Source organism: Bufo gargarizans, chromosome 9 (assembly GCF_014858855.1).
Source record: "Bufo gargarizans isolate SCDJY-AF-19 chromosome 9, ASM1485885v1, whole genome shotgun sequence".
NCBI classification, from domain to species: Eukaryota; Metazoa; Chordata; class Amphibia; order Anura; family Bufonidae; genus Bufo; species Bufo gargarizans.
In genome coordinates this window covers 182,509,755-182,631,650 of record NC_058088.1, presented here as the reverse complement: position 1 = coordinate 182,631,650, position 121,896 = coordinate 182,509,755, and the positions used below count along the sequence as shown (strand labels likewise).

The 121,896-nt window shown below is 47.4% G+C and overlaps 3 protein-coding genes across 3 annotated transcripts; all 3 read right to left on the bottom strand.

The window, feature by feature from the left end:
• Positions 1–499: 499 nt before the first annotated feature.
• On the bottom strand, positions 500–67,706 carry CAMSAP1 (calmodulin regulated spectrin associated protein 1). Its single transcript, XM_044305364.1, has 18 exons — positions 67,358–67,706; positions 61,378–61,540; positions 50,391–50,653; positions 46,144–46,305; positions 45,833–45,913; positions 37,572–37,713; positions 35,878–36,017; positions 35,697–35,793; positions 28,151–28,319; positions 26,768–26,859; positions 26,293–26,377; positions 22,236–24,585; positions 11,505–11,641; positions 5,404–5,618; positions 2,823–2,925; positions 2,582–2,697; positions 2,236–2,354; positions 500–1,336 (listed from the first exon to the last, which is right to left on the bottom strand). Exons 2-18 carry the CDS (start codon positions 61,538–61,540, stop codon positions 1,034–1,036), a joined length of 4,737 nt encoding a protein of 1,578 aa, XP_044161299.1. The 5' UTR covers positions 67,358–67,706; the 3' UTR covers positions 500–1,033.
• A 21,504-nt stretch (positions 67,707–89,210) lies between these two features.
• UBAC1 (UBA domain containing 1) lies at positions 89,211–105,979 on the bottom strand. The gene is made up of 10 exons (XM_044306732.1): positions 105,759–105,979; positions 99,204–99,324; positions 98,999–99,072; positions 96,991–97,098; positions 95,926–96,028; positions 95,708–95,816; positions 94,242–94,461; positions 93,520–93,606; positions 92,395–92,533; positions 89,211–89,500 (listed from the first exon to the last, which is right to left on the bottom strand). The coding sequence occupies exons 1-10, from the start codon at positions 105,894–105,896 to the stop codon at positions 89,385–89,387; spliced, it is 1,215 nt and encodes a 404-aa protein (XP_044162667.1). The 5' UTR covers positions 105,897–105,979; the 3' UTR covers positions 89,211–89,384.
• Positions 105,980–108,187: 2,208 nt separating this feature from the next.
• TBC1D13 (TBC1 domain family member 13) lies at positions 108,188–120,778 on the bottom strand. Its single transcript, XM_044305984.1, has 12 exons — positions 120,715–120,778; positions 119,875–119,948; positions 116,108–116,148; positions 115,961–116,022; positions 114,725–114,824; positions 114,244–114,326; positions 113,619–113,778; positions 111,947–112,157; positions 111,649–111,812; positions 110,168–110,328; positions 109,632–109,689; positions 108,188–109,043 (listed from the first exon to the last, which is right to left on the bottom strand). Exons 1-12 carry the CDS (start codon positions 120,735–120,737, stop codon positions 108,972–108,974), a joined length of 1,209 nt encoding a protein of 402 aa, XP_044161919.1. The 5' UTR covers positions 120,738–120,778; the 3' UTR covers positions 108,188–108,971.
• Between the last annotated feature and the right edge of the window lie 1,118 nt (positions 120,779–121,896).

Genomic DNA, 121,896 nt, shown 5'->3' with positions numbered 1-121,896 from the left:
GAATTACACCTCCCGGCACACACGCTCTGGATTTTACAGTGTGCTTCTTTTTCGAGAACACAGCAACAAATAGGACTGCAATTGTAACACATCATAAAACCATGAAAATAAAAGATTCTGGTTTGTTAGTTTTTTCTCTATTTTATCAGTGCACCATTATGTTCTATACAGACAGGAGTACCGTGCTCAGAGTGGAACTGGTCTACGTCTATGCCAACACACTTTGCCGGAGCAAATATTTCAATACCACCGTACCTCGGGGAAGGGGTGTTTAAAAAATAAAATAAATTACATCCAACTCAGAATTCCAGGTGTGTAATCATTATATCCTTGGAAATGAGAAACTGTGGATTGCAGGACAGCCAGCAGCTGTAGTGTGTACAACTCCTATGCATCAGCAGCACCAAAAAAAAGGTAAAAAAGCCAGCAGTAAAAACGATTGCATTTCTAAGATTTCATTTCCTTCCAATATTTTATTTTTGATTCTTTAGTTATTTCCCCCCCCCCCCCCCCCCCTCCCAAAACTGCTGGACATCATTATTCTTCTCAGGCGCCTCCCTTAGCTTAATAGCGGTTTTGGAGCACTTCAAGTAACTGGAAATCCACTTGGTAAGAATGTAACGACGTCCCTCACCTAAGGAATCGTCAAGTTCTGATGTTTCACCGCAGATGTCGCCCGCTTGTCGGGAGGGAGATGGCGAAGATGAAACTTGGGAACGGGAAAAAAAAAATATATAATAATGTATACAAATAAAAGGGGAATTAATAAATAGGTGATGAGCGCATGCTCCGATTTTGTTGTGGAGAAAAATATGGACTGCGGCAACTGGAAAAAAAAAAAAAAAAAAGCGAGGAGAACGATTTCTCATTGTCCGTGTAAAACGCATTTTAAAACTTCCCTTTGGAAAATAAAGGAATAAAACTGAAGAAGAAAAGAGAAAGAAAGAAAACATTCAAAGTGCTGCACAGTTTTGTCCACTGCAGGAAAGGCGTAAACATTTTCCTCTAAAACCAGCGTGATCGGTCGCGTGCGTCACTTTCCTAGCGGGTTCTTCTTTGGCAACGCGGGTCGCTTGGCTTGCCACAAGTGGTTATGGATAGTCAGTGCGTCGATGCTGACCGACATGGTTTTGGCGGGGATCACAGTAAACTGTTTTCTGTCCGAACTGTATTTGTAAAGTTTGTCAATCATTTTCTTAGTGATGGTTTTGGGACCTGTTCCCGTCAGTTTACAGATTTCATCAGATTCTGGAAAATAGGAATAAAGTGCTCGAAACTGACAGCCGGCGTCGCGGAACAGGATGATGTAGTGGTTGGAGTCGCTCTTTTCTAGTTCCTGTATGGAAAGTAAAGTGAGACAAAATACAAGACAAAAAAAATAAAAATCAGTATTTTTTTTAATCTAAGGCTAAGTTCACATCAGTGTTGTGTTTTCTGTATGTTCTATAAAACAAACATAAAAACGGGAAGAGGGGGGGGATCCATTTTATTTTGAGTATGAGTTGTACTGTTTGGGTCTGTTCCATCAGGTTTCAAGATATTTTTTGAAGGGAGAATAAATACAACAGGAGCGGACATAAACAGCACAACTATAGATAACAACTCAAATAAGTTTGTATTTCAACAGATCAGGGATCCAGCGGATTCCCATGTGGATTATCCCCATTGTAATTCAACTGGGCTAAACCATGGCTTTTCTAAGCAGATCCCGTGAAAACAACAAACAGGTGCTGCATTTTAAATTCGAAATAGGAATGGAGTATAAAATACCACAAAACTACGAAACACCAGCCGACTCTGTTGTGGGGCCCTGAAAGGGTCAACACGGGCTTTACAAAACAGATATGTTATGGCGGGTTCACACTAGTGTTATGGAGTCCGTTATAACAGGGTTATAACGGAAAATAACGGAATCCATAGGATGGAATGCAAAACGGAAGCTTTTAGGAGGCATTCCGTTTTGCTCCGTCCGAATAGTATAGAATAGAATATTAGTCTATGGGAATACATAACGGCTCAATCTGGGTCCCGTTAAGCAAGACGGAAAACAGGACTTTATCTTCCGTCTTGCATAACGGGAACCAGATGGATCCGTTTAGATTCCCATAGACTTCTTTTAGGACGGAAAGCAAACGGAATGCCTTCCTTGCGTCTTATGGATTCCTTTATTTTCTGTTATAACGAAAAGCCATAACGGACTCCATAACACTAGTGTGAACCCACCCTTACACTTACATCCAAGGTCATGTTCTTCTGTGATTCGTTCACCTTTCCAGCAAGGCAGCAGTGGGCTATAGCATTGTGTATTATTGGTTTATTTGACTTGCTGCTGGGCTCTTTATAAAGTTTTGGACCTTTAAAAAAATAAATAAAATTGTCAACATTAACGTTATAATTTTAAGACAGAATATAAAAATTTTAAATTTTCAGATATCAATGTGCAGACTTAGAGACAATAAAATATTTGTAGACAATATAGCACAATAAATTATAATACACACTATGATCAGCATGCAAGGAAGAGCAACTACTGCTGAAAAGATTGCAATTAGATATGAAATAGGTTTAACTCTTTATGAACCTGAATATTCTGCCACTGATGCAACTGAAGATGCGGTAGATGCATTCTCCCAATCCCGCTCTGCATTTCTACTTTGGTGCCTGCTTGCCACAGACAGCATTTCCATGGAGTCCACCCTGCCATCAAGCAAACAACACGATACTTACAATGTTGAGATTATAGAAAGAACTGGCTTTTTTTTTTTTTCAAAGCCCACAAAAATAAAATAATAGCCACAGGGATAAATCTGCGAAGTGTGTACCTGTGTGAAGGCGTTCCTCCAGAATGGACACTTTCAGCCTCTGTAGTGGCACCGGACGCCAAAGAGAGACTGGAACCGGACTGTGCACTGCTCAAGTTATCCGCTGCAGAGACAAATAAAAACAAAAACATTATTAACCCTTTCACTACCGGAGGTATTTTTGTTTGTTTTTTTCCTCTCTTTCTTTCATTTTTTCAATTTTCATTTTTCTTCCCCATCTTCCTTGAGCCATAACTTTTTTTATATTTCCATTCACATAGCTGAACGAAGGCTTATTTTTGCGGGACAAGTTGTACTTTCTAATGCAAACATTAATTGTGGCATACAATGTAGTGGGAAGCGGGGAAAAAAAAAAAACGCCATTCACCTTATTGATACCCATGATGTTTACATTTTTTGTTATTTAGGTATTTATTTTTTTATTATACGGAAAGGGGGGAGGATTTAAACTTATATTTTTTTACTTTTTTAATTTTGAACCATCATGTATTTTTTAAATGAGTTTATGACTGTCAATTGCTCATTTCTTATGTTGGCCTGCCATCTCGTGGCAGTGAGACTCACAGCATTCAAAGCAACTACCAACATCCCCATTGGCCACAGGGGATGTCGGTAGGAAGCCTGAAAGTGCGAGACTCCGGGTTTTTGACACTTTAGATGCCGTGATCTCACTTGATCAGGGCATCTAAAGCCTTTAATTACCGCAAACAGCATTATTGCCGGTCACTGTAATTAGCGTCAGGCCTCTGCTGTTTGAAATAGCAGAGACCTGCCGGCCATGACTCCCACTGCACGTGGGCGCCATGTCTGCCTATCGCTCAAGCGCCGTACATGTATGGCGCTGGTAGCGAACGGGTTAAGCGGAGCTAAAAGGTTCCAACCAGTTTATTTTTTCTAAATTGCTGGGTACATATGTTTAAACTAAGCCGGGTACATGCAGGTTAAAAACATAACATAAAATAAGAGTATCATAAAAACATGGTTAACGAAATCCCCCCTAAGTAAAGAAAAAGCACACTTATTAATACCAGACTGCTCATCCAAATGGTGGCGTTATAGTTGGACACTATACATTAATCTAGACAAGTACAAATATAAATAGATATACCGTAGATAGACCTAGTTTTGTGGCAGTCAAATGTCCTTTAATGTTCAATCAATGATCCAAAAAAAGGGTATATTGTAGTAATATCCACTTTAAGATGTGCACGCCGTTTATCAGAATATTGGCACAATGTTTCATGTAGAGACACCTCCAATTTGTGTCAATATAAATGCACATAAAAGGTACTAGGAAAAAGCAATCGATTGAGGTAGTTTGTATTAATAGATGTAGGCATAGTGACGCTGTATACTTTGGTTAGTAGTGCAGGTATTATTCCAAAGTTGCAGTTCCCATCAACAGCACACTTTACCTCCTTCTATATATTCATATTTCAGGCAAGTATCTTTTGCCTCATATGAGGCTCTTACCCTCCTTTTGATCTCTCTCAGTTGTGGAGCAGACGCCAAGGAAGCCGTGCGCTGGGATGAACGCTGTGAATCCGCACGCTATGGAGAGTAGTCTCGTGATCCAATCATGTGATCCGGTCACATGATCATAGAGAAAGTCAGGAGATCAGAGTTCTTAGCCCGTTGCTTGTTTCTCCATACACAGAGATGGTGCAAACAGTAAGATGGCGCTGTATCAATTGAGGTACCTCCAGGTTTTTCTTCTTTAGGTCCGGACCAAATATAGTCTTTAAATTATTGACACAGGACCACGCCAGACGCATTTCGGAGCACCTTGCTCCATCAGTGGCTGGTACCTTATTTTTATGTTATGTTTTTAGCCTGCATGTACCCAGCAATTTAGGAGGAATTCGTGAGTAGTGTATTTTAATTTAAAAAAAATTGTTGTCATCTACAATACCAGCAGTGGGTGTTCCTGCCTTTCTTTATATAACCTTTTTTTCTCTATATTGGGCTCTGGGTGGTCCAAATAGGCAGTGAACCCCCTGATAGCCTATTGCTCTCTGGTTGAGATCCCTTTGTCTTTACATTCAGTTTTTATTTTTCTTCTACACTTTACATACAGTACACAATACTTTCTGGTCACACAAAGCAGGTTCCAAGCACCAACCAGAAGGTTGCTTCATTGAAGCACAATAAAGAATAGGATGAAGCTTTACATAAAATAATGTTATCTGAATAATTGTATTATATTGGAATTTATATTCTCATTTGATTACTTGATTATAATGGTATTCTGCTTGACACCGTAACAAATCAAACTGTAATGTATTTTCTTTAAACCGTTTGAAATGAAAAACTGAATAAAAACTATTGAAAAGAAAAAACAGCAAAATCCAGAGTGTAAACTACATAGATGAGCTGTATACAATTTCTGGTAGAACGGTCTTTCCCTTCAGTGGCACGGTCAGACTTAGATGCCATCAAGCTTTAGGTTTATCTGCATAGGACATCTCCCCTCACATTAAAAACCATAAAGATACTCGCCCTTCCATCTGCAGGGATCTATTTCCTTCAAAGCAAAAGTTTTCTCCACCCCCAAAAAGGCCTGTTTTTTAAGAAAACTTACGTGTAGAGGAATATTTCGTTCCTGAGTCACTGTGGGATTCCTCTCTGTGGACAGACTTAGGCCGAGATTTCTTAGGTTTCGGCTTGGGCTTGGGCCTTCCTACGCCTTGCTCTTCTAAGATCTCTTGTTGCTTCCTTCGGAGATATTCTTGTTTGATGAGTTCCCTCCTTGCTTTTTCTTCATCCTTCCGTATACGATCTTCCTCAGCTTTGCGACTAAAATGGAAATGATAGATTGGCTTACACCTAAAAATATGCACAGTCTTTAAACTCTAGTCAGTGGGCCAGATTTATCATTACACTTACATCTTACTCCACTTTTACATATGTCCAAAGTCAGATTAATGGTCTTTTAAAGAGGACCTTTACTCGGTCCAAACATTGTGAACTAAGTATCATGACATACACAGAGCCGCCCAGGGATCTTACTGCACTTACTATTATTCCTGGGCGCCGCTCCATTCTCCCGTTATGTCCTCCGGTATGTTCGGGGACTTGGTTATAGTAGGCGGAGTCTGCCCTTGTTCTGCTGGGCGTCTCCTTCTCCTAGGCTGTAGCGCTGGCCAATCGCATCGCAGAGCTCACAGCCTGGGAGAAAAAACTAGGAGAAGGAGACGCCCAGCAGAACAAAGGGCAGACTCCGCCTACTATAACCAAGAGTCCCAAGACTCCGCCTACTATAACCAAGTCCCCGAACATACCGGAGGACATAACAGGAGAACGGAGCGGCGCCCAGGGATAATAGTAAGTGCAGTGAGATCCCTGGGCGCTGCTGTATATGTCATGATACTTCGTTCACAATGTTTGGACCGATGAAAGGTCCTCTTTAACCCCTTAAGGACATAGGACGTACCGGTACGCCCTATTTCCCGAGTCCTTAAGGACCAAGGACGTACCGGTACGTCCTGACTTTAAAATCGGCATTCCGGCGCCGCAGGGGTTAATTTGAACAGGATGCCGGCTGAAATCATTCAGCCGGCATCCTGTTAAAACGCCAGGGGGGGTCATGTGACCCCCCCGTGTCGGCGATCGCAGCAAACCGCAGGTCAATTCAGACCTGCGGTTTGCTGCGCTTTTTGCAGTTTCTGATCGCGGGGATCAGAAACTTTAGAGTGCCTAAAATCAATATAGTACACCCCCCCCTGCACCCCTGCATGAGTTGATGGCGGCGGGTGGTGCAGGGGGGGTGTCGCAGGCGGTGGGGGGCGTTGCGGGAGGCGGGCGGTGCGGCAGGCGGGATCGCGATCCCCCGCCCGCCTCCTATTGCGTAATCGTTGGTGTACAGTGGGTATACCAGGGTGCCAGCACATTGCTGGCACCCTGGTATAAACGGCTGACATCGTTGATGCGATGTCAGCCGTTTAACCCTTTCCATACAGCGGTCCGTACGGACCGCTGTATGGAAAAGGTTAACAGTAAGAGGGAGCTCCCTCCCTCTCCCATCGGGGGGCTGCTGTGCCTTTGCAGCCCCCCGATGGAGAGGGAGAGAGCCCCCAGAGAGCCCCCCGAAGCCCCGTCCTCACCCTTCCCCGTCTGCGAAGTTCTGACCATAACTGAGCAGACGGGGAAGGTTCCCATGGCAACAGGACGCCTGCTCAGGCGTCCTGCTGTCCATGGTGCTGAACAGATCTGTGCTGAAAGCATAGATCTGTTCAGTGTAAGTAAAATACAGTGCAGTACCCTATATAGAGTACAGTACTGTATTTTACAGACATCAGACCCACTGGATCTTCAAGAACCAAGTGGGTCTGGGTCAAAAAATAAAAAGAATAAGTGAAAAAAGTTAAGATAAAAAAAAAAAACATTTATCACTGAATAAAAATTAAAAAAATAAAATAAACTACACATATTAGGTATCGCCGCGTCCGTAACGACCTGATCTATAAAACGGCCATGTTACTTTCCCCGCACAGTGAACGCCATAAAAATAAAAAAATAAAAACTATGAGAAAATTGAAATTTTGCCCACCTTACTTCCCAAAAAAGGTAATAAAAGTGATCAAAAAAGTCGCATGTACGCCAAAATAGTACCAATCAAACCGTCATCTCATCCCGCAAAAAATGAGACCCTACTCAAGATAATCGCCCAAAAACTGAAAAAACTATGGCTCTTAGACTATGGAAACACTAAAACATCATTTTTTTTGTTTCAAATATAAAATCATTGTGTAAAACCTACATAAATAAAAATAAAGTATACATATTAGGTATTGCCGCGTCCGTATCGACCGGCTCTATATAAATATCACATGACCTAACCCCTCAGATGACCACCGTAAAACAAAAAAAAAAAACGGTGTAAAAAAAGCTATTTTTTGCCATCTTACGTCACAAAAAGTGTAATAGCAAGCGATCAAAAAGTCATATGCACCCCAAAATAGTGCCAATCAAACTGTCATCTCATCCCGCAAAAAATTAGACCCTACTCAAGATAATCGCCCAAAAACTGAAAAAACTATGGCTCTCAGACTATGGAGACACTAAACAATTTTTTGGTTTTAAAAATGAAGTTATTGTATAAAACTTACATAAATAAAAAAAAATTGTATACATATTCGGTATCGCCGCGTCCGTGACAACCTGCTCTATAAAATTACCACGTGATCTAACCTGTCAGATGAATGTTGTAAATAACAAAAAAAAAAAAGTGCCAAAAAAGCTATTTCTTGTTACCTTGCCGCACAAAAAGTGTAATATAGAGCAACCAAAAATCATATCTACCCTGAACTAGTACCAACAATACTGCCATCCTATCCCGTACTTTCTAAAATGGAGTCACTTTTTTGGAGTTTCTACTCTAGGGGTGCATCAGGGGGGCTTCAAATGGGACATGGTGTCAAAAAACCAGTCCAGCAAAACCTGCCTTCCAAAAACCATGTGGCATTCCTTTCCTTCTGCGCCCTGCCGTTTGCCCGTACAGCGGTCTACAACCACATATGAGGTGTTTCTGTAAACTACAGAATCAGGGCCATAAATAATGAGTTTTGTTTGGCTGTTAACCCTTGCTTTGTAACTGGAAAAAAAATATAAAAATGGAAAATCTGCCAAAAAAGTGAAATTTTGAAATTGTATCTCTATTTTCCATTAAATCTTGTGCAACACCTAAAGGGTTAACAAAGTTTGTAAAATCAGTTTTGAATACCTTGAGGGGTGTAGTTTCTTAGATGGGGTCACTTTTATGGAGTTTCTACTCTAGGGGTGCATCAGGGGGGCTTCAAATGGGACATGGTGTCAAAAAACCAGTCCAGCAAAACCTGCCTTCCAAAAACCATGTGGCATTCCTTTCCTTCTGCGCCCTGCCGTTTGCCCGTACAGCGGTCTACAACCACATATGAGGTGTTTCTGTAAACTACAGAATCAGGGCCATAAATAATGAGTTTTGTTTGGCTGTTAACCCTTGCTTTGTAACTGGAAAAAAAATATAAAAATGGAAAATCTGCCAAAAAAGTGAAATTTTGAAATTGTATCTCTATTTTCCATTAAATCTTGTGCAACACCTAAAGGGTTAACAAAGTTTGTAAAATCAGTTTTGAATACCTTGAGGGGTGTAGTTTCTTAGATGGGGTCACTTTTATGGAGTTTCTACTCTAGGGGTGCATCAGGGGGCTTCAAATGGGACATGGTGTCAAAAAAACTGTCCAGCAAAATCTGGCTTCCAAAAACCAAACGGCGCACCTTTCCCTCTACGCCCCGCTGTGTGGCCGTACAGTAGTTTACGGCCACATATGGGGTGTTTCTGTAAACGGCAGAGTCAGGGCAATAAAGATACAGTCTTGTTTGGCTGTTAACCCTTGCTTTGTTAGTGGAAAAAATGGGTTAAAATGGAAAATTAGGCAAAAAAATGAAATTCTCAAATTTCATCCCCATTTGCCAATAACTCTTGTGCAACACCTAAAGGGTTAACGGAGTTTGTAAAATCAGTTTTGAATACCTTGAGGGGTGTAGTTTATAGAATGGGGTCATTTTTGGGCGGTTTCTATTATGTAAGCCTCGCAAAGTGACTTCAGAGCTGTAGTGGTCCCTAAAAATTGGGTTTTTGTAAATTTCTGAAAAATTTCAAGATTTGCTTCTAAACTTCTAAGCCTTGTAACATCCCCAAAAAATAAAATATCATTCCCAAAATAATTCAAACATGAAGTAGACATATGGGGAATGTTAAGTCATCACAATTTTTGGGGGTATTACTATGTATTACAGAAGTAGAGAAACTGAAACTTTGAAATTTGCAAATTTTTCCAAATTTTTGGTAAATTAGGTATTTTATTATGCAAAAAAATTAATTTTTTTGACTTTATTTTACCAGTGTCATGAAGTACAATATGTGACGAAAAAACAATCTCAGAATGGCCTGTATAAGTAAAAGCGTTTTAAAGTTATCAGCACTTAAAGTGACACTGGTCAGATTTGCAAAAAATGGCCTGGTCCTTAAGGTGAAAATGAGCCTGGTCCTTAAGGGGTTAAGACTGTGATAAATGTGGTTTGACGGTAGCAGTTCATCCTTCAGTAAGCGGCTTTACAAAAGTCGCACGTCTTTACGAAAAAGTCGCATGTTCTATTAAAAAGTTGCATAAGATAAGCATGGTCCTCACTGAAGTGAAATTGCGCAATTTTTTGTGACTTTTTAAATTGTCGCAATAGTAAATCTGTATAGAGATTTATTTACATAAGAAAACACACCCACTTTCAGAAAACTGGCGAGCATAGCGCAGGGCCAATAAAAGTCGCAAATTTTTGTGCAGTTTTAGCGACTGCGCAAAAATTTGCTATATTTTCACTCCATTATTTTGACTTGAGCTAATGATAAATCTTGCCCAGTAAATTTACCAAACACAAGATTTTGTATTTTATGCCTTAAAACTACTTTCACAGTAGCGGCAAGGACCTCCGGCAGACTGTTCCGTCGGGTGAACAGGCTGTCTGATGCGTCCTGCCGCTAGTGAACGTGTGCCTGCGGACTGCTACTCCGTCCCTATTGACTATAATGGGGGCACCGCAGCGCGCGGCGAGAGGCTGCCGGAATAAATGTCGGACATGACGTTTTATTCCGGCAGCCTCTCGCCGTGCATCCGCCCTCACCCCCATTATAGTCAATGGGGAAGGAGCAGCAGTCCGGCGGCACACGTTTACTAGCGGCAGGACTGTTCAGACAGGCTGTTCACCCGACAGAACAGCCTGCCGGAGGTCCGTGCCGCTAGTGTGAAAGTAGCCTTAAAGGGGTTGTCCAGTTTCCTATATTGATGACACCTCTGTTAATCAGCTGTTCGGGGAGAACGTAGAGCTTCTACAAGCGCTGTGTTCTCCGCTTACCTGCCAGCCGTCGACATAGCAGTGGCAAGCAGTGTAATAACAGCTCATCCTCCACTAAAATGCGAAGGAGCAGCTGTAATTCCACTCTGTCCCATTCAATTGAATGAGATGGAGGATCGGTAATTACACCTGCTCGCCACTGCGATGCCGACGGCAAGCAGGTAAACAGTGAAGTGAACGTAGTGTTCACACGAGTGCTACTTTATCTTCAAACAGCTGATTGGTGGGGTTTCCAGGAGTCAGTCCCCATTGATCTGATATTGATGACCTATCCTTAGGTGGGTCAACAATATAGGAAACTGGACAACCCCTTTTAAAGATTTTTATATTGATGGCCTATCCTTATAGAAGTCATCACTATCAGATGGGCAGGGGTCTGACTCTGGCGCCCCTGCTGACCAGCCGTTCTACAGTAACTCCAATGCCAGAAATAGAAAATGGGAGCAGCGCTGCAGTAACCACCTCAGTCCACCATACAGTGTAGGTCCAGCGCTTATACCGCAGCAAAGAGCCCATAAAGTCTTATGAGGACTTGTACATTTAGGCTTCATTCTCATATTTAGGATCCAATCAGGATTTCGACGCTCATCTGCACCAAAATAATCATCAGATCCACTAACAACCTGTATTATTGGATGTGAATGGGGTTTCTGTAACATGCATTGGAAAAAAAAAAAAAAACATGCGCAGCTGCACCATGGAAAAAAAATTGGGAGAATAAGTAGCATATGGATTCTTACGGATTAGCCTGAGGAGGTCTAAGTAATTATTCAAGATGAAAGGTATGGGACTTACCGAGCTTCATCTCTCTTTAACTCAACCTCTGCCTCCAGCTGCTGCTTCCTGAGCCGAGCTTCTTCTGCTTTCTTCTGCTGCTTCAGAAGAAAGGCCGCCCGCTTCTTAGCCAGTTCATCCTCTGCTTTCTGCTCGTCCTGGAAGAGATTGATCAGACAGTTATTATGTAGCCTGCGGGAAGACCTTTACTTACACCTCACGATCCTAATAAAAGACTAAAGGGGGCCACAAGATGATCAAAGTGGATGATTGCAACCAAAAAGATCATCCGTTGGGTGAAATTTAACAAATGATTGTTTTAGCAACAGGCAGAGTCGTAAATGTCTGTCAGATAGTCGGACAAAAGATCTTTCCTAGTTAAACGCCCCAAGGAAGATTTTTGCCCACCACCCGATTTCACTGAACATGTATGGCCCATACGAACAAATGCAATGGCCAATATGGATGAATACGAGAGTGGCCATGTCTGAGAAAAGAGTGCTCACCAGATGATTGCTTTAGCAGTGAGGTGGCCACAAACAGCAAGTCACTGCTGAAGCCAGTCATTGGCTGCAGCAGAGCAAGTGACCATGCTCATGCTGTGGCAGATGTCGACGCTGTGGGAACTGGTACACGGACACAGCGGAGGCGAGCAGGCAAGTATGAATCTTCTGTTTAGAGAGGCAGACAGAGGGCACTTGCTAAGAATTCATTATTCCTGGAGGAGCTCCTTCAGGGCTAAGGCTACACGGCGACAGCAAGTCGTGCAACAAAAAAGGGTACAGCTACACGGTGACGCGCGTCACTGAAAAGTTGCACAACATTTTTTGTAATGATAGTCAATGGTGTCCCAACAAGACATGCTGCAAAACGGTCTGTCACAGAATCGCGTTTTCATAAGCATTAATGTTGTTTACTTTTAAAGGGATTCTGTCACCTCCCCTCAGCCAAAAAACGATTTAAAAGCAGCCATGCAGCACAGCTTACCTGGATTAGGCTGTGCTCTTTTATCTTGAAATCCGTCCAGCAGTTACTGCAAAAAACGACTTTGATCGATATGTAAATGTGTCCTGAAGGTGCCCAGAGGGGCGTTTTTTTCTTCCTAGTGAGCCCAGTACCGCCCCTCTTACAGTGCCCAGCCCGCCTTCCTTGTACTGTCTAACCGCCGCCCCCAGCCTGCCACAGCCTCTCCTCCCTCTCCTCCCCCTCCCTCACGCCGAACGAAGTCTCGCACAGGCGCAGTACCCACTGAGGGCTGCGCCTGTGCGATCATCAGGAGACTGAGGGCGGCAGCTTCATCTTAGTCACTGGGCATGCGCCGAGCCCAGTGACGTTCGATGTTAGCTCTTCCCTCAGTCAGCAGGGAAGAGCAAGCATCGGACGTCACTGGGCTCGGCGCATGCCCAGTGACGAAGATGAAGCTGCCGCCCTCAGTCTCCTGATGATCGCACAGGCGCAGCCCTCAGTGGGTACTGCGCCTGTGCGAGACTTCGTTCGGCGTGAGGGAGGGGGAGGAGAGGCAGGAGAGGCTGTGGCAGGCTGGGGGCGGCAGTTAGAAAGTACAAGGAAGGCGGGCTGGGCACTGTAAGAGGGGCGGTACTGGGCTCACTAGGAAGAAAAAAACGCCCCTCTGGGCACCTTCAGGACACATTTACATATCGATCAAAGTCGTTTTTTGCAGTAACTGCTGGACGGATTTCAAGATAAAAGAGCACAGCCTAATCCAGGTAAGCTGTGCTGCATGGCTGCTTTTAAATAGTTTTTTGGCTGAGGGGAGGTGACAGAATCCCTTTAAGAATTTATCTAAACCCTTTCCACTGCTCCTGCTGTGACCACGTCCTGAGGAGTCTATTCCACAGATTCACAGTTCTTACAGTAAAGAAGCTTTGACGCTTCCGGAGACTGAACTTTTTCTTCTCCAGTCGGAGGCAGCGCCCCCTTGTCTTTTGAGGGTATTTTCCATTAAACAGTTTTTCACCGCATTTTTTAGTATGGCCCATTTATATATTTGTATAGGTAAATCATGTCTCCCCTTAGAAGTCTCTTCTCAAGACTAAATAAATTAAATTCTTAAAATTTTTCTTCATAACCAAGACCCCCTTATTTTAGTCGCTCTCCTCTGTACTTTTTCCGGCTCTAGGGCGTCCTTTCTATGGACTGGTGCCCAGAACTGAGCATCACAGATTGGCTCCGGATGAGTTCAGAGTGCGTTCAGTGAAACTCACACCATTTTGCAAGCAAGTTCAGTCAGTTTTGTCTGCGATTGCATTCAGTTTTTTCCCCCGTGCATGCAACATCTCTTACGCTACTTTCACACTAGCGTTTTTTACTGGTCTATAATTACCTGTGAAGGACCTAGATCAATTTTTGAATATGGGCATTACATTTCCCTTGCACCAAACACTTGGCACTGTACCCTAGAGAAGCTTAAAAAAATTATTAAACAGGGGCACATCAATGATTGGACTGAGCTCTTTTTTAATAACTCTTGGGTTTAATCCATCTGGACCCGGAGCCTTGTTCACATCTACCTTATTTAACTTGTCTTAGACCACATCTACAGTTAGCCAATTGAGTATATTACTGGATGTACTAAAAGCCCCAGCACCACCGATATCAGCTCCTTACTCTTCTTTTGTATATACAGAGCTAAAAAAAACTCTAGTAACTCTGCCTTTTCCTTATCTTCATTGACTAACCCTCCTTTAGCATTATTTAGGAGACCTACCTGCTCAGACCTTGGTTTTCTATCATTTATATACAGTATTTAAAGATGATTTTGGGGATTTGTTTGCTCTCTTTTGCCACCTGCTGTTCATTTTGTGTTTTTGCTAATTTTATCTCCTTTTTACAGATTTTATTAGGCCCTTTGTAAACTTCAAAGGCTATAGCTGACTCCTCAGATTTGAATTTTTTTAATTCCTTTTTTTTGTGTCATTTATTGCCCTTTTTACTGTAGCTGTAAGTCATGGGGGGGGGGGGGGGTAATTTTAGCCATTTATACTTGTTACCTAAACAAATAATTTTTTTTGTGCAATTACTCAATGTGGATTTAAAGCTCTTCCATTTATCCTCAGTATTATGTGACAGTAGCTGCTCCCAGTCTATGCCCTGAAATGCAGCCCTCAACCCAGGGAAATTAGCCATTTTTAAATTCAATGACTTATCTTATAGTTTATATTGTGGTCACTATTACCTAGTGTTTCTCAAACAGTAACATTTCCAACAAGCTCTGCATCATTAGAGATTACCAGATCCAACAGAGCATAGCCTCTAGTGGGAGCTTCTACAAACTGGCCCATGGGGTGGCGTGGCCGGATGAGGAGCTGAGAGGACGCACGCCGCACTAGCTCCGGAGCCTGCAAGTTAATAAAGCTGCCCACAGCAGAGTTCGCAACCCCAACATTAGCCAAAGGCTGTGGGAAATCCTCCGGACCACTATCTTGCCACTTACAGGTATGTGTTGCACTAGGAGAAAGGAGGAAGCGCAAAGCAAAATCAAGGTGTTCAGCAGGGCAGCCGGAAGAATCAAAGATGGTGCCCGCTCCTCAAACCACGCGGCGCCAGAGGCAGAGTCCGACAACGCTCCCATCCCAGCGCGCCTCACAAACACATGTACCAAGTCCACCCACCTCAGCAATCTCTTCTCCATCTAAAAAGCAACAGGCATCAGCAGCTGCCCCTCATCAGCATGTGCTGCAAGGTGCCATATCCTCCTATGATGAGGGAATCTCACTCCAGGAGAAAGGTACCCAAGCACTCCACTCTCCTTCACCCCCATCTGTCAATGCCCAGTCCGCACCAGTCACAGAAGCCACTCTAAGGTCCCTACTATCTGACCTGAGACACTCTATACAGAAAGACCTCTGCCTTTTATGCCTTACAAAAATAACATCCCATAGGGAGGATAAAAACGGAAGAATTGACTAATGACAACAACCAGTTAGTGGACGCACACAATGATGCCGAGGATGATATATCACCACTAAAACTTAAACTAGCTGATCTTGAGGATTGTTCAAGACGCAATAATCTGAGAATTAGAGGGGTCCCTGAAGTCGTCGAACCTGAAGCTATCAAGGACTTTCTTACAGATTATTTGGTCGCCCCAGTTCCAAATGCAGAGCAAAAAGATCTATTGATAGGATGCACAGAATCCCTAAACCCAGAAGCGCCCCCAGTGATATTATTGCCCGGCTGCATTTCTATCATTTTAAAGATTTAATCCTCAAAACAGCAAACTCCTTACAAGATCTTCCTGAACACTCCAAGAACATTTTAATATTCTCCGACCTTTCAGCAGCCACTCTGAACAGACGCAGAGAATTTGCCGCTGCTACATAATATTTCATACAAATGGGGCGACCCGGCAAGACTCCTAATCTTCAAGAACGGAATCACTCACACAATCTCTTCCCCGAGCGACGCCATGAAGCTACTACAGAAATGGTCCCTAGCTACGGTGGATGAAGACAGCAGCTCGCCCATGAAGAGGAGGCCTCCTACTCTGGCCAGAGAATGGTCTTGAAAGTCTCGTCGGACAGGAAAGGACTTATTCTACCTACCTCAAAGGTCATATCCTCTTCTTTACTCAAGGGTCACTAGACTCATTTATTCACCTACACTTTTTGGAGATGCCTTGCACGTGTATTCTACAACCCACCTCCTTTGACACCTGGATAAATTGGTATCCAGTTGGTTCTCTTAACTTGAATGAAGCTGACACTTATAGACTTGACCATAAAAAGTTTAGCAATCTAATCACATCACCTGCAGTGAATAAGAGGGGTAATTATCGCCATAAAAATTCCCTATCTTTTCAAATGATCCATCGCAGGATTAACGATAACGGGAGATACATTATACTTGTGTGTAATATCAATAATGCAATATACACCTTCGTTTCTTTGTATGCATCCATTGCCTTGTCTCTCAAACAAGGCTCTCTGGTGATATGTGGAGACTTCATCTTGCCCCCATCGCCCGCTATCGATAAATCAAACCACACAAAATCCCAATCTTATTTACAATTTGTGCATTATTTATTAACAGAAGATCAGTACGATGCCTGGAGGGTGCTACACGCATCAGAACGCGATTGCACCTTTTACTCACAATAAACAATACTCTAGGATAGACCTGTCCTTACAAAACATCATGTCCTCCATCATAGGCTCCATACCATGGTCTGATCACGCACCAATTTCATGTCAAATCTCAGAGCAATTCAACCAACTCTCACATACACCTTGGAGAACCAATAACCATCGCTTATCCTTGCTTTCTACCCAATCCCAAATCAACAAAGCCCTTAATCAAGAATACTTTGAATTCAACTGCACCTCTGATGTACAACCCACCATGACTTGGTGCGCCCATAAGGCCTATATAAGAGGCTATCTTAATCGTAGTTCAGCTTTAAAAAAAAAATATATATATATTAAAATCGCCAATCTCCTACCGGTAAACCTCAGAACTCCGAAAGAGAAAAATTTAAAATGACCTGAATAAAATAAAAAAGCATGACATTTCATGGATGGGGAGGATTTCAACTCTGAAAATGTTTATTATTCTACAAATCCTTTATCTGTTCCGCAAGTTAACAATCTCTATCCCTATATCATACCTAAAAGAGGCTTGGGTTGTCCATCCATCATTAGATATTATAGGGCCTGTATATTTGAGCAAATGAGATTCTTATGGATAAACAATTCTAGCAAACACCGGATCTCTATTGAGAACAGATCCCCAGGTGCTTTTTTATACCATGTCCTTACAGAAGAACTTCTCTGCCCTCAAGGTTCCCCCTACAACCCAAGCTGCACTTGAAGTGTGAACCTCATTATCCACTAAATCAATATCACCCTCGCCGATATCCCTTTGGCGGTCATGGGGAAATGTATTTCAGACCTGTACATTCATAATTGGATTGTTCTGGGAATCAAAAAATTGGGAGACCTTTTCACCAATAATACTCTGAACTCATTTATGGAGCTAAGCTTTAAATTCAATATCCCTCAAAGAGATTTTTTTTTAAATACTTACAAATTAGACATCTCCGGTCTGGATTGAAATTCCCCATGACCGCTAATGCCTCCCAAATGATGAGGTTGCTAAATAACCCGTCTGCTAATCTTAAAGCCTTATCTCTCAGTTATTATTTCATGACGGAGAGACTGGACTCGCCATCGTCTCCATTACTTCGAAAATGGGAAACATTAAACAGTATATCGGCAGGAGCAATGGGAGTCTGCATTTACCATCATGGGTGCCTCTTCTAACTGTGTCAACATCTGGAAAACTCCAGGAAAAGTCTCTCTATACTCCTTATAGATTATCTACCCTTCATCCCCTCATGTCTGCTGGAGCTGTTCATCAGCAGAAGCGGTTATGCAGCACATATGGTGGGAAGAAATAAACCTGTATGGAGTTCAATCAACATAATCTTAACTCTAATATGTAAAACTCCCATTTCCTTATCAATGGCGCAAAGCCTTCTTTCTATTAATTTGGATTGCCTTTGAACTTCCACCCATAAGGGCTGTCTCACACAAGCGAGTCCATTGCAGGAATTACGCTCCGTGTGCGAGTGTGATCCTCCGCTCTGGACTTGCAGGAGTGCACGGCATTATCATGATTTATAATGCTGTGTGGCTCTGCATGGCCCTTTTTCCATAGAATCATAGTGACATAAAGCTGTCAGTATGATTCTGTAGAAATAAGGTCAAGCAGAGGCACATAGCATTATAAATCATGATAATGCCCTGCGCTCCAGCAAGTCCAGAGCGGAGGATCACACTCACACACGGAGCGCGATTCCCGCAATGGACTCGCTCGTGTGAGACAGCCCTAATGTTTCCACATCCTCACCCGCCTCTTTCACACTTGTCTTCAGATCACTCCTCACATACAGGCACAGGCCACCACCTTTTCTATGGACCTTGTCTTTCCTAAATAGTGTAAAACCCTCAATATTTACAGCCCAGTCATGTGAAGAGTCCAACCATGTCACTGTCCTCCTAATAATAGAGTCCCCTACCACCAGCAACTGTCTGGCCTTTGCTGCACTCCTTTACCCATCCTTCCTGCAGGGGGCATCCTCCCGATTACGCCCGGCTGCAGTGTTGCTCGCCCTGGGATATCATCCCTAATATCAGCCAAACAGACATATTTACTAGGGCGTTCCAGCTCAGGACTAGCCTCCCTGGCACTTTTCCCTCTACCCCTTCTTTCTACATTAACCCAGCTGCTGACCTGATAGTCCTGATCTTGCCCTCCTCCTCCCACCTTGTTTGCCCCCAAGTATTTCAAGCTGCTTATTTAGATCCAAGATCTGGGCTTCCAAATCGTGATTGCATCTAGTGCAAATTAGAGTTGTTGCGATACTAAATTTTTTATTCGATTTCGATACCATAAAAAAAGTATTGTGATACCCAATAGCATTTGATGCCAGCGAAAAAATAAACAAACAAAAAAAAGCCATGTGCATTGCGCAATTAATAAAAAATGGTGAATCGCACAGGTTTTTTTTTTTTTTTTTGTTCCGGCGTTCACCGCATAGATTTTTTTAAATATTTTAATAGTTTGGACTTTTTGGACGTGGCGATATGTTTAATTATTTATTCTTTATATATTTTATATGTGAAATTGGGAAAGGGGGTGATTTATACTTAATATTTTGGTGGTTGTTTTTTTTTACATAGTTTTTATTTTTTTACACTTTTTATTTAATAACTATTTCGCCCCTTAGGGGCTAGAACCTGGGATCTTTTCATCACATGTCCTATTCACCCTAAGAGATCTTTATCAGGGTGAATAGGACATCACACTGTCCCTGCTGCCATGGGCTTTGTGCTCAGGGCAGCAGGGAGCCGACTATGGCAGCCAGGACTTCAATAGCATCCTGGCTGCCATGGTAACCGATCGGAGCCCCAGGCTTACACTGCCACTGCCACCAATGAGAGGAGGTGAGGGGACCCTGTGGCCACTGCCACCAATGAGAGGAGGTGAGGGGACCCTGTGGCCACTGCCACCAATGAGAGGAGGTGAGGGGACCCTGTGGCCACTGCCACCAATGAGAGGAGGGGAGGGGACCCTGTGGCCACTGCCACCAATGAGGAGGGGAGGGGACCCTGTGGCCACTGCCACCAATGAGAAGGGGAGGGGACCCTGTGGCCACTGCCACCAATGAGAAGGGGAGGGGACCCTGTGGCCACTGCCACCAATGAGAAGGGGAGGGGACCCTGTGGCCACTGCCACCAATGAGAAGGGGAGGGGACCACCAATGATTTTAATACTGGGGGGGGTTGAGGGGGGTGGGCGCACTGTGCCACCAATGATAATTAACCTTTAATACAGGAGGCAGGTACAGGGGCCGCACCTGAGGGGTTAACTGCCGCTGATCGTAGCTCCCTGTCAGAGGCATGGTGCCGGCAATGCGATTCTGCTGCCGGCACCTGCCTCTTGTATTATGTGTTAAAGACAACCTTATATGGGTCCGGACTTAGTTAAGTATTAGGCTACACAGAGCGGCGCCCAGAGATGTCCCAGCACTTACTATACTTAACCAAGTCCGGATCCAGGAAAAGTCCTATCATTGGTGGCGCAGTGCGCCCACCCCTCCTCCCCCCCTCTCTCCGTTCATTGGTGGCAGCAGCAGCACAGGGAGAGGGAGACACTGCTTCCTTCTCCCCTGTGCTGCTGAGGGAACATGAGCGCGCTGACAGCAGCGCGCTCATGTTCTGTGATACTAGAATGCGCAGCAGCGCAGGCCAGTATCGAAAAAAAATGATCCATTGGGTATCGAAATTTTGATACCCGCAACAACCCTAGTGCAAATGTATTCACCCTCAAATGGCTCTTCAAGGCACACATACATTGCACAGGACACACACTTAGTAGCATTGTCCATGGAGTACATGTTTAAATAGGGATGAACAGTAGAAAGAAGGAAAACAGTGTTAAAAAAAAAAAAAAAAAAAGGGAAAAAGGGAAAAAGATCTAGCAAACCTTAGTTTCTTGCTCCTTGTCTTAAAAGGGTTATCCAGTATACTACAGCCCCCCCCTTCATGTGCTGGGCCCCACTGTGGGAATACTTACCAAGCTCCCCTCCTGGTCCCCGCACCACTGCTGCTGCTTCTCCCTGTACACGGATAAAAACAGCCACTGTCATGGGGGGGAGCAGCCAATGGCAGACAGGGACGAGCCTCCCTAGCGTCGCCCACTCTGCTAGGGAGGCTCGTCCCCGTCCCCGCCTGCCCTTGGCTGCTCCCCCTCCCCCTGACAGCATATGTTTTTATGCGGGGACCAGGAGTGGCGCAGGGAGCGGGGTAAGTATATTCCCACGGAGAGGCCTGGCACATGGGGGGGCTGTTGTAGATACTGAATAATGGCCCAACTGATATTGCGTGGCCACAAACAATACAATGTATCAACGTCCGGCTCTGGAATGGCCGTATGGTATGTTTGTGGCCAATAGCCCTAACACAATTTTTGGCAATTATAGCATAATTTGCTTGCAGCACCTTATTACACCATTATTAATTCTGTTTTTTGGGCTTGGCCAACTTTCTTTTTTTGGGGGCATTATATCTGGAAATCACATCCATATATCCCCCACCCCCCTCCGTTACACATCTTTCGCCTATGCCTCCATATATTGAGCAACAACCCATTTGGGGTGGCTGTATACAAATATGTATGCACCTAATATAAAGTGCTCAATAAACTTGAGTGAGGCTAGTGCCTGGGATACAAGGGGCACTCCGCCCCGGGTTAGGGTTTTATTTATCTACTAATAAAAGGTTTGTTATTTTCTTTTAGTATCCACACAGGCAGTGAATCAGTAATATTTAGGATACACGATTATTTACATATTTTTTAGCAGTGGCTTTTAGATACTGGATAACCCCTTTAAACTACACCTATTAAGAAGCCCACTTAGTGCAGCAAGCCCATCAATCAGTCCTGATCCATGCCTATGACACCTGACTGAAGACAGCCCGCCATGTTTATGTTCTTTGCATTATTGCTGAAGCATTAGGGTATATTCAGATGATATGGTTGTGCAATGGCTTTTGCCACACAGTCAAGAATGCATGGCAATAACCGTGTGCAGTTTCACATCTAGAGTAGGTAAAGTTAATTAAAGGGCATCTGTCAGCAGTTTTGTACCTATGCGACTGACATGTTACATGTGCGCTTGGCAGCTGAAGGCATCTGTGTTGGTCCTATGTTCATATGTGCCCGCATTGCTGAGAAAAATCACATTTAACTATATGCAAATGAGCCTCTAGGAGCAATGGGGGTGTTACCATTACACCTAGAGGTTCTGCTCTCTGCACTTTGACAGAGCGCAGCAGTGTAATTCTGATCACACCTGCCTGGTCCTGTCAAAGTGAAAAGGGCGCGGCAGTTGCAGAGAGAGCAGAGCCTCTAGGTGTAATGGTAACGCTCCAGTTGCATATATTAAAAATTCAGTTCTCTCAGCAAAGCGGGCACATATGAACATAGGACCAACACAGACGCCATATGCAACAGGACAGCAAGTTTTATAGGGACAAGTCTGCTGACAGATGCCTTTTAAAACCATAGCAATTACCAATAAAATAACAAGCATTTTTACCACGCAGCTCTCGGCCACTGGGCAACAAGCACAGCAAAACCAGTACATATCTTTACCTGGTGCCCAGAGTCATTTGAACAAAGCCATGGCTTACAGAGACAAGATAACAATGGATGGGGGCTACTTGCCTTAAAGAAAAACCCAAAGCCAGACTTCTGATCTTCACTGATCACATCTGTGGATATTTCAGAATCCTCAGCTCCGTGCTCTTCCTCGGGATCTTTCAGTTCAGAGAGATCAACCTCAATCAGGCTACTTTTGTTCTTAAGCCGCTCATCCATTGGGACGTTTTCTTTTCCAGACGTTTCAGAAGATCCCACGCCAGCCACGCGTGCGGCATTTAAAGAGTCCATGTGCATTTGCTCAGAAAGAATATTTGCATCTCTGGAGGTGGATAGAACAAATGTCCTCTGGTTGTTCTCCTCATGGAGCCGGAAAGTACCGGGGGATTTATCCTGCGCACCGTTTACTTGTTCTGTACCGTTTTCTACAATATCAGAAGGGGCACAAGGTGATTTCAGAAGTGGGGCAGATTTTAAGTGGGGTAAAGTTTCTATGCTGTGGGTGGGTGTTATCACACGTGATGTCTTTTCCTTGGTGGTTTTATGTTCATATGCTCGGGATGATCTGGAGTTACGACCCTGACCAAATCTCTTACGAGGTCCCGTAGAGGCTCCTGTTGGGGACAGGGGCTCCATAAACTGAACAGGTGGTTTTAACTTACGGTCTTGGGTGCTATTTTTAAGCTCTGGTATTACAGAGCCGGGTGCTTTCATGAGCATCTCTTGCTGCTGGGAAATCTTCAGTATCGCCTGTTGTAGTGTACTGATCGTCTCATTTAGCTTCTCAATGGAAAGGTTACACTCACTGGGATCTAACTCGCCATCTGCCTCTTCAGGACTAACGTCTGCAATTACATTGCACAGGTCTCCTTCTAAATCTGGCTCCTTGGGCTTCTGCTCAAACTCTTCCTCAACTTTAAGTTCTTTGGAAACTTCGCTTCCCAGGTCAGTTTTTTCAAGGTGCACTTCTGCCCTGGCGTTGACAACATCAGCCGACTCCGGGTTCAGCTTAGTGTAATCCTTGGGGAAATGTTCAGGCTTCAAAGGGTGAGAAGGTCCGTCAGCTTTTCCTTTTTTCACGACATGCAAGAATGCAGCTTTGCCGAGTTTTAAGCGCTGCCTTGCAGACAGCGACTCCATTTTCTTCTTCTGAGCTTCAATAGCCCTCCGCTTCTCCTCCAGTTGCATGTGAAGTTGGACAAGTTCAGAAGCAATGACGTTTGAGTGGTCTTTGTTCTGCCTCCCAGGACTCTGCTCCCTCCGCTGCTTCCAGGTGGTCAGCGGAGGAGGGCAGCACTCAGAACCATCTGGGGTGGTCTTTTGTGAGCTGCTTGTACTCGACTTTGTTTCATAACTATTCAGCCTTTGAAACTTTCTCTCAGCAAAGCTGGTCATACGGACACTGCCGCTAGCCATGGAGATGCTGCTTACCTGGGATATTGTACTTAGACACGGACTAGAGCGCCCGCTGGCATCGTCTTTGTCATCATTCTCCTTAATTTTCATATCCTCCTGCAATTTGGCAGACTCTTCTTCACCTATGTATTTACACACTGGGCGGGAAGGGGGCAGATCCTGCTCACAATCTTCCAGATCCAGATTGTCAGAATCAGAGTCAGTCCTCAATATCGTCCAAGTGCTTTCTGGATCTTGCTCTTTATCAACTAGGAGATCCGCCATGGGTTCTTCCTCAACAGCTTCAGCTTTAGAGTCATGAAGGAAAAACCCATCGCCGAGCTGCTCTGATGGATCAACACTGCTGGTCGCAAGTGGCCTAAATGTGCCGTTACCATTTTCCAAGGACATCTGCAGGGGATCTAATCTAGAAGAATCCGCTGCAGGTAAGTCAGTGCTACAGACAGGGGTAAATGTTCTGTTTAGACCTAGTCCTGTGTGGTTAGTGGTTATTTTCTTGCGCGAAAAAGACTGTGACGCCTCATTCTGACGCCTGGAAACAACACCTCTCTGCTTCACTTCACCATACTCCTCTCTTTTGGGAACAGTTTGTTTTTCTTTTGCTGGTTTGAGAACAGCAGGCATTAAAGGCTCCAAGAAGAAACTCTCTGGCTTGCCGTCTACATCTGCCAACATCCTTCCTGGGGATCTTGCTGTGCCAGGTTGACTGGAGGCCCGGGAGGAGAAGCTCTGCAGTTCGAGGTCTACATGACTTGAGGTTTCATCTGCTTTAATGAATGCGACGAGCTCCTCTTCGTCGTCTTCTATATCTAAATTTCCCAGTAGACTTCTTGAGGGTAAATGTGGTGCTGAATTAGCAGGCTGGTGCTTGGGAGTTGCATGTATGATATTGGAAGCCAAGCTGTCCTTACTTATTGACCGAGCAAGACTAATGCTGTCGCCAGAGGTTGCGTCAACATCATCAGCACAATGGAGGGCAAATGGAGGCTGGGAAAGGGGCCTGTACGAAAACAGAAGGAAGAAAATATTAACAATAGCAAGGGTCATAGATCTGTGTATTACTGGAATCATTCCCTTTAGTGCTGGATATGATCCACAAATACAGCAGAGCAAACCTCAAATTCCGTAAAGATACTCAGAGTATCCTCCACCATCTAGACTATAGATAGGAACTGGGATGTAGTATAAAACCACTTGAAAAAAAGAGTCTATCTGGAAGGAATCTTTAAAGGCTATGTACACTTTTGAAAGCAATTTTTTTAATTTCATTTTGAGCTAAAAAACATTTCAGTTGGACTGTAATTGTGAGCCCCTTTCTCTGTACAGCCTCAAGATTCTCTAGTAGAATGCTCTGTATTTTACTCTGAACACCTAAACACTCCTTATAGCTTAATTCTTATCTTACTGATAAGAAAGTGGCTTAAAGGGGTTGTCTCACCTCAATAATCACCATTTAATCAGTTCCTTGTAGTCCTTCTGTAATGTAGACCAATTTTTCCAATTTCCCGTTGTCATAGTTTATTCTTCCTTATACTGCCCCAAATTTCACGCTTGTTTCTATGGGTTACGGCCACTGCTGTAATGTTATCAGAGGTGGCCACGCAGGCGCACAGAAACTATTGGCTGGCTGCTCTGGTGGACATGTTTCATGGGAGCGAGCGCACACATTATTGCGCATGCGCAGTCACTCCCGGCCTCATATGAGCTTTACTACCAGCTCCAAAGATCTACAGGGAGCGCACACACACAAGAAAGGGGCAGGGTTGCACCCTCCCTGCCCTGCTTGCTGTGCCTTCAGCAAGCAGGGAACACCGACCCTGAGAACCGCAAGGTATCCTGTAAATAACAAGGTGATATATATCCTCATACGAATGCTTGTTAGCAATGATCTGTACAATTATCTGAACGTGTAATATAAGCTTATGGGCTCATTCACATGACCGTATGAATGGGCGTGGACCCATTCATTTCCACATGCTGTCCGCATCCGTAGTTCCATTTTGCGGCCCCGCAAAAAAAAAAAAAAAGGATCGAGCATGTCCTATAGAGCATTTCTATCACAGTGACGGCCATGTGCGGTCCGCAAATAGCGGAGCGCACATGGGCTGGTATGTGTGGTTCGTGGATCCGCAATTTGAGGACTGCAAAACACTACAGCTAGGACAGGTAACCCTTTGTGACAGAACAGCTGAATATGTTTATCAAAGACCAATTGAAAAAATGTTTTTTAGCCCAAAATTACTAAAAATGCAATCATAAAAAAAATTGCCCCCAGAGATGCACATAGCCTTTAAGAGATCTGCCATTTTAATAAACATCTAAAATTTCTGAAGTTTTCATTGGTGGGGGTCTGGGTACTGAGACCCTCACTGATCTCTGGAAGGAAGGGCTAGGTCCTAGGCAGATAATCAGCAGAGTAGTGTATGGGCTCCAAGGAAAGACATGGGCAGAGCACAACATCGCCCAAGCTCAGCCCAACAAAGCTGAAGGGGTGTCGTGTCGAGCTGAGCTCTTCTGATCCTGCGAGCCAGCGATCTGTGAGAGGTTTCACAACAAGGACAATCAAAACCTCACGTCACTACGACCCAACAGTAATTTATTTTGACTTTTTTTTTTATATTTCAAGAAATCTTAACATTAAAAATTATAAAATTATTAATTCAAAGCTAAAACATGCCAACTAAACGGAGCTCGGCGGAATACTGACCGTGGCTTCTTCTCTGCCCAAGCCATGACAGAAGATCGAGGGGGAACATCAGAACGTGTCAAGGAATTAGAGCGATCGCTGTGACCTAAAATATAGAAGGGAAATGTCAAATTTTGCAGGCTCTAGGTGTTGATATCCTGGTGAAGAATAAAGGATCAGGCAGTTGGATTTCTGCATGCCTGATCCTTTGTTTTAATGGTAGATAATGAGCCTATGCTTGTCTGTCAGTAGTTTATTCCCCTCTCACCACTGAAAAACACATCCATATTTGGCCAAGTCAAACGTACATTGGGGATGGGGAGGGTCTGGAGGGACAGCTGTTGGTCAAAAAAAATTACCGGTATTTATATATTTTTTTTAAACTTAACATTGAAAATCCCTTGAAGTCATCCTGGCTTCAGAGCTGGAAATCCCACATGCAGACTTATTGTAAAATGCTCATCTAAGTAACACTGTGCAATAAGCACATACTTACTGGGGCCATCTTCGGACTGTACAGTCTTCTGCTGTTTTTGTCTTAAGGGCAGCAGCGGATGGGACGGGCTGAAGGCGGTGCTTCCTTTCCCACTGAATAATGATTAATACGTTAATTATGGGTCCAGCATAATAGCGGAGGAAAGCAGAACACACACACACAGATTAAATCACAAGAGGACAGATATAATTAAATATCATTAACCCAGAACAGATCTTCAATTAAAACAGGACTTCTGTTTTCTGATTCACCCGTGATTCAGTCAAAGCTACAAGCAAATATCTGTCATCCAAGGGTAAATGTACATTAAAGTAAAAAAAAGTAAAATCACTGAAAACCAAAATACTAAATTAAGATGTAAGTTAATCAAACACTGAGGCTACTTTCACACTTGCGGCAGTGTGATCCGGCAAGCAGTTCCATCGTCGGAACTGCCTGCCGGATCTGCCGATCTGGATGTGACTGAAAGCATTTGTGAGACGCATCTGGATGCGGATCCGTCTCACAAATACATTGCAAGAACGGATCCGTCTCTCCACTTGTCATGCGGACAGACGGATCAGTCTTGTATCTTTTTTCACATTTTTACCGGTCTGCGCATACATTCCTATGGGGAAAAATGCCGGATTTGGCATTTAGGCAAGTCTTCAGTTTTTTTTCGCTGGAGTCAAAATGACCGAACTGAAGACATCCTGAACGGATTACTCTCCATTCAGAATGCATAGGGATATGCCTGATCAGTTCTTTTCCGGTATAGAGCCCCTGTGACAGAACTCAGTGCTGGAAAAGAAAACAGTGGTAAGTTAAGAAACTAAAGATAGCTTTATGCATAATGCTGCTGCAGCAGTAACATATGCTAAAATAGATTTTGGGATGAAAATATGACAGTTATCCTTTAAATGAGGGCCATGCAATACCACATTTATCCTGTAGTGGCCGCTGTAAGATAAATGCACAGCTTTTCTCAGGGATAACAGCTGATCGCAAGGGGTTCTCATTAAGGCCTCATGCACGAGACCGTATCATTTTTTGTGGTCTGAAAGACACAGATCCCGGCCACGTGCATGTCCTGTACAAATGTCCTATCCTTGTCCACAAAACAGACAAGAATAGGACATGTTCTATATTTTTTGCGGGGCCAAAGAAGGGACCTATGCATGTGTACAGCACACGGTGTGCTGTCCACATCTTTTGAGGTCCCAGTGAAATGAATGGGTCCACATCTGATCCATATAAAAAATGCAGAATGGATACAGTCGTGTGCATGAGGCCTAAGAGAAGGGATGTTGCAGATCCTCAAAATTACTTGCCTTTATGACAGCACTGCAATAAACTGGTTTCCAACAATTAAAATTTTTTTATAAAATAAAATTCAACACTCACTTTTCCACTTCTTCAGGCTGCAAGTAATTTCTGCTGCTGGAGTCAGACATGTTGTGAGCCGATGAATGGGGATCTGCTGTGCCCGAGGGGCTCGCCATAAAACTACGCTTTGTTGCATTCGAAATTGGAATCTGAGGGCGACTGTTTTTATGGGGGAATACTGCTTTTGCTGTGTAGATTGATTCAAAAAAGACAAAACAAACTTCACAACTCTTACAGATTTATCAGACACCCAGTATTTTTAGACAGATCACTTTACCCCCAATTAAAATGTCAAAGGCAAAAAGGAGATTTTTGTATAACTTACCAGTAAAATCTCTTTCTCGCTCTTCATTGGGGGACACAGAGACCTTGGTATAGCTATGTCCTCTAGGAGGCGTTGACACTAGATAAAGCTGTTAGCTCCTCCCCTGGTAGCTATACCCCCTCCAGCCTGGAGAGAGAGCTTCAGTTTGTGAGAAGCAAGCTAAGAAAAAACACAGAACACCAACCATGGCAAGGACCCAACAGGCTCAAACCATCAACTGCCGCAACTGTGACCAAACAACAATACTGGGTGGGTGCTGTGTCCCCCAATGAAGAGCGAGAAAGAGATTTTACTGGTAAGTTATACAAAAATCTCCTTTTCTCGCCCATATTCATTGGGGGACACAGAGACCTTGGGACGTCCAAGAGCAGTCCACAAGGGGGGGGAAAGAAAACACAGACCCATGGAGCCATCGCCCCTGCAGGCAACAGAAAACTGCTGCCTGCAAGACCAAGCTTCCAGAGGCAGGTGCCCGCCGATGCATAAGTATGCACTTGGCAAATATTTGTGAATGAGCGGAGGAGGGCAGTAGCCGCCCCGCACAACTGCGGCTGAACCTTGAACCATCCGAGCCCAAGAGCGCTAACCCCTCTGGTGAAAGGAGCCGCAACACTGAAGGGTGGAACCCTGCCCCGGGGACAGAAGTTCAAACAAATGCAGACGTGCAATTGACACCCTGGAGGCCGCCAATGTTATGCGAGGACCCTCCGGAAAGACAAAACCAAGGCGAGCACGTACGCCGGAAGGAACTGGAGGCTGACAAATAAACAGTCAGAGCCCTGACAACGGCCAAACGACCCAACACCTGTTCCTGAGGGTGTGAAGGGGAGGTACGCAGTGATAGAAGGCCAGATTCTTCATTGAGATGAAAATCAGAGATCACCGTCGGGAGAAAGGAAGAACGGCCCCAGGGAAGCTCCTACCCCTGGCAAAACCAGGACAGGCTCAAGGGGAGAATTCCGGAGTGCTAAAAAGACCAAGGTCTGATCCCAAGGCGGTAAAAGGAGGACGGCATGGAGGAACCGTACGGCTATTCCCAGTAGGAAGGAATTGAGGACCCTGGGTGGGTCAGAGGACGCTGGAAGGCCACACAGTGCCGAACCTACCCAGCTAAGAACCAAAGCCCAAGCAAAAAACCCCGGATCCACCCCTGCTAAGGGGAAGCGCTCCACGGAAACGGAAGTGGTCCACCAATGTCCCCCCGAGCCGACCAGGTGTGACGGGAGACTGAGAAGCTGCCTGAATGAGGCATGCCCAACCGCAAGCCAGGAATCAACACATTGGATAGTCAAAGGTAGTGACGATATGAGAATCATTGACGGAAGAACTCCGTTAGCGACCGTGTATCGACGGTGTAGCAAAACCGCTTGACGGAAGCAAACAACCAAACCAAGATTAGAGAAAAACTTCTGCCTTAAGGAGGAAGAAGAGAAGGGGTGTCCCGTTCCAGGAACAAAACTCCATCAACAGACGCGACAGCACCCCCGCACATCCTGGCGTGGGGAGTCTCATAGTCTAGTCACGGAATGCGTAGCGAAAAGGCATGACTACATCGGACAGACATGCCGACACCAGTCAAGTATCGAGAGGTAGAGGTACACACCGGTAGCGCGCCCAGGACCAACGGTAGGAGTCACCTGTAGAAGGAGGAATACAGGAACGCCACAGGCCAACAGTCGGTCCGGAACGAGACCGAAAGAAAAAGAAAAAAAACCACAGAACCAAAAACCCTGCATCACATAGATGAGGGGGAGTAGCAACAGAGGAACCACCAAGGTTTGCGGAATGGCCGTGAACCCCGAGCCAGAGAAGGAAGAACGGAAAGAGAAGGGGGAAGGACGAAGTCCGTTCCCCATCCGAGACTAGCAGTATACAGAAGTAGCCACCGGATGAAGCAGGGATGCCATACCCCGCCAAGGAGGAGCCTATGCAGCGTACGCCACCGAATACGGAGACAGAAGAATCCGTCAACTGACGAAGGAGCCGTACAGGAGGAGCCAGATTACGCAATGGCTACTACAGGACCCCCATACCGTAGAGGAATCCGGTAGAAGCCACGGTACCATACCGCCCCAGGGAAGGAGAGCTAACTTTAAACGCTCCACCCGGGAAGGGCGCTGAACAGGAACAACTGCCCAGCAAGCGTCAGGGTAGAACCCCTACCTGATAGAATGCCCCACTGTAGCGACTGCGAACGCTAGTACCCGCACAGGCTGAATAGGCTGCAAAGCTAAACCAGAGTGCCAACCCAAACACTTCCCACATCAGGAATGGTGGAAGAGAGTAAGGAGTCAGTGTAACACTTGGCCCGTCGGCACGCAAACCAGATATGTGCAATGGTGTACGCACCACTACTGATGCGGACAACACCGTTCCCGATTGGGACAATGGAAACCCATAGAGATGGGAGCCCCTAGGACACAAGTGGGTTTGGGCAGGAGTTATAATCCTGCCCAAAACCAGCTCCAAGGAACACAATGAGGAATAGCCACGTATGCACTGGCGGAACTCATATAGTACTAGAGTAAGTGTACCGAGCACCGTCAAGTACCGACTGTCGCCACGCCCCCAATGAAATAAGCGCAGGCACCTAGAGCCGTGGAATTGCAGAATCTGAAGATGTACAGATACTCCCCCTCTAGTGATCACTAGCGAAAGAGGGTAAGGCAAGTAGTAAGAACAATGACGCGCAACACTCCGCCTAAGGAAGGATAGTGCGACAGTCGGACCGTATCCAAACTGGTGCCACAGGCAGACACCCCACCAGAAGGGGGGTTAATATCCACGGTGAAAACTAGTGCATATGGCAATCCTGTACCCTATGGGAGAGCAATTAGCACCCGAGACAGGAGGTAATGGATACAGTACCCCTTGTGACCAGTGAGAATGGAATCGCTCCACCAATGGAAGGAGCTAATGAACACGGCAGGTACAGAACCCAGTGGAGGTACAATTCCGCCACCTACAGAAGGGGGAATGCACTGAAAATAGTGTTATTGTACCTAGTCCACCCATGGCAGGGGACAAAGTATAAAGGTGAACACCGTATCGTAGTGGTGCAACTATACCGCCTAAGGAAGGGGGTAATGCCCACGACAAGTGCCACTGGCCACCGTAGACGCAACCTAAGGAGATTGATTCGGATTCACGTCAAGGCCCGAATCAGTGATTCTCCTCACCCCCCACTTCGGGCGGACCCACTCCCGTGAGAGAGGGTGCACCCGAGCGTGACCCTGGGAGGAAGGGAGGGGGTGTGGAGATATCGAGGAGAAGTCGACCTGCTGTGGTCCGCTTGCGCGCAGGTATATGCATTAGAAAATCGCCCCTAGCAGTCGCGGACTGCGCAGTTGGGGCTTATCAACCAAACTACCTGGGGGTGGATTGGGAACAGAGGTCCCGTATACAAAAGGAACCCGCGGAAAATGATCAACCCAACAACCCTAGAGGGTGGATTGGGAATTTCCAGTCTTTTCCCCCCACTGGAATCGCGCAGGTGGGGAATTATCAACCAAACGACCCCATGGGGTGGATTGGGAATTCCAGAGGTTCTCCACAGTATGGCTCAGGTAGAGAATATCGACCAAACGGCACCGGAGGATGGATTGGGATCCCGCAGAGATCCTTAACTGAATTGCGCAGGTGGAGAATTACGGGAATACTTCAGCTGTCCTCCTGTGAGTTGCGAAGGTGGAGAGTTATCAACCAAACGACCCCAGAGGGTGGAATGGGAATTCCAGAGGTTCTCCGCTGTATTGAGCAGGCGGAGAATTATCAACCAAACAACCCCGGAGGGTGGATTAGGAATTGTGGAGGCTCTCCGCTGTATCGAACAGGTGGAGAACTACCAACCAAACGACCCCGGAGGGTGGAATGGGAATTCCAGAGGTTCTCCACTGTATTGAGCCGGTGGAGAATTATCAACCAAACGACCCCGGAGGGTGAATTGGGAATTGCGGAGGCTCTCCACTGTATTGAACAGGTGGAGAATTATCAACCAAACTACCCCGGAGGGTGGAATGGGAGTTCCAGAGGCTCTCCGCTGTATTGAGCAGGTGGAGAATCATGACCAATGACCCCGGAGGGTGGATTGGTAACTGCAGCGGTCCTCAACTGCATTGCACCGGTGGAAAGAATCAACCAAGCTTCCCCTGAGGGTGGGTTGGGAACTGTCAGAGGTCCTCCACTGGACTACGCAGGTGGAGGATTATCAACCAAACGGCCCAGAGGGCGGAGTGGGAAACTACGGTAAGAGAGGTCGTCACATGTCCGGGGCAGGACACGGGCCCATTTTTGTGCCGCACAGTCAGAGTGGACATGACTGAGGGGAGTAGGGCCTGAATGGAGGTAGACATTTATTTCCAGCTTCATTTAACCTCTTTTTTTTTTTTTTTTTTTTTTTAAACTGGTCTGCCTAGCCTCAAGTGGATAAGAGGCAGGAAGGGGTTAACAGTGCAATAAGCAATTTTATTTTTCCCAGGCCATCCAACCCCTGATAATCCGGAGCTGGCCCAACAGAAGTGGCTGGCCGGAAAGGGTTAACCAATAACGACATTAGGTCCAGGGGCGGTGCTGATGGGGGCGGGGCAGCGGCAGCTAGGCGGGAAGAATTCGCGCCAGCCCGCCACCCTCCCCCTCTGAGTCGCGGCCTAGCAGGTCGCGAAACCAGGGCCTAAAGTACCGATGCACAGCCACCCCGGACCCTCCCCCTCTGTACTGAAGTCAGCCGGAGGGTGGAGGGACCCGGAGCGGAGCGCGACACACATCCCGCCTGAGAAGCCGCACCGCGGCCGGGATGACAACAGGGGAAGGAAGCCTATAGGCCCCAAGAGAAGCCGGGGCCTAAATTTGCAGCGGCGCCCGGAGGACCGGGATGTTCACCCCGCGGCCGGAATCGTGACAGCTGGAGGTCCATGTTAAGTAAGTGCCCCTCGGCGCGAGACTACCGCAAGGGGTCAGATGTCCGCGAACAGCCAGGGGCGTTAACCCTTTCGGAGCTGCGTGCGTGACGCCTGCTCCCGAAAGAGTAAATTAAAGGATACTGCAGCCAGTGGAGACGGACTGCGCCCAGTCTTTCGCCGGAGGTGCCCGGGGAGAAGATACATTAACCCTCTAAGAGCCGGAAACAGTCGGCCTAGAGGGCAAGTGAAAGGGGGACCGCGTGTCGCATGGCGCCCGCCGGATTAACCCCTTCTCTCTTTTAGGGGTCTTGTCATAGTTGATTAAAGCCCCCTGGCCGTTAACCATAGGGCGACCCAGACTGTCAAAGATGGAGGGAGGGGGAAGAGGTCTTCATACTCACCTAGTCCCATGTACTCACCTCTCTCATCCTCTTCTCTTCACCCTCCCGAAGTGGACCCTCAAGGTCACCTTTTCCAGCAGGGTCACCTCCTCAGCAGCTGGCACCGGAGTGGCAGGCGTCTGGTATGGCGGGAGGGTCTTCTCTTTGGCGGACCTAGGTGACCCCTTGGCTGGCGGGATGCAGGGGAGCGAGGCTGCCCTGGTCCACTTTGTCTTCTGTGGGGGAGGCAGCAGTGCGGAATCGGCACTGGCGCAACTCGACCCCGGGAGAACAGGGAGGCGAGGCGACCACTGTTGTCCCATCTGAAAAGGAAGGAAAAAAATAAAATCTTCAGGAGATCCCTGCAGAGCAGGGAGGTCTTGCCTCCTATTGACACTAGAGAAAACTGAAGCTCTCTCTCCAGGCTGGAGGGGGTATAGCTACCAGGGGAGGAGCTAACAGCTTTATCTAGTGTCAACGCCTCCTAGAGGACATAGCTATACCCAAGGTCTCTGTGTCCCCCAATGAATATGGGCGAGAAATCTAGATTTACTGTTCTATTCCATGTTTTTTTTTGTCAAAAAACTTTATGGGAGTATCTCATCTGGACATATGTATGCCATAAATATCCGCTAGGGGCTCTGTCCTGTGCCGAATTTCACCCAGGCAGCCACCCTGACAAGAGCATCGGAGCAGTTCAGCTGAATCACGCAGGGCAAAGGTATTTTGTGGTGTTCCGGTGACATACCATGCTCTCCTTCAGGCTGCCAGGCGGAGGCTTCTGCCCGGCAGTGAGCCCTGTGAGATCACCGGCACTGATGGGCGGGCTTTAGTGCTGCCCTAGCCTGTAAAACGGCTAGGGCACCGCTAAAGCCCGCCCATCAGAGCCAGTGACATCACCGAACACAAAAGAGCCTACGCGATCCTGTGCAGGGCAAGGAAAAGCATCGGAGCATGAATTGCTCCGATGCTCATGTCAGGGTGGTTGCCTGGGTGAAATTAAGGGTATGTCCGGAAACAGCTCTGAACCCAGACAGCCCCTTTAAAAAGGGCCTCTGTCAGCAAATTTGTTCTTATGACACTGGCTGACCTGTTACATGTACACCTGGCAGCTGAAGGCATCTGTGTTGGTCTCATCTTCATATGTGCCCGCATTGCTGAGAAAAATGAAGTTTTATTATATGCAACGGGGGAGTTACCATTACACCTAGAGGCTGTGCCCTCTCTGCAACTGCTACATCCTTCTCACCTGTCAAAGTGCAGAGGGTGTGGCAATTACAGAGACAGCAGAGCCTCAACACAGATGCCTTCAGCTGCCAAGTGCACATGTAACAGGTCAGCCAGTGTCATAGGTACAAAACTGCTGACAGATGCCTTTTAATTGAGAAGTGGCTGGGCATGCTCAGACCTCACTATTCCCTTCTACGGGAGCTCTGGAAATAGCTAAGTTGGCAGTCTAGTACCCGCACCTATCAGACATTTGTGGCATGTCCTGTGGAAATGCCCTAGAAGCCCTGATGGGAACACCCATTTGCTCACTGAATAATAAAAAGTTCTGTACATTCCCAATATGCTTTGCAGCACAACTTTTCCAAGAGGTTTGCGGTCAGTGAATGGGGGGGGGTTTACATAATGCACAGTGTACCAATGTATCTCTAATGAATAAGTTTGGGGCTATATGTCGACTATGAATGCGCATCATCACAAGCAATGATTGTGCTTGCACTACTACACCCATCATGATTGCAAAAGACTTTTGCAGCACAACGTTCAACATGCGAAGTCAGTTTCTAGTGTCTTATTGGAAATACTTAAATCGTACATGACCTGAACACAGCTGTACGATTTGAGTGCAACAGCAATTCACAGATAAATCTCGCATGGTGACTCTGGTCACATAACCAAAGTCACCATGTAGCCCTAGCCTTACGCAGCAGTCATGACCGTCCGATCGGGCGTACCTTCTTTAGACTCTTGTGTATCTCTAGGCTGAACAAAGTCAGGCTTCACATTTTCAAACCACCAGAAAAGCTCGGCAATAAAAACCATTATATTCGGCTGCAGAAACAAACAAAAGTGATTACTCCACAGTGTATTTCCAGGTTGTTGTTTTTTTTTTGTACCTTCACATGAACATCCTACCTTCAGAACTGATGAAGAGTATAACATGTCCTCTAAGGTCAAATAAAAACACTTATTGAGATATTCACTGGAGAACTCTTTCAGAAGCTGGATGTTGTACAGGCTGTCAGCGATTGAAGTCACTTCCTTTAAACAGATATCTGTGGGAGAGAGAACAGCCGTGTGTCAGAGGACCGCAATACGCAGATTTAACCCTACAAGGATAATTATTTCTGAGCCCAGCTGGCCATACATATTAGATAGCTGCTGGCTGAACGAGACGCTTATCTCCCACAGGAAATATGGATCCAGGGATGTAACAGGCAGCATAATGTCCTAACAGAAGGAAGTCCCGGGCAGGGGAACCCCTATAGGACATTCATATGATCTAATGGGGTATACGGCAAAGGGTTATCTTAATGGGACAGTCCATTCAAAATCAGGAACTGACGCCATCATTATAATATACATAGATCCAAAACAAGATCCATGAACAGCAGCTGACCCTGCAGCTCACACTTTCTCTATGTCGTACACAGTGAAACAAACCAAACAATAAATGAAGATCTATAGCAAAGATAATTCATTTTGTATTAAAGGGAACCTGTCACCCAAAAATCGCCTATTAAGCTGTTTACAGTACCTTATAGTGCTGTATAGTCGTTTCCTGATGCACTTTTTGTTAGTTTTGCAGCATGTATGCTCAGTCAGAAATCGATGTTATATTCAGCTGCTGCCCCGTGCTTCAAGTCAGGCTTGAAGTCACGGGGGCAGCGGCCTCGGCGTCTTACATGGCCCTCTCCCCGCCCCCTGCCTCTGTGACTGACAGCCGAAATCCGATTCCGGGACCGCGCTCACCGGCCGCATGCGCAGTAAAGGGCGGCAGGAGCGCGGTCCCGGCTGCCGCGCGTACTACGCGCCGTCTTACTTTCGCCGCACTGCGCATGCGCCCGACATCCTGTATCAAACGCGCCCGCGCCCGGCATCTGGGCGCGGGCGCGTTTGATACAGGATGTCGGGCGCATGCGCAGTGCGGCGAAAGTAAGACGGCGCGTAGTACGCGCGGCAGCCGGGACCGCGCTCCTGCCGCCCTTTACTGCGCATGCGGCCGTTGAGCGCGGTCCCGGAATCGGATTTCGGCTGTCAGTCACAGAGGCAGGGGGCGGGGAGAGGGCCATGTAAGACGCCGAGGCCGCTGCCCCCGTGACTTCAAGCCTGACTTGAAGCACGGGGCAGCAGCTGAATATAACATCGATTTCTGACTGAGCATACATGCTGCAAAACTAACAAAAAGTGCATCAGGAAACGACTATACAGCACTATAAGGTACTGTAAACAGCTTAATAGGCGATTTTTGGGTGACAGGTTCCCTTTAACAGCCAACGAGACTCATTAATATATGCAAATGAGCATCTAGGAGCAATGGGGGTGTTGCTGTTACACCTAGAGGCTTTGCTTCCTCTGCACTTTGACAGGACCAGGCTGTGAAAACACGCCTGGCCCTGTCAAAGAGGAGACGACGCAGCAGTTGTAGAGAGAGCAGAGCCTCTAAGTGTAACGGCATATATGAAAACTCCATTTTTTTCAGTAATGCGTCCACATATGAACATGGGACCAACACAGATGCCTTCAGCTGCCAAGCGCACATGTAACAGGTCAGCCAGTGTCATAGGTACAAATTTGATGACAGATGCCCTTTAAGTGCGTCTACATACCATCCAACTTCATCAACTCTGGGCAGTAGAAGTGAATAACAGTCAGAAGGGCGGCGCCATCACTAATATCTTTCATTAGGTCTTCTAGCAATGGGAAGCAGGGGAGCTGTCTATTGGATGGGTGATCGCGGCGGTAACGTATCTGAAACGGCAAATGTCAAGCATTACCACAAAGTTCCAGTAAAACGCCATTTCTAGGACAACAATCAGGCTGAATAATAACAATAAAAATAAAAAAAATACACTTTATATGTTAAACAACTAAAACTAAAAAGTACAGAAGCGGGTGGACTGCGCTGCTAGTGATGGAAGAGTATCAAATATCCACACTGTAAGGACGCTACAGAGACAGAGACAACTACACACAACAGGCAGGAGGCGGACGATCACTACACGGGACCTCACTCCAGAGAGGAGGCACACAACGCGGAAATATCCTGTGGGCGCTGCCAGGGGGATGTTTTTTTTATTTATTTTTTTAAATGATCTTTATTAAAATAAAAGTAATGTGTGCATGATGCAGTTCCAGGGTGAATAGGAATAGCGCTCCTGATCTCTGTCACAAAAAACGCAATTTTACAGCATCTTAAAATTACTACGAAAAACATCACCTATCCATAAGACAGGTGAAACCTGTGATCGCTAGGACCACAGTCCATTCTGAGGGTCCTGACCCCCCTATTCCTCCTCACTGCACCCTGCCACTCCATTCTGTGTCCATGGAGATGCATTGTATGGGTGACCACCGCACTGAACTCCTCCCCACTGCACAACCGCCAAACGGGGGGCTCAGGACCCTTCATTCTTCAAGTTGTTCGCCTGACAATTAGTTACCCATCGCTATGACTGGAATATCTGATTGTGCTCAAGTCATGTTAACGAATAATCTGGAGTATAGATAATAAATGGGCAAAAGATGCAAGACATCGGCATCAATGCAAATGATTCGCCTGGTGGATCCATGAACTTTTTTTTATATGAGAACGGTTTGTGTTACAGTATTAAATCAATAACGACCTGCCCCAATGGTCAGACTACAGGGGGCCCAGGGGGGAGCCATAATGAGTACATAAATGATCCGATCAGCCAACGAACGAGCATCTGCTCATTTGTCCCATGTTCGGCAGGGCCAATTATCAGCTGAATACACGTTCCTTACAAGCCTAACCCAACTGTTAAAGGAGTATTCTGATGGTTAAACGTTATCCCTTATCCACAGGATAGAAGATAACTATCAGATTGGCAGAGATCCTACCGCTAGGATCTCTACTGATCATGAGAATTGGTACCCCGTCAATTCGAGGTTGAGCACGCCATTCATCTCTTCGGGAGTTCCACGGATAGCAGAGTACAGCGCTCGGCTATTTCCAGAACTCCCATAGAGACGAATGGATCAGCAGCTCGCATTCCAGACCTGCCACTCCATTCACTTAGGGGGGCTCCGAAGAGTACAGGGCGATTTGTCCCAGTGGTGGGACCAGACCGATGTATAATAGTTATCCCCTATCCTGTTGGTAGGCGATAACTTTTAACACCTGGAATACTCCTTTAACACCGGGGAAGTAATCACTCCAATGTATTATATGGTGTCCATTCACACGAAGGACTGAACATATCATACGTGGCAGAGGGGGGCTTCCCAGTTCCCAACAGGGCATATGATAAGCGATTGCCCGGATAGAGGTTTCACTATTACGTTACTTCAATAAAGATCAGTGGCAAAAAAAAATATATAACAATCCCACAAAATACTTCTAAGGTTTTATATCCATTCCTCTACCGATATGTGAGAACTTAAAGGGTCACTGAGCTTTCACAGAACTTTTGATAGGTTATAGCGACACGTCAAAGGTTGTGATTTGTGCTTAGACCCCCACCAATCACTAGAACGAGGAGAGAGAGGGGTTAACATATCCCGTTCAATTCTCCTTGTTGACGGACACAGGAGCAAGACGGGCCCAGCGAGGGGAGAGACCCATATGCGAGTGCTTCTCTCCCCTCATTCAGCATTCAGACCCCCACCGATCAAAACATTTGATAAGTCGCTATGATATATCAAAGTTTTAAAGGGGTTATCCAACCCCTATAATGCCCAGGCCCCTCATACAGGTTGTAATTGCCTCTCTTCCTGGCACCTGCGTCACTCCTGATCCCCGCATGGCCGCCGCACAGATCAAAACAGGAAGGGGATTGGAGGGGCTGGCGGTTCAGCCAATAGCAGGCCGCCACAGGGACGTGCCTTTCAAGCATCGACGGCGACTCTTGTTCCCGTTGCGGCCTGCTATTGGCTGCCCCCCTGTCGCCGGATGTTTTGATCCGGCCCGACGGGGAGATGCTGCAGCAGCCGTGCGGGCATCAGGAGCGATGCGGGTGTCGGGGAACTATGTAAGTACAACCTGTATGAGGGGTTGGATAACTCCTTTAAGCGACCCTTTAACATACACAAATAAAAAGCAGGAAAAGCAGGCAATTTAAGTCCTACTCGCCATAGGTTACCCTATAGAATGAGTCAGTAAGCTGGCACAGCAAGACACTGAAAATGTCCAGTCCAGGCAAACATTTTCAGGGTTAAAAAGTTTTACAATCACACGTGGCAAGAGAGATGTTATAGCAGGGATGGCCAACCTGAGGCTCTTCAGCTGTTGCAAAACTACAACTCCCAGACTTCCTACATCTATTATCCTACGGCAGGGCATGGTGGGAGTTGTAGTTTTACAACAGCTGGAGAGCCGCAGGTTGGCCATGCCTGTGTTATAGTTTACGTCATCTTGGCCACAAACTGGTTAAAAAAAAAACGGAGTGGATCGTGCTCCTACAAGTCAGATCTGCTAGATATGAAAAGGTTATACTATACCACTCGTGCATACTCCACAGGTTCCTGCATGCAGTGCGCTAGTGCATGCATTAGATCAGGCTTACAGACACAGATGGAACAGAAAGAACAAACGGTTAATGCACAGACGATGGTTAGATGGGAAATCAGTCACAGAGAAAGACAGACGGACAAAAGCACAGAGCCACGGGCGCTGCCGGGAGAGGGGTTTATCTTCCTCGTGTGGATATTACGTACGTATACAGCTACTAAACAAAATGCCAGGAATGTCTGGGCCACTTCTTTGCACTTTTTCTTTATTTTAATTTTTTATTTAAATGTCTTTTTTTTTGGGGGGGGGGGGGGGGGCTGCTTTGTCGTTCTGTTCCCTGCTAGTTGGCGGCAGACGTGGAGAGAGTATGGAGAAGCTTACGCTACAATGAGAGAGTGCCATGGTTGGATGGATGAGAATTTACAGAGAGGGACTTAACTTACAGGTACTAACTTCCAATACCATTTTGAAGGAGACTTTTCAGGAGACAAGGAAAACAAGTTAGCCACAAGAAAGGAAAGTCTTGCAGTTTCAAAAATATATATATTTAAAGGTTGCAAAATACATAAGACTCAGTTTTAGCCCGTACCCAGAACTTTCCAGTCTTTACCAGTCTCAGTACACTATGCATAAAACATTTAGCAGTAAATTATTGATTCACTCCTATAAAGAGTAGACAACGCTGCTATGATCTGCCTCGTTCCTCATCTGCAGCGCCACCACAGGGAGAATGAAGCACTGCAGTTCTTATTTAAAATCTATGGTCTGGAGGACATAACGGGTCTTCCAAAGTGTGCAGCTCTTCTCTACTTATAGATGATCTGTCGGGACTACTGACATCTCCGTTTTAGTACATACTTGTACTTCTCATGAAATAGCATTTCTGGAACATCTAGCAGGTGGGGTCCTCCTCCTAAGCTCTGTCCCTAAATTAGTCCATGCTTATTGTATTTTATATGAGAACAACTTTCTCAGAATACCCCTTTATTATAGCATTAATATAATAATCATCATCATCTTTTCTACAAACTAAAAAAAAAAAAAAAAAAAAAGAACACCCTCCAGAATTGCTTTACGGCAGGGATGCAAATCCTGCGGCCCTCCAGCTGTTCCAAAACTACAACTCTCTGTATGCCTGGACAGCCTACAGCTATTAGGGCAGTCTGGGAGTTGTAGTTTTGCAACAGCTGGAGGGCCGCAGGTTGGGCATCTCTGCTTCAAGGGGAATAAAAAAAGTGTTTATTAAAGAGTCAGGAGAGACGACAGACGAGTGTGTCCTGTGCGGAAATCACGCCCCATGTGCGAGTCCGATTTCCCATTGAGGACACTGCTTATAGGAGCGCAAGGCATTATAATGATATATAATGCTGTGCGTCTCTGCATGACCTTACACCTACAGAATCATAGTGACAGCATTATTTCAGTATGATTCTGTAGATGTAAGCTCAGAGACACAGCGCATTAGAATGCTGTGCGCTCCTGCGAAACGAGCTGGGTGCTCAACGGGAAATCACGCTCACACACGGAGCGCAATTTTCCACACAGGACACGCTCGTGGGAAAGAGGCCTTAACAATTGTGGCGAAAGCAGAGAATGTCATAAAGTGACAAAACAAACAAGACTAATATTAATATCTAGTTTATTATTATCTGGCATCTCCTGCTTTCTAGACAACCCCTTTAAAAGCCAAGGCTACATGAAGATATTTTGTAGCACAACTGACTGACTTTGAAGTCCGAGGCTACCGCCGCCTTTGGCCGCAGGAGCATAGAAGGAACCATATAAGAAAACTCATTGTTTGGAGCAGTTTTCTACAATTACATGAATCTGGGGTCACAGTAACTTGTGCGTTGCGCTACGACCCAGTTCACTAGCATTATGTTGTGAGACTACAATGCCATACAGTGATCTCAGGTGGCCAAAGCCATGGAGTAGACACAGCCTTAGGGATCATGCACACAAACAAATTTTTTGCCTGTGTCCATTTCAGGGGGGTTTTCGCAGCCTGTATGCGGAACCATTCATTTCAATGGGGCCACAAAAAAAAAAAAAAAAACACAATGACTCCATAAGAATTTCGTGTCCGTATGTCCACAAGTCCATTCCGCAAAAAAATAAAATAAAAAAAAAATAAATAAAAAAAAAATAGAACATGATCTATTCTTGTCTGTCTTGCGGATCAGTGTATTGCAGGCCACAAAATACATACGGTCGTGCGAACGCACCCTAAGGCTAGGTCTACACGACGACATTTGTCGCGCGACAATAAGTTGCGCGACAGATAGGGCGCAACATTTGTCGCGCAACATTTTGTTGCACCAATGTCGCGCGACAATTTTTATAATGGCAGTCTATGGTGTGACTGCGATGCAAGTCGCAGAAAAATCCATCTTGAATGGATTTTCTGCGACTGTTGAGTCGCAGTATGTTGCATGTTGCAGTGCGACACCATAGACTGCCATTATAAAAATTGGCACACGACATTAGTGCAACAAAATGTCGCGCGACAAATGTCGTCGTGTAGACCTAGCCTAAAGCTACAGTTCCAGCAATACATGGAGTTGTAAGCGATCTTGTGGACAGAAGACTCCTTGAAGCCCGAGTCTAGTAGATTAGAGTCCTGAACGAGGAAGGGGGGATATTTGAAAACTGCTTTTCTAAACCAGGCAAACTCATTTAAAAATACATTTAAAAAATGCTCATAACCAATACAGATAATGAGCACCAAAGGAAGCAGAACACCTAGCTCCGGTTCTTTTTATGATCCTCACCTTTTTTGCTAGTTAAGGGATCAGTATATAACCTTCACGGCTCCAGTGCTAAATTCTGACTGGAACAGCGGCAAATCAAGACAAGCGGCATTAATATACTCTGATAAAGCATGTCAAGCTAGCAGATTAATGAAGAAAAAGCCCCCCAGATTAGTACATTGCTATTGTTAGCGAGTGCAGCAAACAATGCAGCTCTTACAGCATGCAGCTCTTCAAGGGCTTGCTACATACTAGAGGATTCTAATATTTTACATACTTCATATCAATAGTCCCCCTAAGCAGCTTTACCACATATACACTATATACTCTCATCAATAATGGAGCCATCTGAAACCAATGATCTGGGAGCTGCCGAGGGACGGTCTATTCCTACTGCTTGTAAGACACGTTACTTCTCATATCGACGAATATGTACATTATATATTGGGTTTAAAGAAGCACTCCCACAGAATTTTTTTTTCTCTGACCTGTAGTGAAGGTAATCTTCTTACCATTGACTATTTGTGAGTTATAACTTCCCTTCTGATCCTCAGCTGTGTTATGTGATCAGCACTCTGAATTTCCAAATAACAGGACAGGTAGTCAGTTACTTCTCTGTTCATTCCTATGAGACTGACATTGAGGCTCCCATAAGAATACATAGAGAAATTGGCTTCCTCACCACACATAAGATGCTGTGTTATTTGGAAAGTCAGAGTGCTGGTCACATGACACAGCTGAGGATAAGAAGGGAGGTTATAACTCACAAATACAGTCACTGGTAAGGCTACTTTCACACTTGCGGCAGTGTGATCCGGCGGGCAGTTCCGTCGTCGGAACTGCCCGCCGGATCCGCCGATCTGCCGCTGACTGAAAGCATTTGTGAGACGGATCCGTCTCTCCGCTGGTCATGTGGACAGATGGATCCGTCTTGTATATTTTTTCACATTTTTACCGGTCTGCGCATGCGCAGGCCGGAAGGACGGATCCGGCATTTTGAATGCCGGATACGGCACTAATACATTTCTATGGGAAAAAATGCCCGGATCCGGCCTTCAGGCAAGTCTTCAGTATTTTTCGCCGGAGATAAAACGGTAGCATGCTACGGTTTTATCTTTTGCCTGATCAGTCAAAACGACTGAACTGAAGACATCCTGATGCATCCTGAACGGATTACTCTCCATTCAGAATGCATGGGGATATGCCTGATCAGTTCTTTTCCGGTATAGAGCCCCTGTGACGGAACTCTGTGCCGGAAAAGAAAAACGCAAGTGTGAAAGTAGCCTAAGAAGATTACATTCACTACAGTATACATTATGTAGCTTTCTAAAAGGTCAGAGAATAAACATTTTTGTCGAAGTGCTTCTTTAATATATTGCCAATACACGGTAAAATGGTAGCCAGATAATATACGCTAAACAGGAGCCTGAGTGGTGATGTGAGGACCACTGCCCAGATGCCCAGAAAACAACCTCATATGTGGAGACCCAGCATCCAGTAGCAAATCAGTACAGAAAAGACTACTTCTTAAAAGGGGTACTCCAAGAGAATAAAATGTCCCCTCCCTCATGTGCCGGGCACCCCACATGGAATGTTCTTACCCCATTCCCCGCACCACCGCTGCTGCTTCTCCCTGCACATGGATGAAAACATACAGTGTTAGGGGGGAGCAGCCAATGGCAGGCGGGGACGGGAACAAGCCTCCTTAACATCGCTGGTGACGCTAGGGAGGATCGTCCCCGCCCCCCACCTGCCATTGGCTGCTCCCCCCAACACCGGATGTTTTCAACCGTGTGCAGGGAGAAGCAGCAGCGGCGGTGTGGGGACCGGGGTAAGTATATTCTATGTGGGGTGCCCGGCACATGAGGGGACATTTTATACTCTTGGAGAACCCCTTTAAGAGAGATAACCAAAATGTTCTCTCTAGTAACACCTATGAAGTTATCAGGATGGTGGTAAAATCAGGCCCTAGCATAACCAGACAAGAGCTGGCTGGGAGTTGTAGTTTCACATCAGCTGGAGTGCCACCAATTGTTGACCACCAATCTAAGCCTTTAGCTTAAAATGGTTTTAGAGGATTTTACTACCGATGACCTATCCTTTAGATAGGTCATCAGTATCTGATTGGTGGGGGTCTGAAACCCGGGACCCCACCCATCAGCTGTTTTGAGAAGGCAGCGGCGCTCCTGTGAGCACCGCTGCCTTCCTGCAGCTTACCAAGCACAGCGCCGTACACTGTATAGTGATTGTACTCAGTATCGCAGCGGAGCTGCTCCTAGGCCACTTGACCGATTAACATGTCATCACTAGCCTAGGAAAAAAGCAGACAGAAGGCCGCAGCACTACTGCCAGCAACGCTGCCTTCTCAAACAGATGATCGGCAGGGATCCCGGGTGTCGGACCCTCACCAATCAGCTACTGATGGCCTATCCTGAGGATAGGTCACCTGTATCAAAATCTCAGAAAACTCCTTTAAGGAGTGACCTATACACAACACTATCCCCGTTCTCTCGCCCTCACTGCACAGTACCACCAGTCAGCTAGGGGGCAGATGTCTACATCTAAACTGTGCCTAAAGAACGTACGGACAGTTTCAGAATTTGCCTTTAGCAGCTTGTTACCATATACACAAAATTAGCATTAATACCTTCGGATGACTTGGGCTCTCGATTATCTGCTGCTTTAACCTGTGCTCTTTCTCCAGAATCTCCTTCATTTTCAAGTTTACCTGTGAAATGATAAAAATAAATATATATTTTCTAACAAATATTTTATTCATTTATGTCGCATTTACATATTCTGCATGGTTATCACTGACATCAGTAACTGTTCCCAATATGAGGCTCACAATCTGAATATCGATCATTAGGGCATGCAGCAGTATGGTACGGTATAATACATTTACAGTGCAGATCTGTACGCTCTACTACAGACCGAGTGCTATTCCCCAGCCCCTACCTTATTAATCCAGAAAACCATGGCATCCTCAAGATCATACGGCAGCTCCTTAGAGGCACTGAATGTAGAGAAGCGTTTGACACTTGATACAACCTTCTCAATGCTCATCATCTCCACAGTATAGGCCATCATCAGCGCATCGATCATAGACATGTGTGCACTCTAGAAAAATGACAAGACCGAAGGAAACCTCAATTAATGGATTTTCTTAGTACATCTATGTACGCTGCATTAGAGCAGTGTTTCCCAACCAGTGTGCCTCCAGCTGTTGCAAAACTACAACTCCCAGCATGCCCGGACAGCCTTTGACTGTGCGGGTATGCTGGGAGTTGTAGTTTTGCAACAGCTGGAGGCACACTGGTTGGGAAACACTGCATTAGAGGACACACGCTCTTTATGATTCTGTTTTCAGCAATGCATCAGGTTGGGGCGAGGAGTGCACTCAGACTTCACTAAGGGAAGAGAATACGGTCCTGCACCCCACAAACATAGAGGAATAAAAGTTATGCTGTTGTCAGCTCTGTGTTCAGGCCAGACACATTGCCAGGCATGCAAGAGGATATTTCACTACTGTTTCAGGTTGATTATTGCAAGGGCATTAAAGGGGTATTCCTACCTTAAACATATCCACATGATAGGCCTTACATGTCTGATAGGTGCTGGGTTTGACCTACATCTATCTCCATAATAGGGATCCCGTGCCCCAAATACCCTATTAAGCAGTCAGAAGAAACAGACTGACTAACAAAAATAATACCTAATAAAATGTGAAAGGGGTGGTCACTATCCCTTACAAGACGTACATGTGATGGGAACAGCGCATACATGCGGCTAGTAACAGGTGCAATTAAGCCAGCAGCGCCGATGTGTGATGGCGTAATACAAGGGTTGAACGAGCCTTGTGTTTTCAAGTTCGGCGTACAAGGTTCGGGTTATCTAAGAATTCAGTTATGGATTCTGCTACCACGGATCATAACTTGAGGTCCGTGCTAGCAGAATCCATAACCGAATTCTTATATAAACCCCAACCCTGCACACCGAAGTTGAAAACACAAAAAAGTTTGCGCATCTCTAGTTAATACACCATAAGGCTACTTTCACACTGGCCTTTTTGGGTCCGCTTGCGAGATCCGTTTCACGGCTCTCACAAGCGGCCCAAAACGGATCAGTTTAGCCCCAATGCATTCTGAATGGATAAGGATCCGTTCAGAATGCATCAGTTTGGCTCCGTTCAGCCTCCATTCCGCTCTGGAGGCGGACACCAAAACGCCGCCTGCAGCGTTTTGATGTCTGCCTGGTGATGCAGAGCCAAATGGATCTGTACTGACTTACAATGTAAGTCAATGGGGACGGATCAGTTTTCACTGACACAATATGGTGCAATTGAAAACGGATCCGCCTCCCATTGACTTTCAATGCAAGTCAAAACGGATTCGTTTGCATTTTTTTTTGTTCATGGTAATGCAAACGGATCAGTTCTGAACGGATACAATCGTTAGCATTATAGGTGCGGATCGGTCTGTGCAGATACCAGACGGATCTGCACCTAACCCAGGTGTGAAAGTAGCCTCATGTTTACTTGCAGGTCCACTTACCTGCTTCCTTGCACTGTGCTTTCAAAATGGCCACTAACGGAAAGTCTCGCCAATCTGTGGCCTTCATTCACATACACTGGGGATGGACTGCGTGTGCGCCATTTCACCTGTTCATTCCCAGTGCTTGGAAATGGAGACTGCTCACGGATGGGACCATAGCGGACATTTGGGAGTGCAGCGCGGGGAAGCAGTAAGTAAACATAAATTTGGCATCACTGGACAAAGGTAAAGATAATGGTATCCTGTCCTCAGGATAGTTTATCATTATCACATTGATGGGAGTATTTGAGTCCTGACAAATTCCCCTTTAATCAGCTGTTTCAGGGAGCCGCCGACTCCCGGCAGCTTTCCAAAAACAGCACCATACATTGTATAGTGGACGTACTTGGTATTACAGCTCATCCCCATTCACTTCAATGGGGCTGAGGTGCATCTAGACCACGTGACTAATGTACGGCGACGACACGTCCTAGGAAAAAGCCTCATCTAACAGCTGATTGGCGGTGATCCCGGGTGCCCGACCCCCGCCGATCTGATAATGATAACCTATCCTGAACATAAGTCATCAATATAAATTACCGGCCAACCCCTTTAAATAATGCCTATTACTAGCTGCATGTACATGCTGTTCCCAGAGAGTGGCCAACCCCTTTAACATTGAATAATTCATTTATTAAACCCATAGCGTGTCACGTATTTACTTTCATAGGAATTAAAAAAAAAAAGTTTTGAAATGTTAATTACATGTTACCCTGATTATTCACATGACTGTGATAAAATGTCTGGTGTCACCATTTTACTACAGTAAATGTGCTAATCGTTATAGATGAGCCATTCATGTAGGAGACGGAACAAGGAAAAGGAAAAAGAAGAAAAAAAAAAAAAAGAAAAAAAAAAGAAGAAGGAGTATCGGAGTACTTTTTGGAGTACCGACACCACAGCCCTTGATTAAAAGGAGATGAAATAAGTGGAGAACATGTCAAAACTGATAAGACATGAAATCTCATGTAAAAACACATTTATGGAGGAGGAACGTGGCACAAGTGGATGTGGCAATAAGTAAACCGGCTTTGCATCCAGGGCAGGACAATGCACCCCGCTGATCACCCGGGGAGTACAGAAAACACCCATGTCATAAAGGAGGCATTTTTAGAAAGCTGATTAACTGGTCACGTAGTTACATAAGCTTGATGTAAGGAGTCATTAGTCATTCACAGCCTGAACACCATGACTAGCTGCCCTAAAAAAATAAAAAAAATATAAAATGCTCCACTCCTGGGGAACCCCAACTCCCTCTCTCCCTCTCTTTTTAAGAAGGCTTCACATAGGGGTTAGTTCTGTCTGATATTGCCTGCATCCATGCCACTTTCTGCATTGAAAACATGGCAGCCCCAAATTCTGCCATACTCTACCCTTTTTGGCCACTAGAGGTCAATACTTTAGAAATGGTCCTTGGATGGTCCCAAGTCAGCTGTAGGGTTCTAAAGGGACACCTGCTCTCCTGTGTCAGAAAGGTCGGCATTCCTCTCTACGCATCCATCCGGGCAGGTCATTATTTAGGAGAGGGCAGCGAGGAGAATGCTCCACCTGATGTAGGGGGGGGAACTCAAAATCTGTACCCCACCCTGAGGCCTGACAGCAGAAAGAGTCCCCATCAGAGGGACACTGCGCATCCTAGAGGTGCCCCTCTGCCATACCTTTTATAGTCACAGTGGGCCTGACGTAGAGAACGTATGCGGTTATCGTTGACTTCCATAAGAGCGTCCTCATTCATCAGCCTCGTCTACAGCTCCCTTGTTATTTTCTATATAAAATGTGACATGGCTTGCTCCTTCTAGCCTACCCCTATGAGGCCATTTGGAGGGTCACAAAGTCCCTGCCCAATGCCATAAATTCCCTGTGTGTCCCCTACCGGTAAAGACAACCAAAATCAACAGAAGTGGAAGGAGAAGTCCAAAGCGGTGGAGATGTTCCACATCCACCCGCACGTTCATTCTGTTGCAGATAGGACACGAATCTTCCCTACTTTCAATGTGGCAGGAGTAAAATCTGCAGCAAAATCTGCTTACAGCACATCCAGATCTCCTGTGGAGTTCACCTCTGCTACAGCGGGCGAAATCCTGTGCAAAAATCCACGACACTTCCACAACAGAAAAAACACATTGCAGATAAATAATGCAGCACGTTCTGACTGATGACTGCAGCAAAGGGATTAGACTTGTAAAAATCGCATTCACGTGACGTGTACTGTAAATGTGCTGTGGATTTTACCGCCTTGTGTGAATTTACCCTAATCCTGCTAACACGCCGCTGTGTTCGCGGCTGCCAGTGTGCAGTTTCCTAACCATCCAGCAAACAATGCTACCAACCAGTCCAGAGGATATGGGAATGTCCATTGCCTCTATTCATACGGTCTATGCTCAGCCAGCATAGGGGGGAAGGGGGCGCGTGCAATAAATTGGGGAAATTTATCATTTAGACAAAGGCTCTATAAAGCAAAACTCCCGGTATTTAGGATGCCCTCGGGGCCAGACTCATTAGGCTGCAGCGTATACAAATTCATGGCTTATAGATTATATTGAAAGGGCTGCACAGGCACAACTGCTTTCACTATACACCTCTGCAAGTTTTGGCTCATCTCGTTATACAGACCATTTTGATTGGAGCACAGCTGAGGTCGTCTTCAGACACCGGCACGTCTTCGCTCTCCATGACGTAAATCCCTTTCTGTGACAAAGCCTCTATCACGGACTGGTGCCCCTGCAATGCCGCCACCTGGTCCCCCTTCAGAATCAGGCTGCAGGCGCGGCAGTACAGCTCGCTGGAGAGAAGCAGCTTGATGACGGGTGGTTTAATGTGCTCCTGCTCATACTGGTCTATATAAAAGGGGTCCTTCAGCTCCTCTGGAACATTGTCTGAAACAAAAAGGGAAGCGCAGAGGAGATTAATACGCATCTAATGATCCGACAGGAGCACAAATCATATTATCCCCATTACAAATGTAATTAGCGCTTCTCTATTAAGCGGCGCAATTTCTTCTAAAATAAATCCACCGTAAAAGGAACACAGGGAAACAAACAAATCTGTGGTCAATGACGAACGCCACCAAACAGAGCGGATTCATGAGCTTATCATAACTGAGGACGATGTGGAGAAAGGGTCTATTCATAAATCATGAAGCGTTTATTTGGTGACATTTCCAGGCTGAATAGAAATGACTACAGGGCGTACAGGACCACGGCTATATCCAGGCACCTCAGCTATACGTACAGGCAGAAAGACTAGAAGGCATTCCTAGAGACCCTACACTAAGACTATGCAGGGTCGTACACTCAGGGGTCGCAGTACACGGCTAACTGGACGGCAGGCAGCCAATACGCTAATCTTTTACAGCCCCTTTAACAAAAGGTATAATCATTTAAAGGGGTTGTTCCACAATGGACATGAATCAACTAGGCAACGTACGTCTGGCTGCTGTGGGCCTTGCTAGGGTTGGGCGGTATCAAAAATATTTTCACAATCACAATATTAAGAAATTAATCGCAATGACGATATATATCACAATAAATACCCCTTTAGAAGAAAAAAAACACTCAGTATACTGTCCCCTTGTGGCCCCCATACAGTAATGTCTCCTAGTTGGGGGCCACAAGGAGACATTATAATGAATGGAACTTATACAGTTAAAGGTCTCCGTGTTGACCCCATATTATAGCAATGTTTCCTTGTGGCCCCTCTGCCCTCACCATGTAATGAGGCCCAGCCCAGGGAGAGAGCAGTGAACAGGGAGGGCCCTCTCACCAGCCTCACCGCTCTAAGGGTCCATTCACACGTCCGCAAAACAGGTCCGCATCCGATCAGCAATTTTGCAGAACGGGTGCAGACCCATTCATTTTCAATTGGGCCGGAATAGGGTGTTCGCATCCGCATTTGCAGATCCGCAATTCCGCATTCGTGCCTCCGTTTCCGCAAAAAAATAGAACATGTCCTATATTAGGTATTTTCTATTATAGTGCCGGCAATGTGCGGTCCGCAAATTGCGGAATGCACATTGCCGGTGCCTGTGTTTTGCGGATCCGCAAAACACTTACGGATGTGTGAATAGACCCTTAGTCTGTGCAGCATACGGATGTGTAATGTGTGCCGTGCACACAAGTCAGTACGCGCCTACGCAGTACCCGTTTTAGAAGCAGTCAGGGCTGTCAAGTGCAACTGCCGCTACGACATCACTAAAACACCGCTGTAATTGAGAAACTGTGATATCGCCATTTAATACCGCAATATGGCGTAGATACCGGCATATCTCCTAACCCTAGTCCTTGCCTGTGGGACCACCATTTAGATTATTAGGAGGTCCTGAGCACCTGGTGCCTGCGCAGTGCACGACTGCAGTGAGGAGGCGTTTGAATGAAGCCGCATACGACCACGAGCGGTGCCAGTATTTAAAGTGCATGGGGCTCAGTTGCCTCCTTCAGTCCTATAAGACGTTGAATTGAGCTACAAGGCTTGACCACTGCTCCATTCAAACCCCCTACTCACCGGGGTCATACAGTAAGGAAAAGTTGTTCAAGACCCTCCAATCTCGTGATCATTGGGCCCCCAGTGATCAGACATTTGTCAACCAATCCTATGGATAGGTGATAAATACCCATTGTAAGATAACTCCTCTAACAGGGGATTTCTGGGCTCTTAATTACTCATATCTCACCCATAGAAGAAAGTTCCTAATACAGTTACTGCTTCAAAATGATGTTAATCGGCAGACAAGTGACGCACCCGAATCAGTCAACGTCATGTCCTTTAAGGATCCATTCACACGTCAGTAGGGATCGACCGATATTGATTTTTTAGGGCCGATACCGATACCGATAATTTGTGAACTTTCAGGCCGATAGCCGATAATTTATACCGATATTCTGGGAATTTTCATTTTTGAAAAAAAAATTAAAATTCCCACAAATCTGCTGAAAATGTATGTTTATTGTTAATGTGTATTTTTATTTTTTTGTAAATCTTTCTTTTTCATTTATATTTAATATTTTGGTGTTTTAATTTTTTAACAAACTTTTAGCCCCCTTAGGGACTAGAACCCTTGTCCTATTCACCCTGATAGAGATCTATCAGGGTGAATAGGAGCTCACACTGTCCCTGCTGCTGTGTGCTCTGTGCACACAGCAGCATGGAGCTTATCATGGCAGCCAGGGCTTCAATAGCGTCCTGGCTGCCATGGTAACCGATCGGAGCCCCAGCATTACACTGCTGGGGCTCCGATCGGAGGAGCAGGGGAGAGTGAATCCTGTGGGGGGCGCACTGCGACTGGGTTGAGGGGGGGGGGGGGGCGCACCACTGCTTAATACTGGGGGGGGGGGGCGCACTGCGCCACCAATGCTTAATACTGGGGGGGCTTGGGGGGGTGGGGCGCACTGCGCCACCAATGCCTAATATTGGGGGGGAGGGGGGGGGCGCACTGCGCCACCAATGTCTGATACTGGGGGGCTTGGGGGGGCGCACTGCGCCACCAATGAATCTTAATTTAATATACAGGAGGCGGGAGCTGGCTGCAGGATCACATAGCCGGCTCCCGACCTCTATGAGCAGTAGCTGCGATCCGCGGCACCTGAGGAGTTAACTACCGCAGATCGCAGCTACAGCTCATAGAGGCCGGGAGCCGGCCATGTGATCCTGCAGCTCCCGCCTCCTGTATATGAATTAATGTGAGATTAAGCTTCATTGGTGGCGCAGTGGCCATAGCTCCTCCCCTCCTCTTGTCCCCTGTCCTCCCATTGGCTGGAGCGGCAGCAGCACAGGGGGAGGAGACACTGCTCCTTCTCCCCTGTGCTGCTAAGGGGAACACGGAGAGCGCTGTCAGCAGCGCGATCTGTGTTCCCAGGACGTTATCGGAATATCGGCAAAATAAATGCCGATACCGATAACGTTCAAAATCCTGAATATCGGCCGATAATATCGGTAAATCCGATAATCGGTCGATCCCTACACGTCAGTATTTTTACCTTTCCAGATAAACGTTCCTTTTTTTTTTTTGCGGATCCGTTCCGCGTTTCCGTTATTCAGGTTTTTTTTTTTTTCATCCATTTTCCTGTCAACAGATCCGCAAAAATCGGATGACATTCGGATGGTTTTGTGCATGTCATCCGCATTTATGCGGCTCCATTGACTTGAATGGACAACGGACCCGAAAAACGGACAGAAAGTAGGACAAGGTTAATTTTTTTTTCAGGATCCGCATACTCGAAAATAGGAAAACGGAACGGATTCCGTGATTCAGACAGCACTATGATTGGTGTCCGCATTTTTGCGGAGGCAATTGAAATGAATGGATCCGAAAAAACGTTCAGATTTAAATCGGAACGGAAACGGAGTGTTATAACGGACGTGTGAATGGACCCTTACCAGATTTCCAGTTTGGTCTATGGACAGGGATGCCCTTCCACATGGCAGACGGCTCCGAGGCTATTCCTCTCCCTGAGGCATACGCAGTAGAGGTGGATTTATACGTTTGCTACAACACTTCTCCAGGCCAGTGACGCCCCCTCCAAAGATCGGACCAGAAACCCGGTAAGAATGAGACATTGGCGGATTCAAGGATTTTCAGAAAAGCCTCATCACGTGACCGGGCTCCCGAAAGGCCGAACCACACAAATTCATCAAGGTAAGTATAGATGGTTTCTTCTATAGGTGAGATAGGAGTCATTAAAGGTGGGTTTATGGAGCCTGCGGGGGCACGGAAAACCTCTTGAAGCAAAAACGCAGGGGAAGAAGCCACTTAGACAGTTTTCAGTCGTCATTTTGGATAACTGCAGATCACTTTGTCCTTGTATTACACTTACGCAGGGCAGCCAACCTCAAAAAGAAGAGCGGCAGTGTAAAGCATCAAGGAAACACTTTGCAGCAGTTTGGTGAATATTGGTTAAATGTGGCCCTCTAAGGCTACTTTCACACTAGCGTTTTTCAGCAAAAACGCTTTCGTTACTGATAATACAACCATCTGCATCCATTATGAGCGGATCCGGTTGTATTACCTTTAACATAGCAATGACGGATCCGTCATGAACACTATTGACAGTCAATTGAGGGCGGATCAGTTTTCTATTGTGTCAGACTTAAACGGATCCGTCCCCATTGACTAGAATCGTGGGTCATGACGGATCCATCTTGCTCCGCATCCCATGACGGAAATAAAACCACAGCTCGCCCGGTATGGGAACGCAACCAAACGGAAGGGAATGCTTTTTGGAGCACTCCGTTCTGTTCAGTTACGTTTTGTCCCCATTGACAATGAATGGGGACCAAACGGAAGCGTTTTTCCTCCGGTACTGAGATCCTATGGCGGATCTCAATACCGGAAAATAGAAACGCTAGTGTGAAAGTCGCCTTAGGAGAGCCGATGGGTGCTTAGTGACCACAGAGCGTCGATGCCCTGCATTATAAAACCCTAATGATCACTTTGAACATGTCAGAGGCTGAGGACAGTGCGGAAATTACGTTGGAATGATAATGATGACAAGTAATAAAAGAACAGAATTCAGAGCACGGAGAGCAAACATGTTATCGCAGGGCTGCTATTGCCACACAGGCACATGACACACGTGTGCATCATGTAAACAAGTTTTACAGGTTACACGCAAGTAACTGCAGCGAACAGGAGAGACTTACTGACAGTCATCATTCCGGCTGCAGGGTGTTCCGGCAAAACGGGGAGACACCCGGAAAACAATAGGCAGCGACAGTCCAGAACAAATCAGGTCAACCTTTGCAAAATCAGTGCTAAGGTCCTGTTCACACGGCATTTCTCCTGTGCCTTACGCAGAGCTCCAGCATAGTGAACTGCACGCCATATGGTCTCATATGACGTCTATGGACTATAAAGAAATGGCACGTAAAAGCGGTTGACTAGGCATGTCAATATAGAAAAACAAAAATACCCCAAAAAATTCAAATGGGAAGAGATTTTTTTCAGACTTCCTAATGAACAGCAATACAGCCGGGCCATGAAATGGCTGATAACAGAACAACCTATGATTGATGCCATCGCCGGGCTTGACCTGGGGTCTGGCAGAGTAACGCGCTTCCTCCGAGTTCTATGTCCGGCTTTCATTAAATTGGCTGAATTGCTCGTTTCCTGTGGCTTTTTCATATGGTCAAAAATCTGAAGATTAGAGGGAACTTCTGTGCCTCCCCTATACGTGGCCAATCTCACTGCCTGGACCATCTCGCAGTTCTCTCTCCCCTCCCCTCCCCCATCGGTTCATAGGGTAATGACGAAAATGAATGACCTTACTCCTAATGAAAGCTGAACTTTGGCAAACGCCTGGAGTCAGCATGACGGTCAGAGCTCTCCCACACTGTGCAGATCCAGGTGCATGCTATCGTAGCTATGAGAACAACCCTAAACTTAAAAAGCCATGTTCACCTTCGGGGGCAATATTTTAGGATTGAACTTTAGGGTACTTTCACACTAGAGTTTTTGTTTTCCGGTATTGAGTTCCGTCCCTTTCCGCTATTGAGATCTGTCATAGGATGAAAACGCTTCCGTTTTGTCCCCATTCATTGTCAATGGGGACAAAACTGAACGAAAAAGAGTGCACCAGAATGCATTCCATATCATTGGGTTGCGTCCCAATCACGGACAGAATGTCCTGACACACAATGTTAGTCAACGGGAACGGATCCGTTTTCTCTGACACAATAGAAAACGGATCCGTCCCCGATTGACTTTCAATGTAGTTCATGACGGATACGTCTTGGCAACGTTAAAGATAATACAACTGGATCCGTTCATAACAGAAGTAGACGGTTGTATTATCAGAACGGAAGCGTTTTTTGCTGAACCCTGCCGGATCCAGCAAAAACGCTAGTGTGAAAGTAGCCTTACAGATGCCAATAATCGCTGCCATTGAATCACATTAAAATTCAGCGTCGTCAGACCGGCCGTAATTTTCAGGTGTGTTCTAGGTTACCTACATGGGAATGAACTATGACCTAGGTCAGGTGATAATGAACCTTTTAGAGACTGAGTGCCCAAAATGCAACCCAAAATCCACATTTTTTTTGCAAAGTGCCAACACGCCAATTCACCCTGAATGCTACAGTCCTATATAGTCTATCTACCATGTACTTTATCAATTAGCTAGAACAACCTCCCTTCATTCGATGAGCTGCCTGTGCGGTTCATAGTGCACCTGTGCCATAGGTTCGCCACTACTGACCTAGGTTATACTTATAATGGTCAGCATCCCAAAAGTCATGGAGGAGAATGACTGGCTTCAAAAAAGTAAAAAAATAAAAATAGGGTTTGCCTCCAAATATTTAGACATTTTGCATTTTTGCACCACTCACTCCAGTTTAAAAAACTTGGTGGGAAAGTGGGTGCGGTTGGTTATGCTAATTAGTTTTAGTCTAGAGTTACGTCTGACTTTTTACGGAGGACCTTTCACCGTTTTTTTGTTGTTTTTTTTAACAGAATACTTTTGGGGAGTATCCCTGTTGATGCTGCTGGAATTTTTCTTTTTTTTTAAAAAGACCCCCCTAATCTGCCCCGCTGTGATCCCCCAAAGTTTTGCCGTATACAAACGGATATCATTTGTTTCCGGACCCGCCTCTCCGGTGTCATCCAGAAAACCGGATCCGGTATTTTTTTTTTTTCCACAGATTTAAAGGTCTTTGCTCCGGCCAAATACCATAAAAGGGACGGAACGGAAGACATCCTGATGCATACTGAACGGATTGCTTTCCATTCAGAATGCATTAGGACAAAACTGAAGCGTTTTTTTTCCAGTATTGAGCCCCTATGACGGAACTCAACACCGGAAAACTTTAACGCTAGTGTGAAAGTACCCTACACTGACAGAATACAGGACTCTCAGTGCCCATGAGGGAACTGAACAGAATAAACAGTATCAGAAGAATGGGGGATTTCAGATCTGAAAAACCACCACAATCCTATGCAAAGCACACGGGCAAATGGCGCGAATGTTGAAATACTGCCAAACTGTGCGAGCAACAAGGTCAAAGAGGAGACAGGCAAAAATCCCCTGAACGGCGAAATTACCCATCATGCCTTGTATCCCCCATAGGCCAATGTGTCTAAATGTGCACGTGCAGAAATACTACCTCTATGGGTAATCATTAATCAGAAAGAGGAATTTTTACAGGCCCGGCTCTATGGACTTTGTCTATACAGCCCCGCGCATAGCTTTACACACAATGAACTGCATCCTCAGTGCTTGTATTACAAAGTGAAGTGTTGGGTGGTAGCACGTCTGGGGGGTCCATGAACCAGGTCCCCCACAGATCACAAGGTACCTGCTCCAACAGAAACACTTAAAGGGGTATTCCGGTTGTTAGGCCGAATGCACACGACCGTGGAACACGGACGTGAGCGGTCCGTGGTATCCCGGCCTGGTATCCTTATGAGAGCAGGAGCGCACAGAGTCATTGGTTGCTATGACGCCGTGCGCTTCATGCCGCAGCTGCACTACAGTAATACACTCATATAGATCATACCAGTTTATTGCTGTACTGCAGCGGCGGCACAAGGAGCACAGCATCCTAGCAACCAATGACTCCGTGCTCTCCTGCTCTCAGCAGGATGCCAGGCCGGGATACCACGGACCGCTCACGTCCGTGTTCCACGGTCGTGTGCATTCGGCCATAGACGTCATCCCCTATCCACAGGATGGAGGATGGGGATAACCATAAGATCGGTGGGGGTCCTATCGCTGTCCCTACGGCAGGTCAGAAAAGCGTGCCGCAGTTCTATCGATTTTTTATGGAAGTGCCGAAGATAGCTGAGGACTGTAGCTGAGGCGCGCCTGTAGAAAAGAATGGAGCTGCGGCACACTTTTCCAACCAGCCGCTCCATCAATTTCAGGGGGTCTCCACGGGGTATAGGGCCCCCGTTCTCCTGAGGATAGGGAATAACTTGTTATAACTGGAATAAATGGCAGGATTTCCTTACAGAGTCCCAGCAGGATGACGGGGCAGAACATGACATCAGTTCTATTTTTGATCAATTAAAAGGCAAAAGGCGAGTCAGAAAAAAATGACAAATCGTGCTTCTAAGGCTACATGCACACGATCGTCGTTTCTTTCCGTGTCCGTTCCGTTTTTTAGCGGTTAGGATGCATACGAATGTCATCCGTTTTTTTTTGCAGATCTGCAATATGCGGACCGCAAAACACATACGGCCATGTGCATGTAGCCTTAGGCTGGGCGTTTTTGCAAAAAAATAAAAAAAATGTCAATGTGATTTTCAATCTAAGAATGATTATAGATTTTTTTTATTTTGCCCATAACTTCATTTTCTTGCCGAGCCTTGCCAACTCCATGAATTGAAGTACCTGTAACCAATCCTCGTTCCTTGTGGTCTCTCAGCACAAGTGAGCGATCGATCCCGCCCCAAAAGTCTCAGGAGGAGAGGGGCAGACTGGGGACTTCAGCGCCTGGCAGCGCTCCTAAGATGGCCGTCTCCTCAGATTGTTCCGTTCACCCCGTGCCGACCAGATAACAGCTCAGATGCTTGGGATGTGATCAGCAGAACCTGTCGTAGGGCTGATTTGGCCCCTTCTAAGCAGGAGCTCCCGCCACTACCACCTGGGAATTCTGGGCGACAACACCAATGGCTCTGGAGGATGAGCCCACGTATTTTTACGCCACTTCCTCATCAAGGATGACTCAAGAAAAAAAAAAAAATTATAATAATGGTATAAAGCCTCAATATAATACAAAGCTCCACCAAGTCCTGGGATGGGCTAAATACTGACAGCATGACAAGCCAAACCCCAGAAAGCGGAACTGGATGATGCGGAGCGATGTTCTGCTGGATGACGGCCTCATAAATCTGTCATACGCAGCTGTGTCACTTTTCACAAATTCCTGGAAAGTTTACCGACTATGGTCACCATATTTACAGACCAATGTCCATGGGGTCAGCATGTAACTAGAGCCTACATCACTCCCACAAAGATGACAGAGCTGAAACGGTCACAGGTGCCTTAAATCAAGTGTCCAGGATTAGGCTCTGTTCACACTGGCGTGAGGATTTTTATTTCAAATGGAGCCACGACAGATTACCATCCATCGTGGCAGGTTACGTTCCATTTAAAGGATCCATTTTTCCCCTCAATTCAGGAATCGGGCTTTATTTTTTTGGAAACTACGCTGCACAGGGTACGCTCACATCTGCACTGGAGGCCCTGCCACAGATTTAGCGTCCATTCACACGTCCGTATAAATGGGTCCGCATCTGTTCCGCAATTTCAATGGGGACGCAAAAGATGCGGACAGCACATAGTGTGCTGTCCACATCCGTGGTTCCGTTCCGCAGCTCCGCAGAGAGGATAGAGCATTAATGCGGACAAGAATAGGTATTTTCTATTATGGTTGCAGCCATGTGCAGACTGCAAATTGTGGAACGCACACGACCGGTATCCGTGTTTTGCGGATCTGCAAAACACTACGACCATCTGAATGATGCCTTAGTTAAAAATACAGGAGAAAACAAAAGTATCTGTCTACGGTTTGCAATATGCTTTTCAGTTCCTAGGACGAAACAGCTAAATTCAAGGTAAAACAGGTAAGGCTACTTTCACCCAGGCAGTAGCCATCGTATCCAGCATAGCCGGAAAAGGCCAAAGCACAGGCAGGCCCCATTGACTATAATGGGACCAGACTTGTTTTCCGGCATTAGCGCTGGGATCCGGCTGGACGAATAGCGCAGCATTTTTTTGTCCGGCTGAATCCTGGCACTAATGCCGGAAACAGGCGGGATTCCCACCAATTACCATTATAGTCAATAGGCTCTGGCAGGGTCAGGTAGTATCCGGCTATGCCGGATACGATTTTGTCCGACAGGCTGTACTTCTGCTAGAAGATTGTACCGCTAGTGTGAAACCAGCCTAATGCAAGAGTGAAAAACACCTAAAGATTTCCTGTACACGACTGTGTCCGTATTTCAGTCTGCAAAATACAGATTCCACATTTTTCAGATGTGACTATTCTCATTATTGTGGACCAGAACAGGACATGTTCAATCATCTGCGGAATCGCTGCATGGATCCACGAAAAACACGGATGTGTGCATAGCCCCATAGAAATGAATAGGTCAGTGTGCTACCCGCAAAAACTGCAGAAGGCTCACAGATGAAAAATACAGTTGTGTGCATGAGGCCCAAGCCAGCGTACTTACTTTCCATTGTGCTCCATTAACACCATGGCAATAATAATGAAAGCCGTAACGGTCACAGGACGGCGCCGAACGACTCCACTGACTATAATTGGGTCTGTGGGATTGCAGTCACACAGCGGCTGCAGTATTGAGAGAGGAGCAGTTAACGGCTCAGCTTTAGGCCTCGCCCGTATTTTGGTGCACAATCTATTTTTTATTTTTTTTAAAACAGACCGCTTCCGTGTGCATTGCATATTTTTTCTTTCGGGCTATTCTCAACTGCAAATACCGAAAAAAAAATAGAACCCGTGCAGAGACTTGTGGATCAGGCGAATAGATCCGCCAAAAACAGACGTATGGGGCCCCTGAGTAAGATCTCCCACCACTACTAGCCTAAAAGGGTTTTAAAATAACAGAAGGTCACAAGACATGGGAACACTGAATAGCTCTTACCTATTCCGTAAGCTTTCGCACAAATCCACTGTAAATTAGCAGCAATTTTTGCCCTGAAGGAATCGTACAGGTCTGGAGGTACCACCTCCACTGGACAGTCTGCAAAAGAATCCATCTTTCTTCTAGTGCTGTCTCCAGAAGCACAGACGCCAATATCCACCATCTGGTAAAACAAAAAAGAAGCATTAGTACGGAGAGCAGGTCTGAGACCCTAAGAGCAAAAAAAGGAAGCCCATGAGAGGTCACCTGGAGTGAAGGGGTACAACCAATATGGCCGACATTTCTGTTTGTACACGGCCCTTCAGAGAGCCGGGGTCAATCCCTGGAGGGACAGAAATGGCGGCCATGAGGATTATTACCCAATTTTCATTGGCGCTTAGACGACACAGGCGACCTCTGGGGTACAGAGAGGGGCGACAGAAGAATTCTGCCATGACCGTAATTCTTGTGACCGCTTTGAGTCATCCATGACCTTTCCTACAACAGAGAAGCATTGAGGATGACCGATTGTGACGGCAATCCCCAATTTTACCAATATAAAGGCCCCGGCCTTGGGTTTCGTACTTCCCGAGGCTGGTGCTGCAGGTGAATTGAACACTTGCCTTCATGTTCCCCCCACACTACAGCTGAACGCCGGGGTCCCCATGTATGGGCAACTTAAAACTATACATACATCTTTTTTTAATTTCCAATTTCTTGGCAGCTACAATTTTTGGAGGAAAAGCCGATAAACATAGCATATGGTTCTCGATCTGTACGCCCCATAAAGGAGCACACAGGACACACGGCATCAACCTGGAACATAAAGAAGGAAGTAGCTTATCGCTCGGGGGCCCCGGCTCTTTGTTGCCTGAGCTCCAGGTTCAGGGATCACATAATAAAGATGCAAAACCGAACGCGCTGGAAGAATGATGCTTTGTATAAAGGGGGGAGGATTTTGTAACTGTGCGACATAAATTCACGGCTGCCGGGGGCTCGTGGCGTGAGGTAATTGTGTGTTTTGGGAGCAGATTTTTTTTTTTTTTACAGGCGTCAAGAATACAAAGGCAGACGCTGACAGGGCCAAAACAGGCGACTCCCACCGTGTGCACAACAGACGACCCCGCACCTTCATCTACTTCTATCACAATAAACCCCAATACATCCCGCATGTGACACTGAACGCCACGTACTAACACCCAGCGCACGTATGGTAGTTTGGACGCCCCTTATAGGTCAGACGTTACTAATATCGTGTAGCGCCAGTGCCGTCCATATACAATTTATAGGCTCCCGTCAAGCGAGGGTTACCTAATTAGCACCTCTTTCCTGCACCCCCAGGAACACCCCCACTCATTCTAAGGTCACACACATGTGATGTCCATGTTCTCCGTGTGCCTTTGACTTTAATGTGGGTCCGTGAAGACATTCACTATTTTGGCCTAAACACTCCCATTGAAGTCTATGGGTCGGTGAAAAAGCACTGACCCAATATGGATTGGATCCGTGTTCTGCCGGTGATTTTCGTGGAACATCGGTAGGAGATGCTCTAGAATCTAATTTTCAGCTCAGCAGGGTCCGTATTATAAAGAGGACACATGGGGGCAAAAAACGGACACATGGACCCTTCACGGATGAACCACTGACGGGATGTTCACAGATGAGGCCTGTGGCACTGCTCCTCCTGACTTTGCAGGACAAACCCTTGGGCCTATTGCCAGCTGATCACGAGACATTCCCACATGTGTCCACTATGGAGGCACTGAAATGGTTAGGGGGGCAAGTAAGAGGGCGCGCACTATTATAAGATATACTCCAAAAAGTGGCATATATCGGTCATAGATTCGGTTGCAAAGGGGATTTGCGGCTGAATCTTCTTCCACACCACGTACAGCAGTTCTTTAAAAAAAAAAAAAGGGGGTGGGCCATGGGAGGGGAAGGGGGGCCAGCCAGAAGGCCTGTTTCATTTATAATTTTCTAAGCCCGTTTTTGCTGTGCGCGGCCCCCGCTCCCATTCATTTCTAAGGGGCCGACGGAAACAGCCGAGCCAGCGCTCTGCTATTTTCGCCGGGCCCATTAAAAATGAATGGAGGGCAGCTGTGCATGCGCAGTGCGCTCTCCTTCACTTGCAGGGCTCCGTTCTAGATATAGGTGCGGGGCCCAGCAGTGGGACCCGCACCTATAAGACAATGGGGGCATATCCTAGCGAGACAACCCCTTTAAGTGCTAGTGTAGGGGGAATAAATGATCCCACACAGATAGGCCTCATGCACACGGCCGTTGTTTTGGTCCGCATCCGAGCCGCAGTTTTGGCGGCTCGGATGCGGACCCATTCACTTCAATGGGGCCGCAAAAGATGCGGACAGCACTCTGTGTGCTGTCCGCATCCGTGGCCTCGCAAAAAAAATATTTTTAACATGTCCTATTCTTGTCCGCGCTTTGCGGACAAGAATAGGCAGTTATATTAAAGGCTGTCCGTTCCGTTCCGCAAAATTGCGAAAAGCACACTGACACCATCCGTGTTTTGCAAATCCGCGGTTTACGGACCGCAACACACACAACAGTCGTGTGCATTAAGGCCAAAGGTGTGGTCCAATTTTTTATTTTTTTTTAACTACCAGAAAATGTGGGGCAAAATGTTGTAGTTTTTGCTATATTGCAGGAACCCCAGGCAACTGTGGCAAGAACCAGCCAATTTGACCACATAGTGTGAACACACTCCAACAGAATGGATTTCTAGCATTAGGCAAGAGGCCACAGACTGCTGGGAGTAGTAGTTCTGCAAGTGCAATATGGAGATCACGGCTATAGACTCAACCTGATCGCTGATACTCTTATTACACCAACACATTATCTGACCAATATCTGTCCAATCTGACCAATAGTTGGTGTGTATAACAAAAGATGTGTGTGTAATCAGACGTCTGACCAATGATTTGTCAGAAGATCTGTCGGTGTAATACTGCCCTGAGGGTCTATGTGATGTATACAGGGTGCACCCCAGCTCACCCTTATAGTCGAGGTGCCCCATCTATGACATCCATGAACCCCAATAAGGTATATGGCTAGCAAACCATGGTCCTCAGCAATTCTACTCCACCTAAACAGAAAAAAAGCATACCGGCTTTCTTCCAGAAACAGCGCCACACCTGTCCACAGGTCGTTTCCGGTATTGCAGCCGAGCTTCACAATCACACACAGGCTGTAAACAGTTGTGGCGCCATTTTGGGCAGAAAGAAACCTTGTTTTTCTAACCCAGGACAACCCTAAGGCCTCTTTCACACGGGCGTCATGTTTTTGGCCCGGATAAGATGTGGGTGCGTTGCGGGAAAATGAGCAATTTTTTCACGCGAGTGCAAAACATTGTAATGCGTTTTGCACGCGCAACTCGGCATGTTTGGTACCCAGACCCGAACCCGGACTTCTTCCCAGAAGTTCGGGTTTGGGTTAGGTGTTGTGCAGATTTTATTATTTTCCCTTATAACATAGTTATAAGGGAAAATAATAGCATTCTTAATACAGAATGCCAAGTACAATAGCGCTGGAGGGGTTAAAAAATAAATAAAATGATAATAATAATTTAACTGACATTAATCTACTTGCTCGTGCAGCCCGGCTTCTCTTCTGTCTTCATCTGTGAGGAATAGGACCTTTGATAACGTCACTGTGGTCATCACATGGTCCATCACATGATCCATCACCATGGTGATGATCATGTGACAGACCATGTGATGACCGCAGTGACATCACCACAGGTCCTTTTCCTGTGCACAGCAAAGAAGAAGACAGAAGAGATGCCGGCTGCGCAAGCAAGTGGATTAAGGCGAATTTAATTATTTTTTATTTATTTTTTTAACCCCTCCATTCTGTATTAAGAATGCTATTATTTTCCCTTATAACCATGTTATAAGGGAAAATAATAAAGATTGGGTCCCCATCCCGATCGTCTCCTAGCAACCGTGCGTGAAAATCGCACCGCATCCGCACTTGCTTGCAGATGCTTGCGATTTTCACGCAGCCCCATTCACTTCTATGGGGCCTGCGTTGCGTGAAAAACACACAAAGAGGAGCATGCTTCGATTTTCACGCAACGCACAAATGATGCGTGAAAAATCACCGCTCATGTGCACAGCCCCATAGAAATGAATGGGTCAGGATTCAGTGCGGGTGCTATGCGTTCACCTCACGCATTGCACCCGCGCTGAAAACTTGCCTGTGTCAAAGGAGCCTTAAAGGGGTCACCTACATCCTTTAGGCCCCTTTCACACGAGCGAGTTTTCCGCACGGGTGCAATGCGTGAGGTGAACGCATAGCACCCGCACTGAATCCTGACCCATTCATTTTAATGGGTCTGTGCACATCACTTCTGCGTTGCGTGGAAAACGCAGCATGTTCTATATTCTGCGTTTTTCACGCAGCCCTGTCCCCATAGAAGTGAATGGGGCTTCAGTGAAAAACGCATTGCATCCGGAAGCAAGTGCGGGTGCAATGCGTTTTCACCGACGGTTGCTAGGAGATGTTGTTTGTAACGCACATTGCACCCGCACGGAAAAAAACTGAACACAATTGCAGACAAAACGGACTGAACTTGCTTGCAAAATGCTGCGAGTTCCACTGAACGCATCCGGATCTAATCCGTCACGCTCGGGTGAAAGAGGCCTTAGTAAACACCTACGGATATGTTGAATTAAAAAGAGGTTGCCCAAGGCTAGAAAAAGATGGCTGCTTTCTACCAAAAACAGCGCCGCACCTATCCACAAGCGGTGTATGGCACTACCTGCTCACTTCAATGGAGCCGGGCTGCAATACCAGATACAACCCCATGGAAAGGGACGGCGCTGTTTTCGGAAGAAAGCAGCCATGTTCTACAATCCTGGACACCCCCTTTAAGCGATCTCTCCACTAAAACAGATCAGCGTCCATGGTCTGAGCAATGGAAGAAATAACTCTGGGGTATCCCCCAAAACGCTCCCCAGAACCCCCAATAGGTGTCACAGATATCCAGACTGGACGAGCCCCCCCTACATATACATAATAGAAGCGTATGTGCTGTCTATGCGTATATAGACTGCTCCGCCCACTGCGATGACATCATTGTACGCCTATCCTATTTCATCGTGCCTCGGCACCACCCACTTAAAGCGGCGCTGTCCTCCTGTCATGGGGAGGGACCCCCACTTATAGGGTTTCCCTACTTCCACATGGCAGGCAACAACTCCTAGGTACCTCCCCAAAGCGGTCCCCAGGACCCCCAATAGGTGTCACAGATATCCAGACTGGACGAGCCCCCTTCATATACATAATATAAGCTCATACACTGTGTGTATATAGACTGCTCCGCCCACTGCGATGACATCATTGTACGCCCATCCTATGTCATCGCGCTTCGGCACCACCCACTTAAAGCGGCGTTGTCCTCCTGTCATGGGGAGGGACCACCCATGTATAGGGTTTCCCTACTTCCACATGACAGGCAACAACTCCTAGGTACCTCCCCAAAGCGGTCCCCAGGACCCCCAATAGGTGTCACAGATATCCAGACTGGACGAGCCCCCTACATATACATAATATAAGCTTATACACTGTGTGTATATAGACTGCTCCGCCCACTGCGATGACATCATTGTACACCTATCCTATGTCACTGCGCCCTGGCACCACCCGCTTAAAGCGGCTCTGTCCTCCTGTCATGGGGAGGGACCCCCACGTATAGGGTTACCCTACTGATTTATCACGGTGTATGACTGGCAAATCAATAGTGCACCTGCCTCCCTCCCCCACACATATACATTGGTGTCCCCTCACCCATTATACCAGTGGCCCCCTTCCCCTCGACCCAATCAATAAGGCTCTGACTCCTCCAGCGCCCCCTATAGACGCCTCCAGCCCCTATAGGATAATGTGTAGACACACCTGCCCCGTACACCTCCCTGCAGCGGCCATAATGGCTGACAGAACCGGTTTAAGGCGCCCCCCATGGGGAGGAGGAAATGGTACTTACCGCTATGGGCTCCAGGCAGTGAACATTCGCCGCTGCCCACCTCTCACTTCCAGCTCGCGCCGAGGCCTACATGTCACCGGGCCGGGGGCTCGCTCGCTGAGGAGAAGGAGGCGGAGCCGGTGACCCCTCCCTCCTGTCACCACAGAACCGAGTCCTCTCCTCCACCACCTTCTTCCTCCCAGCGTCCCCTTCCCCAACCGCCGGGCGGGGGGGGTGCCGCAGACAGCGCTGACTGAGGGATCCGTTGGTTGCCCCGGGAGGCGACTGCGCAAGCGCACCTGGTTGCTAGCGCTCAACCTGAGAGCGAGCGACGACTCGGGAAAGGCGCATGCGCCGAGAGCGGGCCGTTGCTGGAGAAAAAAAACAAAAAACAGTCGGGCACGCCTGCGCGACGGGTTGCTAGCGAGACACCTCGAGAAGGCGAAGCGGGCGTGCGCGCATGCGCCCTCTCCCTTTGGTGCCATTGTCATCCTCCGTTTTGCTTTAGGCCCCGCCCCGCTGTCAGAGCTGTGTGTGGTACCCAGACTGGGGGGGGGGGGGCAGCATCTCCATCACTGAGCAGCCTGCCCAAAGTGGAGGAAAAACAAAGGAAGAAGCAGAGTTTTCATTTCCTTACCCAGTGCGACCTGAATTGAGCATTTTTTCATAATAAATTGTGGACAGAACATAACAAAGGGATCATTTAGCTTCTATAATAGGATGTATTGTCGCTTACCAGGACCCCAAAAATCATTGGGGGCCCAATCAACGCTTACAAAGCCCAATCCCACTCAAAACGTACTAATACAGGCGAGGGTACCGCCAAAACGGCACCGGTAATGCCGCCAATAGTCCTTATGGGGACAGTGTATATTAGACGTGTCCTAGGAGAGTCCAGGAAGCTGAGATATAGGGAGCTGTTTTCTTGCAATGGCATTAATTGTCCTTATTGGGACTGTATATATTAGACGCGTCCGAGAACAATTCAGGAAGCTGAGATATAGGGAGCTGTTTTCCAGCAATGCCGGTAATAGTCCTTATGGGGACAGTGTATATTAGACGTGTCCTAGGAGAGTCCAGGAAGCTGAGATATAGGGAGCTGTTTTCCAGCAATGCCGGTAATTGTCCTTATTGGGACTGTATATATTAGACGCGTCCGAGAACAATTCAGGAAGCTGAGATATAGGGAGCTGTTTTCCAGCAATGCCGTTAATAGTCCTTATGGGGGCTGCATATATTGGACGTCCTAGTAGAGTCGCAGAAGCTGAGATATAGGGAGCTGTTCACCGGTAATGGCGTTAATAGTCCTTATGGGGACTGTATATTAGACATGCCCTAGAATAGTCCAGGAAGCTAAGATATAAGGAGCTGTTTGCTAGCAAAGCATTAGTCCTTATGGAGGACTGTATATGTTAGGCATATCCTTGGACAGTCCAGGACGCAGAGATATAGGGAGCTGTTTGCTAGCAATGTGTTAATCGTCCTTATGGGGACTGTATATATTAGACCTGTCCTAGGACAATCCAGGAAACCGAGATATAGGTTTCAAATCCCGCTCTCCAGGGTCATATAAAGTCTAATTCTGCCCCAGTGACCCTGCAGAGTCATTATTTTGGTAGGTGATGAGATAAAAACTGCACCCACAGAATGCATCAAATGTCACCCTACAGCTCACCCTATCTCAGCGTCCCGGACCCCTGAAAGTGTGATCATGAGGGATCGGTTTGCACTGACTCATGTGTGCACCCGTCGGTCTACAGGCCTGGTGGCATTACTGTAATGTAGTTAGGCCTAATGGCAGGAAACATGGAGACGGATCCCTGCGCAGACAATCCGGCCGGGACTGAGTCATAAGCCGCCACCTCAGAGCTGAACTACCTTCCCGGTGACTTAAAGGAATCTATTCTACAGCTTTCAAACCAGATCTGAATACTTACCTACCTGCACGTAATTAAAGGGAACCTGACACCGGGATTTTGTGTATAGAGCTGAGGACATGGGTTGCTAGATGGCCACCATAACATCCGCAATACCCAGTCCCCATAGCTCTGTGTGCTTTTATTGTGGAAAAAAAAAAACAAACAAAAAAAAAAACTCAGCTCTATGCACAAAATCCCGGTGACAGGTTCCCTTTAAACATTTAGTATAGCCACTGAGATATTCAAAAAAAATGTATCTGTACAGCACCACCCACTGGTAGGTTTTTTTTTTCAGTTTTTTCTTTGTCCTCACAGACGGAAGCACAGGCTGCAGCAGAAAGGACACGCCCCCTGAGCTGTCAGCTTGAAATATATCTAGCAGAGCAATTGGAGCAACAAGTAGGGAGATCTCTGGTTCCATGCGAGGTATAAAAGACGGTGTCATATAATAGATTATGTAGGATTTTAATTTTTTACATCATTCACGCGATAACCCCCTTTAAAAGGGGTTTTCCGAGACTCTGATATTGATGACCTATCCTCAAGATAAGTAATCAATTTCAGATAGGTGGGGGCTGACACCCAGCACCCCGTCAATCAGCTGTTTAAAGAGGCCGTGATGTTCCAGTGAGCACTGCGGCCTCTTCACAGCGCCTTCCATTGTATAGTGGCCGTGCTTGGTATTGCAGCTCGGCCCCATTCACTTGATTGGGAATGAGCTGCACCTAGGCCATGTGACCAATGGATGTGATGTCACTGGCCTAGGAGGAGGCAGCGGCGATCAGCAGAGCGCTGTGGCGTCTTCAAACTGCTGACTGTCGGGGATCCTGGGAGTTGGACCCCCAGTGATCTGATGCTCTTGACCTATCCTGAGCAAAGGCCATCAATATCAAAAGCTCAGACAACCCCTTTAACCATTGGGCTATTATAGACTAAAAGGCCTCTTTACCAGTTGGCCCTGACACATACCAGTCCCAACCATTCCGGATCCAGCCGAACAGTCCCAGATTTCGGTGGTTGTCCCACAGTCCTGGAATGTCTGAGGTATGTCCCACTCTCAGCTGTGTGACCGCATCATGCTGCTACTGGGATCAGTGGGATGTGCAGGATGAGCTGTGGTGATCATTGGAGGAACTAGATGAGTATTTACCTTTTTTTTTTTCCTGTGACATACCTGCACATACCTGGGCAGAACCACCGTGAAGGGGGTCACACACCTGGGCAGAACCACTGTGAAGGGGGTCACATACCTGGGCAGAACCACCGTGAAGGGGGTCACACACCTGGGCAGAACCACCGTGAAGGGGGTCACATACCTGGGCAGAACCACCGTGAAGGGGGTCACACACCTGGGCAGAACCACTGTGAAGGGGGTCACATACCTGGGCAGAACCACCGTGAAGGGGGTCACACACCTGGGCAGAACCACTGTGAAGGGGGTCACATACCTGGGCAGAACCACTGTGAAGGGGGTCACACACCTGGGCAGAACCACCGTGAAGGGGGTCACACACCTGGGCAGAACCACTGTGAAGGGGGTCACATACCTGGGCAGAACCACTGTGAAGGGGTACAGATTTATAAAAGTAAACGCAGTAAAACGCAGAGATATTGAAAAATGATGACGAATGGAATATATATGGACACAGTAGGGGGGGGGGGGGGGGGGGGGGGGGGAGCTGCCTGTTCACATATTTGCATGACCTAAATGTTTGAGAAATTAGGCACCCGTTTCGCCGGGCTTCCCTAGGGATAAAATCATGGCTCTTCAGCGACGCGTCCTCTGCCCGCCGTCTGCTCATCAGAGCGGGTGCCATTCAGAGGTCGGTGTTTACCAGCTCCACTCAGCTGTAATAATGGTGGCGGGGCATGATCACTGGCTCCCTACCAGACAGCCCTGGTATCACACATCACTGGAGGCACGGGCACTGCTAAACCGCGCCACCCAGATCAGCACGAGCGACCATCTGCTCCGGGCAAGCGTCAACCAGCTGACAGCTTGCTGTGCGGAGGGGGATCAGATGAATCATTAGAGATCTGGTCAGACAATGGGTGACAGAAAACGGACGGTCGGAGAGGTACAGGACCCAAGGAGTCTACCATAGGGCCGCAAAAAAATGGCGTAGGAAGTCGCTTAGTAGATAGATGGCAGGAGCATAGCGTGGTGCGAAATCTGGAACAGCCCCCCCAATGATCACGCTTTATTTGTATAGGCAATCCATGCATCTTTTATTTATTTTTTGCACAGCTCTGCGGCAAAATATGCTACGGAAAAGTCTGCGGCGTTATATACAGTGTAGACGTACCTTTAAAATATAGACACATAGCGGCGTAGTTTAGTCCACAGCAAAATCCCAATGCGGTGCATGCGGATTTAGTCGCCAATTTCGCCCCAGATCTCAGAAATCTGCGCCTGAAAATCCACGTCAACAATCGACGCTCAAAGCGTGCATTCGATTTAGCCGGGACTGTATTGCGCTGAGGATTTTCCCCACGAAAATCTGCACTTAACACATACAGTACCACAGGCATGTAGCCTAAAAGGGTATGTTCACACACAGGCTAAATCCGCCATGGTTTCTGCAGTTTTTTTTTTTTTTACTTCACCGATGCGTTGGCGGTCTAGCCCCATTCAATTAGGGCTAAACCTCTGCCCCTCAAGACACTGCGGGGAGAAAGGGCGTGTCCTGTCTTTGGTGCGGTTACGGATTTAAACCACAAGACCAGGCAGCTGCCCTCTGGATGTTGACACAGTTTTTTTTGTGCTGGAAAAAAAAAAAAAAAAAAAAAATCGGAATCCTCATTGTTCTGGACCTGCCCGTTTCATCGAGAAGATTGCATCTGGATGCAGTGCAGAATCCGTACCGATAATAAAGGTCATGTCAAAAAAAGCTCCGTCTGAACATACCCTTATAGTTGCGCCCCTAAAAATTTATCACGAATCTCTTGCATTAAAAAAAGTTAATAAAAATACTGTTCCACTCAGGATCGCTGGTACCTGTTATTGTTTAAGTGGGCACCACTAGCACCAGGCACCCGCACCCTCAGCCAGACTTTGTGTATAGCCTTATTTTTTTAGGGCAGGCATGCTCAACCTGCGGCCCTCCAGCTGTTGCAAAACTACAACTCCCAGCATGCCCGGACAGCCTACAGCTATCCGCCTACAGAAGGGCATGGTGGGAGTTGTAGTTTTACAACAGCTGGAGGGCCGCAGGTTGAGCATCCCTGGTCTGAGGTGTCGCATGCGACAGTCGCAGAAAAATCCATCGTGTTGCAGTCGCAGCATGTTGCATTGTGACACCATAGACTATCATTATAAAAATTGTCGTGCGACACGCCGTCGTGTAGCCCTAGCCTAACATCTTTCTTACTGCTCAGTCTGCAGAGCAGTTATTGCAAATTCTACTCATGAACCAGGAGGCGCAGGATGAGCAGACCAACAATAAGCCATACAACTTCTAGAACCGGGATCTATGGTGGTGGTGGGGGGCTCCTTTAAGCTGCATTGTTCCTGCGCTGTGACTGTGCAGTTTTATGTCCCGGCTGTCTGCCCGCAGCATCAGCAGAGTCTGATCTCGTGGATAAAGATTCTGCTCATTTGTCAGATGATATTTAGTCCGATTATTGGATTGGGTGATGACAGGATGGCGGCCTGGTGCGTTGCCACAAAGACTCACACACGCGTGTAACATAGGCCGCATATGATGAGTCAGCAATAGACTACAGTGGGGGGAGGTCAGACAATGGGCCTGGGCTTGATGGATGGGATTAGATGGGGGGGGGGGGTCCTTGCTTCCACCCCTTTCATTGCAAATTTCCATTGACAGCGGGGGAGGATTAGGGCAGGGGGTCACTCCAGCTGTGGTGAAACAACAACTCCCAGCATGCTCCATTCACTTCTATGGGAGTTCTGAGAACAGCCAAGCAAGCGTGCATGCTGGGAGTTGTAGTTACACCACAGCTGGAGTGCTGAAGGTTGATGACCCCTGGATTAGAGCCTGAGGAGCTTTTTACGCCAGTTTCCTGCTCCGTGCTGCCATAAGATCCATCTGACTTATGACAAGGCACGCGCGGCCGGACTGAAAAGGCGATTTGCAACACTTTATGTCTAAAATCTTTGCAAGTCCCTTAGTAAATGTGCCCCTAAAACTCCCTAATCTACGCCTCGTGCACAGAGCTATGCCAATTGTCCCACACGCTATATACAATCCTCCATTTATAGGAGCGCCGCTAAATAACTGAGCGTAGCGCCAACTCACATATGGACTTGCGGCAATCATGTACAACAACCATATCACCGGGTAGCATTAGTGTCTAGTGGGCTGAGAGTCGTGTCAAAGTATTAGGGATCAATTTCTCTCCAGCTATCTGCTTGCTGTCAGTGAACATTGTTTGTTTCCACCTGGTGGCCGGAAACCCATCCAGACCTTCATGCACCCAAAATGCGGATGTGCAAAATATCGCGACACAGTCTATGCTGCATCAGAATTTTTTGCAAACTAACTTCAATGGGCTCGTAGTTCACATTTTGTGGAAAACGGACATACAGATACGCAAAGCACACCGATGATCCGTGTGCGTTCTTCATCAGTATGTATGTTCCACAAAAGGATTGAACACGTCCTGTACTTGGCCCCAAAATGTGAACCACGGACCCATTGAAGTTAATGGGAATGTGGATGCCACACGGACAGTATTCATATTTTGCGTCTCCGGAATTTGCGGACTGCAAAATGCATATGGCCGGGTGCATACGGCTGAAGGGTAAGGCCACACACAGAGGATTTAGCTGCATGGTTCATTTTTAAGCTGTTCTGGTGCAGAATATTTCCCCTAAACTATCTCTTTAAAGAGGACCCGTCCGCTCTCCTAACTTGTCCATTTTAGTAAACACTAAATTCTGGAACATCTGTTCTTAGAACTGTGCTATTACTCTGTTATTCCTCCTAGAAATGTATACATAAAGCGATAACCGGGCGCTACCATTCCCCCTCAGCACTGATTGGACAGTTGGGGTGGGAGGGTGCCAACACAATCTATTCGTAAATTCTAGGAAGAATAACAGAGGAACAGGACAACACAGAACTATAAGAATAGAGGCTCCAGAATCAATTCCATGGGGAATACAAGCAGACGTGTGAGGAGAGGCGACGGGTCCGCTTTATACCATAAATTCGGAACTTCTTTAACCTCCATCTTAAAGGGGTTGTCCAGGTTCAGAGCTGAACCTGGACATCCCTCCATTTTCACCCCGGCAGCCCCCCTGACATGAGCATCGGAGCAGTTCATGCTCCGATGCTCTTCTTTGCCCTGCGCTAAATCGCGCAGGGCAAAGGCATTTTTCTGAGTTCCGGTGACATACCGGGCTCTCTATGGGGCTGACAGGCAGCCCGGTGACGTCACCGGCACTGATGGGCGGAATTTGGCTCTGCCCTAGCCAGTAAAACGGCTAGGGCAGAGCTAAAGCCCGCCCCTCAGAGCCGGTGACGTCACCGAACACACTGCTGGGCGGAAGTTACCGCCCGGCAGTGTGTTATTGAAAACACAAGAGCCTGTGCCCTGCGCGATCTAGCGCAGGGCACGGGAGCGCATCGGAGCATGAGATGCTCCGATGCCAGGCTCAGGAGGGCTGCCGGGGTGAAAATAAGGGTATGTCCGGGTTCAGCTCTGAACCCGGACAACCCCTTTAAAGGGGTATTTCAATTAGATTAAGTTACCCCTATCCACAGCATAGGGCATAACTATTAGATCGGTGGGGCTCCTACCACTGGGACACCCACTGATCATGAGAATGAGGGCCCTTTACCACCCCCCCAAAAAAAACACCCCGAAATGAACTTATCGGCTGTTTCCACATTCATTTCTATGGGGGTTCCAGAGATAGCTTAAAGGGGTATTCCCATCAGAGACAATGGTGGCCTATCGCTAGGATATGCCCCCATTGTCTGATAGGTGTGGGTCCCCCTCTCTGGGACCTGCACCTACAATGAGAACAGAGCGGGAAGCCGCCCTCTATTCATTTCTATGGGGCTGACGAAAATAGCTGAGCACTGGCTCAGCTATTTCCATCTGACCAATAGAAATGAATGGGAGCAGGGGGTCACACGTGCGCGGTGCACTACTATTCACGTCTATGGGAGCAGCGCTTGGTGGTGGGCGGACCCTAGGAAATCGGGGGTCCTCCAGCCACAGCTCTCTCTGCTACGTTCTCGTTGTAGGTGCGGGTCCTAGCGATATGCCCCCATTGTCTGTGATGGGAATACCCCATAGCAATGACTAGAGCGGCCGCACACATGCCCGACCGGCTGCTACGCTCATCTCAGGGGACCTGCAGGGGGTACAGGGCCCCCATTCTTGTGTTCAGTGGAGGTCCCAGCAGTAGGACCCCCACTCATCTAATAGTTATCTAACAACCGGAATACCCCTTTAATAACAGGTTCAGTTTGTGTCGATAAGGTAAACGGAAATGATGGGTAACCAAGTGTAAAGACGAGTTCATCCCGGGCTGACTGTACACCCGCAGGCGGGCCCGGCCACCTGGAGAACACTCCTAATCCCGTCCATCAGTCATCGCTCCGTGAGGGAGAAAGTGACAACATTACGCAATCCCTTGTACCCGCACCAATCATACGTTGACACCCAAGTGCTTGCCCCATAAACCCCGACAGGGTGTTGCCCATTGCAACCCATCAGCCCGCCACATCCCACATTGATTTGTTGACCTGCACTAGGCCAAACTAGCAGAATGACGATGGGTTGCTATGGGCAATCATGCCAACCTGGCTGCTAGGCCTCAACTCCTGAACTAGAGGAATCCATGGATTGTGGATCTGGCATCACTGTCATAGGAAAGGCCCCGTGACGCCCCTGTTCTAAGGAATGGCCGCCCTTTACCTCTGTGTCAACATCGCTACCTAGAAGGCAGTGTTGACTTAAGCGATGCGACCAACAAACACTTCGGGTGGAAACGCTTCACACCTTGTTTTATGGAAACCGCTCGAGGCTTCATCAGGAGTGAAAATAAATCTTCCCCTCAAACAAAAGCCACAGTGAATTGTTTTCATGGATTCTCACCATATCGGCCGGATCTTCGCCGGTCCCCATTATAGTTAATGGGTCCGGCAATGTTGGATGCAGATGACTAACGCAAATGTGAAATTAGTGTATACACCCGCCCCCCGCCGCCATCTTGGACTGTACATTCCACAAACCAGTTGGTGGTTTGACATGAAATATTAGGTAACCTATAGTCTATGAACTCCGTCATTACAATCTGGAAACAGTCAGCAGGAGGGACTCCTTAGGGCTCATACACACGACTGTATGTTCATTCCGCGGCCCCACAAAAAACATAGAACTTGTCCTGTTATTGACCGTTTGGTGGACAAGGATAGGACATAACTGCAGAAGCTTGGGAAAAAAATAAATAAATAGCGGCGTGCATTTGGCCGGGATCCATGTTTTGCAGACCTGCAGTTTGCGGACCGCAAAAAGGATACGGTCATGTGCATGAGGTCTAAAAGTAGGATTTAGTGTAAGTGGGCGGCCCCTAGAACCCACCAGAGCTTCCGATCCGTGCCTCCGTTCCGCACCGCACCTTCCGGATTGCGGACCCATTCAAGTCAATGGGTCCGCATCAGTGATACGGCAGATTCCCATATATCGCAGACCTACTGTTTGCAGGGCACACTACGGGCAGGGACCTGCTACGGCCCTAAACAACTTGTTATCGGACAGGATTTTCCTTACCTCCGCTCAGCAGTTTACCATCCTGATAAAATATACGGGTGCAGAGCGGAACCCCCTTCCGAAGCCAAGGAGACCATTCTGCAGTAAATGCTCAGATACTAACCTTCCAGTCACCTGAGCGGCTGCTAATTAACAGATGTGCCACAATCCCCCCCCCCCCTCTCATCAACTACTACCGCCTGCACCTGCCATCAGACGTGAGGCCTTGTTCACACACTGCGGGTGCGGCATGGGCTTTGCCAACCATAGGGTATTTTTTGTTTGTTTTTGCACCATATATTGGAGTGTATCCAAAAGAGAGGCATAAAGCTTGAGGGAATGGCAGTATGACAGTACATGCAATCTGCTGTATAAGGGGATGGCGACTTTAATTACAAGATTGCATTGTATCGCAATTCACAAAAAAAGTGAATGTGGTTGCAACATGACCCACAAGCGGACACGACTGGGTGGCGCGGCAGCTGCATGTCCTGCGGCGGTCACCTTGCAGCAACTTGATCACAGACCACGCAGTGCATGTCGCAGGCCATGTAGCTCTAGGCTTAACCTCATACGACTTGCAGCCAAAGCACAACCCAAAATCATATCCTGACTTCAATGCAACAGCAAGTCACGGACAAACGGCCCACGTTTTTTATTGGCAGTGTGGCACTAGCCTCATGGAGCCATCATCCGTTACCTCTGATTTTACACACAGGTGTGGTTCCAATGTGTGCTGTATTGCAGAGGTATTCCCAGAGGCACCATATGGTCATAATACAGACTCCGGGTCTGTGCACAGCCCTAAATTAATTTTTGGGGGCTCAGTTTTGTGCAAAAGGGACTTTGTAATTTTGTAGATGAGTGAAGTGAATTCATACCAGTGGTGCCTGATCGCTGGACGTCACCTTTGCTATCATGGTGTCATCCACCTTTTCTTCAGCTCTGTAATACATGGAAACAAACCAATCCAGCTGGGAGGGCAGTGACCTAATAAGAGCAGTGACAAGATCGCCATCTAGTGTCAGCTATATGTGACTGCAGATTAATTCATGGTGGTCAGAGGGGCTGCATAATGGGGTTTAGATGCATCCGCTAGCTTCAAATTGATCACATTTGAGTTCTCAGGTTGCATTTCTTCTATTTTTTTGTAGGCAGATGTTTTTTTAGTGCATTATAATTTAGTGTGCGCGCATTTTTACCCCGTCCGCTTTTCTTTTTGATTGAGAGGATCGAGCAGGAAGCTGGCCCTGTCAATCAAGGAGGAGAGGAAGGGGTTGGCCAGAAGCAGGAGGAGCAAGGATGCACTTAGCCCCGCCCTCGGTGCACTTAACTGTCCATCTGCATTGTGATTGAGTACTGGTTGGCCATAGCGCTTAGGCGTCTTTCACGTGAGCGTGACGGATTAGGTCCGGATGCGATCAGGGAAACTCGCACCATTTTGCAAGCAAGTTCAGTCAGTAAATATAGAATATGCTGCGTTTTTCATGCAACGCAGAACTGATGCATGAAAAAAAACGCTCATGTACACAGATACATTGAAACGAATGGGTCAGGATTCAGTGCGGGTGCTACGCGTTCAGGTCACGCATCACACTCGCTTGTGTGAAAGGGGCCTTATTAAACTAATGAAAACGCACTGTTTAGGCCCCTTTCACACGAGCCCTGGACCCATAGAAGTGAATGGGGCTCCAGTGAAAAACGCATTGCATCCGCAAACAAGTGCGGCATGCAGATGCGTTTTTCACTGATGGTTGCTAGGAGATGTTGTTTGTAAACCTTCAGTTTTTTTATCACGCGCGTGAAAAACGCATCAAAACGCACTGCACCCGCGCGGAAAACACTGAACAACTTAACGCACCGCAGACAAAACTGACTGAACTTGCTTGCAAAATGGTGAGAGTTTCACTGAACGCATCCGGAGCCAATCCTTCACGCTCGTGTGAAAGAGGCCTTAGTCAGTCTGCATTATTGAAGGGGTTTTCCAAGACTTTATAACTGATGACCTATCCTCTGGGTGGGGGGCTGACACCCGAGACCCCCGCCGATCAGCTGTTTGAGAAGGCAGTACTGCTCCTGTGAGCGCTGCGGCCCTCTCACAGCTTTTCCTAGACCAAGTGACCCAGGAGCAGCTCCGCACAATAGAAGTGAATGGGGCTGAGTGCGATACCGAGAACGGCCACTATACAATGGAGGGCGCTGCGAAGACCGCGGTGCTCACAGGAGCGCAGGTACCTTCTCATTCACTTCTATGGGGCTGAGGATGCTCCAAGGCCACATGATCGATGAACGTGTCATCACATGGCCTAGGAAAAGCAGAGAGAGAGCTCGAACAGCTGATCACTGGGGGTCTCGGGTGTCGGACCCCCACCCATCAGATACTGATTGGGCATCAGTAAAAAAAAAAATCTCTGAAGACCCTTTTAACAGTGAATTTCCTGGTGACAGTTACATGGGGTGTCTTCAAAATGTTTGCTTTTTTGGAGGGGTGGATGGGGTGTAATGCAAGGATACAGCCTGTGGGGTGATGAGGCCCCTGCACAATGCCGTATACAGGGGCCAGGCCTAAACGGCATTTCATGAATTATTTACCCGCACTATGGGCTTCTGAGCAGTAGACAGGACTAGAGATGGAGATGGGCATTCACTGTGAGGCTATGGTCACACGGCAAAAATCCAAAGCCGAAAAATCAGTAGCTGAAAACTGGTGGTTTTTGTAAGGCCACATGCACAGGACAAACAAACAAAGGCTGTTAAAAACTGACATTTACATGGCCATTGTGCTTCCATTTTTAACAGCCATTAAAACCTGATGTAGTTCATTGCCTTTTTTTATTTAAACCCAACCCCTGCGGTGCCCTCTGGACATCCAATGCCCCCCATAGTGCCTCGGTATTTATAATGGCCCCCACATAATGCCCCAGTATATATATAATGCCCCTACCCCCCGGTATTTATAATGGCCCCCACATAATGCCCCAGTGTATATCAGGCTTGTGTGCACTTATCTCAGGGGTAGGGGCCTCGGACCCAGCGTAAACTGGTAGGGGTTTCCCAGTTGGGAATCTCATACACACTGGGGATTGTGGCATAGAACCCGGCGCCACCAAGTGGTTAAATCATGCAGCAGCCGTAGTATTAAGTGTAGCCCTAGAAAGATGAAAAATGAGGGCCCTCAATGATAGGTACGAAACAGGGGCCCATGGGATATGAATGAGCCGTTCCATTTAATTCAGTGTAGATATCATGAGAAATGAGGGGGCAGGAGGCGTCCTGGTTATCAGTTTCTGGGCACTGTGCTGCGGACCGCAATGCACGGGCACGGCCGTGTGCACTCCGTGCTACAGACCCTTTGACTTGAATGGATCCGCAAGTCCTACCCTTTTGTGGTTCGGAGCCCCCACCCCCTGGTATTTATAATGGGCCCCACATAGTGCCCCAGTGTATATAATGCCCCACCCCCTGGTATTTATAATGGTCCCCAGTATATATAATGCCCCCTCCCCCTGGTATTTATAATGGCCCCCACATAATTCCCCAGTGTATATAATGCCCCACCCCCTGGTATTTATAATGGCCCCCACATAGTGCCCCAGTGTATATAATGCCCCCTCCCCCTGGTATTTATAATGGTCCCCAGCATATATAATGGCCCCCACATAGTGCCCCAGTATATATAATGCCCCCACCCCCTGGTATTTATAATGGCCCCCACATAGTGCCCCAGTGTATATAATGCCCCCCCCCCCCCCCATGGTATTTACAATTGTCCCCGGTATATATAATGCCCCCACCCCCTGGTATTTATAATGGCCCCCACATAGTGCCCCAGTATATACAGTATAATACCCCATTGCATTTTTAACAGCTGTTAGATGGGTGCAGTCCTATCTGAACAGCCATTAAAAAACAGACAATTGACAAAATAGGACAAAAATAGGACATTTATAAAAGCGGCATGTGAATATCCCTATAGAGACTGTACTTGTTTCTGAAAATGGCCGTTTATCACTGTGGTGTGAATGCATGCCTGATTTGGTGAACTTTTAGGTAACGTTTTTTCATGACTCCTCATTGACTTCTATGAAATCTGCTTCAAAGCAGTAACCAGCTACTGAACAGAATTCTACCCTTCCTACAAGACGCGCACAAGGGTCAAGTTTATATATTTTTTTTTTACATTGAAGTCAATGGGAAACTGTTTATTGAGTTTTGCATGTGGATTCAGCAGCAGAAAGCATCAGTTTTCCGCTGCGGAATCAGTGCCAGACTTTAGCGGTGTGAACATACCCCCATGGCTTGTGTGCACTTATCTCAGGGGTACATCTGCATCTGGGTGACTGCTGATATGGGTGGTTTTCAAGCTACTTTCCTAGACTGTACTGTGCAAAACCCCATCTATGTGCACCAGGGGAAAAATATATATAAGGCTCCATTCACACGTCCATGATGACATCCGTGACAAGATGGTCAGTGGTTCTTCCATGAAGATGTCCGTGAAGGATCCGTGTGTCCGTTTTTTCCCCTCCCGTCTGTCATCTGTATTCCATGGACACTGCTAGGCTGAAAATTAGTTTCCAGAGCATCTCCTACCAATAGTCGGAACGTGAATGTCATTCGTGTTCTGTTTGTGGTTTTTACGGATCTATAGACTATAATGTGCTTGAGGGATCCATAATCACGGACACAACAGGGCATGCTTCCGTGGTGTCACCTCGGTGTGTGGAAAACCACCAATTTGTGAATACGTACACTAAAATCTGCGGATACGTTTGCTGTCAGAAGTCTGCGAAGTGACTGACGCGTGGAAGAGGCCTAACAAATGCAGATTCTCGCATGGATCCAACACTGGCAAGTCTGCAGTGGATGCCTCCCCAGCGTAAACTGGTAGGGGTTCCCCAGTTGGGAATCTCATACACACTGGGGATTGTGGCATAGAACCCGGCGCCACCAAGTGGTTAAATCATGCAGCAGCCGTAGTATTAAGTGTAGCCCTATATGAAAAATGAGGGCCCTCAATGATAGGTACGAAACAGGGGCCCATGGGATATGAATGAGCCGTTCCAGTTAATTCAGTGTAGATATCATGAGAAATGAGGGGGCAGGAGGCGTCCTGGGTATCAGTTTCTGGGCACTGTGCTGCGGACCGCAATGCACGGGCACAGGCCGTGTGCACTCCGTGCTGCAGACCCTTTGACTTGAATAGATCCACAAGTCCTACCCTTTTGTGGTTCAGAGCCACGGAGCAAAATAGCCCACGGAAGAGCTTAGTGCCTCCACTCCACAAAAGATAAGACATGTCCTTTCTTTGGCCCTATCTTGCAGATCACAGACCGCATCCGCAGCACGGCCACTGCCCGTCTATTGCGGACCTCAACCGACGGAGCCCTTATTGGGGTCATGATGCCCAAACTGCGGCCCTACAGCTGTTGCAAAACTACAACTCCCACCATGCCTGGACAGCCTACAGCTATCAGGGCATGTTGGCAGTTGCAGTTTTGCGACAGCTGGAGGTCCGCAGGTTGGGCATGCCTGCCCTGGGCTGTCATGGCACCTGATCATGTTTCCAGGCCTGGGTCGCTCTTGGTAATCCTCTGTAACTTTACACTGTGCTGACATCTACTCTACCCAATATCCAGGAGCAGGACAATCACTAGAGAATGAGAGCATCTGGCTAGAAGATGCTGATAATTGGTTAATGTAGGGCAGGGGAGGCCCAATAGTCGATCGATCAATACAATCTACTTCTGGGTTGACTGCTGATCAGATCTAGATGACTGGCTTTTTCCTCTTACAATGACATCACCTTAAAGGGGTTGTCCAGGAATAAAATTTTTAAAAATAAAATCCATAAACAGCGCCACTCTTGTACACAGGTTGTGCTTAGTATTGCAGCTTATCCCCCATACAAGTGACTGGAGCGGAGCTGCAAAACCATGAATAACCCATGGCAGCAGAAAATTAAAGGGGTATTCCCATCTCACACACTGGGGGCATATCGCTAGGTTATGCCCCCACTGTCTGATAGGTGCGGGTCCCACCTATAGGACCCGAAAATATCTTTACAAAGCCTGCAAAGTGAAGGAGACCACATGCGCGGCCGCCCTCCATTCATTTATATGGCAGTGCGCGCGGCTATTTTCAGAAGTCCAACTGAAATGAATGGGAAGTGCACTGCACAAGCGCAGCCATCGCTCCATTCACTTCTATGGGGCTGATGGAAATAGCTGAGGCAGCTCTCGGCTATTTCGGCATTCTCATAGAAATGATTGGAGGGCGGTGCGCCTTCCTTCACTTTGTGGGACCCTCACCTATCAGACATTGGGAGCATATCTTAGCGATATACCCCAATGTACGAGATGGGACAACCCCTTTAATAGACTTCTCTAGTTCTGGAAAAACCCCTCTGGGTACAGCCCGACGTTACCCGTGGTACCAATGGCAGCATGATTTTACAATAGAATCACCCACCGGTGGCTGCGGAGGGGTGTAGCTTACCCGCACTATTGGGCCCTACCCTACAGACATGTTTGCATCGATGGGATACGCTGCATAAAAAGGGCAGGGCAGAAATTGACTTGAGGTGCGGACTTTAAATCCACAGCATTGTCAATTGGTGTTGCCCATTTTCACCCTTACCAATGTCCAGGATGAAATCTGCAGCGAATCCCCACGTAAAGCATGCAGAGTTTTGCTAAGGATAGGTCACCGATTTTACTTTTACACTTTATGACCCTTTAAAGAGCATCTGTAAGGAGGATCAGCCCTATTAAACAAGACGTACTGCATGGTAGGGTTCAACCTGCTGATTAAAATGATACCTGTCTTGTGAAAATCGACTGCAGCGTTCCCGAGAAATAAATACTTTTATTCTTTATGCAAGTGAGGCCTTCAGTTCAGAGGGGCGTGGCCAGCATGGCAAAGCTGCGAGGCAAGGGGGTCTCGGTCCCGCCCCCCAGTGCACTGAAGCCCTCATTTACATAAAGAATTTTAATTTTTTTATTTTTCTCAGGAACGCTGCAGCCAATTTTCACAAGACATGTATCATTTTAATCGGTAGGATCTACCCTACCAGGCAGTATGCCTGGTTTAACAGGGTTGACCCCGATGACAGGTGCTCTTTTAAGTTTCACTAGGCATGTGCTAGGCCTGCACGGCAATGTGATGACACCCCGCACCAGTATAACGTTCCTTTTACATGGACTGGATGATCAGGCAGATTATTTGGAACTAACAAAATGTTCCCAATAAATACCTGATCATCAACGGAGGTGAGGGCGACATTTGCAAAGCTCATTCCCGACAATCTGTCTGATGATCATGTCCACGTAAGGGCCCTTGCAGACGAGCGTGTCTCCCGCTGCGAGTCCCCAGCGCAGCTCCCGGCCTGACAGGGCCACATTTTGCGGGGCGCACACGTTCGTGTGCAGGAGGCCTTAAAGCGGATCAGAAACCGCAGCACAGCGCAGATACATGGCAGATTTTGTCACCGTGTGAACCTACCCTTATAGGAAATTTAGGGAGCTGGAGCAGGCATCAGTAGACTAGCAGGAGCAACATCTATGGCTGTCACTTTTGAGGAGGGGGGCCCCCAGGTGGCTGGTGCTGGGTACATTGCTCTCAGCAGTGCAACCTCTCGCCCTTTGCTCGACACATAAAATACCAATTTATTTTCCTTCACGGCAGTTCTGATGGCGGTACCACCCGTGGCCTCAGCGGACATGGCCATACAACACAGTCCCAGTCGTATCTAACTGCACTTTCCAGGTTTCGATCTTGCTACAATAAAGCAAATTAGCAGCAATCTCCATATATTGTGAGACTACAACTCCCAGCATGTTCTGTTCACCTCTCTGGGAGCAGGCCAGTAAGTGTGCATGCTAGGAGTTGTAGCTTCTGGTTGCTGAAGTAAAGCATTCTGATGAGGCGGGAGGTCAAAAATGTTCTCCCCTGTTCTAGTTACTGACCCTGTGCATATGCCGCCTTAAAGGGGCATTCCGGAAACAAGTTATCCTCTATACACTGCATACGGGATAAGTGTCTGATCAGCTGGGGTTTGGCCTCCGAGACCACCGCCGATCATGAATGGTTCAGCAGGTCAGGCATGTGTCACTGCTAGTTTATCTCTATGGGACTGCTGGAGGTACCTGACTACAACGCCGACCTATCTCCAACAGTCCCATACTTTGAATGGAGTGGTAGTTCACATGCTTGACCATCGCTCCATTCAACTGGGGGGGGAAGGGTAGGGGGGGTTCAGCGGTCGGACCTCCACCGATCAGACGCCTATCTTCAGTCATGTTCTAAGTTGAATACCCTCTTAAAGGGGTATTCCCATCTCAAACATAAATGGCATATCGCTAGGATTTACCATCGTCAGACAGGTGGGACCCGATCCTATCTCCGTGGTGCACCCTCCTTCACTTCAGGGGGTCATTCTGGAGATAGGATCGAGTCCCAGAAGTAAACTTGCACTTATCTGACATTGATGGCCTATCTTAGCAATATATTAAAGGGGTTTTCTGTTCCTTTTGGATTGATGTCCTATACTCAGGATAGGTCATCAATATCTGTTCTGTGGGGGTCCGACGCCCGGCATTCAGCTGTTCTGGACGGCGCTTGTTTGATATGCTGTAAAAAGGCCACAGCGCTCTCCGGCTTCTTAAAAACAGCTAATCAGTGAGGGTGCCTGGAGTCGGACCCCCACCCATCAGACACGATGAGCACAGGCCTATCAAAAGCCGTAAACCCCTTTAACATTTTCATTCAGCCAGTTCCTATTTATGTCAGTTTGCAGGAAAGCTGGGTGATAACCCATATCATATATTACAGCTTAGCCCGACTTCTCAATAGGTGGAAGGGGTTCTCCAGCTCTACAAAACGGACGGCCTCAGTGAGGCTCTGACTCCTGCCGATCAGGTGGCTGCTGTGCCCCATCACCGAATACCAGGCACAGCGCTATACTTTTGGTAGTGGCTGTGCCTGGTATTGCAGTCCTGAGCTGCAATACCAGGCACTGCCACTACTAAATGAATGGCACTGTGTCTGGTCCAGTTGATTAGGGGTCAGACACCCAGCAATCTGATATGGATAGCCTATCCAATTTTTCAAACCTAGAGAACCCCTTTAAGCATTGATACTGAAGTGGAAGGGGATTCCCTATAGCAGTAGTAATGGCAGCCATATTCGACAGTCACCCATCTTTCCTGGGAACGTTTAGGGGTTTGCGTCATTTTCCTACCACATCAAACATTCATTTCATGCATATTCTTTCATTTAAATATATTTCTCCAAAAATTAAAAAATACAAAACGAGCAGAAAGAGTCCATGATCTGGTGCGAGCGCGCACACACAAACACAAAGGTGAAAATAAATTAAAAAAAACGCCCGCCTATCCAGTGACTACAGAGGCGTCCACGTTCAGTCTCTGGTGCTCATACCGTGGATGGCCGGAGGGTAAATCTCCCCGGCCCCGGTTCCTTCGGCCGCTCTGGAGGTATATTTAGTTGCATATGTGAAGAGGTTGTAGAACTAAAAAAAGTGTCCAGATCTTGGGTGCTAAATGTGTTATAAATAAGCTTCTGGTGAACTACAAGTCACAGCATGCCTCGGTGGCCTATAGCAACTGGAGAGACCAGGACTGCAGCGCTCTGTGTGGATACATTCACTTGCGAATAATATGCTTGAGCGTTATAAGGAGGATTTTCACCCACATGCGGACTTCATATAGTCAAAAACAGGATTTAAGCACAGTTGTCATGGTGCAGCCTCACCCTAACCCCGCAATCGCCTCCGTCCCTGCCCTTTCACAATGCATTGTCTCCCACCCTACCCTTGAACCGTGCAGCGATCAGCTCCATCCCTGTCTTTTCACAATGCAGAGATGGGGTCCGCCCCTGCCCACCGCAGTGATGGGGTCCGCCCCTGCAGAGTACAGCGATGGGCTCCACCACTGGCCTCGCACAGTGCATCGATTGCCTATGCCCTTGCAGCACTACCAGTGAACGGTGCAGTCCTAGGCTTCACCTCCGCCCCTGCCCCTACATGGTGCAGTGATCGCCCCCACCCCTGTTCTTGCACGGTGCAGCATCTCTAACCCCAGACTTCCAAGGTGCAGCAATCAGCTCCTCCCGTTCTATTAGATTACCATAAAATTCCTTGAATCTGTGATCCTTTAATCCAGAATATCTGACACTATGGCACAGTTGGCACAAATCCTAAACTGAGCAATGATTACAAGACTCCTCTGATTAAAGGGGTTGACCAATTTTGATCTCCCCTTTTTTGTATAAATAGGACAATACGCATTTTGTGGGGTTCCCTCTGAAGCTCTGCAATGGCTTACATGGCACCAGCTGAAATCAATGCAGATTATGTAAGGCAATGACAGGCCTGGTTAATCTTTATAAAAAGATCTCCCCGACAGCGGATAGAGGGGGATCCGAATGTGGGACCCCCTTCTACAAAGGACTGTCTAATCCACAGGGAACACAAAAGTGCTAAATTAGGTTAGTAAAGTATGTTTTATATAAGTTATGATAGTCTGGCACCCATCAGGCCCTGGGACTGCCGGATTAAAGGAATTGTACTGTTGGATAGTACACAGTCTCGTCCCATCATTATGACCAGTTTCTACTTTTGATGTCGGCAGTGTGATGAAGGAAGTCACGTGTGCTGAGCTGGCTCGGTGGGTATATGAGGTGTGCTGAGCTGGCTCGGTGGGTATATAAGGTGTGGTGAGCTCTCTCGGTGGGTATATAAGGTTTGCTGAGCTGGCTCGGTGGGTATATAAGGTGTGGTGAGCTCTCTCGGTGGGTATATGAGGTTTGCTGAGCTGGCTCGGTGGGTATATGAGGTGTGCTGAGCTGGCTCGGTGGGTATATGAGGTGTGCTGAGCTGGCTCGGTGGGTATATGAGGTGTGGTGAGCTGGCTCGTGGGTATATGAGGTGTGCTGAGCTGGCTCGGTGGGTATATGAGGTGTAATAGGCTGTCTGCACACATATCCCTTGCTGCCGTCATGGGTAAAAGGGGTGACTTATCAGAATTGCAGGAAGGGATGATTATTGGCTTTCCGGCAGAGGGGGTCAGTATTTCTGAGGCTGCACAGTGGGAACTGTTCTGGCGCTGCTGTGGTGACAGTGTATGGTGAGTGGACAAATGGCACCATTAATAATAAGCGACATGGAAACTGCAGAGAACCACGTGCTACTGATGTGAGAGGTGAATGTCAGCCATGAAGGTGCACAAGAGCAGAACGACACGCTACAGGGGAGCAGCTCACCCCCCAAAATGAACCAGGGGGCACCAGACATGCATCTAACACAACAGATCACAGAACCCTACTGTGTGTGGGGCTCCGGAGAAGACGGACGGTCACTGCACCTCTGCTAATGAGGTTGCTTTGGCAGAAAAGGCTTCAATTTTCGTGGCAGTATCGGAATTGGCCGTCCGCTGATTGGCAAAGGGGTGTGAGGTTTTCCGCTTCATGGAACGGATGGACGTCGGCGGCAGGAAAGAAACATCAGAGAACAAACCTCCTGCCACAAATGCTGGAAGAACACAAGCTGTTGGGGACAGAGTTATGGGCTGGGGAAGCTTTTCGTGGCATTCTCTGGGCCACTCATCGATGTGGAAGGCACTCTCACACGATTTCGGTCTGAATCCATCCTTGCAGATCACGTACGCCCCTACATGCTGATTGTCTTCCCTGGGAGGATGGGATCTTCCAGCAAGACAATGCGACATGTTACACGGCTAGAAATGTCTGACACTGGTTGGAAGAGCATAACCAGACTTCCAAGTACTACCCCGGCCCTCTAATTCCCTAGACTTGAACCCAACTGAGCACCTGTGGGCCCACCTTTATAGTCATGGATTCCACCATGCCCCTTCCAGCAGCTGTGGGATGCCCTGCAGTCAGCATGGCTCCGGATACCTTTGCCAACCTACCTAGACCTTACTGAGTCACCTCCAGCCTGTGTAGCTGCTGTCCGTGCTGCACACGGCGGTTACTCTGGATATTAGCTGGTGGTCAGAATAATGGGACTCGACTGTGTATATCATGGGTTAACTGTACCGTGGTTGTCAGGGGGAGCTCGTTAGATGGCAAAGGCATCGTGGTGGTCACCCCCGTTGGTTTTCGCCTTAGGAAAGCACATGACAACACCACGCCGTAAGCCCTGATCGCTCGCCTGCCCTAATCACAAAACAACTCCAGTAACGCCACAATTATAAGTAGATTTGATGAGAAGATTAATGAAGCGACACACTCACACGCTCCTGAGCAATCAGTGACACAGGCCCAGAGTAGCTTAAAAAAAAAAAGATCAGTAAGGTTTTGGTTTTCGCACTTTCCCCAAGTCCAAAGACGCAGTAAACGAGGGATCTTCGCCGCCTCTCCTACGTGCGGTTTAAGGTTTGGAAAATCCTAGATATCTGTAACATTACGGGGCCGGTCTCCGGGTCGTTCATCCACTGCGTGCTGTTCAGCGGGTTTTCAAGCATATCTTCAAAAGCTGCAAAGTTAGAAAAAACATTATTTAGTGGATACCATAGACTGTACCAACCCGGTGCCAATCTGCCTTAATCTTCTGGCCTGGCAGCAAGAACTCCATCCATATCAATAGAAGACAAATAATCCCATAATCTAACATGTCCAAGTCCAGACTATGCTGGATGCTCAGATATGTACATACATACAGTCTACGGGTGTGGTCTACGAAAAAATATTTTGCAGTTTTCAAACCAGCACCTGGATCTGAATACTTTTGCAATTGCACTTAATAAATTTTTTAGTATAGCCAATGAGCTATTAGAAAAAATGTATTTGTATAGCGCCACCTGCTGGTTGTCTTTTTTTTCATTCATTTCTCTGTCCACCTCGCTGCGGTCGACGCACATACTCAGTTCCATCCTTAAACTGCCTCCTGAGCTGTGATAAGAAGGGAGCTGCAGCAGAAAGGACACAACCCCTCAGCTGCTAGCTTAATATACATGTAGCAGGGCAATTGGAGCTATCAATGGGGAGATCTCTGGATCCCTGTGAGGTACAGGGTCGGTTCAAGCTTTGTTAGCAAGAGATCGTCACGTACTAGATGATGTCTGATTTTAATTTTTTTACAGGCCAGTGATTGGCTGCAGCGGTCACACGTGTAGATGGGACGTCATCATTGTGGCACATTACACCAGTACACTTCAGTGGCTCTAGCCCAGGCATGCTCAACCTGCGGCCCTCCAGCTGTTGCAAAACTACAATTCCCATCAGTCCCAGACAGCCTACAGAAGGGCATGGTGGGAGTTGTAGTTTTACAACAGCTGGAGGGCCGTAGGTTGAGCATCCCTGCCCTAGCCTAAATGCTTGGGCAGTATACTCCCCCTAGTGGTGGCTGTAGGTAAACAACTCCAGAAAAGGGAGGCAGCAGAATCCACTCAGGGCTGAGCCCTCTTTTAAGGGTCCACACATCCGTATTTCTGGGTCTGCAACTGTTCCGCAATTTTGCGGAACGGGTGCGGACCCATTCATTTCACAAGGGCTGCAAAAGATGTGGCCAGCACACCGTGTGCTGTCCACATCTGTAGTTCCGTTCCGAGGCCCTTCAAAAAAAGGTAGAGCGTGTCCTATTCTTGTCTGCAATTGCGGACAAGAATAGGCATTTCTATCATAGGATCGGACATGTGAGGTCTGCAAAATACGGAATGCACGGGGCCGGTATCCGTGTTTTGCGGGTCACAAAACTTACGGACATCTGAACGGACCCTAACACGGGCACTAATGCAGTAGCGCAGCATGCCTCTAGGGTAGGTGTGCTACTGGATCCAGGCACCTGGATATAGATGAACCAAAACGGAACAGCATTTCCCCCGGTGTCCACGAGTAGAAAGACATGGCTGTTTTCTTCCAAAAATACACCAAACCTGTCCATTGGTTAGTGTCTGGCATTGCAGTTGAACCCCATTGCAATAAATTAGGCTAAGCTGCAATTCCACACACAACCTGGGAACAGACGTGGCACCGTTTGTAGACGAGGGCAGCCAAGTTTTCTTAATTCTGGAGAACCCCTTTAAATCCAAACTCCCCAGTGACCACAAGCTTGAGTTGCCTCTTCTATTGCTAAAAAAAAGTTATTTCTATCTATTTATGGGAAAGTTGGGTGACAGCTATTCACTGCAGAGAAGGCCGGGATGTGTAAAACCTGACCAGGCTGTGAAGTCAAAGAAGGGCAAAGTATTTTGAGCGCCGCTATTTCAGCTTTGGCACGGGACGGGGCTATATCAGTCAGCTGGTACAATATAGTTCCCATGACATACCTCCTGTAACTGGACCTACCCTGGGATTACCGACGACACTGGATACCTCAGCCTGATGGGGGCGCCAGGACAGAGGCCATCAAAATCACCAATATCCATAATCAGAAAGACGTGAATGGCAGACTAGCGGACTGATATGACCCCGCATTTCAAGCCACCGGATATAGGGTCATTTCTTGTTACAGACTCCTGCAGGTCTACAGTGGAACAATGCTGTGGGCGATTTGTTTCCATTAGTTGTAACTGAGGAACTACTTACTTAATAATTCAACGTGCCCTACCTAAATATGGGTAGGGCATGTTGAGTTTCAATACCTGATCCTTTTCACTCACAGAGGAGATAAGAGGTCGCCAGAGGTATCTGCCAGTGTCTTACTCCCCTATTCCCAATGAGAATACATGCATGCTTCTCCAAGCCAAGCATGCATGTGGGACTTGGGGAAAAATGTCTGCCGGCCAAATGAGCATTAGATCGTCAAGTTTAGACAGTCCTTGTTGGGCTGGGATCTCCTGGACCTCCATTCCATTAGCTAGCACAAAATCCCCCTCTGAAGGACCCATCATGTCGGAGCATTACCCGAACGCCCAGTTATTTTTAGAGGGGTTTTCTAAACTTAACTTATGTCCTATACCCAGGACCTTTGCCGATCAGCTGATTGAGAAGGTCACGGCGCTCTAGTGAGCCCCACGGTTTCCTCGCAGCTATCCCTAGTCCAGTGACGTCACATTAGTTGATCCCATGGCCTAGGCACCGCTCACCACCGGCTGAGCTGCGATACCAAGCATGGCGCTGTGCTTGGTAAGCTGCGAAAAAGGCTGCAGCGCTTACATGAGTATAGGTGCCTTCTCATACAGCTGATTGGCAGGGGTCCTAGGTGTCAGGCCCCCACCGATCAGATATTGATGACCTATCCAAAGGCTAGGTCATCAGTTAAAGAGTCTCGGAAAACCCCTTTAACGGGCACAGTGTAATACCTCATTAATCCTGCGGGGGCGCTGCAGGAGTAAAAGAACAGTCACTGCTTTCCCCCAGGGATAACTATTGACCACAGGGGGACCTCGCAGTAAACCAGTCCATGGTCTAATCATCTGAAGCACTTACCTAGTAGAGTTTTAGGGTTGGTTAGGCCTAGCTGTACGACAGGGTTGTCGAGGATGGCTTGGAATAAAGGGCTAGAGGTGTCAATTCCTTTGTCCAAATCCTCGGGAGAAGGTTTCTTGTCTCCTAGCAGCCATTCGCACTGAAATAACAAGAGCCTGGGTGACCATCAGGTTCTGGATTATTACACATCCCATAAAACATGCAGAGAACCAGGCTATGCTCCAGCATATAAAGAATTATGCCCTGTCCTCATACTGCGGTCATGATCACAACCATGTACGTGATCTAATCCAGAGATCCTGATAATCTGGTGGATTAACAGGAAGTTACTGGAGACTTTGGGGTAGATTAATGCTTTAATGCCGTTAAAAAGTTGCAAATTATAGTGCATGCCATAATTTGAGACTTTTTAGATTCTTGCCACTTTTTTAACATGACGAGAGAGGGAAGAGCGTTTAGTGGAAGGGGCAGTGCCGCCACAAAGAGCCAGATTTACTATAAAAACTGGTGTAAATTACAGTTCAAGTCTAGGCCAGCCCCTAGCGGAAGTAGATTTGAGTATCTGGTGCCTCTTAATAAATTAGGTGCATCTCAGTCTGGTGAGTAAGGGATCCAGAATGGTGACTGGTAACGCTAGTCTTGATAAACCTCTCCCTTTATTTATTTGGGGTGGGGGTCACTGTGCCGTGCCACTGGTTGACGGGGAAGGATTCTCTACGGTCATGCAAAGCCCAATCATAGGTATCCACCTTAGGGCTCATGCACACAAATGTATTTTGTATCTGCGTTTGTTCCGTTCGTTTTTTTTTGCAGATAGGATGCAGACCCATTCATTTCAATGGTTCTGTAAAAAAAAAAATAATAAAGCGGACAGCACATTGTGTGCTGTCCGCATCCGTTTGTCCGTTCTGTAGCCCTACAAAAAAGATAGAACACGTCCTATTCTTGTCAGATTTGCGGACAAGGATAAGCATTGTTACACCGTATCCGGAAAAATACGCAATGTCACACGGACGTCATCCGTATTTCTTTGCGGATCCGTGTTTTGCGGACCGCAAAATACATACGGTTGTGCGCATGAGCCCTTACTGCTAAGGGGAGAAGGTTGTCAGGGTTCATACTCACCGCTGCGTCCTGCTGATTGTTGTTCACCCGAAGGGCATCAATCACTTCCTTCTCGTCAAACCCCATTTCCATCAAAGCTATAACAGTCTAGAAAGCAAAACCAAGTTATACCGGATCGCAGCACCTTCACATAATAAGGGTAAGGCCATGTTCACATTGCAGATCTTCCGTGCACATTTTGGCACGTTTTTCACGCCAAAATCCACGCGGAATCGGCTCTCATTCCTCCTTACAGTAATTTTTTAAAAAAAGCAACAAGCTCAAACTTTTTAGCGCAGATTCCTATTCAATCAATCAGAGGCCTAAAAAAAAACAACAGCAAAATCTGCACCAAACAGAAAATCACATAAAAATTTAAAAAAGTGCGGAACACACAGAATTTTGATGCATACTTCTCAACTATATTTCAAAGGCGTTTTCCGACTGTTTTATACTCAGCTGTTTGAACCATGGCTTTCCGGCAAGTACCGCGGCCTTCTCACAGCGTTCACATCCACTGGCCTCGTGGCCTAGGCCCAGCTTAGTCCCATTCAAGTGAATGCGACTGAGCTGCAATACCAAGCACAGCCACTATACAATGGACGGCGCTGTGCTTGGTAACCGGTGAGGAGGCCGTGGCGCTCGCCAGAGGCCTCTTCAAGCAGCTGAATTCAATCGCGGGGAAGAAATATCCACAATCACATCCTTGCGTTGGGGATTTCTGCGGCTGCATTCCCACTTACCCGGGGGTCAGGACGAAATTCTCTTTTCCGCCGTATCTTCTTGAAGATTTCTGTGAGTTCATCTTTAGGGTCCTCTGCGGCAGCTCCCTGCCTTGATCTGGAGTCCTCGGATGCTGAAGCCCCGGCCACGTCTGACGCGTTCTCACTTGGGAGAGGTGTATCTGCTGCTGGATCATCGGCGTGTTCGATCAACCACTCCATGGCCTGCGTCACCGACATGCTGCAAAACGAAAGTCAGATCAGGTGAAAAAAACATAACAATCGGGAAGAGGAGGATGCATCCACCAAAGTACAAAATGCTAAACTTCCCCAAGAACTAATGGAGAAGTAGTAACAGCCATATTAGTGGTCACCGAGCTCTATTTGTACACGCTGTAAAAGTGCAGCGCGCGGCGTCTGCAATGTCCAGTTGGTGTATGCACCATGAAACCTCTCGATTAGTGGTGTGCCAATCAAATCTGCCTCCTTGAGCAGCAAGGGTTGACAGGGTCAGCCATCCTGCCCGGTCCTGTCAATCTTGCATGCGCTGTAGCTTCGAGCAGTGGAACAAGCCCAGAGGAACTGCTGCTTTTACCTGGGCAGCGCAGATGCCAACTGCGCAGGCGCCACTACACTTCCAGATGTACCCAGACGTCAGCGGTGCATGCACAGTCGGCATCTGCTCTGCCTAGTGCCACTACTCAGATGGATGGCGCAGGGAGGACTGACAGGACCAGGCGAGATTTCTGATCCTGACAATCAAGGAGGGTGGGGGGGGGGGGGTCTCTTAAGGAGCCTGATTTTTAACCAATTCGATTTGCTCAACACCACTCCCGATGTATATGTGAACTATACTCAAAGCCTCCCATTCACCTGAAAGGGGTTCTGCAGTTTTTTCAAACTCTGGATAGATCATCAGCATCTGATCGGCGGGGGCCCGACACCCGGGACCCCCACCGATCAGCTGTTTGAGAAGGAAGCGGAGCTGGCAGTGGCGCCGCTGCCTTCTCGCTGTTTACTGCAGGCCCAGTGACATCACGACTAGTATCAATGGCCTGGGCGCGGCTAAGCTCTGTTCACTTGAATGGAGCTTAGCCGCGCCCAGGCCAGTGATACTAGTTGTGACGTCACTGGGCCTGCGGTAAACAGCGAGAAGGCCGCAGCACTACTGCCAGCGCCGCTGCCTTCTCAAACAGCTGATCGGCGGGGGTCCCGGGTGTCAGACCCCCACCGATCAGATGTTGATGATCTATCCAGAGGATAGATCATCAGTTTTAAAAAACTGCAGAACCCCTTGAAGTAGACCATAAGAGTGTTAGAATACCATTTTTCTTTGCGCCATCTTGGTTATCACCCAGCTTTTCCAGGAAAGGATAACATATGGACTTTGAAAAATGCCCTTCTGATTAGATCCACCAGAAGCTGCTTCTACCCTCAGCACTATTTCTAGTCCTAGTACCAGCCACCAGATAGACTGAAGTACCTACTGATTTAACCGCAGGGCCTTCACTGCTCGGCTCTCAGGGAATCCCATCTCCGTGAGGTGCCGTAACGCTATTTCATCCACTCGATCCTCCTCATCTTCGTCCAACATGGCTGAAATTATGGAAAAGCAGGAGGAGAGTCATCCAGGATGTGGAGTAGGCAAGCTGCACAATTCAGCCGCCATACCCCAGGAGGATGCACCCCATTAACCCATACTTGCCATTTGCCTTTTTAAAGAGCTCGACGGCATCAGGGTTCAGCGCTAGCAACTTCTGCGCCACCTCGATAAGAGACACCAAAATCTTCCGAAGCTCCGTCTGAAACTGCAAGAAAATGACAACGTTTAATCCTGAGATGGAAAACCTGCAAGGAGATGAGGAGTAGGGGGTCCGGCTACATGCACACAACCATTTGTACTCTGTGGTCCGCAAACAGCAGATCCGTAAAATACAAATGTGGTCCGTGTGCATCCCACACGTTCCTCGGTCCCCAATATAGAAATGGCGGACAAGAATAGGACGTGTTCTACAATTTGCGGAATAGCCGCACGGATGACATCAATGTGCTGTCCAGTTTTTGCAGCCCCATAGAAATGAATGGGTCCACGTGCAAACAGCCAAAAATGTGCATCGGATGGCGGACCAAAAATATGGTCATGTGCATGAGCCCTTAAATGGATGAAGATCTCTGGGACCTCCACCTACAGGGAAAATGGGGGTCTCATAACCACTGTTCTGCCAGGCAAGGCCAATGATAGATGAGAGATATATTATTATTATTTATTTTAAAGTGCCATTAATTCCATGGCGCTGTACATCCAGATGGCGTTACACAAAAAAACAAAAACACAGTAAACAAGAAACTATTAACAGACTGGTATAGAGGGGTAGAGGACCCTGCCCGCAAGAGCTTACAATCTATAAAGGGGAGAACACAGTAGGTGAGGGTATAGGCTGCTCTTGTGGCTGTGCGGAGGGGCAGCATGCTCATTGCCGATCGTAGGCTTTCCTAAATAGGTGGGTTTTCAGGTTACTCTTGAAGAAGTCTGATGTGTTGGAGGTAGTGAGTTCCAGAGTAGGGGGGAGAAATCTTGTAGTCGATTGTGTGAGGAACAGATAGAGAGGAGAACAGACGAGGAGGTCGAGAGAGAGAGAGAGAGGTGGGAGAGAGAGAGAGGTGGGAGAGAGAGAGAGGTGGGAGAGAGAGAGAGGTGGGAGAGAGAGAGAGGTGGGAGAGGAAGACTTTGGAGAACTCTTTAGTGGTTCTATCACAGGTAAGTACTCACATCCCTCATGTTGTGGTGAGCGATGGTCCTGTCTGTGGTGCGAGCCTGCAGACCAGCAGTAGCCTTCAGTATGGTGTCCTTGTCCGGAGCCTTCTGATCCTGCTTACGCTGTAAAGTACAAGACAGTCGGCGTCAGTTTTCTTTTTTTCTTAAAGTGTAACTCCAACTATCACCATCCTTTTAGCTCCAGCGCTCTGTAATGACTAAGGTCAGAGCTCTGCTCTTCTGATCCTGTGCAGACTTCACTCAGCCTTAGGCCTCCTGCACATGACCGTATGGTTTTGCGGTCCGTTTTAAATGGATCAGTTTTTCAGTTGTTTTTTTTTTGTTTGTTTCAGTAGTGCTTCTGTTCCGCTTTTCCGTTTGTGATCCGTTTTTTGTGGATCGCAAAAGGAAACGGAAGCATACAATAATGTTTAAACAGTAAGTACATAAAAAAATTGGGTTGGGCATAAGATTTTCAATAGAGGGTTCCGCAAAACCGGAACGGATACAGAAGACATACGGATGCATTCTGTTTTTTTTTGCGGATCCATTGACTTGAATGGATCCACGGAACGTGATTTGCGGGCAACAATAGGACATGTTCTACGTTTGAACGAAATGGAAATATGGAAACGGAAGGCATACGGAGGACCTTCCGTTTTTTTTTTTGCGGATTCATTTAAATAAATAAATACAGAATGCAAACGAGAAAAAAAAAAAAACACGTTTGTGTGCAGGAGGCCTTAGGCTACTTTCACACTAGCGGCACGGACCTCTGGCAGGTTGTTCCGTCGGGTAAACAGCGTGTCAGATCCGTCCTGCTGCTAGTGACCGTGTGTCCCCGGACTGCCGCTCCATCCCCATTGACTGGCACTGACTATAAGGCACTGAGGCACGGCAGCGCACAACGAGAGGCTTCCGGAATAAAACTACGACATGTCCAACATTTATTCCGGCAGCCTCTCGTGGTGCGCTCCCGTGCCTCCGCCGGAACTCCGTCCCCATTATAGTCAGTCAATAGGGACGGAGCGGCAGTCCGGGGGCACGCGGTCACTAGCAGCAGGACGGATCCGACAGGCTGTTCACTCGACGGAACAGCCTGCCGGAGGTCCGTGCCGCTGGTGTAAAAGTAGCCTTAGGCTACATGCACACGACCATATGTGTTTTGCGGTCCGCAAAAAAAAGGATGACGTCCGTATGTCATCCGTTTTTTTGGCGGATCCATTGTAACAATGCCTATCCTTGTCCGCAAAACAGACAAGAATAGGACATGTTCTATATTTTTTTGCGGGGCTACGGAACGGACATACTGATGCGGACAGAACACGGTGCGCTGTCTTCATTTTTTGCGGACCCATTGAAATGAACGGGTCCGCATCCTATCCACAAAAAAAAAATAAAACGTAACAGACACGGAAACAAAACACGTTTGCATGCATGTAGCCTTAGAGTATGAGGTGCCGTCCCAAGATACAACTCTATTCCCTATACACTGCATGGCAGAAAAGTGGGGTCCCAACAGGGGTGTAACTAGTTCCCTGAACGAATGCATTGAGGGTCAAGCATGTGTGGTCTTGCTCTATTCATTTTCTATGGGACTGCCCGAGATAATCAAGTGCTCAGCGCTCCTCTCTGGCAGTCCCACAGACTAGAGAATGAGCGGACATGCTCGACAGTGGCTCCATTCATTCAGGGCGCTTGGGATCAGTGGTGGGACCCCCACCGATCAAATACTTATCCCCTATCCTGTAGATAAGGGATCATTTATATCCTGGGACAACCCCTATAAATGATCACGTTCAGGCTGTCTCCAGCCACCACTAGGGGGAGCTCACTACATTCACATTTATGGAATTGGAGACTGTATAAATCCATTTGCTGGGAGCTCCCCCTAGTGGTGGCTAGAATTATACCATGCAACTAAGACAGCAGACAGCAGAGGAACTGGTGCTTTGTAACAGGAAAACGATGCTCTGACCGATATACAGGTAAACATTACATTACGTCCACCATTTCCACTCACCTTCTCCTCCGCCGATACATCGGTCATCTTTGGTGGTGGTGGAGGGGCCCTCTTTTTGATTAACAACAAGACATCTGGGGGGGGGGGAAGAGGGCAGAGGAGTGAGTACACTACTGACCACGACCATAGCACTGTACAGCCCACCATGGCCCCCATCCCTCAAGCCCTGAGACACATGACCCCCCTCCCCCAAGCCCTGAGTCACCTCTGTCCTGGATATTCTCTTCTGCCACCGTCTTGGTATCAGACAGGACCCTCTCGGTGGAAGCGTGGACCAGCTTGTGATGAGTGAGGCTCTTGGGGTCTTCCAGGCTGCCATGGGCACACTGTGGGCACAAAGAAGTGATACCAACGGCATTGATACCAAACGTAGTTCTTGGTTCTAATTCTTTAAAGGGTTTGTCCAGGACTTTATTATTGGCGGCCTATCCTCAGGCTAGGCCATCAATATCCGATTGGTGGGTGTCCGACTACTGTTACCCCTGCAGATCAGCTGTTCTGTAGTATCTCCAGCGACTAAATTGAAAGTGAACGGTAACCAGCTCCGTCCACTACACGATGGATGAAGCTGTGCGATTCCTGCTCTGGAGTTACTGCAGAACAGCTCATAAGGGGGGTGCAGGGCGTCAGACCCCCGCCAATCTGATATTGATGGCCTACCCTGAGGATAGAATTCTATAATATGACAAATATATAGTGCTGGACCCACCTCTGGGACTCGCTCCTATCTCCAGAACGCCCCCCACCCCCAACCAACGGAAGTGAGCGGAGAGCAGCCGCGCATGCACAGCCAACCTCCATTCACTGCTGTGGGAGTTCTGAAAACAGAGCGCCAGCTCGGCTATTTCTGGCAGTCCTATCATGGTGAATAGAGAGGGGGTCGTCCACTCTCCATTCACTTCTATTGGACTTCCAAAAATAGCCGAGCACTCTCCCTTAACTATTTAAAGACGCACTCCCACAAAAAAAATGTATCCTCTGACCTGATAGAAAAGTGCATCATGTAATCTATAAGGTGATCTTCTTACCAGTGACTGTATTTGTGAGGTATAACCTCCCTTCTGATCCTGAGCTGTGTCATGTGACCAACACTCACAGGACAGGAAGTCAGAAACTTCTCTCAGAATGTCACATGACACAGCTGAGGATCAGAAGGGAGGTTATAACTCACAAATACCGTCACTACAGATTACATCATGCATCTTTCTAACAGTTTTTGTGGGAGTGCTTCTTTAAGGGCTTATGCACGCAAACGTTGTTTGGGTCCGCATCCGAGCCGCATTTTTTGCGGCTCGGTTGCGGACCCATTCACTTTAATGGTGCCACAAAAGATGCAGCGAGCACTGTGTGTGCTGCCTGCATCCGTTCCTCCATTTCGTGGCCCCGCCAAAAAAAACAACATGTTCTATTCTTGTCCGTTTTTACGGACAAGAATAGTCATTTCTATTACGGTCGGGCTGTTTCGTTCTGCGAATTGCAGAACCCGCACGGGCGGCAATTTGCAGACTGCAAAACACGGCATGGTCGTGTGCATGAGCCCTAAAGCAGTGAATGAAGAGGAAGGTGCACATGCGTGGTGACTTTGGGGAGTAGCTCATTCTGGAGACTCAACAGGGTCCCAAAGATGGGACCCACACCTTTCTAACATTTGTAGCCTATCCTAGCGATAGGCCATAATAGTTAAGATGGGAAAAAACTGAGTGGGCTTCACTTATCAACCCTGTCTAGCAGTAAGACTGGCTGTTGCCCATAGCAACCAATCAGGGCTCAGCTTTCATCTCTCCACATCAATTTAAGAAATAAAAGCTGAGCTCTGATTGGTTGCTATGGGCAACAGAGACAGGCTGGCAGGTTTGAGGCCTATATCAGGGCAGGACCTCTCTGGCACAGTACATTTTCCTCCTCTTATCCCTGTCAGGCTTTATACAGTGCAGTGGCATTCTCTGCTCCTCAGATAACACCTACTGGTGCCAAGCATGAGGTCAGCGCCAAGTGCTGCCCCGGCAGTGCTGTCCTCAGAGCCCACAACTCCCATCGTTGTCACATTCCTCAAGAGGAGAGTTACTAAACCCGGTCCACTTTAACACAGGCCACATGGTGGGACCCGCTCCACGTCCTTGCTAAGGTGCCACGGCTGCAGCCATGGGCAGTCTCGCCCGCTGGTTTGTGTTCCTTAGGGCACCCAAGTCTGCCTAATTACCATTAATGAGGTCTTCTGCTTTGTTTTGTGCGTTTTTATTTTTAAATAAAGTTTGCTCATTGTAGAGTGAAAGATCTGCTTGCTGTCAGTGAATGGAAAAATCTATCATAAAAAATAAAATAAAATAAAATGTATTATATATATCCATCCTGACCATCCCCTAATCACTCAGCTTCAAAGGTGGTTGGAAAAGAGACCACAAACTGTTTCCATTCACTGACAGCAAGTACAGACAGTGAGAAATTAAAAGGGGAAAAATGTATCAATGAAAGTATGACAAATATTGTGACTTTTTGCCATTTTAGCCTGCTCTCATTATATATTTATTGCAAGCGGGGCTTAATAGAGGGGCGTGGCCTCCGCATTCCGACAGATTTAGGCTACATGCACACGACCGTATGTGTTTTGCGGTCCGCAAATTGCGGATCCGCAAAAAGAAAAAAACGGATGACGTTCCGTATGGCATCCGTTTTTTTGGCGGATCCATTGTAATAATGCCTATCCTTGTCCGCAAACTAGAAAAAAATAGGACATGCACTAATTTTTGGGCGGAGCAACGGAAGGGACATACTGATGCGGATAGCACACGGTGTGCTGTCCGCGTTTTTTGCGGACCCATTGAAATGAATAGGTCCGCATCCTATCTGCAAAAAAAAAAAACGGATCGGACACGGAAACAAAATACGGTCGTGTGCATGAGGCCTTACTATCATTTATGGCAGAAATTTGGCGCATCGCACATTTATTTTTTTATAAGCACAGGCGCATAAAAAAAGCCCCCCCCCCCCCAACAATATTAGTAAAATGCATAACTTTTCATTATTTGCCATCACGTATGATTAATGGGGATCTGATTGCTGTGACCCCCACCGATTCTGACCTGTCCGCTAACAACAGCATTCACAACATAAGATGGGTGTGCCCCTTTAAGTGATAATACAGTAAGAGGCATGAGGCAATGCACTGTGTAACCAGAGGAGAGGGGATCGATAGCCGGGCGTCCTCGGCTCTATAAATAAGAGGGGTTATAATTAGCAGCAGAGGCAAACTGCATCCCCGGGATCGTCATGAAACAGCACAAGCGCTGGAAAGGGTTAATTATATAGTTCTGGACTGGTCAGTCAACGACTTCATTTAAGAGGAAAAACTTCACACAGGCATCAATAACATGTGTCATGGATCCCTTAAAGGGCACCTGTCAGTAGGAAATAAACCAGGCATACTGTCTGGTAGGGCGGATCCTGCTGATTAAAATGATACCTCTCTTGTGAAAATCGGTTGCAGCGTTCCCGAGAAAGAAATACTTTTATTCGTCATGCAAACAGAGGCTTCAGTGCATGAGGGGTGTGGCCAGCACTGACAAGCTAGACCACACCCCTCAGTGCAGTGAGGCGCTCACTTACATAAATCATAAAAATCAGTTTTTGTTCAGGAACGCCACAACTGATTTTCACAAGATGGGTCTCATTTTACTCAGCAGGGTCAACCCTACCAGGTAGTGTGTCCAGTTTGATACGGTTCAGTTTGCTGACAGGTGCCCTTTAAATACAGGGCTATATATTACAGAACTAAAGCGGTGTTCCCCCCCTTCAACATATGATCCTCTATCTGGAAGAGACGCCGCTTGTCTCAGTCATATTAAAAATGCCATACATGTCTGATCAATAGGACCCTGAAAATAGGGGGCGGCACATATTGACCCTGCCGGGTAAGTAATGGAAGACCCCACCCCCATAGGGGCCCTTGAAAATGATAGGATCTGCCAGAAGCTGCTCCCTACACATGTATCTGGTCCGTGGTTAATGTTTCACATACATATTTCATGCGTGTAGTAACCCAACCCCCCACACGCGCACACAGTCAGCGGGGAGATTTAAATGTCTCTCCTGTTGCCCACAGCAACCAGATTTACAGCCTTTACCCTTATAAGGCAGGTGACAAAATGAAAGCAGCCACCTGATTGGTTACCAGAAAGTATTATCAATGTCTCACAGCTTCCGTAGTAATGAGAATGGCATACAGACCCCAGAAAAGGAGTGCTGCCCCCTCCTCTATATGACAGCCCCCACACAGTGTACAGATGACGGGTGCTGCCCCCTCCTCTATATGACAGCCCCCACACAGTGTACAGATGACGGGTGCTGCCCCCTCCTCTATATGACAGCCCCCCATACAGTGTACAGATGACGGGTGCTGCCCCCTCCTCTATATGACAGCCCCCATACAGTGTACAGATGACGGGTGGGGCCCCCCCCCCCTCCCCTCTATATGACAGCCCCCCACACAGTGTACAGATGACGGGTGCTGCCCCCTCCTCTATATGACAGCCCCCCATACAGTGTACAGATGACGGGTGCTGCCCCCTCCTCTATATGACAGCCCCCCATACAGTGTACAGATGACGGGTGCTGCCCCCTCCTCTATATGACAGCCCCCCCATACAGTGTACAGATGACGGGTGCTGCCCCCTCCTCTATATGACAGCCCCCCATACAGTGTACAGATGACGGGTGCTGCCCCCTCCTCTATATGACAGCCCCCATACAGTGTACAGATGACAGGTGCTGCCCCCTCCTCTATATGACAGCCCCCCATACAGTGTACAGATGACGGGTGCTGCCCCCTCCTCTATATGACAGCCCCCACACAGTGTACAGATGACGGGTGCTGCCCCCTCCTCTATATGACAGCCCCCCATACAGTGTACAGATGACGGGTGCTGCCCCCTCCTCTATATGACAGCCCCCCATACAGTGTACAGATGACGGGTGCTGCCCCTCCTCTATATGACAGCCCCCCATACAGTGTACAGATGACGGGTGCTGCCCCTCCTCTATATGACAGCCCCCCCCCCCCCACACACAGTGTACAGATGACGGGTGCCGCCCCCTCCTCTATATGACAGCCCCCCCCCACACAGTGTACAGATGACGGGTGCTGCCCCCTCCTCTATATGACAGCCCCCCATACAGTGTACAGATGACGGGTGCTGCCCCCTCCTCTATATGACAGCCCCCATACAGTGTACAGATGACGGGTGCTGCCCCCTCCTCTATATGACAGCCCCCCATACAGTGTACAGATGACGGGTGCTGCCCCTCCTCTATATGACAGCCCCCCCCACACAGTGTACAGATGACGGGTGCTGCCCCCTCCTCTATATGACAGCCCCCCCCCACACAGTGTACAGATGACGGGTGCTGCCCCCTCCTCTATATGACAGCCCCCCCCCCACACAGTGTACAGATGACGGGTGCTGCCCCCTCCTCTATATGGACAGCCCCCCCCCACACAGTGTACAGATGACGGGTGCTGCCCCCTCCTCTATATGACAGCCCCCCATACAGTGTACAGATGACGGGTGCTGCCCCCTCCTCTATATGACAGCCCCCCATACAGTGTACAGATGACGGGTGCTGCCCCCTCCTCTATATGACAGCCCCCATACAGTGTACAGATGACGGGTGCTGCCCCCTCCTCTATATGACAACCCCCATACAGTGTACAGATGACGGGTGCTGCCCCCTCCTCTATATGACAGCCCCCATACAGTGTACAGATGACGGGTGCTGCCCCCTCCTCTATATGACAGCCCCCATACAGTGTACAGATGACGGGTGCTGCCCCCTCCTCTATATGACAGCCCCCATACAGTGTACAGATGACGGGTGCTGCCCCCTCCTCTATATGACAGCCCCCATACAGTGTACAGATGACGGGTGCTGCCCCCTCCTCTATATGACAGCCCCCCATACAGTGTACAGATGACGGGTGCTGCCCCCCCCTCTATATGACAGCCCCCCATACAGTGTACAGATGACGGGTGCTGCCCCCTCCTCTATATGACAGCCCCCCATACAGTGTACAGATGCTGCCCCTCCTCTATATGACAGCCCCCCATACAGTGTACAGATGACAGGTGCTGCCCCTCCTCTATATGACAGCCCCCCCATACAGTGTACAGATGACGGGTGCTGCCCCTCCTCTATATGACAGCCCCCCATACAGTGTACAGATGACGGGTGCTGCCCCCTCCTCTATATGACAGCCCCCCATACAGTGTACAGATGACAGGTGCTGCCCCTCCTCTATATGACAGCCCCCCATACAGTGTACAGATGACGGGTGCTGCCCCCCTCCTCTATATGACAGCCCCCCATACAGTGTACAGATGACGGGTGCTGCCCCCTCCTCTATATGACAGCCCCCCATACAGTGTACAGATGACGGGTGCTGCCCCCTCCTCTATATGACAGCCCCCCATACAGTGTACAGATGACAGGTGCTGCCCCCCCTCTATATGACAGCCCCCATACAGTGTACAGATGACGGGTGCTGCCCCCTCCTCTATATGACAGCCCCCCATACAGTGTACAGATGACGGGTGCTGCCCCCCCTCTATATGACAGCCCCCATAGTGTACAGATGACGGGTGCTGCCCCCTCCTCTATATGACAGCCCCCCATACAGTGTACAGATGACGGGTGCTGCCCCCTCCTCTATATGACAGCCCCCCATACAGTGTACAGATGACGGGTGCTGCCCCCTCCAGCCTCTTACATGTTTCAGACACCTCTCCTTCAGCCTCTCCAGTGTCATGTCCTCCGTCACCTCCTCCAGCCACTCGGCGCCCTCCATGGTGCAGACATGGAGCCTGAGCACCCGGCCCGCGAAGATCTTCTCCTCCTGTACGAACATGGAGCATCCCCCCCAAGCAGCGGCCCAAGGACAGGCAGGAAGACGAGCCCGCAGCCCCGAAACCGGATCCCACTCAGTCCACTAACCGGAAAACCTCCCGGGGCACGATGGGACTTGTAGTTTATGAAGCGCATTGCACATACAACAGTCACCAGCAGGGGGAGCCCAAGCAGTATGAGCTATTGGGCACCATGTAGCCTAGAACTTGAGAGGAATGGAAATGTCAACTAGCGCCACCTGCTGTCACTAAAATAGATCACACTGTACTTGTCAATTGGTGTAGGGAGGGATGCAGAGGTGACAGTCACACCTGAGCCCTGGTGCCTTTGAGGTCCTGAAAATTTGTGCACGTCGTTAATAAATTTAGCAGTAACGCTGCCCGGGATATAGATTTTGGGAGAGATGTCGCTAGGCAATGTTTTTCCATCATTTATATAAATCCGTAAGGCCTTTCTTATACTATGGCGCTGCCGTTCAAGCGGCCGGTTCATTTCCACTTGTTTTTTTTTTCAGCACATGTCATTTCTTGGCGTGGCAGACACTGATGGTCCCACAACCTTCTGTATTTAAGACTTTGACCACTGAGCCACAGAGCTCAGTGCTAACAAATGATGGATTTTCTCTAGCTAGAAACCTCAGCAGTAATTGTCCCATCATGTATTATGTATTCAGATGTACCATGTACTGGAATCCACAGGTATATCTCTATCTACACCAGAATATTATATGGGGGTCTTTCTTTCTATATATATATATATATATATATATATATATATATATATATATACACATACACCAGGACATTATAATTTTTTTTGGCAATTGCAAAAAACTTAATGGCACAAAATAAATTACAATAATCAAAAAACTGTCCAGTGTAGGAGAAAATACCAGCCCGTAAAAAAGACATAGCGGCTATATGGGTGGAGTACCAGCCAGGTGGCAACCCTTATTACCTAGTATGGGTGGCATGTAGTACTACACTTCCCCTGTAGTGGCCACTGCAGAATATATTGACAGTTGCAGCTCTTGCTGGCTGATCGCTAGGTGATTCAGATGCCAGATCTGCCTTATTTCAATCATGATGGGGCAACACCTTTAGGCCTCTTTCACACGGGCGTTGCGGGAAAAAGTGCGGGTGTGTTGCGGGAACATGTGCAATTTTTCTGTGCGAGTGCAAAACATTGTAATGCGTTTTGCACTTGCGTGAGAAAAATCAGCAAGTTTGGTACCCAAACCCGAACTTCTTCACAGAAGTTCGGGTTTGGGTTAGGTGCTGTGTAGATTGTATTATTTTCCCTTATAACATGGTTATAAGGGAAAATAATAGCATTCTGAATACAGAATGCATAGTACAATAGGGTTGGAGGCGTTAAAAAAAATAAAAATAAAAATTTAACTCACCTTAATCCACTTGATCGCGCAGCCCGGCTTCTCTTCTGTCTTCTTTGCTGTGTGCAGGAAAAGGACCTGTGGTGACGTCACTCTGGTCATCACATGGTCCGTCACATGATCTTTTACCATGGTGATGGATCATGTGACGACCGGAGTGACGTCACCACAGGTCCTTTTCCTGTACAGCAGCAAAGAAGAGATGCCGGCTGCGCGAGCAAGTGGATTAAGGTGAGTTAAATTTTTATTTAATATTTTTTTTAACCCCTCCAGCCCTATTGTACTAAGCATTCTGTATTAAAGAATGCTATTATTTTCCCTTATAACCATGTTATAAGGGAAAATAATAATGATCGGGTCCCGATCGTCTCCTAGCAACCGTGCGTAAAAAACTCGCACCGCATCCGCACTTGCTTGCGATTTTCACGCAGCCCCATTCACTTCTATGGGGCCTGCGTTACGTGAAAAACGCACAAAAAAGAGCATGCTGCGCTTTTCACGCAACGCACAAGTGATGCGTGAAAATCACCGCTCATGTGAACAGCCCCATAGAAATGAATGGGTCAGGATTCAGTGCGGGTGCAATACGTTCAACTCACGCATTGCACTCGCGCGAAATACTCGCCCGTGTGAAAGGGGCCTTAGGCGCCATGAAGCCATGCCTACACAACTCTGCGGTAAACTCATACAGCCATTAGTTGACGCGGGTGGATGGGGCTGGACTGTCTGGGGTCAGCAATCCAGCTCGCCTAGGATGAGCAATGCAAGACTATGTAGAAAGGGGGTTCCTACTTCCAAAGATTTGGCCTGAGGAATTTGGGTGATTTTTAACGGTGGCCATGTTGCTTGCCACCCAGCTTTCATAGAACCAGATCAAAGCAGAGGCAGAAGAAGACAACTTGACAAAAGAAGATGTAACATTTTAATGCAGGTGGAAAGTGTCAACCATGGCGACCCCGGATCACTAGAACAATCCTATCTAGTAAAGACCTGTGCCGCCATCTCCTGTGCCCATTATAGTCAATGGTGCCACTTTGTGCTAGGGACCGGCGAGGGTCAAGGCGACACTTCCCCAATTGGCCACTGATGGCCTACCTAACAATCGGCCGCCATATACCCTAAGACAACGGTTGAGAAAAATCAAGGCATACTAAAAAAAAGAAATAATTAAAAAAAAAACTTGCAAACATAAAATTAGCTAATTGGCAAATACAACATAAAATCAGCTTCATTCTTCTGAAAAGAAATGCAACATGACAAAAATCAACACCTCGGTAACTACCAGCTGTCTCGCGCGCCAGGGGACCTAAGCGCGGAGGCAGGTTTGTCACATTGTGGGCTTTCCCTTGGTTGGCTGGGTGCTACGCGTGTCCTGGATAACAGTCTACCGCCAGATACTGATACGGGTATTGGAAAAGCCCCTCCAGTACCAACGTAGTGCATTGATTGGTTGGTCATCGGGAGGCCGGAACATAGGCACGAGTGAGCGGGTGGGAATCCCAGCATGATGCCCGCTGTATAATCCGCGTCCCAACCAGTCCCGGAGGGCGCGTCGTCACCGATTGTACAAGGCGAGACTCTCATGTCCGTGTAACACGTAAAGGAGGCGGCAGACCCCAAGTATCAGCTCTAGTCCGGGTTGCTGTGTGTGGATCCAGAGGGTCTCAGGTCGCACACAGGATCTTACTTGGAGTCTTGAAGTTCCTTGGCTTTCTTCAAGATGGGAAGGACATCCCCATTTGAGAGGGGGTAATCCTGGAGTGATGGAAAGAAAAGGGTTAATATAAAAAAAAAAAAAAAAGGGCGTGTACACCAATCGGCATCTATTTCACGCCCTTTTAGTCCTCCTGCACACTAAATGAATGGGTCCGGATTCACATCACGCATTGCACCCGCGCGGAATACTCGCCCGTGTGAAAGGGGCCATACATCCACGTGACCACTGCAGCCAGTCACTGACCTCAGCAGTCACATGCTGCACAAGCTAAGTGACACATGTACATGTTTGCATGTACATGTTTTGGTTCGTTTAATCAATTTTCCAGACCTTTGCCAACTTTTATTTAACCCCGCACAACCCTGTGCTGTCCCTTGAAGGCATATATGGGGTGTGCTTCCCGACTATCAAGGATCCATGGGCTGCGAGTGGTATTGAAGCTCAGCCTCATTCACTTCAGCTGCAATACCAGACGCAGCCAGTGGACAAGAGTGGCGCTGTTTCCAACTGACGCAGCCATTTTTTTTACTGATCTTGTACGAACCCTTGAAGTACCTTATCGGAAACAATAAGCACGCTTAACAATGTGCGCCAGTCGCTGTACCTGCCTCCTACTGGGGTCTCACCTGGAGCAGCCTCATATTCACTGTGAAGTCCCCTTCTAATAACTGGTCACGTATTAATCTGCAACGGAAACGGTCTACGTTAGATAAGGAGAAAGAGGAAGCGATCCTAAAGATAAAGGGTTCCTGGGATTTATATATTGATGACCTACCCTAAAAATCGGCAGGGGGTCCGACTTCTGGCACCTCTACCAATCAGCTAGTGAAAAGGCCGCGAGGCTCCGGTGAGCGCTGGCAGCCTCTTCCTTAGGCCGGTGATGTCACATTCGTTGGTCACATGACCTAGGCACTGCGCAAAAATGGGGCTAGGCTGCAATACCAAGTACAGCCACTATACAATGGACGGCGCTGTGCTTGGCAAGCTGTCAGGAGCACCGTGGCCACTTCAAACCGATGTTGGACCCCCGCCGATCCTGAAGATCAGTCATCAATATAGGAGTCCCAGAGAACCCCTTTAACTGCCAGGAGAGGAACAACAAGCCCCAGGAGACAACTTGCAGACGTATAGGACCTACAAGGATGGACAATTCGAGACTCACATCAGCATAGCGCAGGAGACCTTCAGGAGGAAGTCGAATCTGTTCTCGTCCGCGAAGAGCGAATCCCAGATCCGTATGACATCGGGCAGGACAAACTCTTGGGAGAGGAGCAATGTCAGCCAGCGGAAGGCGAAGAACTGAGGCTTGATGTTCTGTTCTTGCTGAGAGCAGACAAAGGAGTGTTAAAGGGGATTACATGGTGACCCTGGAAAACTGCAAAGAATACAACAGAATCCTCGCCACGATCTTGCAGGGCCCATGAGCTGAATTATAGGAGCTGTTTTTGGCAGCCTGTATTCTGTCAATGGACTGCAAAAGCAGAATACTGACTGCCAAGACATTTCAATACTATATTAAAGGGGATGTGTGGTTTAGGAACCCCACTGTCAAATACCCTCTGAGGGAAATCGGAGTTAATTAAAGGGGGTCCTCTGTTCGGGAACCCTGTTCTTTTGGCCAGAGTGGAGAGCAGCTAGAAAGAGTGTCTCTTGCTCTGGAGGACTTGGCACATCCATACATTACAAGAACAGCCCACAGATTTCAATGGAAACTGTGTAATGCTTAATTCGCCCTGTGGTGGCGCTGCAGGAAATCGTGACACTCACTGTCAGGCTTTCCCTCAGATCTCAGCAGTAAGAAACTCTGATCAGCTTATCGCAGGGGACCTTTCTAAGAAAAAGGTATATTTTAAAGTGAATGCACCCTTTAAAGAGCACCTGTCAACTGTACTAAACCAGGAATAGGGTTGATCCTGGAGATTAAAAGGATACCTGTCTTGTGAAAATCGGTTGTGGCGTTCCTGAGAAAATAAGACTTTTATTCTTCATACAAATGAGGACTACAGTGCACTGAGGGGCGGGGTCTAGCTTTCCAGGGCTGGCCACGCCCCTCCATGCACTAAAGCTATCATTTGTATAGAGAATAAAAGTATTTTTTCTCGGGAACGCCACCACCGATTTTCACAAGACAGGTATCATTTTAATTAGCGGGATCAACCCTACCAGACAGCATGCCTAATTTCATAGGATTGGACCTGCTGATAAGTGCACTTTAAGGAAGCAATTCTATATTTTAAACCTAAAGGGGTTCTCCAACAAGCATATATTTAACTTTTATGATCCAAGTTTGGATTCCATGAATGAGACCACCAGAAAAAATAAAATAAAATAAAATAAAAAGCTGAATGTGAACGCTTGTCTATTTTTTTTTCTTCTAGGGACAGAGTCTGCAAATGCAGGTTCAAACTTCTGTCCATTATTGGGGAATTGGGTGCCCCTTGTTCTCAGTCATACTTTTACCCCCCTTCAAAGAGGTTCCAAGGGTGCACACCAAGGCCATGGAGCTTAAGGGAGCCCCAAGGTCTTTCCTCCACGTAAGAAGACACCAGCATTATACATGGCACATGGTTGGTGGGGCTCATTAAGATATTGTGCACTGGGGCCAGGAGCCTCATGCTACGTCTTGCTCTGTGATCTACTCACCAGCCTGAGGTAGAGCTCCTCATCCTCTTCCTTCAGTGTGGAGTAAACGTGCTCCATCTTTGCAGTTATTCCACACTGAGAGTCATCTAGACTCTTGATGAAATTGTCCCGGATCTCAGCCATCAGATTAGTGAAGCAGAAGAAGGTGTCCGCCTCGGCATGCTCTGGTTATGAGAGTAGATCAGTTGTTACATGGTGACCCTTTGCCTTGCCTGTTGATGGACCCCCTTCCCCCAACCCATCCCTCAACACAAGACACATAGGGGTCGAAGGGGGGCGACAACCGCTCAGACCTCACCTCTCCAGGCACTGTTAGGGTTCGTGGCGAATGTGTAATAGATGGGGCCGACAATCTCGTTCATGCCCTGCACGTAGGCTATGCCGGGGTTCAGCTTGGCATAAATGAAGAGGATTCGCTCCACCACCTCCCAATGCGCCTCACAGCCGCTGGGCAGGGGCTCTATGTCACTCAGCGAATGCGAAGCTGAGGCCTTCAGAGGAGAACTCACCTGGGTGAAAAAGGAGAAGAAGATAGTATAGAGGGTGGGTACAATACCAACAGGGCCACTATCTGACGCCAAGCTTCTGTAGTTGGGCATTGCCACCCAAGAACAATGTAGCTGCTGTCCAAGGTTAGAAAAAAAATTTAAATTTAAAACAGCGCCGCTCTTGTCTAAAGGTTGTGCCTGGTACTGCAGGTTATCCCTATTTTCCTTAAAGGGGTATACAGGATTTTGATATGGATGGCCTATACTCAGGACAGGCCATTAATATCGGATCAGTGGGGGCAGGGGTGTAACTATAATTCATAAGGCCCCGTAGCAAGTAGCAAAATAATATGGGCCCCCAATACCTAGTGTAAGCAATAACTAAAGGTTAAAGGGGTACTCCCATCTTGGATATCGTTAGGATATGCCCCCAATGTCTGATAGGTGTAAGAACAGTGCCCACATAGGAGTGCCGAAAATAGCTTAGCGCTGGCTCGAATATTTCCATCAGTCCGATAGAAGTAAATGGAGCGGTGGCGACGCTTGCACGGTGCGCTTCCCATTCATTTCACTGGGAGTGAAAATAAACTAATGCGCCACTTCAGCAGTCCCATAGAAATGAATGGAGGGCGGCTGCGCATGCACTCATTTCTATGGGACTGCTGAAGTGGCGCATTAGTTTATTTTCACTCCCAGTGAAATGAATGGGAAGCGCACCGTGCAAGCATCACCACCGCTCCATTCACTTCTATCGGACTGATGGAAATATTCGAGCCAGCGCTAAGCTATTTTCGGCACTCCTATGTGGGCACTGTTCTTACACCTATCAGACATTGGGGGCATATCCTAACGATATCCAAGATGGGAGTACCCCTTTAACCTTTAGTTATTGCTTACACTAGGTATTGGGGGCCCATATTATTTTGCTACTTGCTACGGGGCCTTATGAATTATAGTTACACCCCTGCCCCCACTGATCCGATATTAATGGCCTGTCCTGAGTATAGGCCATCCATATCAAAATCCTGTATACCCCTTTAAGGAAAATAAAGCCCTCCTGTGCTTCACAGGCTCCATTCTAAAGGACAGGTCCCAGAAGTGGGACCCGCACCTACCAGACATTGGGGGCATATTCTACCGATATGAACCCAATGTCCAAGATGCGACAAGCCCTTTAAACAGCACCATCTATTAGTAAAACACACAGTATAGCAAAAATCCGCCCTATTGTTATTCCCCAAAAAGGTACAATATTCTTGCACCTGATTGGGCCCCCTCAACCTCCGGGCCCCGTAGCAAGTGCAAGACACCACAACCCCACGATCAACTGTTACCATGTAGCGATGGAAGTTGGAACTGGAACTACATGGGTCTGGTAATTGTGTAGTGGACGGAGCTACTGGTGGGGGTGTGGGGTGTCAGACCCCCCATGATCAGATATTGATGGCCAGACTGCCCCGGACGGGCGTTCCCCTTCCTTACGTTGGTGAGGCCGCTCCTGTTCCTTGCTACGGTCTGAGACTTCAGCGTCGTCTGTTCCACCCGCTTCCTCAGGGTCTCGTACTCGTTCTCTGGGTCCATGATTAGCTGGCAGGGGTAATCCGTGGGGTTCAGGAAAAAGGAGAAGTCAGGACACAGCCTCCTGGAAGACGAGCGCAGATAACGTCCATGTTAGGGAGGACTACTACCTATCCCCACTGCTGACATATCCGTTTTAGCAAATACATGTATTTCCCCGTGAAATTACAATTCCCGAAGCATCTTAAAACTCTGCATGGCGCCGTTCCTCTGTTATTCCTCCTGGAAATGTGTAAATATGTATTAGCAACTGGACATTACCATTCAAAGGGGGGCATTCCGACAGAGTCTGGTTGTGTCAGAACAGAATGGACTGCGTCAGTATGTGTAGGACACCCCCGACCTGGAAAAATCCAGTTTTGTCCACTCATTCATACATTTCTAGGAGGAATAACAGAGGGACCGCACAAAGCCGAGTTCCAGAATTGACATTCCATTGGGAATGCAAGCATTTACTAAAACAGACATGTCACTCCATATAATCATAATGCTCAGGGTGATCCCGATCAGCGGCGGCCATTTTGCTTACCGGACATCCTTGTCTATCTGCAGCAGCACCTCATTATCTTTGAAGTACGTGTTCCACTGACTATCTGGGTTGGGATTGAGGGGCTGAAATAAATAATTGAATGTTAAAAGCAAGAATGAATCATTTTAAGACAATGCATGAGGATTATGACTAGAAGAGCATGAGAAACGTATTAAAGGGGTCCTCCGCTTTGGACACTTTTTCTGAAGGTTTTCCCGTCTGCCGGAACCAGCTCTAAATTGCAGGGAAAACTGGGAGCAAGCGCTCAAATCCCCTACAGCGCCCCCTGAGGGAAAATGAAGCATAGCATGGTGCCCTTGTAAAAAAAAGTGCTGTCCGTTTAACATATGGATAAGTGGGGTCCTTCCAAGAGGTTTTGGGGGCCACTTTCCATTCTGGATGCCTGACCGAAGGACCCCCTCCCTCTATGAACTACGCATGGCCTAAAACCAGAAAAAAAAACTTTAATGTCAGAACTTACATGGTCTTCCAAAGTGACATCTTCTCTGGAGAAACCAAGCTTGGCTTTGGCAATTCCTGGCTGAATGATCATTTCCTTTAAGAAGTGGGCATACGTCTCCCTAGAGGAAGACAGAGGGGACATGCTTTTATTAGGGTACTTTCACACTTGCGGCAAGACGGATCCGACAGGCTGTTCATCATGTCGGATCCGTCCTGCGGCTATTTCGCCGTGCCGCCGGACCGCCGCTCCGTCCCCATTGACTATAATGGGGACGAGGGCGGAGCTCCGGCGCAGCACGGCGAAAGCCGCCGGACTAAAAAGTCCTGCATGTCCGACATTTTAGTCTGGCAGCTTTCGCCGTGCTGCGCCGGAGCTCCGCCCCCGACCCCAATATAGTCAATGGGGACGGAGCGGCGGTCCGGCGGCACAGCGAAATAGCCGCAGGACGGCTCCGACATAATGAACAGCCTGTTGGATCCGTCCTGCCGCAAGTGTGAAAGTAGCCTTAAACGTAACTCTATCAAGTGGCTGACTTGGAAATTTAGACCATGGACCTGTAATCTTACATAAAGGCTTTTAATATTCTAGGTTATACATAATTCTAAGAAATCTAACCAACCAAACAATATGGCCGCCTACAGGGGTTGCCAATACGGCCGCCTACAGCGGTTGCCAATACGGCCGCCTACAGGAGTTGCCAATACGGCCGCCTACAGGGGTTGCCAATATGGCCGCCTACAGGGGTTGCCAATACGGCCGCCTACAGGGGTTGCCAATACGGCCGCCTACAGGGGTTGCCAATACGGCCGCCTACAGGGGTTGCCAATACGGCCGCCTACAGGGGTTGCCAATACGGCCGCCTACAGGGGTTGCCAATACGGCCGCCTACAGGGGTTGCCAATACGGCCGCCTACAGGGGTTGCCAATACGGCCGCCTACAGGGGTTGCCAATACGGCCGCCTACAGGGGTTGCCAATACGGCCGCCTACAGGGGTTGCCAATATGGCCGCCTACAAGGGTTGCCAATATGGCTGTCTACAATAAGGTTGCCAATATGGCCTCCTACAGGGGCTTGCCAATATGGCTGCCTACAGAGATTGCTAATATGGCCGACTACATGGAGTTGCCAATATGGCCGCCTAGAGGGCTTGCCATTCAGGTTTCCCTTCAGGTTTTCCTAAGCAGAGTCCATAAAAGTTGGGCAGGAGCCCTCATGGCAGGCATACTGGACGGCCCCCATCCACATCTTCTCACCTTTGTTTCTCCAGCACTGAATCCCATAATAGCCGATCTGTCGGGAGATAGTTGAGTAAGATCTGAAAGAAGAAAGGTGACGGGACATTTTCAGTATCGGCAAGGCCCCTGTGACTTCAGAATATCAGTCTATAAGGGGGCACATACTTTCCAGCAGAGGCACCGAATCCCTCCTTCAAACGGTATACCTGTCAAAGGGAAAAAAGAAAGACATTTCTAGGATCTTCTTGAGGAAGGTCACCATCTTCCCGTATTCACTTAATATGACGCCCGGTTCGTATAGACAGCTCTACTGACAGGATAAATCCACGACTTTCTATGGACGGATCTCCCCTATCTGGACCATGGTGTCTTCCACACAACAGACACCCCTCGGACGGATCAATGAATTAAAACAGAGGCTCCGCCCCCTTCCAATCAGAAACCAGTCACAGAAAATGTATTGCCGGTTCCCTTATATAAGGAAAGTGATGAGGAGCCTGAAGGTGGTTCCTTAGCAGCACACAGCTGCTTCAGATTGTGCTGGTATTTCCCGCTGTGAGAGAGAGAGCTGCTTCATTCAGAGCTTTGGACAGAGACCTGTTCACAAAGCCGAGGCACAGTATAGGGGTCAGGCAAGGATATGGCGTCCCCCACCCTCATAGATCTGAGATACGCTACAAACAAGGCAGAAACTTTCTGCCAGAAGAAACCTAAAGATTTTGGCTCACAAATAACTAAAAACAAGGACTAAACATTATCATCTGACAATGCGATAAAAACTGGCGGACTGTTGTGTGTACCGAGCTCCTGTGAAGGACATGGCTATGTGCCTGCTGCTCCAACCCAATGGCTGATAACAGAAGTGTACAGTTCCTTTAAACTTCAGATGATAGAAGATTTTTCTTTAAAGGGGTTGTCCCATTAAGAGAAACCCTTTCCATACGTCCTATCAAAATGTATGGACGTCATAAAGGGGGGCCCTCACACTGGACCCTCTATGAACCAGAGTGGAGAACCTCTGACTAAGACCCACTGGAGGACCCAGCTTCCCATTCATTTTAATAGCTGACGTGTAATACTACATTTCCCCAGCAGAGGGCACTGTAGGAAACCTATATGTCTGACTGCAGCAACCTCAACTCTATTCTACTTGTTGGGAGGTTCCTGATCACAGTGATGGACCATGTGATGAGCACAGTGACATCACCAAAGGTCCTTTTCCTCGCAGGTTCTCAAAGAAGAAGAATGAAGACGAACCGGGCTTCGCAAACAAGTGGATGAGGTGAGTTTAATTTTTAATTTTAATTTTTTTAACCCCCTCCATCCCTAATTTACTTAGCATTCTGTATTAAGAATAATATTATTTTCCCTTATAATCATGTTATAAGGGAAAATAATAAAATCTACACAACACCGTTCCCAAACCCGAACTTCTATGAAGAAGAAGTCCGGGTTCGGGTCTGGGTACCAAACATGCCGATTTTTCTCACGTGCGTGCAAAACGCATTAAAACGATTTGCACTCGCGCGGAAAAATCGTGCATTTTCTTGCAACGCACCCGCATCCTATCCGGCCCTCACACGCGACGCCCGTGTGAAAGAGGCCTTACGGGTTGTCTCCAATTAATGGTCTTAGCTTGACACACAGGAGATGCCTGCTCAGCCAATCACTGGCCGCCCTGGTGACCCGCCCCTGACAGCGATTGGCTGAGAAGGCATCAACAGGCATTTCCTGTGTGTCGAGCTGCAACCAGGAAATGGAGAATTTTGGTGGCCAAATTTATAAGCATCTGAACCGCAGGGGATTGCTGCCGTAAGCAAATTTACATTTTTTGACCCTTTTTTTTAGTAAAGCGGTATTCCGGTAGTTAAAAGTTATCCCCTATCCACAGAAATCTGCAACCTGCATTCCGGGAAAAATCCTGACACAAACCGCTGAGGTCAATTCCCGGCATTCTCTGTTGGATCTCTGTGCCACAGGTGTGAAAGTGGCCTAAGGTCTCATGCACACAAGCGTATTTTTTGTCCGTGTCCGTTTTTTTGCAGCCCAAATGCAGAAACACACAGGGCCGCAAAAAAACTAAAAAAAAAAAAAAATGAAATGTCTCTGTGTGCATTCTGTGTCTGTATGTCCGCATGTCCATTCCGCCAAAAATAGAACATGCCCTATTCTTGGACAGTCATTGTTACAATGGATCCGCAAAAAAAAAAAAAAAAAAGAATGCAACACGGACGTGTTCAGCAGCGTGTTCGGTGACGTCACCGGCTCTGATGGGCGGACTTTAGCGCTGCTCTAGCCGTTTTACAGGCTAGGGCAGCGCTAAAGCCCGCCCATCAGTGCCGGTGATGTCACCGGGCTTCCTGGCAGCGCCATGGAGAGCCCCAGTACGTCACTGGAACTCCAGAAAATGCCTTTGCCCTGCGCGATTTAGCGCAGGGCAAAGAAGAGCATCGGAGCATGAACTGCTCCGATGCTCCTGTCAGGGGGGCTGCCGGCGTGAAAATGGAGGTATGTCCGGGTTCAGCTCTGAACCCGGACAACCCCTTTAAAGATAAGCCTATCTGCCCCATGAAGAAGTGTAATTAAATTAGAAATTAAAGAGGTATTCCTGTTTTAATGATTACATTTATTTAGTTGTCCCATCTTGGACATTGGGGGTCATATCCTACCGATATGACCACCATGTCTGATGACCTCTAGGAACCGCACCTATCCTGCGGGGCCAGCCCTCCATTCATTTCAATGGGACTGCCGAAAATAGCTGATTAGCACGCTGGCTATTTTCAGAAGTCCCAATGAAATGAATGGTGGGCGGCCGCACATGCGCGGTGCACCCGCCAGCACTTTGCGGGCTCCGTTCTAAGGATACAAGATGGGATAATCCCTTTAAAATTTTGTTTGCAGACCATTTTTATATTCATACAGTATCCTCTCCCTAAAAAAAAAAAAATGGTACAGCCCATTTTAGTATATATATGAGAACTGGGTAGGACTAAACCAATGTGCCTTCCACAAGTATCATGTGACCTGGCTTTCTGCGAACTGCCCCGGCATCTAACAGGTGAATAGTAGCGTATTAGGGAGTACATCATATACACAGATACACCTGGCCGCAGGTATAATAGTAACCTTACCCTAAAATGTATTGACAACATCACCTAGAGACAGGCAGTCATTTTAACAACATCACCTAGAGACAGGCCGCCATGTAAATACACATAGCAATATAGTTACTGTAATATACCTACTAAAAATCATGATTCCACCACTGGTCCTATTTAATTACACATGAATGTGTCCTGTGTGCTGAGCCTGCACATGTATGTCCTGTAACACGGCTTACTGAAGAGTGTCACATGACTGATGCCATGTTTCAGTTAGGCTATGGATACATTACACAGGACTGATACATGGCCTGTACCATTTGACTGCATATAGGGGTCAACTCCTTGATATAAGGTATATATGCAGAATTTTAAATACATGTATTTTGGAGAATTGTATGAGTTCCTATTGTATAAACAAATGCATCAAAATAAATAAAAACTGGAATACCCCTTTAAATAAAAAATATAATAATAATAATAAGCCTTCGATTCTGGGAAAGCTGGATGATAGCCGCTACAGTCCAATAGCGGTTGTCACCAAGCTTTAATGGAGTCTTGAATGGCAAAACCGCCTATGGCTGGAAGATGTAACTAGGAAAGTAGCGTGTTCACCTCGTAATGGCAGCCACAGTGGCATCACCCAGAAAAAACTGAAACTTTAGAATGTTTCTTTTTTTTTTTTATGTAAAAATGTCCTTTGAGGGTTAATTATCTGCTGGGTGAACCCAAGTCAACCTTGAAGTCTGCTGTTTGCAGAGGCTGTGGAAAAACAAAATCAGAAAGACAAAGTCCAGGGAGGAGAGGCGACGGCCGGAGACGTCTTACCGTTAAAGCACAGCTCCCTCAGCACGGGCAGCTTGATGCGCGGCTCGCTGAGAATGCTCTGGAACTCTGCAATCCTGCAAACAGAAAAGAGTCACCTGATCACTCAGCACCTGCCGGCGACGTGGAGCGCGGCACATCCCCGTATACACAGACAGAACCGCCAATGTCCGCTTAGGACATAGATCACCCCTTTAATTTAAAGGGGGGGGTCCACTTGTGACAAGCAGTGATCTCCCTAACACACCAATTCTTACAAATTCTATATCATACATACACACAGGTACAGTATATATTACTATATCCCCTATATTATACATACACTCAGGTACAGTATATATTACTATATCCCCTACATCATACATACACACAGGTACAGTATATATTACTATATCCCCTATATTATACATACAGTACATATAGTGCAGTATATATAACTTATTTTGTGCACACAGGTGAAGTATATTAGTGATCAGCATACAGTATATAGAGATACATATAGATATATGATCAGCACACTATATATATATATATATATACACACAGTATAGAGATATATATGATCAGCATACAGTATATATAGTATATATATGATCATCACACTATATATATATATATACACACAGTATAGAGATATATGTGATCAGTATATAGAGATATATATAGATATATGATGAGCACACTATATATATATATACAGTATACATCCAGGTCTGTGCTGATGCAGGCTGTCGGACCCTCCCACACAGTGACAGCTGCTGCCTGCACATTAACCCCCTGTTTGCCTGCAGCCCCCTCTCCAGGTAGCCCCCGGGATCTGCCCCCAGGACCCCCTATTCTTACTTGCTCTTGTGCAGACTCGACATGTTGACTTCCGTTGGCTTCTGGGATGCGGGGGGAGGGCTGATCACAGAGGCAGGAAACAGGAACCCTGGCAGAGCAGCATCTTCCTGCACAGGGGATACAATCCTCATCATCCTCAGTGCTGGCAGAGCAGCATCTTCCTGCACAGGGGATACAATCCTCATCATCCTCAGTTCTGACAGAGCAGCATCTTCCTGCACAGGGGATACAATCCTCATCATCCTCAGTGCTGGCAGAGCAGCATCTTCCTGCACAGGGGATACAATCCTCATCATCCTCAGCACTGGCAGAGCAGCATCTTTCTGCACACGGGATACAATCCTCATCATCCTCAGCACTGGCAGAGCAGCATCTTCCTGCACAGGGGATACAATCCTCATCATCCTCAGCACTGGCAGAGCAGCATCTTCCTGCACAGGGGATTGTATCCCCATCATCCTCAGTTCTGGCAGAGCAGCATCTTCCTGCACAGAGGATACAATCCTCATCATCCTCAGCACTGGCAGAGCTTCATCCTCCTGCACAGGGGATACAATCCCCATCATCCTCAGTGCTGGCAGAGCAGCATCTTCCTGCACAGGGGATACAATGTATCCCCATCATCCTCAGTGCTGGCAGAGCAGCATCTTCCTGCACAGAGGATTGTATCCTCATCATCCTCAGCACTGGCAGAGCTTCATCTTCCTGCACAGAAGATTGTATCCCCATCATCCTCAGTTCTGGTAGAGCAGCATCTTCCTGCACAGGGGATACAATCCTCATCATCCTCAGTGCTGGCAGAGCAGCATCTTCCTGCACAGGGGATACAATCCTCATCATCCTCAGTGCTGGCAGAGCAGCATCTTCCTGCACAGGGGATACAATCCTCATCATCCTTAGTTCTGACAGAGCAGCATCTTCCTGCACAGGGATACAATCCTCATCATCCTCAGTGCTGGCAGAGCAGCATCTTCCTGCACAGGGGATACAATCCTCATCATCCTCAGCACTGGCAGAGCAGCATCTTTCTGCACACGGGATACAATCCTCATCATCCTCAGCACTGGCAGAGCAGCATCTTCCTGCACAGGGGATACAATCCTCATCATCCTCAGCACTGGCAGAGCAGCATCTTCCTGCACAGGGGATTGTATCCCCATCATCCTCAGTGCTGGCAGAGCA

Coding starts and splice junctions, on each gene's coding strand:
- CAMSAP1 (XM_044305364.1), bottom strand. CDS start 61,540: ATGGTGGATATTGGCGTCTGTGCTTCTGGAGACAGCACTAGAAGAAAG. Junction 35,794..35,877: donor ACTCTTCATCAGTTCTGAAG/GTAGGATGTTCA, acceptor TTGTTTCTGCAG/CCGAATATAATGGTTTTTAT. Junction 28,320..35,696: donor TACACAAGAGTCTAAAGAAG/GTACGCCCGATC, acceptor CAATCTACACAG/CAAAAGCAGTATTCCCCCAT.
- UBAC1 (XM_044306732.1), bottom strand. CDS start 105,896: ATGTTCGTACAGGAGGAGAAGATCTTCGCGGGCCGGGTGCTCAGGCTC. Junction 99,325..105,758: donor AGGAGAGGTGTCTGAAACAT/GTAAGAGGCTGG, acceptor TTGTGCCCACAG/TGTGCCCATGGCAGCCTGGA. Junction 93,607..94,241: donor AATTTCGTCCTGACCCCCGG/GTAAGTGGGAAT, acceptor TTTGCTTTCTAG/ACTGTTATAGCTTTGATGGA.
- TBC1D13 (XM_044305984.1), bottom strand. CDS start 120,737: ATGTCGAGTCTGCACAAGAGCAA. Junction 110,329..111,648: donor AGGAGCTCTACCTCAGGCTG/GTGAGTAGATCA, acceptor GTCTGCTCTCAG/CAAGAACAGAACATCAAGCC. Junction 109,690..110,167: donor GTCTCCTGCGCTATGCTGAT/GTGAGTCTCGAA, acceptor TTTCCGTTGCAG/ATTAATACGTGACCAGTTAT.